Source organism: Corylus avellana, chromosome 6 (genome assembly GCF_965113065.1).
Source record: "Corylus avellana chromosome 6, dhCorAvel1.hap1.2, whole genome shotgun sequence".
Classification (NCBI taxonomy): domain Eukaryota; kingdom Viridiplantae; phylum Streptophyta; class Magnoliopsida; order Fagales; family Betulaceae; genus Corylus; species Corylus avellana.
In genome coordinates this window covers 9,942,197-10,069,373 of record NC_142495.1, presented here as the reverse complement: position 1 = coordinate 10,069,373, position 127,177 = coordinate 9,942,197, and the positions used below count along the sequence as shown (strand labels likewise).

The following is a 127,177-nucleotide window of genomic DNA, read 5'->3' as shown; positions in this document are numbered from 1 at the left end:
ACAACAAAAAACAGAGACAACCCAGCCCCAATAGAAAAACAACCATAAAAGCATAGATCTGCTCCTGAGAATACTAGATCTCCTCCTCATCGGCCCAAAATGGTCGAAAAACTACATCATTTTCCTCATAGATCGGTCAAAAGAGCAAATTTAAAGAGAAAACTATTATTCAAAACAAATAAAACGAGCAACACAGCCAGCAAATTAGCAGCGACTGGAGTGGAGGAGATGACGAGCACTAGCCAGTGTTGGCACGTGGTGGAGCGGATGGAGAAGGGAGGCACAGCACCTTGGAGGGTGGGTGGTAGCGGCTAGAGTTGCTGATTTATGGCCCAAAAATACTTACAAAAACAAAGAAAATCAGGAAAAAATGCACAGAAGGAGAGGGGGGAGAGGGGGAAGGGTGAGAGGAGGAGGGAGCCCCCCCCCCCCCTCTCTTTGGCAGCTAGGTTTTTTTCCCTTATGCTACTCGCCAAATTAACTTGTTTGGTGGTGATATAGTAGCAAGATAATCTTAAAAAAAAAAAAAAAAAAAAAAAAAAATCCCAATTTCAAACTCTTTTTCATGTTGTTTTAATGATGGGTTAAGAATGATGCATGAAAGTTACTACCTTTACACTTTTTTTGCGATGCATAAGAATAGGCCCCATCATGATATGTATATGTATGAACCTATGTGTTTTTGAGACGGTTGAATTGGATAGGAGTTAAGTTATTGCATGAAAATATGACTTAAAGTTGATTGGAGTTTTTATCTCCTAACCCAAGCGAATGAATGTTCTGTTGTAATATATGTTACAAACATTTGTTTGAAAACATTTTATGATTTGATATTATTTATGAGCTTTTATTCAGTTTTATGGTTTTGACCGTTAGGAATTAATTGCCAAGTTATTATGGAAATCATTTCACTACAAAAAAACTATCATTTTCTGACGTGGCTACAGTACACGTTTTGTTGCCATGTCAAAAATTTTTTTCTTGACGCGTGAATAGTGCCACGTCAGAATTTTTTGACATGTTTGTTTTAGCACGTCAGAAAATTCTGACGTGTTAAATATTGCAATGTCCAAAAATTTTTACGGATTTTAAAACTTAAAAAATTATATATTTTTTGACGGGTCAACATTTACCACATCAGAATTTTCTGACGTGGCAATGTACCACGTTAGAAAATTCTGACGTGGTAATTTGCCCGTTAGAAAATTATTTAATTATAATTAAAATATTTATTTATATTTTAGTTTTTTTATAAAAAATCCTGACATGCAACACATGGCACGTCAGGAATCCCCTCGAGACCCTCCCCCCCGCGCATACGTCCCATCTCCTCGATGTGCAGCGCGCCATGCCTCTTAATTAAGAAGCCTGGCCTATTTGAATTTTTTTTTTTTTTTTTTTTTAATCTTTTCTTTCCCCCAGCTGGAAGAGTACTACCACCGCCCAAGCTCTCAGCTTTTCTTTTTTCTCTTGTTTTCTCTGGTTTTCTTTCTTTCTTCCGCCATAGCTGAAGCTCGATTAAGCTTCTTTGTTTTTTTTTTTTTTTTTTTTCTCTTCTCCACCCGCCGGCCGTATATATACTCTCTCTCTCTCAAGTTTCTCTCTCACGACGTCTCCGATCCACTGCGCGCAGCTAAACCCGTCGGCTATCTCTCCACCATCAATCTCTGGCCGTCATCCTCACTCCCTCCGTTTCTAGCTCCTACAAGAGCTCCTCACAGGTATATATATATATATACATGCATCCTTGTATTTATTTATTTGTTTGATTTGGATTTGGTGTTTGTATGCAAGTTTGGGTGATTACGTGCTAATTTTGTGTAATACGTTTGAAAAGAAAATAATTATGAATCTGGTTTTGTGCAAGATGGTTGATATATTTACATGAATTGATTTACACTGTCGTTCCTCCCTAGCTATATGCATTTCAATTTTTTTTGATATATATATATATATATATATATATATATATATATATATATATATATATATATATATATACTGGCCATATACCCGGCCATATATATACTGTAAATATATAAATAAATAAAGAAATATATATATGGGTACTATATACGTATATATATGGCCGGGTATATATATTATATATAACAATTTTACATATATGTTATTATATACAACTTATTTAAATTTTTGCTTTGTTTGATATAGTTCTTTATTGTAAATTTGTTAATTAATTAGGTAATTCGTGCTATGTGTTATGATTGTTATTTGGTATGCACGTGGTATATATGAACAATCATGTGGTTTTGATCGGTTATATCCGGAAATGAGTAATTAACTTAGATTTATTTATTTAAGGGTTAAATACTTCAGACCCCCCTAGGGTTCACAACTTTATTTTTTTTCCCATAAGATTTCATTTTTATTACAGGAGGTCCCTGTGGTTTTGATAATAGACCAAGTTAGTCCTCCGTCAGTTGACCGTTAGTTGACTTAACGGAATTTCACGTTGACCAATCAAATGTTGACACGTGGCACCTACTTAATTTTTTTTAATTAATAAAAAATATATATTAAAAAAAAAATAAAAAATAAAAAAGGAAAAAAGATTGGGAGCCACCCCCTTTGGCCATGGGGGTGGCCTGGCTACCCCCATCTGGTCGGATGGGGGTGGCCAAACCACCCCCTGGGCACCAAGGGGGTGGCCGAAAACACCCCCAGTATCCGCTGGGGGTGGCTCGGCCACCCCATTGGAGCTAAGGGGGTGGCCGAAACCACCCCCAGTACCCACTGGGGGTGGCTTGGCCACCCCCATGGAGCCTTGGGGGTGGCCAAAACCACCCCCAATCCACCATTGGGGGTGGTCTCGGCCACCCCCAAGGCTCCATGGGGGTGGCCGAACCACCCCCAGTGGGTACTGGGGGTGGTTTCGGCCACCCCCAAATGGCCAAGGGGGTGGCCGAGCCACCCCCAATCTTTTTTCTTTTTATTTTTTATTTTTATTTTTTTAGAAAATACATTTTTATTTTTTTAAATTAAAAAAAAAATTAAGTAGGTGCTACGTGTCAACATTTGATTGGTCCACGTGGAATTCCGTTAAGTCAACTGACGGATGACTAACTTGGTCTATTATCAAAACCACAGGGTCCTCTTGTGATAAAAATGAAATCCCAATGGGAAAAAAATAAAGTTGTGAAACCCAGAGACTAATTTAGTATTTAACCCTTTATTTAATTTGTTTAGTGATATATAATAATAAATGCATTTAAATTTAGACTTGTATATTGTTTAGGTTTTGCCCTATTAATACTTATAAATGTTATACAACCAAAAACTTTGACAATAGGAAAAAAAAAAAAAAATAAATAAATTGACTTCGTACCCTAGCTAGATTTATTTTATTTAAGTCCCCGACATCTAACGAATGCATATATATTAAATTTGAGGAAAAAATGATAGAAGTTGAATGTGAATGAAGAATGTTTTTATTTTTATTTTTAAAAAGCAATATGTACATTAATTTGTAATTGTTTTTTATGTTAACCATAAAATTTATATGTACGATGAGTAAACGATATATAATTAATTGAGTAACTAGTATATGTTTAAAATTTTAAATGTGTGATTACTTTACATATTTACTTATTTTAAATACTAATTCGGTTCGTAACGTATTTTGCAGAGAGATATGAGTTATAGGGGAAAGAGAAAAGCATAGAAGCAACCGACCGTGCGGTTGACATCTGGCGCCCAGGCATTGGGCTCATCCCCCCGGGCTGATATGGAGCAAGAAGGGTATAGACCAGTATTTCCACATCATGTGGAAAGGCAGACCCATGCGGGGCAGGACTTTGGCTTTGGTGGTGACATTCATGGAGATTCTCAGCATATTCTGCCAGAGCCGGAAACATCCACACCTTTCACGCTTGACTTCACGATGTTGAGCAATATGGGGATTGTTTCACATGGCCATTTTGAGTGGCACCCGTACCCCACCGGACCACAAGTGGATGATAGTGATGAAACACAGCCCCCCGATAGCAATGTGGGTGATGAGGATGGTGCCGCATAGGACACGCATCCCGATGATGCTGCTACACGCCTGTTGGCGGTGGACGAGGTTCGGACGATAGGTAAGTATATGTGCTAAAAAATTGTAATATATTTTTTTTTATTTTAATATGTAGTTAGTTTAAATATGTAACTAACTTGTTTAAATCCGTAATGTATTAGGTATAGATCAAAATGGTACCACCCGCTACCATGTTTTGAGTGTCAAGTCATGTCACAAGTTGTGGGAGATCCCCAATGGGCAAAGGATCGTGTGTGAGTATAACCCCGCGTGGCAGCCTGTGGGACAAAGCGCTTCCAAATTTAGACGGATGACCGGAGTATTTGTCAGGAGCAGTAATTATGTAAGGATTAGCGACGAGTGGAAGAATGTATCAGAGCGTAGGAAGGAGGATATTTGGGATGCCTTGATGGTATGTTATAATTAAATATTATTGTATTTATGATAGTTATTTGTATATTCATATATTTATCTCAAATATATGCTGTGTTGTTAATATAAATATACACGTGAATTTATGCAGAAGCACTTCTATATCCCACCTGAGTGCGATATCGCAGCCATAAAACAGGATGCTTTCCTTGATATGGGAAACAAGCATAAGAATTGGAGGTATAAATTTAAACAGAGTCTTCACATTACATCGGACGATACTCCGGCAACAGTGAAGACTAGGGTAGGGAAACAATTGTTATCCACGTACAATAGAACTGACGTGGATATATTATTGGAGAAATAGTGTAGTAAAGAGAATCAAGTAAGTCACATATTTTATTGGGTTTAAGTCCTTAATTTTATTAAAATGAATGTGTTAGACTAAAATATTAATAATGATATTTGTGTAGGAATATGCTGCATATATGAAGGGAATCCGGTCCAAGAACAAAAAGCCTCACTGTGACTGCACCGAGTCAAAGAGCTTTGCCAGGGCTACACATGAAGAAGTATGTGTGTTTTTTTGATCAGTTATATTTAAGTCCTTAATTTTATTAAAATGAATGTGTTAGACTAAAATATTAATAGTGTTAATTGTGTAGGAATATGCTGCATATATGAAGGGAATCCAGTTCAAGAACAAAGAGCCTCATTGCACTGAATCAAAAAGCTTTGCCAGGACTACACATGAAGAAGTCTGTGTGTTTTTCTGATCAGTTATATATATATATATATATATATATAAAATTTATGTTGATTATGTTTATGTTTTATTTGTTTATGTAGGTCATAAATACAGGGGCTCCGCCAATACGAGCGCAGTCTTACATCAATACACACGTGAAGAAGGATGGCGGATATCCAAATGACTTGGTCAGGGAGAGATGTGTATGCTACTAATAACCGATATGTCTTGGTTAATATATATTTCTTTGTATTTTAATTTAATATTTCTAATTGCTTCTTTTATTGTGTACCCTATAGGAGAGGATAAATGAGTTACTTCCCACTGACCCTGCTGCTAGAAGATTTGTAACCGAGGGCACCATACGGTGGGCACCCGACGATGCGTACGCACAGGGGATCGGCAATAAGCCTGAGTACGTTGGTCGGGTTCGCCAAGTTGGAACAGGTATACTACTTATGCGGCTATGCGCGGCAGTATACACTCCTATTATAGACCAGTCACGCCACAGTCACAACCTCCCGGGAGCTCTGGTGTCTCACAAATGATAAAAGCTGCACTACAAGCTAAGCAGGAGAAGCACAAGCAGGAGAGGCGCAGAGAGGAGATAGCTGCGCCATTAGATGCACAGTGAGAGTAGGTTGCTGTGCGGTTAGTTGAGAATGAGGCTAGTATTAACACTTTGTATGAGGCACGGTTTCGTCAGCTTGAGTCCCTGTTGCAGTCGAGGTCCGCATCCGATATGACTCAAGTTAAGGATGTGCAAGACAAAGAATCCCCAGCCGTTTTGGGGGTGAGATCATCGGTGGGGAATGGATCAGGTAATGCAATTTTTTTATTTTTTTTTATTTTTTTGTTTTTTTTGAATATATATCCTATACATACGAATTGGTATTATTTCTACTAGTAAACTTTAGTATTTTTTTTGCGTCTAATTTTAGAAAGATATTATTTTCCAGTCGGAATATATATATATATTGCATTGATGATGCTTATTATTTGTAGTTAGTGCATTTTTGGTTCTATTATAGTAATGTCATTTTGGTTAGTATATATGTTAAAGTTGTTATAGTGCCCTTTTTTGTGTTTGGCTTAGGATCCTGATAAGAAAGGTACTTATTGCTTCCTGATTGATTGTTTTAGCATCTCCAGGCAATGCGGAGAGGTTGGAGAATGTGGAAGCTATTGGCCTGGATTGAGCATTGTCTGTGAGTTTGTAGTTGGTAAACCTATTATATATTTTGTTTTTGTTTTGTTGATGTTTAACGTTACATGTGATTATGTCTATATTCGTGGTAACATATATAGTTTGGTTGTATATGATTGACGTAGAAATTACATGTTTGTGATATATGTAATTATGTCTATATGATAAATAGTAAGTATTTTTTTATGGATGTTTAATCAATACTTCGTTTAAGGTTTAATAGATTGGGCCTCTTGTAGGAGAGATAATGAGGTCAAAAGTATAATTGAGTGCTTCTTTTCATTAAAAAAAAAAAAGAAAAAGAAAGAAAGGAGATAGAGAGAGAAGAGGAAGAAAAGAAGAAATGATCATTGTTTTCTAGATCATTGATGCAAAACCTATTCACATAGAAGTAAACATATAAATCATTGTACTCCACTTATTCAAGCAAGATTGGGAAGACGTTCACCTTTATAATTTGTATGCTTATTTAATGGTTTGGCTTCATAAAGGTCTCACTATATTTTGTGATAATGAGTTAGGACCCCATCAATCTTAATGGTTATCCTAATTTAGTTTTATTGTTGTTCATTTGAAAGAAAGTTAAGTTGAAGCATCTGAATGAAAGATAGAATGTGTTATGTATTTGAAGGTCCAAACTTCCAATTATTCATTGAGATGATAACGGCCCCTAGCATGCAAGATGTCATGATTTCTTGTTTTTGTTGCCTATGCTTTCTTTTATTTTAGGAATATTTTTTCTTGTTCTTTTTACTATGTTCTAATAATTTTTGTTTCCCACGAAAAATTAGTTATATAGATTGCTTATTCTTGATTTGCGTTTCTAGGCTGCAGAAAGCCCTAGGGAGAGTGCTTGTCTAGAGGTGCCTATTATTCTCCTTTTAAGTCTTTTATCTTTTATACAGTCGGACATTCACACCCATATACATTAATTTTAGTGCTCTGTGTAAGGCTTTACCATCATTTATAAACAGGGAAAGGAGTCTCATTTGGAATCAAACATAGGCTTTGAGGATGACAATGGAGAGGTGACTACACTTACTTTGATATCCAGTTTTAGAGAAATTTCCTAGCCGTGGAATGTTATGTTCTATTAAAGTGTGATATATTACATCTGGTTGAGAAGAGAATTGGATAGGAATTGCACAATGTCTTCCTCCCTTTCTCTCTGCACCCCCCCAACCCCTAACACACACAGACGCTGCACTCATACACATGCATATACATGTACACACTTTAAGTTCAACTTGATGTTTGTTTACTTGTTTAGTTCAAACTTATTTTGTGCAATTTTAAATATGCTTCTATTTCGTGTTGGTACACATCATTAGATCTTGTGAAATTTGACTTTCACTCTTTTCTTGGACTTCTTTGCTTAGAAACGATCATTTTTTAGGTATTTAAGTAAAAATGCAACAAGAGTTCACTTATATTAAGAAAAAAGAATAAGAGAGAGTAAAAGATTTGCTTACATGGTAAGGGCTGGGGGTGGGGATAGTCTTAGGTTCATCAGCAACTTGATTAAATGGTCTCATGTTTTATTAAGTTTTTATGCCTATTTTTGTGGGTGGATAATGTTTTGCAATCCTTTCTAGAAAATGATAGCTTGGAGTTTGAGGAGATAGTGAAGAAATATTCTGATGAACTATCTGAAACAATATTTTTCTGAAATCCTTCTCTAGAGTGGTTACACAATGAGGAACCTATTGCCATGTAATCAGCTTTGTCTGTCAGTTTGTAGTTGGTAAACTTATAAATATTTTGTTCTTATCTTGTTAATGTTTACCGTTACATGTAATTATGTCTAGATTTGGGTTTGGTTGTTTGTAGTTTTTGTACAAAAGGCATGTTTGTGATTAATGTGGAGGTTCATTTTTTTATGGATGATTAATGAAAAATTCATTTAGGGTTTAACGAATTTTTGATGGATGATTAATGTCGTTTCATGAATATATAGTTCAAACAAATGTGATGGATGATTAATGTGTATTACGTCAAAGGCCTTTCAAAATGTGAAAGGCCTTTCAAAGGCCCTACAAATTGGCCTTTCAAACAAATGTGAATGGCCTTGCAAACAAAAAATAAATCGTAAATTAAATAAACAAATGAGAAAAAAAAAAGGACCTAATTTTCTGACGTGATACTAGTGTCACGTCAAAAAATTTTGACGTGGGAGTTCTTCCGCATCAGAAAATTTTCTGATGTGATATAAGTGCCACGTCAGAAAATTTTTTGATGTGGCACTAGTACCACGTCAGAATTTTCTAACGTGCTACTGTTTGCCATGTCAGAAAAATTTTCTGACGTGTCATACAGTAAAACGTTTAAAAATTCTGACGTTCTAACCACTAACACGTCAGGAAAAAAATTTTACTGACTCCTATGCTTCTGACATTCAACACACGTAAGAAATGCCACGTCAGAAAAATTTTCTGACGTGTCAGACACCATAAAACGTTAGAAATCTCTAGTAAAGAAAAAATTGTTTTTTTTTATAGTGTTTGAGCATTAACAAATGTTTTCCAATTTTGACGTTATGACCATTTGGTCATTAACCCATTTATTTTTCTTTACCATTTGTGACCTTTGGAGTTATCAAGCTTTTATGGGATTTTGAGAACCAAGTTTTATAGTTGTAGTTTGGGGAAAATACATTTGACCCCCCCTGAACTATCCACTCATTTGCACTTTGACTTCAAATGTTTAAAAAATTACACTTGATCCCCCCCATTTGCACTTTGACCTCAAATGTTTAAAAAATGACACTTGATCCCCCCCCCCCCCCCCCCAAAACTTTCAAATTGTTGCAATTTGACTATATATATATATTTTTTTTCAAAATGCCACCATCCTAAGCTAAAAAAGTGACACTTGACCCCCCCCTCCCCCTCCCCCCCCCCCCTTAAAACTTTCAAATTGTTGCAATTTGACTGTTCTGATTTTTTTTTTTTTTTTTTTTCCAAAATGCCACCATCTCAAGCTAAAAAAAAAATTTAAAATTAAAGGGTGGCCGGCCACCCTAGTTGGGCTAAGGGTGGCTTCGGCCACCCTAGACCGGACACCCCTTAATTTTTATTTTTTTAACTTGGGATGGAGGCATTTTGGTAAAAAAGAAAGAAAATAAGAATGATCGAATTGCATTGATTTGGAAGTTGGGGGAGGGGGGGTCAAATGTCACTTTTTAAACATTAGAGGTCAAAGTACAAATTAGTGGATAGTTCAAGGGGGTAAAATGTATTTTTCCCTTGTAATTTTTTACAGTTATGACCGTTTAGTCATTAGAACTTCTTTATGATATTAAAAAGTTTTCCAGCACTTATGTCTTATATAAGATCACTTTTTGTGAGAAATAATATGGTGTTTTCAAACACATTGGGAAAAATATATTCCATGCTATAAAGCTATATGTTATATCATTATCCCTTTCTACAAAACATTATTATGAAGTCCCCCATCTATTTTGATAAAAAGGTTGTTCTACTAGTCTTTGTTTTTGGAAATGCGTCCTTAACGAAGGTAGACGCTATAATCTAATCTTGGGAGGTTGCGTGTCAAAGGATCCAATTGCACCGAGTTATATACTCTGGGAGGCACGAATTAACCTTTAAGGACAACGCTTTTGCGTGATTCTATAGCATTGTGAGATCTTTCTATACTCTACTTTTCATCTCTTTGTATTTTTTTTAAGGGGAAAATGCAGTTTACCCTATGAAGTTTCATAGGTTTTTCAATTTTAACCCTAAAGTTCAAAAATTGGCAATCTACCCCATCTGAAGTTTAAAAAATTGGTAATTTAAACCTTCCGTTTAATTTTTCCGTTAAATTGGACGGAAATTTTTTTAAAAAAGCCTGAGGGTAATGATGTAATTTCATAGATTTTCGTCAATTTTGACAGAAAAATTAAGCGGAAGGTTTAAATTGCCAATTTTTGAAACTTCAGGGGGTTAGATTGCCAATTTTTGAACTTTTGGGTTAAAATTGAAAAACCCTTGAAACTTTAGGGGGGTAAACTGCATGTTTTCCTTTTTTTTTTTTAATTTCTTGTTAATATTCAGATTGTAATTATTTTATATCAATAAGAATTTGTGCACCATCCAAAATTATTTCCAACATGTTCAACCCTTGTAGGATGAACATTCAAACCTTGAGGAACTAAGGTTCGATGATGTCAAGGAAGGGATAATTAGGGTTTCAATTATGGATTACGGTTTTGATCGCATGATTAGGGTTTTTACGTGTGTAGATTTGTATTATAAGCTTATGGTGTCCACTATTAGAGTGTGGATTGCAGTGATTGGTGATTAAGATGTTCGGATGTGATCAGAATCAACCACAGTAAGAAAATGTTTACAAAACTTTTTTTATTCAAACATGCGATATGTCAGTGAATTGATTGTGTTTCATTTTTCAAGTAACTTGTCATGAGCCTATTGATTTTTATAATATGTTCATAATTGCTTCAAATGAGAACTTCCTATTATATGGTTTACAATAGATGAACAATATTTGCATAGTATGACATGACCGTGGGTTATGGGCTTAACCCTAGCTATGGTCACGAAGTTTATTTTTATTGCTCAGCCTTAGATTTAATGATTATTTCTAACATACGCCATTTGGCTTTTTTTTTTACATGTGGAAATAAACTGAAGAATTAATTTTACTCTGTTAAAAAACTTAAGGACTAATTTTATCACTTACGAAAATTTAAGGACTAGTTTGATACACACAAAAAAGACACTAATTTTGTTTTTAACCCTAATTTTTAATCACGTTAAAACTGGTTGAGTAGTTTTAAACGTTCTCAAAAAATATAATAAATATATTGGCAATCTCATAAATGTAAATTTTATCTAATAAAACAGAAAAAAAAAACGAAATTATTTCATATATAAGTAATATTACAATAGAAATAAAAAAATAAAAAAAAATAAAAAAGGAAATACGTCAGTAGAGTTCTTCTCTATCTCCAGAAAAAGTCCTGGACAGATTCTTGCCATGAGAGCACAAGCATGAGCATCACCAAAACGCCGGCAAGCCCCCAGGAGGAGCTTCCAATTCTAAGCACCCAAGAAGGGTCCGGCGACGGAATTATTGAAGCTCTGCCTCCTCCCTGCGCAGACACGGATGACGAGCACGATGAAGTTGTTCTAATGGCAATTATGAGCCCAGCAAGAACCATGGGCAGAACAAATCCGGAACTCCATTTGGTCTCGTAATGGCGCGTGTCACTCTTCCGGCTCGCGTATAACGGCGACAGCACTATTGCAGAGGCTAGAGCAAGCACCATGGCTACCGACCTTTGAGATGAGTATTGGTGGTAGGTAGCCATTGGTGGGGTGCTCTTAAATGTACGTTAATGGTGAAATTGAAGATGGGAATTGTGGGGTATATGTAGTGGGAGGGAAGATGGTGAAATTGGAGGAGGAATCTAATTAACTGGAAAGCTTTGTTATCTGATGGGAAAAGTGAGAGGCAGGGGAGCCGTCCAAAAAGTGGAAAAGGAAAAAGGTGAAGAAAATAAACTAAGGATAGAATTGGTGGAAAGGTGAAAAAAGATGGTAATTTTACTTAAAGAATTGAAGGGGATTGATGAAGTAAGGTATATTTCTATCTTTTTGGTCGCGTTCATACGAGACCACAACACACAAGTAATTGCTAGCTGTGCATAATTGTTATGGGATCTACTTTTCCATCAAACCAAAAAGATATATGAAGGAAAATGCATCTAGTCAAACATTGCCACCTTAAAAATTCAAATAAGGAAGATTAAGGTTATAAACAAATTTTACAGAAAAACTTTTATAAACTGACGTGTGACATAACAGAATATGGCTTAAAATAGTGTTGTGTTGAGTGTTCTCAAGCTCATTTGGTCGATTTCAATAAAAAAAAGTCGATAGAAGTGCAAATATTTGTGCCTATTTTGTGTTTTATTGGGTTGCAACCAGATCTTTTTCGGACAGTATTCTTATTTTTTTTCCTTCTTTATGTTCATATTGTTAGTGGGAGGATCCCCATTTTCTTTTTGGCCAAGTTAGGGCTCTTTTTGTTATTGCTTTGTTTCTTTCTTAAGTTATTGGACCCAAAAAAAAAAAAAAAAAAAAAAAAAAAAATCCCCCTTTGTTGAGATGGTGGATTGAATAAGTGATGGGGCCAGCTGGAAGCGACGTATATTCTCACCTCATAAAAGAAGGCTTGATTTCTTGCTTCGGTAAGTTTTTCAACAATGAAAAGTTCACCCGCACGAAAAGTTTGTAGTTTTGTATGTCGTGCTGTACAGCTAATTTTCTTCTATTGTATGATAGTAAAATCTGAGTGTACTGAGGTTTTGGATTCATAACAATTTTGTAATCCATCTTTGTTGTTGTTATTATGTGTAGTATCTTGTCTTATTTATCGTAATTATGGCCTTTTACACAATTACTTTCAACCCAAGCAAAAGATTTACTCTCTTGGCCCGACTCCTAATATGATCTAGCTCATTTTTTCTGAGACTTTTTGTAATACCTTTACCCCAAGTGGTATGATATTGTACGCTGCACGATGTTATTATTGAGTATACCTCCAAAAAACCTCATACCATTTAGAGAGAATATATTCCATATAAACACATCATTTTTTTTATGCCCAAGCAATGTGAGACGTCATAATCAACCTCTCTTAGGACCTAGCGTCCTTGCTGGCGACCCTCATGGGCTTGTTCACGCTCCCCGCATCTCAGATTGGACTATGGCTCTAATACCATATGTAAAAGTCCTAACTCTAAGTGGTATGATATTGTCCGTTTTGGGCCAAGTCCGCACGGTTTTATTATTGGGTTTACCTCCAAAACGTCTCATACCATTTAAAGAGAATATATTCCATATAAACACATCATCTTTTTCGTGCTCAGGCAATATGAAATGTCACAATCACCAAAGAGCTAGCTAAAGCTAATTGAACAAAATATAAGACTTTTTGAGCAGGAATTCCGCAATGAGTAGGAGTATACAAGCTTTTGTAGTTATTTCTTCTTAACCGTAGCCATCCCCACTACTCTTTAATCGCCTATCAAGCAGTGGGTGTTTTGTGTTTCTTTTAGTGTTTTGAGCTTTCTTTAAACCTATTTTAGAGTATATTTTAGACATGTTTTAGTGTTTTCAAATATTAAAATCCATATTTTCAAACATCATGTCACATATCTGGCAGTCATTCAAAAAGAGAAAACCTACTTGAAACAGGAGAAAACAAAACCAGACAGATGGCAGATATATATTCAAAGGCAGTTCTAGCTCAACCCAAAACATCATTACAGAGAAAATTTGAGTCTTTGACCAAAATACTCATGACATGTGCTCCAATACCTAACACCAAGAAAATAACAGAAAGATAGATTGTCATTTTTGTCATGCCACTAATCCCCTTAGTTTAAATAATGATATGCAAAGAAAAAGAATTTTGGCATATGTATCAGTGCTTCTCATAGTTTTGAATCTACAAGAACAAAATGCGATCATTCTTGATAACACTGATTGTGGTTTACTTATGCTTTGATATTTCTGAAGCTCTAAGGGATGTTGGGACAGCCATGTCTTATATAGTTATTAGCAGTTAACGGTTATTAACCGCTCTGCTTGTACATTCCTAACAACGAATAGTATCTAAACAAGGTCGATCTTTTAAGACTTTTGCAAGAATGCCATGTCCCATTTACACAAAAAATGCCACAACTTGTAAGAAATTAAGTGTAGAAGTTAATTTGAATGGAGCCATGGAGGCATTAGAAACCAAGATGTTTATATATAGAGGGCTGCATATACTTTTCACGTAAAAATCTAAAAACAAATGTATTTTTTAAGAAATAAAATTTTAAGACAGTTTAATTTCTTGAACTTCCATGGGATTTGACAAATTCTCCAAACTTTCAAATATCTCATTTTGAGCCCCTAAATTTTCAATTGCTCTCAATGTGGACCCCTCCGTCAGATCTTAAACGTTACATGACGTTTATACTCTTGACTTTTGTATAAAATTTCAACTTTACCCTTAATTTTAAAACGTTTTTTTTATTTAACAAAAAATGAAAATCAGGGATATTTTGATTTTTTTTGGTATTTTTAACAGCTAAAATTGACGGAGGGGTCTACATTGAGAGCAATTGGAAGTTCAGAGGTCCAAATTGAGGAATTTAAAAGTTTATAGAAAATTTATCAAATTGTGTGAAAGTTTAGGGGATTAAAAGTGAAGTTACAATGTGATCCCATGCACATATAAAACTACAATGGTATGGGAACACGTACATGTTTGGAGAAGAGTCGTTGGGTAGAAATAGGATTTTAGATTACGAATAACTTTTGGTCGTCTTCAATACACCGAAGACGTGGAGCAACAAAGTGTAATTTTTACCTTTTCAAATTGTTATTTTTTAAAAATTACACTCTTAAATTGATACATTTTTTACGATTTGATTTGAAATTACATTTTTATCGATGAGAATGCAGTGTCAAACCCTCATCAAATTGTCCACAAGAAATAGTTCAATTGGCTGGAGGCCATGCCTTATGAAGGGGTAGCTTAATCGTCTAAGAACTACGCCTTATAAATTTAAAAAAAAAAATTATTTTTTTAATATTTAATTAATTTTTTGTTCATTTTCACATAAAAAATAGGCAAATTCATCATGAATAATTTACAAAGGAAATAAACAAGAAACGAATGTGTAGTCCCCAAGAGGTAATTCAATCGGCTAGGATCACACTTAATGAAATTTTTTGTTCATTTTCACATAAAAAATAGGCAAATTCATCATGAATAATTTACAAAGGAAATAAACAAGAAACGAATGTGTAGTCTCCAAGAGATAGTTCAATCGGCATCGGCTAGGACTACGCCTAATGAAACGATGGTCACTAGTTCGAATCTCCCTTCCTCCTCTTGTGTTAAAAAAAAAAAGAAACGAATGTGTAACCGACATAACTCACCCTTATGGCCTTGTGGTTGTGGTGGCTTTATTCATTGGTTTTCAATTTTCAGTGGGAAAAAGCCACGTCACTGAAGTCCCCACAAAACAAAAGAGTGAAAAGACAACAAGCAAACTACGTCAAAGCCCACAATTATCCACTGAATTGACCAAACACTCCCTCCTCCCAATTTCCCAATTCCAGTACTTTAAGCCAGCTCCTCATCCCTGCAAATTTTCTCCACGTGCGCCGATCGAATGTAACCTCCCTAACAACTGACGATGTCTTCGCACGAGCAAGCCCTCGTGTCCCTCCTGTCCCAACTAGCGCTCTCCTTAGATGGCGCCGTTTTGGGCATGGCCTTGGCCTACGCCGCCGCGCGCTCCGTTCTCAAGTTCACCGCCACGTCGTCCGCTCTCCGCAAAATCCGCAGGGCTCCATCGCTCGAAGTCTCGGACCTCCGCTCAATCCTGCCTGTCGAAGACTCCTCCTCCGGCCCGTCACAGCAGTCCGATCAAATGATCGTCGTCGTCCGCGGCACCGTTGAGGCCAAATCCGCCGTCGATCTCAACTGGAAGAGCTTCAAGCCCAATGTCTTGGTCTCACAGGAGTCCGGAGACAAAGCCGTTATTGTTCAAAGGACTCAAACGGTGCGTTTCTTATTGTAACTGCTAAAAGAGAATCTATAAACTGTGTTTGGTTGCTGAGAAATTGTTGTTTATTCGCGCTTCTGTTTGTGAAATTTTACTTGATTCTGTGTTTGGTTGTCGAGAAAGTGTGAAAATAGGAAGGGAAACACGGCAATTTATAAGAATTTTCTTGTTTTGGGAGCTAAGATTTTCTACTTAAGCGGTGTTGTAGAAGCGTAAAACTTGAAACCTGTTCTTTTCCTTGGATACTACTGAATAAATTTTTGAAGTTTGTCAATTGTGCTGGTTCTGAATTTTTTTTTTAATTTTTCTTAATTTAATGATCTGTTTAGTTTTTGGGAAAGCATAGAAAGAAAATTGAGGCGAAAAGAAAAGAAAAAAAATGATATTGTGATCATGAAGCTATCGTTTCTGTAGTTTTTGCCTGTCAATATTGAAAAATGAAGAACTCCTCAGCAAGAAACTGTTTTTACTTACATTTTAGATTGACAGCAACGAACTTCTCGATTGCTTAAAGGAGTATAGCTTTACAATTTTCCATTGGTTTTTGTGTCCATTCTATCTAGTTGGTACACTAACATTAGCTGAGTTATGAAAGAACTCTTGTAATGATTTTGTGATTTATATGTTATGCAGTGTATCTACAATGAATGGAAGGGCTTTTTTGGCTGGACTTCTGATCTACGCGCAATATTTGCGAGATCTTGGAGAGAGCAAGAATCAACCTCATTAAGAACGGTAAATTTGTAACATCTTCTTTAGTTCACATGGATATATGGTGAACTTTTTCATTTATTTGTTTACTATAGACATGCTCTAAAAAAAATGTTATATATCTTTGCTCAGGAAAATTTGACATGCGTAAATTACTAGTCTAGAATGGTTTGATGTTATACCAACTAATTGTGTATTTTTTTTAGAAGTAAACGAGATATCATAGAAAAGTGCAAAGGGCGCAATCCAAGAATACAAGATGTTTACCAGATAGACACCTAGCTAGAAAGAAAAAGAAGGTTAAGAAAATCATGAAAACTAAGCACATTCAAATCTAAAGCCACTGTCTAGTCAAAAAGAGTTTTGAGAAAGAAAGACTTTAGTTCCACCACCGTCCTTTTGCGGTCTTCAAAACTTCTATAATTTCTTTCCCTTCAAAGACACCAAAAAAGGCAATCAAGAACTATCTTCCAAGCTGTTGCACTCTGAGGGTTACTGCACAACCCTCTTCAACAAGCGAGAAGATCTACTACTCTTTTAGGCATAACCCAAGCTAAAGCTAACACGGTTGAAAATAGCATTTCATAAGGCACTAGCAATCTCTAAATAGAGTAGATGATAAAATAGCATTTCATAAGGATTGGCACCCAATGTTATTAGACCCCACAGAAAAGTTTGAAAGAAGGCCTCCATCTAGAGTAGCAGATAGTATTTTATTAAAGGTCTTCATGTCAATGACAAATAGCAAAAGACAAAGGATCTCCTTGTCTTAGACTACACGAGTTACTGAAGAATTCAGAAGTAGTACCACTCACCAAAACAGAAAAGCACACCGAAGAAATACAATATGCTATCCAAGAACGCCATTTCACTCCAAAACCACACCTCCTCAATAGATACAATAAGAACTCCCAATTGACATGATAGTAGGCCTTTTCAATGTGTAATTTGCAAAGCATACCTGGCTCGCCCGATCTAATCATACTATCCAAGCATTCATTAGCGATAAGAATGAAGTCTAGGATGTGCCTACCTTTGACAAACGCATTTTGGGGCTCCGAAATAATCTTCTCTGCAATCCTTTTCAACCTATTGGCTAGGACTTTGGCAATAATGTTGTAAGCTTCACTCACTAGACTAATAGGTTGAAAATCTTTGACATCAATAGCCTCTGGTTTCTTCGAGATGAGAGCAATGAGAATGACATTAAGACTTTTTTCAAACTTGCTTCTGGCATGAAAATCATGGAACGCCCTCATAATATCTTCTTTAATCACATCCCATAAAGCTTGGAAGAAAGCCATAGTAAACCCATCAAGACTCGGCACCTTATCACTGATCATACCTCTCACTACCTCAAGTACCTCACTCTCCTCAAATGGTCTCTCTAACCAAGTGGCATCTGCCTCATCAATGGAATCAAAAGCAAGGACATTTGGCTTGGGCCGCCAACCAAATTCTTCGGTAAACAATCGATCATAGAATTGCAAATTGCACGATGTGATCTTTGATCTCAGTTTGATCAGAGGTAACTGAGCCATTTACCATCAGTGACTCAATGGAGTTGTTTCTTCTATTCGAGTTAGCCACTCGATAGAAAAACTTCGTACATTTGTCACCCTCACTTAACCAAAGCGCTCTCATCTTCTGGCTCCAACTCATCTCCTCCAATATGACAACCCTCTCCAAATCACTGATAGCTTTGTCTTTTCCTCAACTTCTCTTCATCACATAAGATTGTCTCCTTCATACCATCAAGAACACGTAGCTCATCTAAGAGATTCTTCATTTGGTTCTCCTCATTACCGAACACATGCTCATTCCACACTCTTAAATTAGCTTGCGAGCCAAAATGAAGCTTGGCGGGCCTTGAAAATGATAGGAAGACTACCATTTCACCCTGCCCACAAAGCCTTCGGCCTGTAACCACATATTCTCGAACTTGAAATATCTTCTACCACTTTGAATGCCTCAACAATCGAGAAGAAGAGAAAAATGGTTTGAGCAAAGTCTAGACAACATTTTTTGAGACAAGTTAGGGAACTAGACTTCCGAATCCAAAGAGACAGAATCTATCAATTCTAGAACACGAAGGGGGGTCACTGTTGGTTGATCACGTAAAAGTTCCTCCAACGAAGAAAATATCCATTAGGCCATGTTCAAAAAGTAAAGTTCAAGCACTCCACCAAAGGAGGACACAAACGAGCTTCACCTGATATTTGACTAGGAAACTGACTGACGTTGAAGTCTCTCCAATGTAATGCACCCTGCCAAGTTCCACCAACTAATGAGGCCAACCAATTCCTCTCCTAAATACCTTATATCACAATCAGAATTGGGCTCATACCCCGCTGCACCTCCTCTGGTAAGGAGCACCTCCTCTGGAAAGGAATAGAGAGGAGAAAAATCTGGCAAAGGAACATTCTTTCCCCCTTTAGCTACAAAAGCTCACTCCGAACAACAAGGAGCTGAGACAACTCCTAAAGAGCCCATACCGGATGTAGAGCTTATATGACATACTAATGAGATGTATATCATTAGTATTTAGAATATCAAATAAAATGCCTAAAGAATCATATGAAATTTCTGTAATAAGAATGGTGTGGAGGGTTAGGTCGTATGTGAAGAACCCACTTTAGTGCATTTGAAGCTTACCATTAAAAAGAAGGAAAAAAAAAGGAGATTTAGTGCGTTTGAGTATGTTGTTGCAAGGTGATGTTTAGATGTTGCTATCCTTTTTGTCAAAGGTAGAAGGTGACCTCAAGGTGCCAAGTTCTTTTATCACCCTAAGCATGAAGCTCTAAAAAAGTGCTTGCCTGAGTGAGGTTAGGCGCCAATTTCTAAATATAATTAGTCTACACGTTTATGAACTCAAATTATAACATGTGATGATAATGTTCATTCTAATTCAATTGTTATCTCAAAAACTGATATCTTTTTTTTCTTGATAAGAAAATTTTTGTCCCCAAGGGGGAGGGGGAAGGGGAGATTCGAATTAGTGTGCTCCACTTTATGAGGCGTGGTCCCTAGTTGATTGAGCTATCCTTTAGAGAGGCCTCAAAAACTGATATCTATTTATAACTTAAAAATGTTTTACAAATTAAGCCAAGTTAAGATTGTATATTTTGCTACTTGTTTATGTTGAAGAGAAAAAAAAAATGCTTAGGTTTATGAGTTTTTGTTTGAAATAAAAGAGGTTTTTTAAAGTATAATAAAAAATAAAAAAAAACTTTTGTAAGCTTCAAGACATAATTCAATTTGATAGAAGTTAAAAAAGAGATGTAAGCAATTTATAATTTTTGTATGTTTTACACAGTAAAAATGAAGGAAAAGTGGCTATGAAGTGCATGTGCTTCGTGTATATATATATATACAATAGAGCTAGATAGATAGCTAGATAATATGGAGGAAAGGAAAGTAGTACTGGAAAAAGGGGAAAGTTCCAGATATGCACTCTCTCCATGGTAATTGCATGTCTGGGAAAAAGAAAAAAGAACCTATGACATGCTTCGTGTGTGTGTGTGTAAATAATATATATATATATATATATATATATATATATATAGAGAGAGAGAGAGAGAGAGAGAGAGAGAGAGAGTTTAAAAAGGCGCTTGAGGCTTCAGAGGAGCCTTGGTGGCAGCTTGAGGGAGGGAGGGAGGGGGTTTTTATGTGCACTAGAGTTTTTGTTTTGGACACAGGTCTGTTTCTACCTGATAGTTTCTTTTAATTTCCAAATATTATGACCTGGAACAGCCTCTTATGGCCTTTTCTGATGTGTACCTATTTTGAAAGGTATTTGCTTCATTATGGTAGGTTGAATGGAATTTAGGGCCTTTTGCATTGCAGCTTTTGTGTTTGAGATAGTGAAGACCCTTATCTCTTTCATATGTTTTCTTTTACAGGTTCCTTTTGTTCTTGTTGAAGGTTATGGATGGCAACATTCTGATTTTGTTGTTGTGAACATGGATGGCTCAAGACATCCCCTCCCTCTCACAACAATTTATCATCAACTGCAGCCCATTAGTGCTTCTCCATATACGTTCCTTCAGGCACTTTTTGGTCATGAATATCCTGTGAGTTTGGAAAATCAAATCTTGTCTTTGTTAGTGTGTCCACGAAAAATTTGTTTCTATCTTGAATTGGAAAGCCGCTTGTGATCCTTAATTCTGCAGCTCCATTTTTTTGGGCTCTTCCGATATGCTTATTTTCTATTGCAAATTTTTTACTCGCTTCTTTTTTAAAGGTTGGCTTGCTTGACGAAGAGAAAATCCTTCCATTAGGAAAGGATATCACTGCTGTTGGTGTGTTCAGTTTTAAAAATGGAATTCCTGAGATCAAGTCATGCAAGGATCTTCCCTACTTTTTGTAAGTGAATTCATTCTAGGTTTTGTAGTTGGTAAATTCCATGTGGTGAATTTGGAGCGGTGTTTCCTGCTACAGCTAGGACTTCTGCTAAAGTTAACTGATCCAAATACTGTTGCCCTTGAATATAATTGTGTTCAGTGAGGATTGGGTGGTCTGTGAAAATGTCAAGGAATCAGTTGGGCGGACACCATTATATTTGTGCTTCCATCTCTAAGTGTTCATGTACCACTTGAGATTTGGTCTATTTACCACCTTTCTGTTTTGAAGTTTTAAGTTTGTATTGCTATAGATTGGCCTCATCTGTTCATTATGAATTAGTCGTGTTTGTTAACATTCGAACTCTCATGCCTTGCTGTAGGAGGGCTAAATGTATAGTGCTTGCACAGCTATCCAAGTGATATATAGGCATTTTTATATCTGTGCTTTGAGGCACTGCTTTAAGTGGAATAATTGGTGTCATGATGATTTTTCGCAGGTCTGACATGACCAAGGATCAGATGATCATAGATCTTGCCTTCAGGAGCAAAGTACTTCTGTGGAGTTGTATTGCTCTCGGTTCACTGTCAATTGGTGTACTTGGCTATGCAGTTGTGAGGTATAATACCTTCAGCATAGTGGAGCATTATGCTTTAGATATGTTCTTTTCCTATAATGTCCAATTCTGTGACCAACTCTCGATATTCCTCTTAAAACTAGATGTTGCATTCTATTTCACTTACATTCAAACTAGCATGAACATAATAATCATGTTCTTTTTTTTCTTTTTTTTTTCTTATGCCATCTAAATTTCATATCCTTCAATTAAAATGCTGTGAATTACAGCATTGAGAAACAAGGTTAAGTATAGAAAGAAAGGATTGATCTGATTGTTATCAGAACTGATACGTTTTCAATACATAAATATATAATGCTCTTCAGGAATTGGAATCGATGGAAAGAGTGGAGGCAACAAAGACAGCTCCAGCAACCAAGACAGGCCACAAGTGATGACGTGCACTCTCGGGTTGCAGCAGAGGAGGAGGAGATGGGAGAAGTTCCAGATGGAGAGTTGTGTGTGATCTGTCTGATGAGGAGAAGGCGATCTGCATTCATTCCATGTGGGCATATGGTGTGTTGCCAACGCTGCGCCATCTCAGTTGAACGGGAATCGACACCCAAGTGTCCTGTCTGTAGGCAGGAAATACGGAATTCGTTGCGGATATATGATTCTTGAGGAGTTTGCTTATGTGGGACGAGTCTCTGTATTTGTCAGATACATGTAATTGTTGTTCTCCCCTTGTTCCAGGCTTTAGGGGTTTAAGGAGGTATAGTTAAATCTTTTTTTGTGGAAATAAGTTTATAGGGAAATCTGATGTGAATATATCAAGCAAAGTGATGCATATTGCTTTGCTTGGTTACTGAGATGTGACTTGTTAGAATTCTATAATAGGTTGAGAATTGTAAATTGTGTAAATTATACTTTCTTTACCCTTTCTCTGCAACTTTTTGACTAGTGACTTGAAATCTAAAGAATGGGTTTTGGGATTAAGATCTCCTAGGAATGTAATTTTATTTATCCTGGGTCATTCCTTGTTAATGAAAGGTTAAAATTTAAACACATCATTCAAAATGATTAGCCACATGGCCCACATCATGTGTGAAGATCTTAAGGGTGGCTGAACCATCTTATGGGTGGCCAATTTACCCAAACACCTTTAAATCAGATAATGAGGGTAATCGACTAATTCCAAGATAACTCACTCTCTCAAGTCTATTTCGGGTAGTCAGACCAATCCCAAAAGAAGTTTAGGGGGTGTTTGACAACTTTTGAAACAATTGATGAGGTGTCGATCATCCTTGAAATAGTTAATGGGGTTGTCAACCACTCTCATTAGCTAATTTGAGGTTAGTCGGCCACTCCCATAAGCTATTTTGGGGTGATTGACTATCCCAAAGCATGTTTGGGGTAGGATGACTACCTCTAAAATTGTTTTGGTGTTGATTCAGTCGCCCTCAAAAGCCTTCTTTAAAATGATGCTTATGTCGGTTTTGTGACTTATGACAGAGAGTTATTGACCACCCCAATTAGTTGTGTTGAGAGTGATCAACCATCTCCAAAAATGTATTTGTGATGGTCCATCTACCTCTAAAAACTTCACGTGAGGCTGTGCCTATTACGATATCATGAGAGGGGTAATTGACTACACAAGTGATTAGCAATGGAGATTAGGGGGTTATCTTAAAATGGGATAGAATAGTTTTGATTTTTCATATTCTTTTTTTACATGATTTTTGACATGGCAAAGACTGAGTTGTTCATTTGTTGATGAACAGAGATTGAGAGACTTGTAGTCCGTTGCAATTTTTAAGAATCGTAAGGGATGTCAATCTAGGGTTCTATATTACTTTTGTCCGTTTGGTTCATTGATTTGATGAAAGAAACAATGAATTTCATCAAAGGGATAAATATATTTTTGGTTCCTGTAATTTGAAGTTTTGACAAATAGCTTCCTAAATTTTAAAAAGTGATTAATCACTCACAGGTGTAAGCAAAAAATAAGAAATCAGCCATTACCATTAAAAAAGTTGACATAATCTATTAATGTATTAAATGAGAGTGGTCGAATTACTCCAAATGAATAAATAAATAAATAAATAAAAATAATAATTAAAATAAAATTTGTGGGGTGGCCGAACTAGGGATGTCAATACGGTTACGGTTAGCGGTTATTAGCAATAAATGCTATCCATAACCGCCTTAGCAATTAATGAAATAGGTAACCGCTCGCTAACCACTTTTTTAAAATTAGGCTTTTTGGGCCTTTTTTTATTACTGTAGCATTTTTTACCCTCATTTGTTTTTTGTATTTGGGGGAACTTCACTTACCCCCTTATACTTTCGCGTTTTTTACAGACACCCCCCATTGTTCAAAACCTCTCACTTTGATGTATCTAACTTTCGTTTCCTTTCACTTTGCCCCTTCCGTTAGGTTTTTCTGTTAAATCCTAACGGAAAGGGTGGAAAATTACAATCGTGCCCTTATTTTTTATTAAAAAATAAGTTTTTTTTAAAAAAAATTTAGGGGTAGAAAGGTCTTTTACTAAATCTACCGTTTGATTTAACTGCAAAAGCTAACGGTAGGGGTATATTTGAAAGGAAACGAAAGTTTGATACACTAAAGTGAGAAATTTTAAACAATGGGGGGGTATCTGCAAAAAGCGCGAAAGTATAGGGGGTAAGTGAAGTTTCCCCTTTGTATTTTTAGTGTCTTCTTAGGACCAATTGCTATAAAAAGAGCCCATATTGAAAAATCAAAAATATTTGACCCCAAATTTACATTTACTTGTACTTAAAAAAAAATTCCTTAAATATTAAATCATAACCGGTTAACTTTAAAAAAAAAATAAAATAAAATAAAATAAAATAAAAAATCAACACAAGATACGAAAAAAGTTCAACACAACATATAAAAGAAGTTCAAATAAAACATATAATATATATGATTATATGTCATATTATATATGATCATATGTATTATTTGTTATTATATAATCATATGATTTAATGATCAATTCATCATGTGATATAATCATATCAATTATAGTGATAATATTACTAAAATTAGAATAATAATACATTAATACTTCAATTATGTTTATAAGTGACACATTGTTTAATCCAATATCAATTACTTAATTTGATATTATATGAATCACATTATCATTGTACATTAATAATATGATTCACTTGAATAAAGTATTTGAATTTTCATTGAATCATATGATTAAGTGTTGATATTATACATTTATATTATTCATATGCATATATGTATAATTATAATTTATAACATATATAGACTTATAAGTTTAAAACATACATTAGAACTAAGTCTTTATGTACTTAATTGTTGTATTAGTATGAATTGGTATACTTATGACTTATATCATATTATATACATATAATTTGATATTATATAATCATATAAATTAGAATGATAATACATTAATACTTCAATTGTGGTTATAAGTAACATATTATTGAATCTAATGCCAATTACTTAATTTGATATTATACGAATCACATTATCATTGTACACTAATAATATGATTAACTGGAATAAAGTATTTGAATTGTCATTGAATCATATGATTAAGTATTAGTCATATACATTTATATTAATCATATGCATATATGTATAATTATAATTTATAACATATATAGACTTATAAGTTTATAACATACATTATAACTAAGTCTCTAGATACTTAATTGTTGTATTAGTATGAATTGGTATACTTATGAGTTATGTCATATTATATATGTATAATTTGTTATTATATAATCAAATGATTTAATGATCAATTGATCATGTGATATAATCATATAAATTACAGAGATAATATATTAATACTCAAATTATGATATAATTATCTAAAATAAAATTGTGATTTAATGATAAGTGATTATGTTATATGTATAAATATTATTATAATTATAATTATAAAAATATATTATACAAAAAGGCGGTTAGCAGTTACGGTTAGTAAACCCAATAACTTCTAACTGCTAGGCGATTAGCGGTTAATAAGGTTAAGCGGTTAGTGGACAGTTTCTGACCGCCCGCATTGACACCCCTAGAACTAACCCCAATGGCCATAGGGGTGATTTGGCCACTCCCTCCGGCATGCTTGATTTGTGCTCATGTGATATAGTAACAGATTCTATAACTTTTTAATTAGTAGAGACTAATTTGTTCCTTTTTGTTTACCTCATATGTAATTAATCACTTTTTAAAACCCAAACAATTATTTGTCAAAACTTCGAACCACGCGGACAAAAGAAAAAGAAAAAAAAAAAAAAAACATTTTTCCTATTATCAAATGGATAGAAATTTCCTTCAAACTGGTTTAGAGGAAATTTCTTTCGATCCACTCCAATAAGTAACAAGTGTTATCTCTCACATGTTTTTTTTTAATATTTTAAGCGTCATTTATTGTCATTCCATTACTTTAAAAACCCAAACATTAATTTTTTAGGAACCCAATAATGTTGAATAACATTTGTCACTTATTGGAGTGGCTTAAAGTAAATTTTCTCTAAATTAGTTTGGAGGAAATTTATGTCCCAAATGAACATAACAAATTGGTCAGGTGGCGTCTGCACTTTCAAGTGGGCCACACCGAACACCTTTTGATGGGATGAGGAGGGCGGGGGATGAGGAGGGCGGGGGATGATGGGAGAACGCGAGGCGGCAGTCGAGTGTTTGACTCACCTTCTTCTTCATCGTCTTTCCTCTTTTCTCACTTCTCTAAAAGATGCTATTATCCCAAGCACTTTCAAGTATTTAGCAGTCATAATCCATTGAGAAATCCAGCATTTTTTCAACAAATTAGGACTTTTAGGCGTATGAAAGGCAAAGTACAACCTTAAAATGGCAAACAAAAGATGGAGCTATTATACCTTCAAAACAAATAAGAAAGAAAAGAAGACAATCCCACCAAATCTTGGAGCCACACTTGGACGCAATGGTCATTTTTACAGCAAAAGAGGAAAGAGCCGACAGGCAGATCAAGCAGATGAAGGGCAAAAGAGTGCCTAATTCAATACTCTTACAAGTTTTGCATGGAACGGAAGGAAGAAAAGCATAGACCTTTTCAAGTGTCCATAGTTTTCACACCCAACTTCCACAAAGAAGAGAAAGAAACAGGCTGCCCTTTCCACCATAGTCCCACAAAACCATCCTTCTCTTCCATTCTCATCTCCCAATTACTATCGTACTTCCTCAACAGAGCTCGAGCACCATCAATGGCATCCTCTCCAAACACCTTTCCTACAAACCCCACGCCTCTCATTCTTTCACACCACTTCTCTTTCCCTTCATTCATGTCTCCCGTGTTCGTCAAAGCCTTGGCTGCCTCTACTTCCATCAGTCTCCTCTCTTCGTACTCTCTCCCCTTGAAAGCAGAGCTCGTCGAGTCCAAAAACCTCCACAAGTACTCCACTAGCCGAGAGAACCCGGTCGCAAAATCCCCACAATTGTTGCAGCTACATTCCATGTTATTTTCACTTAGAATCACACCCTTTGGCTCCATTCTTCTCAGTGATCTCAAGAACTCTGTTCTCTCATCTAGGGAGTTGTGATTCAGGTGGTGAAGCCTGAATTGGGCACAAACTATTAAGGTTTCATCAGGGGCTGTTTTTATGACTTGCGCATTTAGGCTCTGCAATGGATGATTGTCGAGCAGGTTGACCTGCAAATTGACGTTCATGGACTTGGCGAAATCGAGAAGCCGAGAGAAGTTGTCTCCAGGCGGCCCTATGGTAAACGGGGTCTCTTTGTTTGGGTCATTTTCAACGGTGGTGGCTATTACCGTGATGCGTACAAGCGGCGGTGGCCCCCTCGGCCGGCGAGTCAAGGCCTCAAGCAGGGTCGGCCACTGCACGCCATGAGAGACGCCAATATCAAGAATATGAAGATTGTGCGAGCGGTCAGGCTCTTTGGCCAGAATTTGGAGGATCGAAGCGTTTGCAATGTTGTTGGGGAAGGCAAACCAGGGACTGACCTCATAAAATTTGAGCAGTGATCGCTGGAAGAATCGTGAATCCGTGGAAGCAAAGGTATGCCCCGCCGAGGAAGAGGAGGTGGTGGTGGTGGATAGGTGGAGCGTCAGCGCTCGGAGGCCGTGAAAGTGGAGGCGGTGGTTCGCGTCGCCGCTGGGGGAGCTTAGCTCGTTGAGAACGTAGAGAAAGTGTTGCACATGGGATAGATGGCCGTCAGTGATGGCTGAGGCGCAGGGGTTCAGGAATTGCTCAGCCCACCTCCTTTCCTTGTTGTTACCGTTAGCGCAGTTATTCCCTGCCGCCTTGCAAGCACTTCTCTTGTTCCCAGCTGATTTCTTAGCCGCCACCGCCGCCGCCGCAACTTCCTCAACCACCGCGTCTCCGTCGTTGGCTTGGCTGATTCGACGGCCCTGATTCTTCCGCGGATTATTAACTTTTAGGGAGGGTTTGGGTAGTGGGTCGTCGGAGGATTTTTGTTTCTTGGACGAATCGAGCGGCGACAGATGATTGAGAACTGTGGGATTAGTGGGTGTGGAGCTAGTGGCAGTGACAGTGGAGTTGAGAGAGGTGAGAGGAGAATCAATCTGATCTTAGGGTTGTTCCCACCATTGACACCCATCGCCCTCCAAGAATGGAAGGAAGGGAAACGAATCTTCTATCCAGTCCAGGATGTGATCTGGGATTGGGTTTTGGCCTGCTTCTCCGATGGTCATCGTGATTGATTCAATACAAGTAGAAGATGGGTTTTCTATTATGGGCATTGACCAACAACAGAGGGGAATAACGTAGGAAGAAAAAGTGATTCATTTTGGAAAGCGACAAAAAAGGGCATTTTCTCAAACAGTTGGTGCGCTGTTTGTTTAGAAGATGTGATGACCCTTTGCAAGTACTTTTAAGCTGCTAGGAAAGTAGACCATGGGTCTGTTTGTTAACCCCTTGCGCACTGTAGCCTTTTTCCACGGCACTGTAGCTCCAACTCGGCGCCGAAGACATTGAGAAAAGCAGTCAAACTGCTTGCTGCACGCTGACTATTTTACCCCTTTCTTATGCTAGACAATGACTATTTGCACCTTCAAAACACCCACACAAAAAGCTTGCTGAAATTTTCCCCCCCATATCTCACAGCACAGCGTGAATATCCCCTTCCCCACCAACACTCACCCCTTCACCAAAATATACCCAAATTTTTTCCCCCCATCTCACAGCACAGCGAGAAGCTTCATCTTCCCCAGCAACACCCACTCCTTCCTCCTCCTTCCATATCCTTCCTTTTTCCACCATTCTCTTTCTCTTTCCCCCATTCTCTGTGGATCGTTTATATAGGAGGATCAACAGGGGAAGGGAATCAGCCGCACCTTCATCACTAGCTGAATCGATTTCTCTGAAAAATTAAGCAAACCTTGATTTTTGATATTGATCTGGGAGATGTTCGGAGTGACTGACCGGAGCTATCCATCGGCATAACTGGCTTTTAAGCTGTGGCAAGACAAATGGGGGAGCAGGGAGAGGAAGAAATGACGAATTGCGGAAGAAGGGAAAAAAATTGGGGACGAGGAACAGTGCCTCCAAGAGGGAGCTCAGAGTTCCTTTGTGTGGAAAAACAAATGAGGGAGGAAGGAGAGGATGAAATGACGAATTGCAGAAGAGGGGAGTTTTGAGGGAGCTTGGGAACGTCAGGAACAGTGCCTGCGAGAGAACTCAGCTTGGGGATGAGGGAGCGTGAAGAGTCGTTGGTTTTCTATTTTTCTAATAAATGGGCTTATTTGTCTTTTACCCCATTGGTTTTCCAGCACAATAAGCGCAGCAAGTGGGCAACAATTGATGACCTGCTGCCAAGCTACAGTGTCGCTACAGTGTCTTGGGTATCGATGTTCGTGCTGGCATTTGCCAAACACCCCCCATGTCTCCTCTCTATGTTCTTCTTTTGTTTGTCATGGTGGTTGAAATTCTCAAATGAGGAATTTGTTTGATTGAAATTTTTAGGATGTTGATGGGTTTCAGTTCGAGTTGTCAAGAGACGGCAAACTCTGTTTCACTATATATTATTAAACACAAATCCTTGTTTGCCACCTCTTTTTGCCCTTTCGAGACTCTAAATTTGCTTGCTTTTTTTTTTTTTTTTTTTTTCTTAATTGAAGATTTATGCTTAATTAGGAAAATAAAAATAAATTCAAAGTCATGTTGCCCATATAACAACTTGACATTTGCTTTCATTTAATCATATGTCTACATCAAAACAATAACACATTTGAGCAAATTAGCAAGTTTTGTATTGTTTATCAATGTGGGTGTATCCAACGTGTGTAGGGGGCTAACAATCACATGTGCACAGTTAAATAACATAATACAATGAGATTAACTAAGAGGAGGAAGAGGAGGAGGAAAAATAATATTAGAATTTCAAGAGGAAGACGATTTATCGAATTCCGAGTTTGTAACGACATAACGAAATGTATAAAATTCCCAATGAGATCAAAATAAAGATAAAGTATGGAATCTAATGATTAAAATAACATGTAAGTTAGATACAACAAATCCTCTATGTTATGTGTTAGAAATAAAGAGACAGAAAATAGGATAAAAACTTTAAAACTTTGAAACACAAACTCGAATAGTGTTCCAACAAATCCTAATCTTCTACGTGTCAGAAAGAAACACAAACTCGTTCGATCAAACAAATAGAGCATCTCCACGTGTTAAGGAAACATGAGACAGTTGAACAAACACAAATTCATTCGATCAACAATAAGTTTGATTGAATGAATAGAGCATTTTCGAATGTCAATATGTGGAAACCTACGATGAGTTGAATAAACACAAACTTGCTTTGAAAATAAATTATAGACTCTAACCAACACCTAGAACAGGGCTTGAATAAGTCTATGACAATATAATTCGGAATTAAAAATTGAATCAAGCACAATCAAATAATTATCAAAGAGAAATGATTTGTGTCAATATTTTTTTCCATCTCATCTTATAAATCAACTATTAGATTTGTGGACTTAGCCTACATAAGTTAATGGTAGATCCCCACAAATTTAATCGTTGATCTATTGAATTTGTAAGAGAATATGAGAGAAATATTGACAAATTATTTAAAAGTAACAACAAGTATTCATGTGAGTTTGTACTTACTCATGTCGTATTGTTCCTCCAAATATTCTTCCAGATTTTTCACACTCTTCAAATCTGTGAAAAGATCTATCATCAGTTCTAAATTTGAGCTAAAACGAGTTATAGACCTCAACATGTTCAAAATAGAGTTTTTGCTAGACAATCAAACATTCTAACAAGACAACTCGAATGTTGGGCCTCGACCTCGAACATACGTTCAATGCTGGGCAAAAAACTCATTTCGAACCAAACAACCTCATAATCCCTTTTAAGCAAGTCCTAAGGCCACAACAAGATCCCTAAAATATTCTTAGCCCAAATTATCATCTTCATGCAAAAGAAAATATGTCCAACAAGAATGAAACGTTAACCCATAATTAAAACAAGATTAAAACCTAAAACAACAACATAAGGCCAAATCTAGCAACCAAACTATGGAAAACACTTAACCAACATAAGAACTAGGTAAAGAACCTGTTAAGTTAAGAAAGTTACCTCTCCAGAACAAGGTCTCCAAGAAAACTTTCATTCTTCTTCCCAAAACTCACAAATCACTCAAGCAGGGTTTTGTCTAGGGCTAAATGAGGCTTAGAAGGGTGTTGGAGTGTGTATTTATAGGATTGGAAAAGTTGAGGGTGCTGTTGTGATAGTCATGCAGGTCATCGAACGTTTGGTGGTCCATGTTCAAACGTTCAATATACTATTGCATAGTGGTTCTAGGGTTGTCGGTCGAACGTTTCGTCATTACCCAGTGAATCAAAATCTGGTCAATGGACGTTTGGTGGTCCTTTTCGAACGTTCGGCGGACTATTACCCAATGGTTATAGGGTTGCAAAGCGAACGTTTGGTGCCCCCCCCCCCCCTTTTTCGAACGTTCGACCAGCACTAAAAAGTCCAAAAATCTTACTTTCAACGAACCCTAATGAACTGAGTGTTAAGTGCTAAAACATTCTTATTTTAACCCCTTAATTTCCATTTGTTAATTTTTTAGTTTTGTTATTTTGTGCTATTTTATTTCATTTTTGTGTTTTCTATGTTTTATTGGTTTTTTGAAGAAAATTAAGCGTTTCTGAAAAGTTTCGGGCATAAAGCACACTTTGAAAAGACCTAGAAGATATGGTTAAGTTTAATCAAATCAAGTAAAGGATTAAATCGAAATTTCTTTAGTTGAAATCAAATTTGGATTCTGCACATGTATCAGTATTTTGACCATAACTTTCAGCTCAAGTATTGGATTGAGGTGATTTTACCGGCATTGGAAAACTAACTAAAAATAATACAAATCATTTTAATATATGATTTTCCTAATTCGAATGTTTGCTATGCTAAAATCGTCCCGCAATATAAGAAAGCAAATCTGGACGAATCCTATTCCGATTTATACTTGGATTGCTTCCTAATTTGACTAGGAGATTGAAGTCCGATTTTTCTGGGATTCCTAGGGCTTCTAGGGTTTTCCTAAGCCTATAAATAGACATCTAAGCCTCACAATTTAACACACAATTCCAAACTTGGTTTGGGAGAAGAATTGACGGCTCTTCAAGGAAGCGTTTTTTGGGTTTATTCTTTTCCTTTTTATTTTATTATGAAGATAATTAACATCAAATTTATGTGTAACTAAATACCTTAGTAGGGCTAGATTGAAGCCCTAATCATGTCTCTTTAATATTTCAATAGTAGTGCATTTGTGATAATCATATTGTAATGTTTAACTTGATCAATTCCTGCTTTTTTGAATTTCTCATATGAATGTGTTTGGCCAACATATGCATGTGGTATGAATTAGTTATTTAAGTCAATTTGAATAATCGAGTCATGGGCTTAATAGAGTAACAAGGAATCTCGTCATTGGGATTTTTGGGTTAATCAACATGGGGAACTGGGAGTAGACACCCATGCCCTAGGCCTCATGTGTTTGTCGATTTTTACAAATTTATGCTTTTTCAAAGAACAACTTAGTAGACACCCATGCTAAATCATTTTAGAAAGAAAAGAATTAAAGTAGACACTCATGCCTAATTCGTTACTTAGGGATATCAATAGCTTAAGGAGTAGACACCCATGTCCTTAAGTTGACAAACATTAAGTAATCTTGATATGATTGGAATATTGACATATTGTTATATTACTTGAGTATGATTAGTGGTAGATATCAAAGTCCTACCCATTTATTTTTATTTATTTTTCATTATATCAATTTCGTGACAATCTTTATATTTAATTTAGAAAATCAATTCTAAGCAAAATCAACAATCCTCGTGAGAATGATCTCGTACTTGCACCATATACTGTCGTTTTGATCTTGTGTACTTGCGAGTAAAACATAACAAATATTCGCCTATTAATTTAGGTGGGTATTTGTCACAACAAGTTTTAGGTGAATATTTGGTATGTTTTAACTCCCAAGTGGACAAGATCAAACGATACGATAGTATAGTGCAGCAAATACGAGATCATTCCCACAAGGATTGTTAATTTTGCTTAGAATTGATTTTCTAAATTAAATATCAAGATTGTCATGAAATTGAGGTAATGAAAAAGAAATAAAGATAAATGGGTAGGGCTTTGATATCCACCACTAATCATACTCAAGTAATATAACAATATGCCAATGTTCCAATCATATCAAGATTACTTAATGTTTCACAACCTAAGGGCATGAGTGTCTACTCCTTAAGCTATTGATCTCCCTAAGCAATGAATTAGGCATGAGTGTCTACTATAATTCTTTTCTTTCTCAAAGGATTTAGCATGGGTGTCTACTAAGTTGTTTTTTGAAAAAGCATGAGTTTGTAGAAATCGATAAATACATAAGGCCTAGGACATGAGTGTCTACTCCCGGTTCCCCATGTTGATTAACCCAAAAATCTCAATGACGAGATTCCTTGTTAGTCTATTAAGGCCAGGAATCGATTATCTAAATTGACTTAAATAACTAATCCATACCACATGTATATGTTGGCCAAACACATTCATATAAGAAATTCAATAAAGCAGGAATTAATCAAGTTAAGCATCACAATATGATTATCGCAAATGCGCGAATATTGAAGTATTAAAAAGACATGATTAGGGCTTCAATCTAGCCCTACTAAAGTATTTAGTTACACATAAATTTGATGCTAATCATCTTCATAATAAAATGAAAATGAAAAGAATAAACCCGAAAAACGCTTTCTCAAAGAGCCGTTAATTCTTCTCCCAAATCAAGTCTGGAATTGTGTATTAAATTGTGAGGCTTAGAGGTCTATTTATTGGCTTAGAAAAACCCTAGAAGCCCTAGGAATTCCAGAAAAATCAGACTTCAATCTCCTAGTCAAATTAGGAAGCAATCCAAGTACAAATCGAAATAGGATTTGCCCAGATTTGTGTTCTTATATTGCAGGACAATTTTTGCATAAAAAACACCTGAATTAGGAAAATCCTATTTTACAATGATTTGTATTATTTTGAGCTAGCTTTCCAATGCCACTAGAATCACCTCAATCAAATACTTGAGCTGAAAGTTATGGTCAAAATATTAAGATATGTGCAGAATCCAAATTTGAATCGATTCCGATTTTGACTCCAATTAGAGAAATTTCAATTTAATCATTTCCTTGATTTGATTAAACTTAACCATATCTTCTAGGTCTTCTTAAAGTGTGCTTTAAGCCCGAAACTTTCTAGAAACACTTCCTTTTCTTCAAAAACCTATAAAGCACAAAAAACACAGAAAGAAAATAAAATAGCACAAAATAACAAAATTAACAAATGTAAATTAATGGGCTAAAATAAGAATATTTTAGCACTTAACACTAAGCAATCCTGTTAACCCTTCAATTAAGCTAAACACAATCTAATAATTACTCGGGGCACTACACTAATAAAATACAAACTTAAGGAGGATAACTACAACTAGGTTAACACGGCTAAACTAGGTTTCTTGGTGCGGCGCGTCCGTAAGCCTTAGAGATGAAATTGCTGACGAGTTTCTTGGTGGGTCTTTGAAAATTTGCTTGTTCAGACGCCACTTCAGACAAGATTACAGACGAGCTTCTCGGAGATTCCACTATGATCCTCTCATCTGTACGCATTGCAGATGAGAAAGCAAAAGAGCTTTTCGGTTGTTCTTCACAACTATGCCTGAATTAAATTGTCCCTAAAACAACTTGCATTCATAATTATTTTGTTACTGAATTAGCCAATTCCAAGACCTAACATGTTTGATTGAGAATAAGTTAGATCGAATGAAAATCACATCATCACATGTATCAAAAGGGGTAAAAATTCATGAAAGTTTTATAAAGTTTTCCCCGAAATTTATTTTGGCCATGAGTGTCCTAAACATTTGGGAAACTAAGTTGTCCCTGTCAGAAGAAGAACGAAGGAAAAGAGGCAAATCAGGGATGATGACCAATTCATTATGATTATTCAAAAATTAGGGTGGAGCTAAAAGTGGCTGAAAAGACCAGATTCCAAGTATTGAATCAGACCAAGGCAGTGCAATACCGGGCTGAATACATACGAACCAGCCCAAAAAAGATGATATATAGGGCTGAAATTGACAAAAACCAACCATGAAAACACCTCTTATGTGGCCGAAACATGGTGGGAACTGGAGGAAGACAGTTTGGTATCGGGCCAAACAGATATGAACCGGACTAAAAGTCCAAAAACAGGGCCTAAAAGGATCTCGGTAGCTGAAGAGGTGCTAAACTGGGCCGAAGTGGCGCCATAGCTAGATGCAACACTAAACCGGCCCACAAGGTATTTGATTTTAAGAACACAGTTTCCAATTTAATAGATTCCAGATTCCCTATAAATACTAAGGACCAGAGAGGATCCATTTCCCCATTCACCTCTTTATTTTTTTTAATCAAAGGGGGGAAAGCCGGAAAGGGGAAAGGATACATTAAAACCAATTATTTTGTGATACATGTAACTTACAATAACAAATACATTAAAAAAAAAAAAAAAACAAGAAAAAAAAAAGGAGGGGTGGTTTAACCACCTCTTTTGGCCGAGCTAAGGGTGGCCGAACCACTCTTGAATCTACTTAGAGAGAGTGATTTTGGACACTCTCAATGGCCATGAGAGTTGTTCAGACACCTAGGCCGGCGGAATCACCCCTCCATTTTTGTTGTTAAAAAAAAGAAATCTTCTTTTCCCTCTTTTTAAAGTACTTTCATTTTTATTGTAATATCACATTTCTGTATAAACAAGATCCAAGCCACACATTGACAGTTACTGGCCCAGTGTTCCAGTACTCAATACCATCTCAGCCTTCTCCGTTGACAGTAGAGCTGTAGACAAAACTGCCCAGAAATTGTTCAGAAGGAAATAGGAGCATGACTAATACAGAAAGAAGTGTGCTTAAAGCGAGGACGTAATTCGTGTTTGCATGTCAAAACATGAGTATAAAATTATATAGATTAATTTTAATTCAACGAATTTAATTAAACGGATCAAATTTCTTAACACTAACCATTTAATTTTATATTAAAATTACACAAAATTTGCCAAATCATATAAAAAATTATCAACCATTATAGTATCACATTGTCAATCCAAGTTGGCCGCCTTAGTCCCAACGTTTTAATGTCGTATTAAGTTTACATAGAATTTGTAATTCATGTAAAAAATGAAGTGCTCTGAAAAAAGAAAATTGAGGAAGTGTAATGAGTTTTTGGGGCAGATTTGCAGAGTGGGAAACAACCATCACCTCAGAGTGTACTTTCCTGACACCTCCCGAGTCCCGGCAGCTTTAAAGGAAGAAAAGTGGCTTCAGCAATTGCTACCAAACAAATCCAAAACCCTACAACCCAATGTCCAACAGTTTCTCACTTGCACTGTTCTGACATCATCACTGAAACTCCGGCCAAAAAGTCCTTCCAGCCATTGTTCCCTTTCCTTTTTCTCGAGGCTAAAATCAGTGATCAAAATAGTCATTAAATTCTTCAAGAAACAGAGTTTGGTACCAACAAAATTAACTTGATTGATTTCAATTAGAATTTATCTTATTATTACTTCTTCTTTTTTTTTAAGCAAAAATTTTACTTAACTCAATGAATTTTTATCATTTTTACAATTATCTCCCTTAAGTAAAAAAATAAAAATAAAAATAAAAAATGATCAATCTAATATATCAAACTTAAAAAAATTTACAATGCCACCTATTTGCTAAAGTTTGAGGTTAGATCCGAGGATAATGGGTGAAATAACCTTAATATAACTATAAATTTTAGGGTAAAAGTCATTTAACTCCATCAAACTACCACCTAAATGACAATCTACTCCATAAACTATCAATTACGACAATGTACCCCTCAATGTTAGCAAAATGATGAAATTACCCCTATAGAATTTTCAATAAGACAAAAATACCCTTAAAATTTTGAAATAAATAAATTTTAGTATTTTTGTTTTTATTTTAGTAAGGGTAATTTTGTCATTTTGTTAAAATTTAGGGTACATTGTCATTGTTTTGGTAGTTTGGAGGGTACATTGTCGCAATTGATAGTTTGAGGGTTAGATTGTTATTGGATGGTAGTTTGAGAGGGTTATGTGGACTTTACCCTAAATTTTATATATAAAAAAAAAAAAAAAAAAAAAAAATATTGGTAGTTTGAGATCTTTTTTAAGATCTCCATTAGGATTTAATTAATAGAAAATCTCAATAGATAGGTAATATTTAAACTTTTTAGAGTTAAATATATTAAATTGAGAAATTTTGGAACTTTATGAGATTACTTGCAAAAGTAATCAAATCAAAGTTCATGAGAGTTAAAGTAAAATTCAAAAAAAAAATTGTTCACACTTATAGAGCTTTGCTGCATTTGGATCTCAAAATCTATAAGAGAAGAGGCAAAAGGAAAAATTCCCATGCGCATAAGAAACCAATTACCACTTGCCATCTGACAGACACCAATTGTCCTCAAGTTAAGGTAGATTATATCCCAACAACAACTATTTTGGTGTCAAAGTTTCTGCTTTTGGAACAGTGATGGTTAAATGCTTAAAGGTGTCTTACGTTTTCCTTAAAACAATATTTAATTTTGTAATTAACAAAAATATAACTTTCACTAGCTGTTATGTTATTAACGATTATTTAATTATGACGGATCACATTTACAGGTAAGTAACGATTACTCTCTCTTTGATTAAATCAGACAATTAAGATTATCAACCGTGGATGACAAATGTAGCGGAGCTGGATGGTTTCTCATGTCAAGAGGGAAGTGAATGTAGCGGTCCATGTCCTTGAGAAGAATGCCCTCACTGGCCTTTCCGAATAGATCTGGCTCGAGGAAACCCCCTTATGTATTTTTGACATTGTTACCATAGAGCAATTTACTCTTTCCATTTAGAGCCTAGGCTCTAGATGTTTTTCTATACGAAAGGAATGAAATGAATCTTTTACCAAAACAGATTACCAATGGTCAAGTAAATCTGACGGTTGGATCATACTTACATGCATCTTATGATTTTGTTCAAACCACTAGGTTGCATAATCAGGATAGTCTAAAGTTTAATGGTCATGTTTTGATTTCTCCGCACCCTAAAGCTTCGTATTAAGTGCCAAGTGTGTCATCAAAGTATCACATTACACCTCTAGCGCCAATACCAAATTGATACTCTTTTTTTTTTTTTTTTTTTGAGTGAACAAGGTACCAAAAGCACACACTCACAAGGGATGAATTAACTCACCACCTAGGTGGAGAACACCAATTGGAATATCATTACAATATATAACATTTATTCAATGGCACAGTGTTGTTCAATGTTGTCTTGGTACCAATGATTTATAGTATGACCAACACAATCATATTTGATTGGTGGTCACTATGGATGGACATCATTACTAGTGTAGATCACCTAAGGTTGGATCTGGTCGGGTAGCTTTGATGAATGATAATGCAAATTGTTGCTGATATTATGCTTACTTTTTAACATCTAAACCATTTTATACCAGGGTAGTAGTAGAGGCAATACTAATTTATTTCAAATTAAACTCATGTCATTTCCTACTATTTTTGTGAAGATTGCAAAATACATTTCCTTTCACTTTTTTAGGTTCATTGCATCAAATCATTTCGTTTTTGCTTTCAGCATTACTTCGATTGAATAGTGTGTTGTGGTGTTTCCAACTAATTACCAGTTAATTAGTGTGGAGAATGTTACGAGTAACACTGCGAATTGATTACATTAATTAATCAATTTTGAAGGCGTTACAATATGATATCAGAGCATTCGGTTCTATAAACCATAACTTAATTAATTGGTATTGCTTTGATTAAATGAAGTCTTAGATTAAGTTGTTTTTATAGTACATCTCTTATAAAATAGCCTCGGATCATGTTAGATTAAAATAAAGCTAGGACCTTTAATAGAAATTGAGGTTTTGCCAAACTAACGAACATTCGGTGGGGTTGCTAAATGATCGACACAATAACTGAACATTCGATGGTTAGACATAATAACCATTTTGCCCGTAGTTTAGATTTAAGGGTGTTTTCGTTTAGATTGGAGACTAATGATGAATCATTTTCCATATTTGGAGGTAGGAGACTGTCTACATAATTATCTGGTGGAGGACCACGATCAAATGCTTGTTATTTCAATTTTGTCATAACATTATTATTTTACGTATCAAACTTACATGCTTACACAACTCACTTGCTTATCCAAAATATCTTGGTTGCACTTCGGTCTGTATATAGGGAGTGTGTGGGCTCCATAGGGCTTTTTTGAGCTTCGAGAATCCCGACCCCTTGTCTTGTGCCACATAAGTCGTCTTACGATGGGGTTCGAGAGTCATGACCCCTCTTCTCAAGCCACGTGATTCGCCTTATGATGGATATTTAGTCGGATCTGTCACTTCTCTCCTAAAGGTGGACTGTTCTCTTGAGGCGAGAAGCAACATCCCTTACCCTCACCATAAATGTGCTAAACACATCATCCCTCTAATAAATGCCGACTACTCTCTCGAGGAGAGAAGTGACCTTCCTCACTCTCACCATAAATGCGCAGAATCTGGCATCCCTTTATTAAAATGTGGACTACTCTACGGTCGTCATAAATGCACCGAATCTAGAACTTCCTTAATAAATGCGAGCCGCTCTCCTCGTACGGGGGATGGTTGCCGTATCTTTCCCACAAATGGCAGTGTACTAGACTTAGGTTATACTCACTCAGTCGACCCTTCTCCTCCGTATTGCAAAATAAGGTCTTGTGTGAGCCCTATCGGGTCCTATCTACTAGAAGGGCTCAACTTGGGTCCTCTAGTGGGTTGAGACAGGCCCATCCGACTTGGATCCGAACACAATAAGCAGTTTAAAAACAAAAAAAACACATGAAAGATACCATCGTGTTATATAAAAAAAACTCATTTTGAGATTGACTTGGCTGTTATGTTTATTTCTGGAATTATTATTATTATTATTATTATTTTATTTTTGGCTGTAACATATTTCTGGAATTATTCTTGATTAAAAGAGTTTAGGAATCCTCTATCTCCTCACTTTTTTTTTACAGACTGTGTGTGGGGGCTGTTTGGGGGAAAAGTAAAAGATAAAAGTACACGTCAGAAGTACAAAGCTGGGTGACCTAAGCTGTGTTTGGCAATAGAATGAAAAAAAGAAGAGTAGTGAAACAATATTGTAACAGATTTAATTGATATAAGAGAAAAAAGTAAGAATGTTTTGTTAAAAAAAGTAAAAAAATTTGTTTTGTAGTAATTTTTTATTTAAATAATAATAAAAAGTGATTGATGTGATATAAAAAATAAAAATATTAAGGTTAATTTTAAGAATAATTTTTTAGACTTTTTAGTCTAATCCGATCAAACTCTTTGCCGAACACAGTCCTAATATCTGGCCTCATTATCCACTACTATTAGCACAAAATTTATGCAAAGAGACGTGTCTATATCCACTATATCTATCTGGCCTCCTCAATACCCACAACAGTGAAATGACACAAACAACCTTCTCTCACACCTACTTCTATTAGCACTACATCACCCAACACATTACTTTATCCATTGCAAATGATGCTCCATAAGGATTCAATCAATTGTCTATTTGAATTTTTAGCAATTTTATATGGGGTAATATTAGAAGTCTCTTTTATGTCATTCTTACATTATTCTACAAATGATGTGTCTTCTAAAATCACAATTGCGCTTGTGATTAATAATTATTGAATTTTGATAAAATGATGATTTTAAAAGCCATTTCATTTATACATTGACACAAGAGTAATTTCTAGAACTACTCTTTGTAGGGGTGTAGATGCGGATAGATAATATCTATCTGCATGCACTATTCGCAACTATTCACTATCTATTATTCGCACATACAGATGCAAATAACAAAAATACTATCCGCACATGCGGATACAGATAATAGTTTTAAAGTATACGGATACCCTTTATATATAATTGTATTTAATAAATTCTTCAAAACGATATCGTTTTGGTGTTTAATACTAGAATGATGTTGTTTTTGGATTAAGTATAGGTTATCTTTACAATGTTTTCAAAAATAACGTGAAATCAATATATTTTCAAAACATCATGGCTTAAAAAAAAATTAAAACATGTCTAAAAATACTAAAAATCGGTTCAAATTATTTTCAAAATAGTTTAAAATATTCCATAATAAAGATGCAAAGAAGGACAAAAAAGATGTGATGTAGTTATATGCATTCATACATACGGATTTGGCTTACATGCTGTTATTTTAACAGCATGTATGCTGTAATGTAAATAACGGTTAAGATTGAATCTCAGAGTTGACTTATTTTAAGAAGCTTTTAATAAGAGAGAGAAAATGAAATTTTTTTTTGAGAGATTCAATCTTAACCGTTGCTTACATTACAGCATGCATGCTGTTATTTTAATAACAGCATAGAAGCCGGATTCCATACCATACACCCCTATTTATTTAGACAAATAAATTTTATGTAGAATTTCGCATCCTACGTCTTAATTGTTATGGATTGGAACAAATAATTGTGGTGATATATTCAGACGGCACTCTTTCCGAGGAGTAAGATTTGGAGACAGCCAAAATAGAGGTGCATGAACTAAAAACCAGATTTGAATTAAATTTTTATCTTTCTTTGCACAGTTGTTTATGGTATTCTGTAAAGATGTCAGAGACAAGAGCAGCAACAAAGGCAGCTGCAGTGCAGAAGCAGAAGCAACAGAGGTGCAGTAATAATAGGAACAGACTGACTCAGGAGAGAGAGGTGGCAGCTTAGCCATTAGTTTCATCCATGTACAGAAGATTCTGCGACCAATTACCCTGCAAAAATACCCTTCAAAACTATCAGCTCAACAAAGAACACACAACCTCTCTCTCCCTTTCTCAGAAACATCTCCCATTCTTGTTTACTTCAAAAATGATGAGTGCAGGTGCAGGTGGAGGTGCAGGTGCAGGTGCAAGAAATAGGTCTCCTTTCACAGCAACGCAGTGGCAAGAGCTTGAACACCAAGCGCTTATCTTCAAATATATAATCTCAGGGATACCCATCCCACCTGATCTTCTCTACAGTGTCAAAAGAAGCTTGGACTGTTCAATTTCTTCAAGGCTCTTCCCTCAACATCCCGGTAAGCATGCAAAGAACATCTCCAAAGACAAAATGACAACAATTTTTAGATATGTTTATAAAACTAATTTCTTTCTTGTGGGGGACAAATCAACACTTTGCTGCAGTTGGGTGGGCATGTTTTGAGATGGGATTTGGCAGAAAGGTAGACCCTGAGCCAGGGAGGTGCAGAAGAACAGACGGGAAGAAGTGGAGGTGCTCAAAGGAAGCATACCCAGATTCCAAGTACTGTGAGAGACACATGCACAGAGGCAGAAACCGTTCAAGAAAGCCTGTGGAAGTTACACCAGCATCAGCAGCAACAGCAACAGCAACAGCCACAAACCTTTCACCACCCATCTCTTCGATCAACAGAAACCTTTCCACAAACACCTCAACCTCTTCTTTCTCTGTCTCTCCATTTTCTTCCTCTGTGACGTCTGAGATCCATCCCCACCGTCATCCTTGCCATGAGACCACTCTTTATCCCTTCCTTTACTCACACTCCTCTTCTAGGCCTCCTGTTTCTGGTTTTTTACCTCAAAATAACACCACCCATCAACTCTTTTTGGACTCTGGATCTTATTCTCCGGCTTGTAAAGATTACAGGTTTGTTAATTTCTCCCATTTTTCATATTTTTAGCTCTCAATGGTCGGTGGCCTTTCATGCAAATGGTTTGTTTTCATGGAACCAGGGAGGGCGTTGATGATAGAGTTTTTCTCCCAGATGCTTCAATGACTGCCAGAAGCCTGCCGGATTCATATCAGAGATTAACAATGGGTTCCCATAAAGGTTACTCCCGCACACAATTTCGAAGCCTTTCTGACAGCGCAGAGCAACAACAGCAGCAACAAGAACAACGTTGCTTTCTTCTGGGTTCTGATTTCAAGTCACCAGGAGAAATTAAAACTGAGAAAAAAGCTGAAATCCAGAAGCCACTGCACCAATTTTTTGGAGAATGGCCACCAAAGAACACAGACTCCTGGCTTGATCTTGCTTCCAATTCTAGTGTCCCTACTGGTTATTTCATTTCACTATTAATTCTCGTTTTCCTTTAAATTATGCTTCTTGTTCCAGTATTTGATTTCTCCATTGTCACTTCTATGATTTGAAATTTCTTTTTCTTTTGTTTTTTGTTTTTTTTTTTTTCTTTTCTTTTCTTCTGCAGATGATTGAAAGTGTCAATACTGGCCAATAAAGTCCTTGCTGGTGGGTCAATACCTCCTGTGCTAGGGGAGCTTTATGTTTTTGGCTAAAGGTGTTGATGCATGATATGGGGTGACAGGAGGATTGGTGTCTTTTGCTTTCTTGGTACATATTTTATTCTTCCTCCCCCTAAAGAAACATGTTTGGGATTTGTATACTTTCCTATTTTAGTGGAACCATCTTGTATCCTCTGGGGTCCCTAAATTCTATAATGGGTAGTAATCAATCACATTTTCATGTGTGTTTTTGCTTATACCATTTCATATGCAATTGGACCCATCAAATAACATGGGCAATGATTTGTTATAATATAAACGAAATCATTAAATCCATTCATTCTTATTTATGGAGCAATGCTAGTTCATCATACACATTCCCACTTTTGTTGAAATTTTAAAAATCATATCAGAGAGTATCCGGTGGGAGTAGGAGAATGTAAGTGTATGTAGCTTTTTGGATAAGTAGTGGTTTAACATCATATCAATGTAAAAGTCTTGAGTTCGAATCTTGTTTCTGTGATTTATCTCTTATTTCAATTAAATATTTCATTTGTTGGATCTTACTTATTAAATGAAAATTTAAGCTCCTGCGAGGGAGGGTGCTAAAATATAAATTCTGATTATAATCATTCATTCTTATAAACTTAAACTTTTGGAATAAGTGATGCTTTGACGAGAGACCTCTTTTATGTTTAGTAAAGGGTTTGATCTTTAATCAATAATTGCTCAAATAAAGCTTTTAATACTAATTACTCCAATCTGCTGCTATTGTTTTGATCAGCTGCAACTCACAAGAATTGCTAGATTCTGTTTTAGCATGCGATCGTTAAACAACTATAGTGGTAGTCTTCTTTTCATTCTAACCAATTGCATTAGTTTTTTAGAAAATAACATTTAATTAATAGACATTCTGATGTCAAGATTTGCCACATCACACAGCTGGGATCATGGTTTTTTCCATATATAAGAAAATAATTCAACGAGGACTTGTTACTATTGCTTTATTTGTTGCCTGCATGCATGGTGGTTTTCCCACATAAAATCGAAGGTCCATGTAAAAATTAGAATCTTGATAAATCTAAGTCCAACAAGCAATTAGAGTTGTTCCTTCTTTGTATTAATATTTTCAAAACTACGACCAAGCAAATCTGGACTTTAAAGGTCGTTTAGCCCACGTTATATTTGTCAAACTAATATTCAATTTGTAATGTTCCTTCGATTTACAAAAATTTTGCAATATCTCATCGATAGTGTGGCTGTCATCGCCATCCACCTCGGTTATTTTGGTTGTGGCTGTCATCGCCGCTCCTAACAGCTAGAGAGAGAGAGAGAGAGAGTTGAGAGACTGGCATGGGAGGATATTTTAGAGGAACAATGCATAAGTGGGTGTAATTATGTTTCATGCAAGTATATTTTTCGTGACAATAAAAATTACTATTAAATTTTAGATAAATTACTTGATTATTTTTATTATCAAGTAATGTGTAAATAGTTTTAGAAAGTGAAAAGGAATTAATGGTGCAACCCGCATAAACACACTAACCATTTTGCCAAAAATGATAACTTTAGGGAATAAAATCTTAAAAAAATAAAAATAAAAAAATAAAGAAGCAAATCCGATCGATGGGGGCATAAACGTTTTTGTTTCAATATTATTTATTGTACTTCTTCATTTTTTTTCAACATTCTCTTACACATCAATCACTTTTTATTACTATTCAAATAAAAAAATCACTACAAAACAAATTTTTTCATTAATTCATTCCAAACATTCTTATTTTTGCACTTTTTCAAAAAAAAAAAAAAAAAAAAAAATCTTTGTTTTTACATCAATCAATTTTTATTACGGTATCGAACCAATATCGTTCAACAAATGCACCTGCTAAGATTGAAGCTTCAACCCCTGCAAATTAAGCAAATCCTTATTTCGTGCAGGTGAATAAAGACTAGCAAAACAAAACCTTAAGGAGAAAGTACACGTAACCTCACAGCACCGGGGTAATAACTTTATTTTATCTTATTCCTTTTTAAACTTCATTTAATCTTATGATCTTCTATTATTATTTTTTAAAACAATAAGTTTGTTGCTAATTTTTGTTCTGCATGACTCACGATGGGTTTATTGTGGGTTACTCGACCCAGCGCCACAAGTGACCCATCGTGGGCCACAAGGTAAACCACAATAGGTCACGACCAGACCCACCGAAGTGGGTTACCAGTGACCCAACGTTAGTCACGCTGTGGGTCACCTGACCCACCAAACCAATACTTTTTGTTTTTTTTTTAAAAAAAAACATAAGGATATTTTAGGAATTTCAATAGATTGAGTAAAGATTTAAGAGAAAATCCTAAGGGATATGTGAGTTTGAAATTGTTTTAAAGTTCAATAAACTAAATTGAGAGTTTTTGAACTTTAAGAAGGTGCCATTGTAAAAATGATGAAAGTTCATAAAGGTTAAGTGATTTTTTCTATTTTGTGTAGGGATAAATGCAAAATTGGTTTATTGTGGTTGGCTTAAATTACAAATCACTCCATGTGGTATAAAAAATAATTTATAGATCCCTGTAGTTGGCCTAAATTATTAATCACCCCATGTGGTATAAAAAATTATTTATAGGTCCTTAAGGTATGCCAAAATAATAGTTTACTCTCTGAAATCAATTTCCATCAAATAACTTAACAAAATATGTCACTTTGCCACATTTCTCCTTTATTTGAATAGAAAAAAAAAGAAAAAAAAGAGTCCCTTTGACGCGTTATACTCAATAAAAATGCAACACATGTTATTATTAATTTCCAACTTTCAAAAATGACAACCCTCACTTCACCATATCCTACTATAGTAAATTAACATATTCTCTTATATTCCCAAAAGTTTACCCTTTGCATAACCTTCCCTCATCTTCATCTTCATCTTCCTCAATTGCTTCGCAAAATGAGACCGTCAAATTCTCGCAAAATACTCCCAAATTGTGGTGACGAAGATGAAAATGAGGGAGGGTTATGCACAGAGTAAAATTTTAGGGATATAAGAGATTATATATGTTAATTTACTGTAGTAGTATAACGTGACAAAGTAACAGATTATGTTAAGCTACTTAATAGAAATTGATTTTAGGGAGTAAACTGTTTATTTTGGCCTACATTGAGAACCTATAAATTATTTTTTATACCACGAGTGATTTGTAATTTAGGCTAACTATAAGGACCTATAAATTATTTGCTATACCACATGGAATGATTTGTAATTTATACTAACCACTAGGACCAATTTTACATTTGTTTTTTTTTTTTTGTTTTTTTTACCAACACCTGTGTCAATATGTTGTTGTCAAATCACAACCATACAATCAATATTACCACCACCTTAGTTTGTCACCTTAATTTAGCATTCTCATCTCCCTCTTTAAATTTAATATTTATTCTAAATAAGAAAATAGTTTTTTTTCTTCCTAGTTTAGCTATTAACTTTTTCAAAGTATATATATATATATCCGGCTCTCCAAACTAGAAATTCAATTTCACTATTCTATTTAAATATTATTTTTAAAGATTTTTTTTATTCTTTATCAAACATTCATATATTTTAAAATTTTGTCTTTTTTCTAACGGTCATATTTTTTATTTTATTTTTTTTTTTCGAATGGTCATATTTTCAAAATTTATAATTTCGTAACTGTCATATTTTTCAAAATTTGTACTATTCACCACTATCAATTTATAAGTCATTCACACACACACACGCACATATATATATATATATATATATATATATATATGCAAAAAAAGAGAGGAGTGAACAATGTGGCAATTTTGTTGGTTTGGGGAGAGTATGCAAGAGAAAGAAAGAAAAAGAGAGAAGAGAAAATCAGAAATTAAAATTAAAAAAAAGTAAAATAAAATTGGAAGGAGAAGAAAGTTTGAACTTTTGGTCTTATTTTAGTTAGGCTAAACTAGAACATGATAAATAGACCGTAGAATATTCAGTTAGTTATATTGAAGGAGTATTTTTGTCTTTTCACTGGAAAGATCCTTCAATTCATTTAAATTGAGAGAATTCTAATTCAAACTATACTTCCCTTCTAAACTACCACTCCAATTACAATATCCAAAAATACCCATTACCATATTCCCTGCTGAATTACCAAAGGAATAGCACTTTCCATTGTAGCTAAGGATGGTCAACATCAACAACCTACAACTCATTCAAATTAAAAGACACGTGCTCATATCCAAGAGATAATAGATAGCTACGATAAAGCAAAATACAAAAGGATATCTTGCAGATGACTTCATGATGTATAACTCATAACTCTTTTACTTGTACACGTTTACATACAACAAGATCTATGCTTTATTGTGCGCAAGCAATTTTTTGGGACCACGTTCGCCGCGAAGTCAAATTTTACCTTACTCATTTGGGGTATCTTGCAAGGATTTAGAGTTTGCCCTTTTAAGTGTGAATACACGAAGTGATCTTGTCTTGAAGGTTCTCCGTCATTAAAACAAAAAAGCATTGTTTTAAGAAGTCATGATATTTTGAGCATTATGAATGGTTTTACTTTATTCATGTGAGATATTTTGCACGGGTCTAAAGTTTACCTGAAAGTGTAAGTGTACACGTGATCTTGTCTTGAGGGTTCCCATCATTTAAAAAACAAAAAGGGTAACTTCACTTTAAACCTTGTATTATCACGCGATTTGACAAATTTCTCTCAAACTTTAAAACCTCTTATTAATTTGAATCCATAAACTTTCAACTGCAGTCAATTTGAACCTCAGATTTTAAAGGTTAAAAGTGAGACAATGACGTTTATACCCCTGAATTTTTTTTATACAATTTCAAATTTACCCTTAATTTCAAATTTAAAAAAAAAAACGAAAATCAGGGATATTTTGGTAATTTTAGGTATTCCCGCTAGAAGTTAATGGTTAAATCTGACGGAGTGGTTCAAATTAACTGCAATTGAAAGTTCAAGGATTTGAGAGGTTTTGAAGTTTAAGGAGGACTTGTCAAATCGCGTGCTAATTCAAGATTTTAAAGTGAAGTTATATAAAAAAAAAAAAAAAAAAAAAAAAAAAAGGGCTTTATTTTGAGAAGTCATGATCTTTTGAGCATTATTAGTCAACAAAATTCCTTGTTGATCCTGAAGGAAAGGTCACCATCAAACTTCCAAAATTTTGTTATCTGGACTAAGAAAGATCAATACTATTGAGTTAACTTGATTAATGCTACTCATTCAGAAAAGATCCGATCTTTACTGTATACGGGCTTGACACTTCACATCAAGTGTGGCCTTCCTTTTGTTCTTCCATCTCTCATTTGAAGAGCCAACTCCAAATCCTGCATCAAGCAGCAAACCCATGTGCTGAATGTCTCCAATTTAAGACAGATCCATTGATGACTTTAGGTAAACCCATTGATGATGAACATCTCATTTCTTACATCATCAATAGACTCAACCCAATATTTAACTCATTTGTTACTTCCTTTACATTTGCTACCTGTAACAATCCCTTCACTTTTGATGACTTTCAAGCTAAACCTTTTAAGTCATGAGATGCTGCTTGAAAGCCAACACATCCTCCATGTCATCTTTCGGCAATGGTTGGTCAATCTAATGCTACTTTGTAAGACCAACCATGGTATGCAGACAGTGGAGCCAACAACCACATCATATGGGTTAAGCCCGGAAGCCATTAAAAAACAGAGGAGCAGATATATATATTAAGCTCAATTTACTAGGAGGTTGGAACAAGAATATTGGGAAAGGGGATGTTTATAAGGAATGATGAGACTTTTCTTATTTGCTGTAACTGGAGTATCAAAGAAGAGTTGTTTATTTATTTATTTATTTGTATTTGTATTTGGGTTTGTTTTGTAGGTGGTGTGGTTTTTCTGTAGTTTCTTTGTGTTCTGCAGAATCACTGTTTGCTTAGTCTTTGTTAGTTTGTGGTTGGTGGGTTTTAGTGTGTTAGTGGTGTTTTGGATACTAATTTGCTAGAAATTTTAGAGAAACAGAAAGTCGAAATTGCTCATAAAGTCATTTAAAATGTCATTTTCCTTAAGAAATTATTTGTCCCCGCCAAAATTGGTATTTCTCATTTTTCACAATAATATTAACAACTCAACACAATATCATTGACAACGCAATCACAACTACACATACACTATAATATATCCAACAAACTTACCATCAACTTCACCATAAATACCATTAATACAATCAACATTTTCTCAACAACAACTCTCTCTCTCTCTCTCTCTCTCTCTCCCCTAAGCCTAATCATACTGCAGCTAAACTATTGCTCATAAGAGCTTATTTAATCTGATAAGAATTCTTCTAAGCAACCAATTGGACTACTACCCATCAAAGCTTATTGAATTTTATTCAGGTATTTGCTGCTGAGTTTCTTTGTTTTGCTTGAAAAAATATGGTTAGCAGAGATAATTTTAATTTTTTCGCAAAGTATTCCAATATATTATTATTTTATGTACTAACATTTGGTATGAAAGCCTCCTTCATGCTATTTTTGTTCAGTATTAACTTTTACGGCTCTATGATTTTGTTTTGCGCTGAATTTTATGGCACTTTTCGATTAAGACTTAAGAGAGACACTGTGTATTATGCGATTAAAACAGGAAAAAATGCCTTGCATATATGTGTCAGTGTCTTCATGTCCTTGGGAAACAATTTTGGGTTTTGCATGTGATTACCACGCATGCGGGCTACACGTACGGAAGCAGCAGCCCTTCGCTATTCGCCGCATGATGGTAAAGGGTTGGTGGTGGCACAAAAGAGAGAAGATATGGAATTCATAGCTAAAAATGAAGTCCAGGATATAATTGTAGTACATTGAGTTTGGATAAACGAAAAGGGAAAGAAAAAGGAATTCGCCGAAAAAGCTGTTTGTGCCGAAACAATTGCCAAAGTAACGTCATAAAAGTTGTTAGAGACCGGTGGATTCTGCTTGAATTTGAGCAATGCATTTAAGCTGGAGCTTGGTTCACTTGGTTGTAATTTGACTTGAAAACCATATACTAGTAATAAAGTAGCTTGCCTAGTCGGTTGAGAAAAGTAGGTTCGGTTAAAAGGAGCTTGTTTGACATGCCTCTGCTAACGTTGCACTTAGGGCTGACGTGGCCGTTGGAGGCGCGTGGATCTCACGCACAAATATATAAGTGGCGCGTGAGAGCATGTAGAATACTGGATCTGGATTTTGGTTGTAGTTCTGGAGTCACAGGGAGAAGATCTATCGATTGGTGGCCTGAGAGAAGCAATCAGACCACCATGGCGGCCGGTGGCGGAATGGCCAAACCTTTGGGCGGCGCGTGAGGGCTCCGATGGGACTGAGTGAGGCGGCTCTGTGACGGTTGGCTTCCGGGCTTTCAAGCGGTATAGTGATCTGCTAAAAACTTTGAGGAGAAGATAGAGAACCATGAGGGACAAAGGGATGGATGCGCCGGATAACACTGGCTGCGCCGGAAAACGTCAAAGACGTTTATTGGAGGCTACTAAAGGTGCTCTGATACCATGTTAAATATATTGGATAATATACTAGAAGCGAAAGAAAGAGAGAGAAGAGAGAGAGCGAAAGCACACAATGTACTACATTGTATTGACTCTAATTAATAATAATGAATACAGAGACCTCTATTTATAGAGAGGCAAGCAACCTAATAGATTAAGGAAAGGTAAACCTAGTAGAATAAGAAAAGGTAAACCGAGTAGACTAATAATACCTAAAGAAGTAAATAACAAGTAATATTCTTAACAGGCTGTAATTGGGTCTGCAAAACCAGAATTGATCGATGCTTCTGATAATGTTAAATGATATAAAGCTAGATTTATGCTCAATGATTTTAACTCAAAAAGAGTGTATTGATTACCATGAAACTTTCACTCGAGTATCTAAGAATGATTGATTTAAGATGATTATACCATTAGTAGCTCATTTTGATCTAGAGGTACATCAAATAGATTGAAAAACAACTTTTCTGAATGGGGATATGAGGAGGATTACATGACACAACTTGAAGGTTTTGTTGATAATAGTTGGAAGCACTACAAAAATTTTCAAATTTAATGACATTTGAATAATGACGTTTTTAGAAAATGTCGCTAAATTGCGACTTTTTAATTGTTCACGAGTTACTATTCACGCGCGAATAGTGACTCGTGAATGATAACCACTATTCATGACTCACTATTCACGAGTCATTATTCGCGTGTCTAGGGTGGCTCGGGGGCCACTCCAAATGTGCCTGGGGATGGCCCGAAAGGCCACCTTTGAATTTGTTTTAGGAAAATTAGTTTTTTTTTTTTTTGTGTATTATATATATATATATATATATATATATATATATATGGTGAAAATTATTATTATTTTTTATAATTTTTTAAAGGATAACAATGTTTGAATAGTGAAAACGTCACCTCCTAGAAGGTGATGTTCATTGTTCACACAAAGGTGACGTGTGAAAAGTGAAACCGTGCATTGTTCAAACAGAACCTTCTAAAAGGTGCCGTTTTGCTGAAAAATACACCATTTAATGTTGTTTTGCACTGTTCAAACGACATTAACCCAATTTCCAGTCTATGCACTTTTTGCCATTTTGAAAAAGTCACTATTTGAACGTCACTAGACAAATAATGATGGTTTTTTTTATTTGTGAGTCATTAACCACCAAAATTTTTGTAGTGAAGGCTTTCAAACTAAACCATAGCTTGACCTATGGGCATACTAATCATTTAGAGGTGGTTAGTTATTTAGGTTTAGATCTTGTTGAACGTGTAGATAATAACAAGTCTATTTTATGATCTATTTTTCTTATTGCTAAAGGAGTTATATCCTGGAAATGTAATAAGCTAGGAAACTGTAGTTGCTACATTTACCATGTGAACATAATTTATTGTATGTTATGAATCTATAACATAGGCATTAATGGTTGAGAAATTTTGTTAAAGGCCTCAAGATTGTTGAATATGTAGCAAGACCTATCAAGATCTTTTGTGAAGATTGTAATAACTCTACTATAGTTTTTCTTGTATAAGAATGATAAGAGTAGAAGAAAAAGTAAAGTATCTTAGCATGAGAGAATTTATTAAGAAACATGAAGCGTCTATTGAGCATCAAAGTACCAAACTAATGATTGCGAATTACATGATTAAAAGTTTATGGGTAGAGAAGTATAAAAGTTATGTGAAGCATATGAGACTTATTAATTCATTTTGTACTTAGGTTCTTTCTAATTGGTCTATAAACAAATTCACTCACTTTATAGCCGCCAGAGAGAGTAAAACAAGGGTAACCTTTCTAGAAGGAGGGAAGAAATTCATTTTTTCCTCCTCCTTCCCAACTCTTTCCTCCTTCTAAAAAATACAGTAGTGAGCCTAGTGACACTCAGGTTATTGTAGCAATTAATGTTTGTCTTCTTACTAGCAGATTTGCTTTGTGAAACGGTCTATGGGTGAAGTTTTTTCTGCTATCTTGGATTTCAATTACCTTTAATCGGTTTCTAAGGTTTTATTTACATGAAACCCTCAAAGTAGCGGTCTTAGATCTCCAATCTGTCCTTCGTTTTTCTCTCTAGTTTTTTTTTGGTAGCAAATAACTTATTGATGGTGAAAGAATTATCAGACATGTGGAAGAATTTTTCATTGATGGTAGAGGAAGTGAAGGGGATTGCGATTGAGAATGCGCTTTGTAGCGGAAATAGAAAAGAAAAGAAATCATTGTCTAGTTAGGAAAGTTATGATGGATTGGGCAGTGGGCAGGGCGTGATTTGCTAGAATATGCTGCGGATCTAGAAAGTGATTGGAATTACGACATTCAAATAGTTAGATATAAACTTGTTCCTTATGTAGTTGGATATGATTGGGTCTAATCAGGAGCGGAACTAGCAATTGGAGTTTGGAGGGGAGAAACTAAAAAAAATAAATAAATAATAAAATTGGGAGGTAAAATTTTAATTTTTTTTTTAAAAAAATTAAAGACAATTTTATAAATTTTTGGAGAAAACATGGTAGAGCTCCCCCGTGATGTGGGATCTAACAAAAGAAGCTTTTAAACAAAGCATAGATCAAGTTTGGATGGAAGAAATTTTTCATTGTATATATGGTATTGTTTTGTTAGAGCAACATGCTCTCTTTTTATGAAATGAATGAAGAAGATATTTTCATCAAAAAAATAAAAATAGATCTACAAACATAAGTTATTGTGCACATTTATTGTTTTTATCCGTTGGAATAAACAAAGTTGGACGGCAATGACTTGTAGCAAGATCATTCATAAAATTTGATTTTTATAAAGTATTCATTTAGGAAATAGTGTACATTGTAAATTTGTAATACATTCCAACATGGAATGGAAACTCATTATGTAATGTTTTACTTCCACGATTCATATGTAGCATTTCTTATTTGAGCTGGAGCTTTCCTTAAACAAATTGGAATAAATAGAGTTATAGCCATTATTGAAGTACCTAACACTATAAAGATATTCATGTGTATTCCATCTATAATGCATTATATATTAGGTATAGGTTAGAAAATGCATCTCTCTGTAAAATTTTATGTAGGTTCTTTATTTTACTTGAACAAATATGAACGGAAGTAATTCTAAATTTTCGGTTGCGTATTTTAGTATATCACTGTTTTATGTATAGCTATTGAGCATAACTTTTATAGAGTTGTGGTACAAATCAATGCTTTGTGCCTTCCAACGACAGATTAACATCTCAGCTGAGTACAACTAAAGAAAAGAAAACAAATACATCAAATCACATTCAATTCTACCAATATTTAAAAAATCTCATCTCACATATATAGATGTGATCTGGTATGTATGTTTTTTTTTTTTTTTCTTAAGTTTTGCTAAGCTGAGGTGTTTATCATTAATTGGATGGTACAAAAGGGTAAATTTATGCCACAACGATGGCGGTTTTTATGCATTTTATTGGAGCAGAGTCGATATAGAATTTTTGGCCAGTCCAACTGCACATTGCTAACGATTATTTGGAAAATCAGCAAAATCCCTGTCGAACTATATATAGTTTATTTTCTAGAAATGCGTCCTTTTATGCTGCCTAAAGGGGATAGATGAAGACATCTACAATGAAAGTCAAGAAATTATTGCTGGAAGTGGAAAATGTGAAACAGGTCAGACCCATCCAATTGGTGTAGGCTTTCAATTGCTTAAGGAAATGGCAAATGGCAAATCATTGTGATGGGGAATGTAACACTCATCAGTCATCCCCCTTGAACAAGGTGGAGACCTCATCATGCATGCCTTCTCATGGTACATTTTGGTCGGATAAAAAAGTCTCCTGCTTTTCAGAACTCCCAAATTAGGGTTCTAATTATTCCACCGAAAAGACCTTTACAACCCGAATTGAGATCCACAACAATTAACTATCTAAATTACTAGCAATTTAAACAGCTATGTGAAAAAGCCCCATATTGAACTCAGCCGTCCGGATCCCATTTTTTCGTTTGACAGTTAGATTTCACATGAGCTCTCTCATAATAACTGCCCTAAGTGATTCTAGACTTGTTGATTTCAAAATCAATCACGATTCCCTGCTGATATGGAATGCATTCATTTGTAAGGCTTGGTTATTTACTAAAATCTCTCTTTGGGAAAGAGGGATGGATACTGCTCGAAGAAATGCCAAGGAGGCTACAGCCTTGTTCTTTAACTCATCCTCCTAATGTGATGGCCAACACAGGCTCGGAACACTCTAGGGCACCAGAAGAAAATTCATGTCACAGGTTGGTTGTCTTCACATTTGACTCTCAATTTTTGGTGTAAAAATACATCTGTAACTCTCATTCAACTAGGACTCAAATGATCCAAGTCATCCATTGCATATTAAACGAGAGAGGAGGCCATTCTCCCAAACCATCCAAGAGTTGCAACATTTAAAAATCTTTCTAGCTTCCAAGGATTTCTTCTACGGGATAAAAGGCTGACTTAGTCAAGCCTATATATAATAACAAAAACATATATAATCTTTCTGATATGTCAACAAGTTTTTGAAACAGTATATAGTCTATATTCAGTGCAAAAAGTAGGTAACTTTGCTAATGTCTAACAATACCAGGCATGATTCACCCTCCACACGAAAAAGCCAATGATTCATTCATCATAAACAAAGATAAATGTCAATCACCATCAGGACAGCATTCTCATCTCTGGCTAGCTTTTATCTGTTTCAGGATACTTGTCAAATGACAATTAAGTTTAACCATTTTTGGAGAACATTACAGAGATTAAGCTTTAATGAAGACTTCATTCAAAATTTGAAATGTGAAAGCATATGGGTTGTAATGGAATTTATAATACAATGAAAAGGGCTTAGCAGAATGGGAGGAAAAGACAATCTCATTTCAATGGAGCAACATCAAAATGGATGGGGAGCTCACAAAGCTACAAATATTTCCACGCTACAACATAAACAAAAACAATGAAAAGATGAGGAACATTTACATTTTTCTCTAATAAAGTGCAACACAAACTGAATTGTAACAACAATATGAATCAAAAAGATTTACTTGTTAATAAATGATGGTCAACATAGAAAAGAAAGAACAATAAACAATGTCATTATAATGCATCTGTGAGTCCTAACATTGTTATACATTCACAAACGTTAGCAGAAAAAAGTTAGGAAGCCATGACAACAATGGCAAAAGATATCATCTGCTATCAATTATAAGCCGTGTCGTTTAAATCCAAAAAAAAAAAAAAAAAAAAAAAAAAAAAAATCAACACAAACTCAGAAGATCGAGATGAAAGAAATTCCCAGTTAATAATTATTACCACATTTACAAATGCCCCGTGCTGCAATCAATCCGCAAGTTGAAACCTCCCACCACCCACCAAAGAATCTGAATCCAATAAAACCTCTCAACTAAGCAAAGACTTGCGATCCGATACAACCTCCAAAATACAATGCGTGCCGCGGAAATGAAAGAATTGGTGAGAGAACGAAAATTTCAATTCAAGAGCAAGTCTAATATCTGTCCTTGAGCTTCAAAAGCTGCCTTCTCTTGAAAACCAAGAACCCCACGACACCGATTTGGAGGATTGCAGCGATACCCACAAAGAAAAGCCCAACCTTCTTCCCTGTATTAATGCCCTGCTTAGAAGGAGGAAACGGGGACTCTTCTCGGCGATGTTTGGACCGGTTATCGGCCTGGCCGTTCGACCGATGGTGTGGTGGCGGTGATCCTAAATGATGCAGCAGAGGATGCGGTGATCCTGAATGAGGTGGCGATGGAGGTGGCGGTGATCCTGAATGAGGTGGCGGAGGCGGAGGCGATGGAGGAGGAGGAAGCGGTGGGGACGGTGGAGGCGGTGGAGGCGGTGGAGGAGGAGAAGGAGGAGGAGGCGTTGGAGGAGGAGGAGGGGGTGGGGGCGGTGGAGACGGTGGCGGTGGGGCCTCGAGTAAAGATCTTGCAGGAATGTTTCCTGGTTGGGATTCGGCAAGGAGAGCAAGAACGCAAATGGCAAAGCCAAAGATTAGGAACACCAAGGTTGGTAATGGCGGTTCCATGAAACAACAGCAACAATAACAATTACAAGAAGAAGAAACAACAATTTTTTCTCAATTCGGATTTGGACGAGGGTCTCCAAAGTCTTCCTGCATCTGGGTTCCTTCTCTTCAACTCTGAATTCAAGAGACTCCCCTGTTCGCCAAAGAGCTACGGTTTGGGCATTGGAATTGTTCTCGAATCTGAGTCTCTGTGCCTTCTTTTTCCCATGCAAAATCAACCAAATGGGTGAACTGGGTTCTGTCCCAAATGGTTGATTTCTTCTTCTTCAGCTCCGATTTAGAAACCTTGTGCCCCAAAGATTTGGTACCAGAGGGCTAGGGCTTGGGGCTAAGCTTGATTCTTGAATCTGGGTGTTTGCAATTCCTGTTTTTGGAGGACTCAGAAAAAAGGGTCATATAGCTTTGGTCCCAAATGATGGATTTCTGAATCAAATTTGGGTTTTCATGAAACTAGGCACATTGAGGACTCAGGATTGGGTTTGAATCTGGGTCTTCGAGAAATTTTCTTTTCCCCCCTTGATCATTCAGAGGAGTCAGAGGAATGGGATCAAGGAGGTGGTTGGCCAATATCCTTGATTGATGATTGGAACGTGTATGGAGGTTGGATACATTGAGGAGGTTTCTTCTTCACCTTCTCAGAAATGGAGGAGACAGAGAGAGAGTGTGTGCGTGTGTGCCTACGCGGGCTTCAACCGTTGGGGCTAATTTGGGTGACTAATTGCCTAGGGAGAATCTTCTTACGGCTGTTTTTAGGAGAGAGACAGGGTGTGTCGGTTTTTTTTTTTTTTTTTTTCTTCTTTATAAATGTCAAGATTACCAAATTTTTTATTAATAAATGGTACCAAAATAGTGTTTAACTTATTTATTGGTGATAATTAATCAAGAAAATATTATATGTACTAATAAATAAGTTTTACATTACTTTGATACTCAAACCGTTAGTAAAAATTTTAAGAGAATGTTACCGTTTTTTTTTTTAATATTATCTTAATTTTACGTGAATATTATTATTTTTTTAAAAAAAATAAAAAATTAGTAAAGTAATTTTTTTAAATTTTTTTTTAAAAAATTAGTATTTATTTAGGATCATGATAATACAAGAAGAACCTAGCATTTCTTTTAAATTTTTTTTAATTTTTTTTTTTTGATTTTTTTATTTTGTTAGGGAGTGTTTGGATCATGTGGGCCCAAGGATTGTTTTGGATGAAGAGTGATGTTGAAAGAGGCCCATTGTAGTCTTGTAGATCTCTGATAAAAACCCCCCCAAACTGGTAACATTTTAGAATGAGAAGCTCTCTTCTTCTATTCCTTTTCTAATTCATACCATCAATGATCGCTCCATCTCTATATTTTATCCAACTCTTGGGTTTTTTTCTTCAATTATTTGGAGTGAAAATTATATGATGACGGGTATTTCTTTGAGCAATGATACTATGGACACCTATTTATTATACTCAATTGAGTTATTTTACATCGTCTAACTTAACGTTTTAAATAGCTTTTCTTTTGTTTTTTTAGTGTATTTCCAACAATAATGGTTGAAATACTTAATAAACTGTCTATTTTAGCTATTGTTTTTTTCTATATCCTAACAAATTTTCTATTATATTCTCTACTGGCTTTTAAATATTATTTCTCACTTTATTTATTTATTTTTTATTATATTCCATTTTCATGAAAAAGAGAAACAATAAACAACTTAAAAGTAAAATGAAAAAATAATATAATATTTATTTAATATGTTACAGTCAATAGCAAAAGGTTGTTATTCACTGTAGCTAATCCGGTGAAGGAGATAAAAGTGGTCATATGAACTTTTACCTAATTTGTTGAACATGCTCTTAGTGAAGAGTAATAGAGTTTAGTTTCCTCTTTTTTCACCCTGTAAATTAGATAGATAAAATGAGATTTACACAACAGAAAAATCTAAGATGGATTCGGATCCTCTCCCGTCCAAAAGGACTGGAGAGGCCTCTAGTTAATGGCCAGGATGGCCATAGGAGAATCCTAGGACCATCCTCATGCCAGATGTCCCATTTATTAAAATATATAAAAATATTATTTTTTATTTTAAAAATAAATAAAAACTAAAATAATATAATAAAAAAATATTATTATATTATTTTAATTTTTAAAATAAAAAATAATATTTTAATAGGTGAGACACGTGACATGAAGATGGCCCTAACCATTAACTGGAGGCCTCTCCAATCCAAAAGAACTAGAGAGGATTCGGATCACGTTTCATGATTCTAATCTATTAAATTTCAAGTGTACCATATAAATAGATCATGTTATATTAATGTTTTATGCATTGAAATTAGAGGTGACTATTCGTATTCCTGTATCGAAATTCGAGTACCGTCAAAGAATCATTACAATGCTCTAATCAATGGACCGGAGAGGATCCAAATGCCTGATCAATAATGAAGGGAGGAAGAAAATTATGAATTGATGACCTCAAGCTTCTTGTCTTTTTCAATTAATTTTTGTGCCACTTGCTTGCTTGCACCCAATGGACTCTTTTACATGCCTTGAGTTTCTATTAAAAACCCTATTTCTTCCATAAATCCACTTCTCCTTTTCAAAATTATGTTAAGTTTTAAAAAATATTTGGAGAAGGTGCTCAAATTCTGAATGCACATGACCTAATTTAATAAGGTTGCAGCTGGTTATGGCTTGGCAGAGAAACAATAGAATATCTTAATTCTCCTCAAATCCAAGGGTCAATCTGGCAATGACAAATCTGCTGGCCGGACTAAAAGACAGTCTAGCAAAGGTCCCCATGGATGATGGATCCCACAGGTTCATTGCAGGGATATTAATCAAAAATCCTGCCACAATTTATCAGATAATAATGCAAGAAAGAGAAGAAGGAAAAAAAAAAAAAAAAGAAAGTCAAAAACCCACACAATGCCAGGTTATAATGACAAGCATGGCAGAATAGAGAAATCAAAAGTGCTTGAAATCTGCAACTTCAAACGGTAACAACTCCATTATTTTCTTCCACCACTTCACAACCAGAGCTTTCTAGGGTAAATGGTTGTCCAACTTTACAACTCTATAATTTTCTTCCACCACCTCACAACTACTAATTAAACAACGTAATACTTTTTTAAGGATGCTTTTCTTTTTTTATTGGTTTGGGCATTGGAATTGTTTTTGGATCTGAGAGTCTCCGTGGCTTCTTGTTTGTTCCCATGCAAAATCAACCAAATGGGTCAACTGGGTTTTGTCCCAAATGGTTGATTTCTTCTTCTTTAGCTCCGATTTAGAAACCATGTTCTCCAAAGATTTGGTACAGAGGGCTAGGGCTTGATTCTTGAATCTGGGTGTTTGTGATTCTTGTTTATGGAGGACCCAGAAAAAGGGTCATATAGATTTGGTCCCAAACGAAGGATTTCTGAATCAAATTTGGGAATTCATGAGAGTAGGTGCATTGAGGATTCAGGATTGGCTTTGAATCTGATACAAATTTTGGATATAATTCACCTTGAAAACCAACTTACAAGAGAAGGATGCTCTCAAGAGCTTTAAGATTATACTTAACCTCTCTTCTTTTTTTTTTTAACCTCTCTTCCTTTTTTTTTTTTTTTTTTGTTGTTCCACTCATATATCAGTATTCATTGACTTAATAATATACTCATACATAATACAAAGACATTTTAATCCGGCATTGCATATTCAATTCATTCAATCCTATACTCGACGTAGTGATTAGTTTTGATACTAAATGATATAAATTTTGGATAGAATTTACCCTTAAAAATCAGCTTATTAGAAAAAGGAGCTCAAAAACTTACATAAATATAGTTAAAATTATATTTAATCTATGTGAGACACAATAATCGTAAGAGAATCTGGGACTTCGAGATTTTTTTTTCCCCTTGATTATTGAGAGGAGTCAGGAATTTCTTCTTCACCATCTCAAAAATGGAGGAAAGCGAGAGAGAGAGAATATGTGTCTACGTGGGCTTCAACCGTTGGGGCTAATTTGGGTGACCATAATTGCCTAGAAAGAATCTTCATAATGTGAAAGCTAGGGGCAACATGAACTCAGGGAGTGTTTGGATCACGTGGGCCCAAGGAGAGGGTATCATGGTTTTCGATGAAGAGTGATGTTGAGAGAGGCTTTTGGGCCCATCCTAGATCCCTCTATTAATAACATGTAGAATGTTGAAAGCTTGTTACCAAAAAAAAAAAAAAAAAAAAAGGATGTTGAAAGCTTTCCTCTTCTATTCCTTGTCTTTTAATTCATAATCTCAATGATCCTCCATCTATATATTTTGTATAACTCTTGTGTTTTTTTTTTCTTGGATTATTTGTAGCAAAAATTATATGACCGGTATCTTTTTAGATTAATACTACTCTGAATACCCATTTATCACAATAATTTTAGGAGAAAATACATTTTATCCCTTGAACTATTCACCAATTTGCACTTTGCCCTCCAATATTTAAAAAGTGACACTTAAACCCCCCCTCCCCCCCCCCCCCCCAAACTTCCAAATTCTTGTAATTTGATAATTCTGACCTTTTTTTTTTTTTCCCTAAAAGGCCCCCATCCAAGTTAAAAAAAGAAAAATTAAAAAATAAAAATAAAAATTAAGGGGTGGCCGGTCACCCCAGTTGGGCCCGAAGCCACCCCAGACTGGCCACCCCTTAATTTTTTTTTTTTATTATTATTTTTAACTTGGGATGGAGGCATTTTGGAAAAAAAAAAAAAAAAAAAAAAGGGGTCAAAATGGTCGAATTGCAACAATTTGGAAGTTTGGAAGGGTCAAGTGTCACTTTTTAAACATTGGAGGTCAAAGTGCAAATGGGTAGATAGTTCAGGGGGTAAAATGTATTTTTCCCATAATTTTATGTCGTCTAATGTAACATTTTAAACAATTTTTTATTTTTATTTTTAAATAGATGACATTAAAAACCAGTATGAAATGATTTACAATGAAGTTCTTATTGATTCTATGGACCTATACTTTGAAGTTGAGATGGAATTCAAATTCGGTCGCCATACATTATGAGTTGCATTAAAGAAGAAAATTCATGTCATGGTACTTATAAAATTTGGGTTTAGGACATTATAAAAATGAACAGTTCATATCAAGATATACATGCTTGAAAATAGCGATTTTTGAGTTGACATGAGAATTCACTCACACGTATAAAAGTCATGTAAGACCAAAAAAGTATTGTGTACAAAATGCCAGAACATCTTGACAACTAATAATTTTTTTTTTTCAAATAATAAAAAAACAGCAAAAACAATAAAGAATAAAAAACCTTAAAATAATAATAATAATAATAAAAAGTTGCAAAGAGGGGAGAGGGCTTTCCACCACTTGAGAATGGCTTGACCACCCTCCGGGTTGACGGAAGGGTTTTGGCCGCCGCTTCGGAAGAAGGTTTCGAGGGTGACTACACCACCCTCAAACTTGTGAGGGTGGTCACCCTTAGCTTGTGGGGGTTGCCATCCCCTTGGAAATTTTCAGGATGGCTTAGCTAACCCTAAAAGTCATGCCAAGAGGTGGCTGAATCACTCTCGCCACCCCACACAGCCTATTTAGGTTTTTAGGATGCCCCAAGTGCTGTAATTAGTACCTAAGCATTTTTTATAGAGTTGAATTAGTCACAAATCTCAAAAGGGGAGAAAAATGAGATTTCAACACTTGAGATAAATTTTACATGAAAACTATCCAAACGGTAAGTAATAAAAAAATAGAAACGATGTTCGGTCATTGTCTGAACGGTTGACATTAGCAAAAACGTCTTAACGGTCCATAGACCGTTCAAACCGTGACAATATGCATGAGAATTAGATAAGGCCAACACTATACAGGTGCAATGAGGGGGTATTTAAATCCCATTATGAGCCTTAGGGCACCATTTGGTGTGTGCCTTAGCCTCCAAAAAAAAAAAAAAAACAAACAAACAAACAAATGGAATAGGAGGAGGAAGGAGAGTTTTCTTGAGAGGTTGAGGTCAAGTCTTCAAGGGAGTAAGCCACACACCTCTTTCCTTGACCTATCTTGCTTAAATTTTGTTTTTATTGTTAAGATTGTGTTAGCTTGTTATTTCTTTTTTAAAGAAAAAACTTTAGCTTTAGGGTTAGAAAGTTGAGTTTTAAGGGTGATGTGTTCTAGTATGAGTTTCTTATTGTAAAAAAAGTGGATCTTTGGAGTAAAGCTTGAGATTTTGATGTTTTTGGCTTCATTTTAGACCTTGTTTACCCACTAATTAGTGACGTGGTTCATTCATCACGTCAATAAAAGTCTTATTGACGTGGCACTTTTTGTAGCGTCACTAGGTAAAAAGTGGGCTACTGTAAACACATAAAAAAATCTTTTTTTTTTTTTTTTTTTTTTTGTAGTGTATTAAAATTTGAAAAATGAATCACTTTAATATTTTTTACATTTTTTCATCATCTCATACTATAAATTCAATATATCAACTTTTGAATTTAGATACTTATGATATAAACTTCAAATAAATTAAACGGTTAAAAAATAGTTGAAAAATAAATAAATATAATGTATTCTTTATTGAGCAACGTCCCATCAAAGATGGTACTAGTGGTAGGAAGTCGGGAGCATTGGATCTCCCATGGGGCGCGGCAGCATGGAATCAGAGTGCTTCCTCTCAGGCAACAAAGAACAAACCGTGTTTGTTTTGCATGTAGTTTTTGTATAAACCTGGCCGGTGGTTCATGGAAAGCGATCTTCATCTGCAAAAAGTCAAGGAACAGGACACCTCCTTTGACTCCCCCTGTACACCCACCCACACACACACACAGAATCCTCAAAGGGAATGCCTTAATTTGCGTGCCATTTAACTTATCCCTGCCTCTCTTGCACCCATTTACGTTGCCCCACTTTTCTTTCATTCATTGCCAACCTCCCATATTTTCTTTTTCTTTCAAAATTTGCGAAAACATATTTACCCACTTTTCAAAATCATTGAACAACAAACTTTTTGTAACATCAATATGAATATATAATTATCATGCGTTGTTTGTTGCCTTGCCTTTGATTTTCTGTTTATTTGCTAAAGAGATTCACTGTGCTGGAGAATATGTACGGAGTAATTAAGAGAGAATCCGCATAAAAATGTAGCAGATAAGGCAGAGAAAGAGACAAGAGACAATATCTAGAGAGGAAGATCCTTCATGCAGATTGCAGAGGCCCTTCTCTCTTCTTTCTTCTTTTACGATTATCTGTTATGTAATCTATGCAAGATTTGCAATCCTACTACTCTTTCTGCGTTTAGGGGTACGATTCAGTAACATCAATTAGGACTGCTGACTGCTGTGCATGCCATCAGGCCTTTAACCACCAGCTATAGGTATTTCTTGCCGTATGCTTTGGCTGCTTTCCCGCTGAACAGCTCAAACATATAATCCAAAACCTGCTTTCACTCCCCCGTATCACCATTTCACGTTCAGAAATGTTACAAGTTTATTAAAATCATGTTTGATGCGTTCGAAGAGTTTAAAAATGTTTTTAATAGTCAAAAAATTTGTTTGAAAAAAAAAATATTTGTTTAATAAAAAAAATTAAAAGTGTTTTTAAGGGTTTAAAAAATCTGACAAAAAAATACTTTTAACAAAATCTTAAAAACTTTCTTTTTCAAACGTAATCTCAAACATGCTCTAAATGGGTTGGATTAGGATATATATATGGACCTGTATCGTCTTCTATCTATGACTCGTGAACCTGACACGAACTCAATACAAATTTAGAGAATTATGATTAACAGGTTTGACTCATTTAATTAAATGGGTTGAATTAAGATTGACATATACAGAGCCTGTTTGAGATTATGTTAAAGAGCTTAAAAAAAACTTTCAGTATCTAAAATGTTGTATCAAACAAAAGCTAGCATGTTTGGTAAAAAATTTCAAAACTACTTCTTTGTCCTTTTTACTTTAAAGGTCAATTTGGGTGTGCGTTTTAGAGGTTTAAAAATGCATTTAATACTTAAAAAGTCCATTCGAAAAAAAAAAAAATACTTGTTTGGTTAAAAAAAAGTTGAAAGCGCTTTTAAATGCCTAAAAAACCTAATAATGGCTAAAACACAATTTTAGAAAAAATTTAAGAATAAAGATTTCGCCAAAAAACATTTGTTTAACTTAAAAATTATATTTTTTTAAATACAATCTCAAACATGCTTATAATCTTATAACTGTAATTTGATACTATCTGAATTCAACATCATTGAGAGATGCATTGTCGGAATACAACCTTTTCCTTCCTAGGGTTACTTGCGTGCCCATATCTAGTTGCTGGTTTTTGACAGGTAGAAGAAACAAACACATCAAATTCCAATGCAATGCACGTAAAGCATCCATCAATACTTAAGACCTCCTTCGGCCCATCCCTCCTATTTATTCCGTTTCTTGTGTCTCTTGAATTCCAACACACCTCTCTTTCTCTTTCTCTTTCTCTTTCTCTTTCTTTTACTATCCCCTCATTGAACTTGAACTTGGGGGATGAAACTACCACTTTGCCCCTACGCATCTCCCAGAGACCCCTTATTGGGTGATTTATTGTGTTTGACAGGCATTAGTGAGAGCAGAGGTGGATGATGGGACAAGAGCAAAGCTTGCATGTTAGATCCTCCTTTGGATGAGGTAGAGGACAGATTTTTGCTGACAGATTTTGGACGCTGTAAGAGAGAGAGACTCTGCCCATTTGCGGCTGGAGCTCCTGGATCCGGCCAAACATGCTTCTTGCTCTCACCTTCGCTGCCTCTCTCACCCATGTGACCTTGCTGCTTTTCCAGGGCTACTTTTGTCAACTTCCCACAAAACGTTAACTCTAACGGAAGCATGCCGTCTGTGTCTATATACATCTATACTTTCATTTTCTTAAATAGCATTTAAGTCCAAAAGGACAATGACATGATGAAAAAATATAAAGAATATATAGGAAAAATATATGAAAGCAATAATAAAATTAGTGACATGTTTAGGATTGCGTTTAAAGAATTTAAAAATGCTTTTAACACTAAAAAAAACGTATTTAAAGAAAAACGTATTCGTTTGGTAAAAAAATTAAAAACGCTTTTAAGGGTCTAAAAGGCCTAAAAATGGCCAAAAAAAATCACTTTTGATAAAAGTTTAAAAATGAAACTTTTGCTCAAATGCTATTTTTTACTTAAAAAATCTATTTTTCAAACATAATTTCAAACAGGCTCTGAAACTCACGATATTTTTAGAACGTATTTTATCTCATTTTAAGTGCTAAGGGTATGATAAAATAGTTCATATGATACAATAAAGTCTAAATATTACTATAGAATATCACTTTTTAGAGTAACAAAAAATCACCCTTAATTATAGAGAATTGTACAAAAGAAAATTGTAGGATACAAGAAAGAAGCTATTTGCTTGTGTGTCTTTGCATATGACCATTTTGTCATATTTATCATCCAATGATCCAAAATCATTTGATCCACTGGTCACAAATTGCAGCCATAAGATCCAACTTAATATACATCTTAATAGCATTATAATCTCTTTTGTAACCCCTAAAGCTTTAAATATCATATTAATCTCTTTTGAAATTTAAAATTCAAAAATTGATGTAACTCTTTCAATTAAATGAACATTAAAATTTTAGATATAAAATATATTTCATAATTATTTGAAATACCTAAAAATAAGTTTTTATTTGTTTATATTAAATAAATCTAACAATCCCCCACTATTTCAAATAATTTTGAAAACAGTAAAATAAAAATTTTTGTGCATTTTAGAAAAAATAAGGCACTTCAATGATGGTGTCTTTTGGCCTTGAACCTCCACCTAGTGTAAGCATATCAAGACTATGTCCAGGTGATCAATGAACGAATCTTGAATTGATGACTCTATTAGACTAGTCAGATATATCATACGCGTTTATTTTCTAATTCTTCAGGTGTTTCTCTTTGCCTACACTTTTGTGGCCCTATGCAATATCCTAGTTTCATGAGAGCTCTAGGTATGATCAATACCATAGGAAGCGGCCTTAATTACTTCCACTCTCACATAGGTAAGTTCACATAGGTAAGTTCATCTATGGTGATCCTATTTCACCTCGATAAATTTTTCTATAAATTAAACCCATCATTTAATCCTCATGAACATTATAAAAGCAGAATACATCTCATTGGAATTGGGGTTTTAAAATGATATGTTCATCTAAGGTGATCCTATTTCACCTTGATAATTTTTTCTATAAATTGAACCCATCATTTAATCCCCAGGAACATTATAATACCAGAATACATCTCATTGGAATTGGGGTTTTTAAATGATATAAGTCTCTTTTTAAAAATTTTATAGTGTTTTTAAACATAATCACTCTATTGACTTGATAATACCTGTTGAATCTCACTTATATTTCAAAACTAAGCTTGGGGCACATAATTGTACCTTAGGCTAATATGCCTTTTGATTTATTGTTATACATCTTGTTATAATAAATTGTCATTGCCTACTCGAATTTGATCTGTCATGATTGCGAGAACAACTTCAAATATTGCTCAAGCTGTTGGAGAGATAAATGGTTTGGGAGTTATTACTAATAGTACATTAATATACATATTTGAACATCATTCTAGCCCAAAAGCCTAAGCTAATAGGCTTAGGTCCACTCAAATATATTAACTACTTTTTTTCTTTATACTTTTTCAATGTGAGATTCAACACTCACAAGTGTACTCGCAACAATCTTTCTTTTACATGCGAATCTTTTTACATTTTCAAGACTGTCCCGCGCTAAGAGTTGTGGAAGCGAACACAACTCCAAACCAGATGTGTCCAGATACTCATCCCAGGAAGCTAACCATGACTCTGATACTACTTGTTGGGAAGATAAACGGTTTGAGAGTTTTTACCAAAAGTACATTAATATACATATTTGAACACTCATCTAACCCAAAATCCTAAGCTAATGGATTTGGGTCCACTTAAATATATTAACTACTATTTTTCTTTATATTTTCTTAATATGTGATTCAACATTCACAAGTGCACTTCCAACACTAGCTGTCACATATGTGAATAGAGCATCTTAATACACATTGTCATTGAGCCCAACAAGTATATAGGAAACGAGTTTTGATTCTTGGAGAGGTCGGCAGATGGCAGCCGACATGTGAGAGAAGCTTTGTGCTTTCTGGAAATAGTTTGCAATAGGTTGAGAACCATTCTTGAAAGGTAGCCAAGCCAATAAGTATCTTACTTGCATGATACGAGCCTATGAGAGGAGAAGAGTTTGTCCAAGGTGAGCCATACCTCACGGGAAGTTAAAAAACCAACAACATGGGGTAGTACCCTTCAGACAAAGTAAAGAAGATTGCATTAAGAATCATCTTGTATTGGTGGTACCAAGATTAGTAGGCAGGGTTGGCAACCATGGTGTCTGATGTGAAATAAAGATAGTGAACTGGAAGGGTCGTAGACAATTGCCATCAATGTAGCCAAGCAGGCTTTGGCCTTCCAAGAATGGAACCATCAGAAGCTGTCAGAAAAGATAGTTATCTCTAGTGAGCTTGAGTTGTGTGGGCTGTGATGAAGATGAAGCAGAAGAGATATACATAGCCTAATCTTCATCATAACAACATAAGATCACTATTTTATCTTTAAGTGATCTTTTGATGATGGACTCGATGGTGGATGATTATTTGATTTATCTTCAGCATTATCCTTATTGGTGACTTGAGATCAAATGCATATATTATCTTTGGATTCCAGATGTCAACTGAAATCAAATTTCTAGTAATTAATTTACAAGCCATGCAAAAAGGGTCAAGTAAAATTAACCCTTGTAGAAATATGTAAAGTACTTCAAGTTTATAGGCTCTAATTCTAAAACCACTCTTGTCCTACTCCTTGTTTCCATGAAAAAACAAACTTGACCAACACTTCATCTTCCCCCACTTTGCTTTGTTATCATGTCGGAAACAGTAGAGATATTAGAAAGCATATATAAGCTGATAAAAAGCCTAGAAGCCAGAATTCTACCATCTATTTAGATATCCCTTATAAATACCTTCTGTTCTCAAATCTTAACATCCAGTATCTCTGTCACACATTTTAACAATGCAAAAACATAGAGACCTGATGAACCAAGGCCAAATTTCTCAGCCTATTGGCATCCCATGCTCATTCCCAATACTGCCAACTTCATACTTTGCCCCTTGAAGCGAGAAGTAGGCATGAGAATAGTCTCCTCCACCAATTCCAAATTCACTACTTGTTCCAAAAGCGCATTTTGGGCTTTGTGGGTTCGAAGAATTCCTGCTGCTAGAAGCCACCAATGTTGCATCATTGTTGGTGTTTGCATTCTCATTGTGTTGATGTACATCCTCATTGTTGGAGGTCCACACCATGTCTGCCAAATCGTCGGAAGGCTGATCACTGCTTGTTATGGCCAAAAGGGGTGGTAGAGGGGAAGTGGATGAGGCACAGGAATTGTAGTCCTCAAGGGAAGCCAAAGCCGCAGCCGAGTCTTTTGGCGAACGTTTCGCAAGTTCACCGGCAATCAGCGTGGAGCTTGAGCAAATTCTTTTCACGTCATACCTACTCATATCAAAATTTGTAACTGCACTTGTTCCCCTAAACTTAATTGCTGCAATATCATAGGCCTCAGCCGCTTCCTCTTGTGTGCCTATTATATAGCGTTAAAAAAAATACGTATAGCAAGAAATGAGAAGCAAGTCGATTACGATGCGTCGTTAAATCACCACTTATCTAAAAAGTTTAAGTTAATAGAAAATATGAAGCTGAATCTTGGAGGCTAAATGTGACATAAATTGCTCAGAAGATGTGCTACAACTAACATAAGAAAAAAGTTAGAAGTAACAGTTCAAAAATCAATTGGGCATGATTTCACCAATCATTGGACAGGTTATTCAAATATTACATGTAACTAATTCATTTTGGACTATCCAATCCAAATGAGCTAATTCGAATCCATACAATTCCAACATCATTAAAATTAACGACAGCTGGTTGAGTAATTTAGGGCTTTTTATGGGTGTCAAGTACACACACTATAGGACACCATAGGCATCTAGCTAGCTAATTATAAACATACCCATATATATATATTGAAGCAGAAACCTCAAAAAAAAAAAAAAAAAAAAAAAAACAGAGGTGAAAATGAAACTCACTAAATGTTCCAAGGTACAAGTCCTTGTTTCCTGCAACCCTGCCAATCCTAGCTTGCCACCTTCCATGCTGATGGTGCCTGAGAAGGGAAGGAAAAACAGGTGACAGACAATAAGAAAGAAAGATGAACAGTTTTGAAGATGCCATTTCATAATGTACTAAATATATGCATGTTCAATGTCATAGCTAGGCACGTTCATAGGAGATAAGAGTGTTGCCTATTATTGCCATGTATGATAATTCAAAAGCCTGCAAATGCAGTAAATAATAGCAACTCTATTATTAAAGTCCATCGCTGTCTGCCATACCTTGTCACTCCTCTATACACAGATGCCCCTCTCGAAAACCCACTGCTCTTCCTGTCATGAGATTTTTAACTAATTAATCAAAACAAAAAATACACATATATTTTATGGAAATATATATTGATCATATATAGGGCTCTGCTCTCACCTTCTCAAATTCGCAACAAATTCTTGCCTAGTCATGTTCTTCATCTCTTCAAGTTCTTTCTCGTAAGTGCTTATCTGAGATTTTTTTATTTATTTTTTTTTATTTTTCAAAAAACATTAATGAATAGTGTTCCAACTTCGAAAGGGGGCAACCCCAACAAACTTACAGGGAAATTAATGTGAGTTGTTGGACCCCAATACTTGAGAGCAGCTAAATCATAAGCCCTTGCTGCTTTTTCTTCCTTGTCATAGCCACCTGATAATAATTTACCAAAAGAATGATCGATGTTTTTTGTTTGTTTTTTATTTATTTATTTTAGGATCATGCACATCTTCCAATGCTTTAAATTCCCAAATATTAAATCTTTTTGCTGTGAGAAAAAGAAGGTCCACAAAGATAATAAAGAAAGAAACATGCAATAGGATGGGGGAAATGAAATATACAATACACTTACCAAGATAAACTGCAGAGAGTTGAAGACGAGACCACCCCCACAAAAAAAAAAAAAACAGTCCATGAAACAAACCGTTAGTTAAATAAACAAACGGAATATCCGAGGGAAAACATGATTGATAGACGGAAGCATGAGAATGACAGAAATGGGTTTCAATCCAATGCATATTATATACAATTTACAAAAGAAATTTTGGCATCATATCATATCATATCATGTCATGCATGTCTTTTTTTTTTTCACCTTGCCTTCCCTTCCTAGTTTGCCCCTCTTTTCTGCAGCTGTTATCCCACAAATGGGCCTCATATCTCCCGGTCCATCTATGCCTAAATCAATTCCTCCCAATGTCAAATTAATTAAAAAGCATAGGAAAAAGTTTAGAACAACATGTTTTTGTTTTAGTTTTAGTACCTCGTAACACCACGAAACTGAGAGGTTCTCTGCCCAAAAGTGTCGATGGATTTACGAGGAACAGGTTCTCTGGCAAGAGCCTTTGAAACGGCCGGTCGTTTACGGTTGTCAGAGGCTTGAGCAGGTGAAATTGTATCCAATCTATTTTGTGCGCTACCGGGGCTCATTGTGAGAGATAGTGACTGAAAACTACACCCATTTGAATTTCCGTCAGGATAGAGTGTTTGGCCTAACCAAGACTTGTTGTACATGCCGTTGCCGTTGCCATTGCCGGCGATTAGGGTTTGTGGGGTTTCATTGTAGGAGGGGTAGGCTTGAAGTAAGTGATGAGATATTGGTGGGTTTGTGAGATTCTCTCCTCCGCCGCTTTCTATTTCTCCGTTGGCGTTGAAGCTAGGGGCTATGTTAACGTTGATGTCGGAGACGTTGTCGTTTTGGTTATGGCAGTAGACTTTGGTTTCATCCGGGGTAGAGTTTGAGTAACAGCAGCCTAAGAAATCTTCAAGTTTTGGGCCCTCTTCGTTTGGATTTGAAGCGCCCATGGGATTCTCATATCTCCAATCTGCAAAATCATCTAAACTTTATTATATATAACAAAAAGAAAGAAATGATCCGGAGAAGAAAACATGCAAAGGCAACAAACATGCAAAATTACCATCAGCACCAGCAGAACAGAGAGAGCCATCAGAGCGCAAGGGCATGACAGACAAGTGAGGAGGAAAAGCTCCATTGTCATGGGTTTCTCTCCCAAAACCTTCATCAATCCTCAAGTGTGGAGTCAGAGAGAACCCCAGCCAATTACTCATATTATCCAGACTACCCTTGTCAAGAAACACACAAACCCACACCAAAAGATCTCTCTTTTTTCTCTCTGAGCTCAAATCTGAAAGCTGGTGTGGTTGGGGTGGAGTTAAAATCTTTTACTTGGTCGTCATGGAAGCTTGAGAGTCTGATTACTGAAATGTATACAGAAAAAAGATTTTGAAAAAATACAAAAGCTCCTCTCGTCTTATACTCTCAGCTCTGATTCTGATTTCTATTCAAAGTCTTGGGCTTTGTGCCTCTGTCTTTCATTTCTTTCTCAGATTTTGACAGGTAGCCATGACATGTAGACGAGAAAAAAGGAATTGTAAGGCCTAATTGAATTGGGCTCTCCCCTCATTTGGTACAACTTGGAACTATGACCTCTGCCTGTCTTTATACGACTCCATGGCCCACCAAACCCAAGGAGTTTTGATTTTCTAACGTCCATCCATCAATGGAAGGGATTGAACAGGATTGAAGACTAGCATCGCATGGAGGACACCAAAATTGTGCTGTGTGTTTGAGCTTTCCCATCGATTACTCCACTTTACACTGCCAATGCAACTTGTACTACCTGCTCTAAGTTGCTACTACATTTGGGTTTTTTTTCTTTTCTTTTTCCAATCATGGAAGAAACCAATAAGAAATTAAAAAAAATGATGATATGGTGCTTCGTAGTGACTTTATGTTTCCCTCATGAGTAGCTTTTTTTCTGTTGAATCAAAGGAGGCCATGTTGGTGATTATGCAATAAATCTTAATTATTTTTTATCTATATATAATTAAGGAATAAAAGTTGTTATTTACTGATTAAACTATTTGATCATATCATTTACATGCTTTCTGTAATTATTAATATTGTGCTTGTGAAATGTCCTTAGATTGCATTGAATATGATATAAAATGTGAGTAATGTGGTTATTACATAAGGTCTTTAGTCCATTAACCTTATAGTCTTAAATCTTGACTTGTTTGCAGTCGATAATATTGGAATTGGGCATTCCATTTGCGAAGACTATTACACGTCAATCTTAGTGATTTACCTTAATCAAGCGAAGTTTGAGGTTTCGGGTTGATGTGTAGGTGTTATGCACTGAATGGATCATGAGAGTTATTTTTCACAAAAATAATTTTTTACTTTTGTCATAATCCTCTCAGGTTTTAGAGTTATTGTTATAAGTTGTCATGAACGCACATAATTTTCTATGAGTATTAAAAGAATGATGACTCACGTTGTCTGTTCAGTACACGATACTACTTTGCTCCTACACCAACATGCCAACCTAAAGCCTACTTGCTTCTCCTGATAAAGACAAATCGTTGAGGTTAACATGTTATAGTTTAGATGGATATTCCAATTCATTTTACGACTACAAATAATGTTTTATATATAAGTTACAAGGGATTATAACTATGATCTTATGTGTGATAATTCTCTTACTTACACCATATTCAAATATAATGTAACTAGTGGACCTTACATGTATATAATAGGAAAATATTCAATTATATATATATATATATATATATATATATATATATATATATATATATTCTCAATGTTCAATAATAAAATCAGGGAATAAGAAATATTATTTAATTATAACTAAAGGGATAGAAATTTCTTCCAAACTAATTTGGAGTAAATTTTCTTCAACCTACTTCAATAGGCGACAAGTTTCATCTCTCACATATATTTTTTAAAATATTTTTTAGAGTCATTTATTGCTATTCTACTAACATAGGAACATAAACATTAATTTTTGAACTCTAAGATATTGAATGACACTTGTTACTTATTAAAATAGGTTGAATTTTTTTTTCTTCAAACTGATTTAGACGAAATTTCAAATTTTTGTGTCGTAACTAAAATATCATACGACCAATTAGAGGTTTGGAGTCTTTGGACACTAGTCTCAACAACGTGTCACATCTAAGATTGACACGTGGTACTATTTGTGAATGATACTTAACAAATCAAATTTATCGAGTGTTACATCTTGGGCCAAAATAATTTTCAACACTCGATCAAGCCGCCTCGTCACATGCTCTTTGCTTTCATTTCTTTCCTTTAAATTTATATTTATCTCATCATCATATAGCATGTGAGGGGAATTCCCTTTCCTTACAAATAATTTTCTTCTATGGAAAGTTCCTTAAATAAAAAAAAAAAAAAAAAGAAAACTTTTATTAAATAGAAATTTGGGAAAAATATAAAAAATCCTTTAACTAACAACTGTTTTTAAAAAAGTTCCACGAAGTTTAAAGTCTGCTACAGTAACACATCAAACTACCAAGGTCAAGGGGTGTAAACGAGCCGAGCTTGAGCGAGCTTCCCTTGTTCAGGCTTGGCTCGTTTAAATTTTATTTGAGCTTGAGTTCGAGTCGAGCTCAAGGGCGAGCCAAAAATCGAGCTCGAGCTAATAATAAGTCGAGCCGAGCCAGCTCACGAGCTGTCTCTTATATTTAATGTTTTTGTTTTTTTTTTTAAAAAAAAATTTAACTTTAAGTACTCTTAAATGGCTTAAGAAGTTAGTTTGCATATGAGTATTTGCTTAACCTGGCTAGTCGAGTATGGAGCCTGAGTCAATATAACAAGGCATTTGGTTTCAAAAAGAGAGGATATGCATCCTTTTATAGATAAGCAAACTTGGAGATTAATGTTTTCTTAACAATGTGGGACAAATTAACAGGTTGCATTTAGACTGCATTGGGACAACGCCCCTACAAAAAACTAGTTTTTCAATGTCTCTCTCTCAATCCCCCTCACCAGTCACAGCGCATCTTCCACCTGAACTCTCATTTCCCACTCTTTCACTCTCGCTCATCAAACAGGTAGTGATAGTATTTGGGTCTGTATGATTCTTCAATAGTTTATGCCTTTTGCAATCTCCCTCAATAGTTTTTGCTTGATTCTTCTTTCTTTCGTTTGGGTCTGCTCTAATTGAATCGAGGTCTTTTTAATGATTGCTCTCTCTCTCTCTCTCTCTCTCTTTGATCACGAAGGGTTTAGAATTTTTCATTCTCTAACGCTTAAATATAAATGCAATTTTAAGATTTTAATAATTATGAGATTTATAATTAATTATGTATTACTTAGTTTATATATATATATATATATATATATATATATATATATATATATATATATATATACACACACACGAGCTTATACGAGCTTGCTCACGAGCCTAGCTGAGTTGAGCTGAGCTTGCTTCGTTTAATATTCGAGCTAGGATTTGTGTTCATGAAGTGCTTCATTTAATATTCGAGTCGAGCACGAGCCGAGCCCGAGCTTGCTCGCGAGACACTTCGCTCACTTAACAGCCCTAGGTGTGTTTAGTTCAAATCATCCATCACCTCTTGTGTGGACATGCAAAAAAAAAAAAAAAAAAAAAAACTACCAAGGTGTGCCTAAAATGCCACTTTTTTATTATTATTATATTCCTATAATACATTTATTCTCTCAAAAACTAAAATAAAAAACTAAAATAAACTATTTTTTAAACAAAAAAAGAAAAGAAAAGAAAAACCCAGATAAAAAAAATAAAAGATTTTTGGGATAAATAAAAAATTAGTCACTATAGTTAGCTTAAATTACAAATCACTCTATATAGTATGAAAGTGAATTCAAATGTCCGTGGGATATGCCAAAAAATAATTTAGTCCCTGGAGTCAAATTCTGTTAAAACATTTGACAAATTCTATTAGATTTCACGTCAACGTCAATAAAATGGCAACATGTGTCACTCTTAATAAAAAAATATAAATATATCAAACTTAATTTTTTTTTTTCAAAAAAAACAAAAAAAAAGAAAAAAAAAAGAGAAGGGGTGGCTAGTGGAGTCGTGGGCCACTCCTTTCCCCTTTTATATATATATATATATATATATATATATATATATATATATATATATATATTGTTTTTTTATTTTGGTTTAAAAAAAGAAGAAGAAGGGTATTATAAGAATATAATTAAAACAAAGTAAAATTTTTGACACATTTTGATAGTTTGACGTCACTTTAACACATTTTAAACTTTATGGGAATTTTTTCGCGCAGGGGGTTTATATATTTTCCTAGAAATTTATTTAAATAGTGAATAAGTATACAAAAATTAAAGAGAATTGTGGTTACAAAGGAATGTGGTGATTCATGGGGGAAGTCTTAGCTCTGCCTCTCCTACCCTAACTGTGTGTAAGGCTTCTGACTCCCTAGCGGCCTTTCGTAGTGCCAACTCCCTTCAACAAAAACAGCAACAGTGAAGAATGAAAATGATCTAAAGATGGCACGACCCTTCAAGGATGCGGCTGTGAATATTAGTAATAGGAGAGATTGTCAGGGCGATGCCTTGGCTACTTTGTTTGCCTCAAGGGACTACATCATTGATCTTGTCATTGTAGAAGCCACAACGTACAATTTTGAAGGCCACCATCTTTTGTAGGGAGTTAGGACACCAGCGTGTAGAACTTGAAGGTGACGCTCTTCAGGTGGTAGAGGCTCTGCGGAGAGGATAGTAGTTTAAGTAAATATGGGCACTTGGTTGAAAGAAGCTCCCGGGATCTTAAGTAGTCTCCAACAATGGAAGGTTACCTTGTAATAAGAAATTAAAACTTCTACTGAAGTACTAGAAGCTTTTAATTGTAAAACATTTACTACATGTCTCTTAGAATTTTTTTTTTATATATGCGGACAAGAAAACGGAAAAGAGAGAATAGAGATTCGAACTAATAACCTTGTTTCATAAGACGTGGTCTCTTAGAATATTAAGGTTGAATACTAATCACCTAAGTCCTTTAATTGCCTTGAAAGTATGTTGAATATACCACCATTAAAACATTAAAGGATATGGCTCTGACTCTGGTTCTTTCTCTTTGGGCTCTGGTTCCAGCATTAAAACATGTCTATATTAGGGTTTTACTCCCAACTGAAGGGAGCTTCAGAATTTCCAGCCAGCATGCATGCACTTGTTTTTGAGCACATTGGTCCAACTATATATGGAGTGATTTTCCAGGGCCTTTACCTATGGTTTTAGGGCTTTGAAGGATCTTTATAATGGGCCAAAACAACCTGGGCTTTAATGGCCCTAAACTTCCAGATCTAGCGGGCCATGATCTCTTGCTGCCCAAAACTGGTTTTCTAAAAGTTCAAGATTTTATTTTTTTATAATTTTTCAAATGGCCAAAGGAGTGCTACGGCCACCCTAATTTTTTTAAAAAAATTTAATTAAATATAACTTTTAATGTTTTTAATTTTAAAAAATAATATTTTTTAATTAATTAATTATATGAACACGTGTCAAACCGTAATTGGTGCTGACGTGACGTTTTATCAAATTTTGGACGAAATTTTGACGGAAGGATCATCTCCGTTTTTAGGCAAATTAGAGGGATTTTCTGTGATAAAAGTAAACCCTAAGAGTCAAAAAATAAAGAAGTTAAACAAAATGGGTGAATAAAGTATTTAACCCTTATATTAATAGAAAATAAACAATCGGGTTCTCTTTTTTCTTTGGGAATAAAAAAAAATAGATAAAGAGATAATATTTTAAATTGAAAAGTGAAAGTGAATAGTTAAAATACTAAGTCCGATATTGGTGCTTTGAAAAAGTTTGTAGTAAATAGTTAAAATACTACCTTGGCTCGGATCGATCCTGTCAAGAGGAGATTGATCCTGCCCTAGCTAGGATCGATCATGGCCTAGCTAAGATCGCTCCTGCCTTGGCAGGGATCAATTCTACTAGTGCATTGGTGCTTTCCACCGGCCGTTCTAAGCTCTCAAACATGCATCCAACCAATTCCAAACATCCTTAGGGTTCCTATGATGTCCAAAAACGTTCGATAACATCTTTAGGTGTCAAGGTTACGCTCTTTATATGAGAACCATCCAGACCTTGATTTACCTTAACAATCAAAGAGTAAAATTAGTGTGTTAAACCGTAAATCAATCCTACGAGGTTAGGTTTTTTACCAAATAGGTTTTAATATGTTTAAGGAGGCTTAAGTATGTGGCTTAGAATCAAGTTTCTAAGGTTTTAAGCCCTCAAAATCGACTCGATCGACAAGGCACGAAAGACCTTGCCTCGAGTACTCACTGGACACGACATGGAAAGACCAACTCATTGGACAAGGCATGAAAAGACCTCGATCGCCACGGGTACTCAACCGACTAGGCACCCAAGACCTTAATTGCCTCAAAGTACCACTCAAGAAGGCCAAAAGTGGTTGATGATTGTGTGGCACTCTGAAGAAGCTAGGCTACGAAATGCCCTAATCAAAGGTCATCACATGAGGACTCTTGGCTAATTTCAAAGGAAGATCACATTCCTAAAAGAATATCCCACAATAAATATGTCTAAAGCCCAAGTCCCATTTTACATAAAGCCCACTCAAACATCCCACCATACGAAAACTATCACACATCTCTAAGCCTGTCGCGTGACAAGCATAAGGGGCCGTTCTCATGGAGCCTCTCACATTCCATTCCGTTTTCTTTTAAGAGCCATTTCCTAACTTAAGCATTGAAAGCTCCCCCTCTCCCGTTCTCCAAGATCGACAGTTTCTGGTCATTTTCCCTCTTTAGCATGAGACACATCCCTATGTGGCCATCAGAAAAATATGCTTCAGCGTGAACAAAGTGTCTCGAGGGGTTTAAGATCCGTGACCCATAATTACTCATTTGGTGAAAACAAAAGTTTTGAACGACTGAATAGATCCCTTCTTTGTAAACGTGTATATATATAAATATAAATATTTATTAACTTTTTGGTTTTCTTGTTTGACATTATTGATCAGACTAAGGTGTCGTAGAATGTTGTCCTTTAATAATGTTAAATACTCTACTTTACTGTTTTCCTATACCCTGCATGTGATCTTTCTATCATTCAGTGTCTGAATTTGGTATCCAACCTATAAATAACTACTCTACCGTGGAATGACACCTCATCACGGTCAATTGACTGAACAATAGTTGGTGATTAGTAAGTACATCCAACGGTTCAAACAGCAAGAACACTTGCATAGAGATGAGTGGCATATATAGATTTATTCCAATGTACCATGTCATTCCAAACATTAAGTATCTCAAGAGATGCAAACCAAGGAATATAACCCTGCAGAATGTATTCTGTTTTTGTGTATAAATTACTTCCTCGTAAAACATTGAGCCACCTAACCTTCCTTAAATTAATATTTACTTCAAACCTAATTTCCACTTTTGTTAAACTTTTCTTCTTGTCTGATTTCATCAAGAAAACACATGGCTTATTTAAGCAAATAAAAGATTGCATTAGAATAACGCAAATGGAAATATTATTTGCACAAGTAGTACTAGCTAGTAGCATGCATACATATACTTTAAAGTAATTGATGGCCCATCTCAAACAACCTTTGGGATTTTGATTTACTAATTAAGGTTAACAATATATTGAGGGTATCGTATAATTTGTAGAAGAGGGTTAAGTTATAGTTATATATAGGGTCTACAATAGATTGAAGACCAACCAATTAAATTCACTCTTCATGCACTCACAGTAAGGCTCTCTCCTTTCTGTGGCTCTGAAAAGTAATCATCTTTTCAGGATAAAACTGTTACTTGCATCCAAATATATATATTGTATGGATCTCCTTGTCTATCTTTTAGCCTGCTCTTTAATTTATCACCAAACCTTTTAGTATCAATCTGCATGCCTTCAGTAAAATATTTTGCACATGCAAAAGGGGAATTGTACAGATTAAAATTATTCATGTTACCAACCACAGCCACTAGATGACAAACCTATCCTACCCTGGGGATCTGATAACTTTTACCACAGCCATCTGATCTGTTTATCTTTCCCCATTAATTATAATGCTTTTCTCACCTTTTCTTTTTTCTCTTAAAAGCAGCTATGTGCGCACTTGGTATATTAAACCCCCCCTCTTTTTTTTTTTTTCTTTAGCAGCCTTTTTAGTATGCATTTAGCATGTAAAAACTTTATAGCACTCTTATTGCTCAATCATCAAGTCCATGATCAGAGTCACTTTTTCTTTATGCACTGCCAAGATCATGTCTCATTTTCACAGATATATAAGCGGTAGTTGAGGTTTTTCCTCCTCCACCAACAAAGGTAGATGATAGAAAGAACCAAAACAGCACTCCATATATATATATATGTAACAAAGATCCCCAAGCTTGACAAAATCTCTTCTCTCTCTCTCTCTCTCTCTCTCTCTCTCTCTCTCTCTTACACAAACATAAAAGCTTATAAGCTAGGGATCCCATGAGAGATAGGTCTATTAAACGAGAAGTGAAGCCAATGGAAGCCATGAAGAAGGAATTAGTCAACAAGGGAGCATGGACAGCAGAGGAAGATCAAAAACTGGCCGAGGTCATTGCAATCCATGGTGCTAAAAGGTGGAAGATGGTTGCAGCTAAAGCAGGTCTTTGCTCAATATTTCACCAACCGGATTCTTAACTCTTTGACTTCACTATATTTGATAAATAAAAAAGAAAAAATTCCTAAATTTGATCAAAGGCTTAACAGGTCTGTGCTTATTGCAGGTCTTAATCGCTGCGGCAAGAGTTGCAGGCTAAGATGGTTGAATTACCTAAGACCCAACATCAAGAGAGGAAACATATCAGACCAAGAAGAGGATTTGATTCTTAGGCTTCATAAACTACTTGGGAACAGGTTAGATTATTATTATTACTACTTTATAACTGGGGTATCCGGGGTTTCGCCCCGACTACATCGGGTTAAGTTCGAGCTTTCATCCGCAAGTGTGACTCTAAAACAGAGTCGAACCTTAGACCTGACGCGTCATTAGGCACTCAAGGGTTGCCCTGGAGATTAACCTAGATATTAATATTGCTCTAACTTTGACTGTTGAAATATGATCAAGTTTTCATAGGTTTTTTTTTTTTTTTTTTAATTTCACTTAGGTGGTCTTTGATTGCCGGAAGGTTACCCGGTCGAACAGATAATGAGATAAAGAACTACTGGAATTCTCATTTGAGCAAGAAAATAAAGCACAAGGAGAAACAGAGTGGAGTTGCAACAAGAGAAGGCTGCTGTAATGGTCAGCAAAATAGGGTGGAAGAGAAAGTAAATGTAGAAATGAGAGAAGAGGAGAACACATCCAAAGGAGCTGAAGACTCAGAAATCAACTTTGATGTAGATGGGTTCTTTGATTTCTCCAATGAGAGTCCTCTGAATTTTGAGTGGGTCACCAAATTCCTTGAAATGGATCAAGGCTGGAGTGACATTTTTTAAACTGTATAAACTTTTGTTTTTGCCTTTTAGATGTTCATGAATTTGGTGGGGTTCATGTTGAAGAAAATCAGCACTTTGGTAGTCTGAAACTGTAAGTCACTGCCAGCTATTGGTCCTAAAATTTTTTGAAGTTAAATTTCTTTTATTCTACATTAATCATTGAATACCAACCTCGCCAAAGAAAGAAAGAGAAAAGAGAAAAGAGAAAATAATGTAGAAAAGAAAATTGGTATACCAAAGGCATATATGAATGTGTGCACTAAACTGCAGACTTTGGCATTTAGTTCTTGATTAGCAAGATAGATTCTTTGGTGATAGAAACGATGGTATAAACATAACAAAGAATTATGACAAAAGTGGGAAAGGATTTGTCCACTTTATTGTGGACATGGGTTAGAGTTTAATGGTATGATGAGACAAAAGGTCATGTGTGGCTTATAAAGTTCCTCATCTGCAAACAGATTCTTCCTTTTTTTCCTTTTTTTTTCTTGAAATGAAGTTAATATTTAACACTTACTATATTCTTACTAGGAAAAGTCGACCCAAGTCAAGGATAAAACCACGCATGATACATGCAAACTCATCTTTAGAGACAAACAGCAGAAAGCATTTGTACCTTTTTTCGTCTTTGCTGAAAAGAAAGCATTTATACCAACTAAGACAATTTATGTCATTTTAAGAGATAAAACAAACTACTCTCACCAGCAGCTGATTATAATTACTACATTATACCTTGCGAGGGCATGTGGGATATGTAAGGTTAAGCTTTCTAACTTTTATGTCTATATATTGCCAAAAGAGCTGGGACAAAGAGTTTATTCATAAAAAAATAAAAAAATAAAAAATAAAAAATAAAAAAAGAGCTGGGACTTTTGTGACTGAACTTTTCTGAACACTCTTTTGTTAAATTGTATTTGTTTATCCATTTGAAGCTTACTAAGTCACTGTTTATTTAGACAAAAAATATTTTTTAGAAAACATTTTTTTTTTCTTTCTATTTTTCAGTATTTGATATGACAAAAAATTGTGTGAAAATCAAAAATATTTTCGGTTAACTAGAAAAACCTTTTTTAATTCCCATAAATGGTTTCCTTTTTTTAAAACCTAAACAATTTTTTGAGTTTAAACTTCTTGCACTCTTTCTCACTTTATTCTCCACCAACATCAGGGTTTGCCGAAGTCCGTCACACGCTACAGCCAGAGGTCACTGAAATCCGTCATCGTACTTCATAGGCTACTGTCGCCTACGGCCGTAGTAAGGCGTCGGCCACCGCCATCAGAGGTTGTCAAAATCCGCTACCAAAGTTTTTCGGAAGTCATCAACTGTTTCGGCCGCCGTTGAAGGTCACTGATGTACATTCTTCTCTAAAATAATTTTGTTATAAATACTTTACATCGAAACAAATATTAATTGCCAAATAAACAAGTCATTTTCTTCGGTCTTTCCATGAAAACAAATATCCAAACTAGAAATTACCCCTCTATGAAAATTTCACAATTATGCTCATATCATATTTAACGTTACTAGCAATTGTTTTGATATGGACAAATCTCATCCTTTCTGACCTACTGCAAAATTTAAAAAGGAGGGGGGGGGGGGGGGTCCTACGTGCAAACAGTAGCTTTAATGCTACCCATAATAGGTGGGGCTTCGTTGTTTTCTTGCTTTCAATTATTAATATCTCCAAGCTGTGGTCTCTCAGACTCTTCAACAGTTCTGATCAATGCACATATGTATCATGCACATGAAATATATTCATATATATCTCTGAAAATCTGCAGTGATACACCATGCAATTAAGTTTGTAAGTTTGTGTTTCTGAGAATCTGCAATCATTTGTTTGCTTCCTACAGACTACAGTGATGTTATAGCTGCAAATCCATGCCACACATAGTAAATTCTATGGTGATCCTCATTGAATCAGAGTCAACTTTTGAGCTACAAATGCTTTGTGACCTCTGCAAGGTACCTGTTGCACTGTGGGTCCTTCCTGACATATGCTAATAAAGAAGAATAATTGTCAAGTTTTTACATGACCTCTGGTAATTAATCTGGCCTGCGTTCTTATATATATATATATTCGTTGTTACAAATAAAATCATTTAATGCCATTTTGTCTATTCTGTCACTTTATTCCTTGTGAGAATGAACGTACCACTAAAGTGAAACCTACGCAAATAGCTTACTGATCGAAAAAGTCCAAGCTAGCCCTTCTCATCTCTGCACCCAACATCTGACTTCCGTCACATGTGCAACAGCTATACACACTTTTTTTTTTTTTTTTTTGGTTTCACCTACGCAGTACTTTTACTATGCTCCACTTTGCATGTCAGCGGCAATCTAAGCGTAGAGGTCCAGTTAAGATCTATCAAACTAATTTCTGCTTTAATTCTCCGTACCACACAGAGCATTGGACATTGAGTCCCCGGATAGTTGGCCCCAAGAAGTAACATTTAACAAGTTCGAATTCGAGACCTTAAGCATTCACCACTAGGCCAACCCCTGAAAGTTTGGTATACATACATATTTAACAAATGGGTTTTTATAATTAAACATAGTAACATGTTTATTGTTAAAATATTAATTAAATTTATTATTATTTATTAATTATTTAAGCTTTTAAAATAACTTGTTATTTAATATTACATAAGACGTCTTAGACTTCGAATCTGACTTTTTTACTGCCCATTTAGATTTTAGTTGATTAAATATTCAGCATATTACTTTTGGAGTGATTTAACGTTTAGATTTAAAGTAGCAACTAAACCCCTGAGATGTTATAATTAAACATATAAAACACATGGAATGTTAAATTTATGAACTGAAAGAGATGATTGGCTAAAACATTTCAATTCTCTAGAAGGCTAAGATGGATACAGTACAAGAAGAAAGGACGAAAAAGAAAAAAAGTTATATTTTTATGTTATTGCACAAGCAAGTTGAAATCTCCTGTATCCTATTCCATGTAAGAGCCAGGCAGCTGCCAGCAAATCCTATTCTTCCATATGCTAGAGTTAGAAAACCACGGATTGAGATCCCCTATAATTAAGGATTCCTGAAATTCTCCGTATCCCCTAGAATAGGATAGAGGTCTTTGAAAGGGGCCTTAATGGGCTCTCTACTCGAGTAAGGGCCTACACACTGTTTTTTAGAACAGAGACGGTAAAACCAAAAAGTAAAAGCTCTAAAGGCGAGTTACTGAGTTGCTTTCTTTAAAAAATTATTATTTTTTCACAAATTCTAATGAATTGGTATGTGCTAAGTGTCGAATTTTGCACATTCAAGCCTCTTAATTTATGTATGTTAATTCTTTATCATTGTTATCTATTTGATTTTGTGTTATTTTAATGTTTTTATGTTCTAAATGAAGATACAAGAAATTGCATTGATTTGGGCTTAAAACACATCATAAGAAGCGACTGAAGCAAGAGGGATCGAGCGCCTCTTCCCTTAGGCTCGAGCACATTTTCACAAGGCTCGAGCGCACACACACCAAACTGCTGGGCAGAAACACAGAATTGTTATGAAAATAAGCATAGGTCTTCTAATTCGACTAGGGGACGGAAATCCAGGGTTTCTTGGACTCCAAGGGCTCTTAGGGTTTATTTTAAACCCTGTAAATAGGCAGCAAACTTGAAGAGAGTGGGTGCTCAGTTTTAGAGAGAGATTTCACATAAAGATCTTCTTGGAGGCTTGAAGAGTTGAAAAGAAGATGAACATGGCAGAAGGTCATCCCAGCACCACCATGAGCAACTAATTCAGTAATAAGGTGTTGATATAGCCCTTTCCAAGTAACAATAATTTGATTGTATTTTAATTTAGGGTGTATAACTGTGAGAATTGATATTTAATATTTATATTAAATCATTATGAAATTCTTCTCTTGTCTTAGAAAGCTTTTTATCTTGATTGAACTCAATCCTTCGTATTTTATATGATTATATGAATGATTATTATACAATAGTTTTAATTGACACATGATCAAGAGGGTTTGATAGGCTATACCTAGGGAAGAATAATTATTCTACACCATAATTTAGTATAATTTAGGTAGACGATTCGTACGACCCAAAGATGAGTTATACTTATTCCTTGATTGTATGTAACTCATTAAAATATTTGATAGTTCATACTTAGAGAAGACGGATCGTACCACATCTAGAGGTTAAGCAGACAGTTCGTGCCGACCGAAGATGGATTATACTTATTTCTTAATAATTGTATTTTCTTGACTACTCGAGTGACATGAGTCTTATCATTCTATGCATAAAGCATTTCCAAACCACAAAGTAGATATATATACACTAATTTTGAAAATTCTTTAACATCCTCACAATTTCCCCTACCTTTTGCACTTCGAAGAGGAAATTGTAGGGAACCCCAATTTAGGAGACCATTGCCTAGGATACATTTCATGGGACAAGTGCCACGTTCTGTAAAAAAAAGCTATTATTGCAAAAATCAATGAATACAACCATCATTAAGACAAAGAATTCATGGAAAAGTCATTAAAAGATCATATACATACGATTTATTCATCGAAAATAAGTTTGCAAGATTACATGCTACATGCATCTAAATGATGTCCAAATAAAATACCTTCTATCAATTGTCCACTGCCACTGCCACTGCCACTTTTCTTAGAACAATTATAACCAAGTTTCTTGGCTGGAAACTATATTGTCTCCCACATATGTCATAATAGCCCAATCTAAACTATAATTAATAAATCCTTAATTAGGACTTTATGATTAATAAGGACTAAGGTTTGGCACGGAAATAAGAAAAAATGGGTTTGATTTGACACTTTGGCTATTTTTTGGGTCTGAGTGTTGTTCACGCTCAAGAGGTGATCGATCACGCCAGGGTGATCGTTCATCCCAACAGTAGTAATCTATCACCAAGTGCCAAAAACCCTAGTGATCGATCACCCTTCTTTTAGTGATTGAAAGATGTTAGCAGTTTGCAATGTGAATGCGTCCAAGACTTGCAAACATGGTGATTAGGCTATATAAACACCCTTAGGCCAAGCCTAGTGATCTTTTGGTCGGCTAGGGCTTCCAGAGTGCTCAAAAGAGAGAGAGAGAGAGAGAGAGCGAAAGAGGAGAAGAAATGAGGTGACTATGTGGTGGTTTTTGGAAGATCAAAGGCCCACGAGGATTAATCCTTGCTCTAACCTTGTAATCTCTTGTTATTTACTATCTTTCCCATAGTTAGTTGTTATTTACAAGCTTTAAGCATAACTTAAATCATGCTCATTTTAAGTGTTTTAAACATGATTTAAGAAGAAAGGTTCAGCTTTTTAAAGAAAGACCCTAGCTTTAGCTTGTTGGTTGTTTTAATTAGACTAAATAGATTTCAATTAAGTGTAGGCTTTGTAAGAGGTGGAGAAGGACTACCCACCGGATGTTTTGAGTAGTTGTTAATGGTGGGTTTATAAAGTTGTTTAACTTGGTAGTTTCAATGCATAAAGGTTATGACTTTAGGTGTTTTAAGGTGTTAGGAGAGTTAAAAGGGTGACATTTTTTAGTCTTAGAGCCTCTAGAATACTCAATAGAGCTAAAAATAAGTTTTTCCAGAGGTTAAATACAATGAACAATGTCCTTATTGATCATTGTTCATCATATTTGTCCATGGAATGAGCATTGATGATAGGTTTTGGCTATTTTGGCTACTTTCTCTCCTTGACCAGAAAGTGGATTTTGGCTATTTTTAGGGTTAATGATAGGTTTTTAGCGTAGTAGACCCTTCTAACATTCAAATATTTTACAGACGACAGAGCTGGTGAGTTCGAGTGAGTTTACCAAGAAGACCCCTTACGACCAAGGTGAGTAAAATTCACGTGTCAACGATTTACCGAGACTTTTGCATGTATAATTTTATAGTTATACTAACATGAAGCTTATTATAAATGTTGTAAAGTCTACCTTTTATGCAAATGAAATATTAGGAAAAATGAATGATCGATTGATTGTGTGAGTTTTTGAAAATTCATGCATGGATAAGAAATGGTAAATATTTTTACATGATATGGCTATCATTGGAAAACATGTATAGAGTGTAGAGCATGTGCATATTAAGATATGGGCTTGACCCTATAATCCACATTTATTTTGATGTTAATTACCTTGGATTCAATGGTAAGAAGTGACTGATGCAATCATGTATGAATAATGGTCATGTACGCCCTACAACACTGCTAGTTGTATGAATCACCCAAGGTTAGGGCATTGTACCTTGTCGAGACACTAGTGTTGTACTATATGTTCAACAGGACACAAACCTCACCATAAGACGGTTATGGGTACAATGGAAACTTTAGAATAAAAATCCATTTTTTTAGTGACCATAGGATAGTTATGACTTGAATACATGTAATGTCATATATTAGTATTATAATGCATCAACATGATTTTCTGCCTTGTTTATCTAACAAGATCCATATTACATGATGTCGCATGTAATTTATCTTATTTCCATAAAAGATTGAATTAACTACATAAATGACATGTTTCCCGTGTGCAAATCACTAAGTTGTGACTTACGATTTATCTTTTTCACTTGTAAAACATTTTTTCTTCTCTTTTTTTATTTTTTACAATCGATCAGTTTATAGAAGATGGTGAAGCAGTTGACCTTGGATGACCTTAATAGGTTAGTTTTTGATATTGTCCTCGAGTTGATGGCTATTGTGGAGCCCGGTGGTTGAGAGACGGGCAGGCGCCCTTAGGGTTTTTGTATATATGATACCTGTCATACTGTCTTCCTTGAGGACTTCTCTTGATGAACTTTCAATTATTTCCCTCTTTATTTTTTAGGATAAATAGAAAATTGGTTCTTATGGTTGGCCTAAATTACAAATCATTCCATGTGGAATAAAAAATAATTTATAGGTACATGTAGTTTATCTAAATTATAAATCACTCCATGTGGTATATAAAATAATTTAGGGTTAAATAGCTTAGTCACCCTTGGGGTTTCACAACTTTATTTTTTGACCCCTAGGGTTTACTTTTGATCACATGAAGTCCCTGCGGTTTGCCTAAAGACTAAGATGGTCATTCCATCCATCTGCCGTTAGTAGACTTAACGGAAATCCACGCCACTGACTTGGGGACCAATTACATTTTGACATGTGTCCTTCCACCAAATATGACTGGATGATTAATTTTCCACGTAATAAAATTTTATTGAAAATCAAAATACATTTATTTTATTTTATTGTACAATCTGTCGTGAAAATCCCCAAACCCATCCAACCATCCCCATCTCCGGCGAAACCCCAAACCCATTATTAATTTGCCACAAGTCAGGGTATGCAAATGGGCTCTCCAAAAAAAAAAGGCTCCGGGTACCAGATCGGGCCGCTCTGTCAATGTTTGGTTTGGTGGGTTCATCAGATCGTGGGTTCTTCGGCTTGGAGAAGATCGGTGGGTTGGCCAAAGAGTGGGTTGGTTGGATTGGGGAAGAACAGTGGGTTAGGGAAGAAGGCTAGTGGCTAGAGATTCACGTAAAATTGGAATGGGCATTGGGGTATAGGGCTTAGGGTTTGAACGGAGAAGGGGAAGCATTGTCGTTGGAGAAACGGAAAGCATCGTCGCCAGAGAGCGTGGGTTGGTCGTGGCCGGAGGTTGGGGAAGGTGGCGAGGATGCTTGGTTTGGAGTTTCACCGGAGATGGGGTTGGTTGAATGGGTTTGGGGATTTTCACAATAGATTGTACAATAAAATAAAATAAATGTATTTTGATTTTCAATAAAATTTTATTACGTGACAAATTAATAATCCAGTCATATTTGGTGGACGGACATGTGTCAAAATGTAATTGGTCCCCAAGTCAGTGACGTGGATTTCCGTTAAGTCTACTAATGGCAGATGGATGGAAGGACCATCTCGGTCTTTAGGCAAACCACAGGAACCTCCTGTGATCAAAAGTAAATCGTATGGATCAAAAAATAAAATTGTGAAACTCCAAGGGCGAATAAGGTATTTAACCTAATAATTTATAGTTCATTAGGATAGACCAAAATAATAGTTTACTCCTTAAAATCAATTTCCATGCTTTAAAGACAAATAACAGTTGTATAAAAAAAGTAACCCAATTTTCTCAAACTTAATTTGAAGGAAAACTTTATCACAATTTATTAACTTGAATGTTGTTTTTATTTATTTTTCAATGGTTAGAAGATGTGACTGTCAAATTCTCACAAAATACTCCCAAATCGTTGCGAGGAAGATGAAAATGAGAGAGCACGTACAGAGTAAAATTTTGGGGATAAAAGAGATTAGGTTGATTTACTGAGCAGTATGACTTGGAGTGATGGTTGATGTGTAATCTTAGCTGGTGTCCTAAAATGATGTGAAAAATCCTAGTTGTCATTTTTTAAAGTCATAAATTAATAATAACATGTGTCACGTTTTTTCTGGGTATGACGTGATAAAGTAACAGATTTTGTTAAATTACTTAACGAAAATTGATTTTAGGAAGTAAACTGTTATTTTGGCTTACCATGAGAACCTATAAATTATTTTTTATACCAGAGAAATTGATTTGTAATTTAGGTCAACTACAAGGACCTATAAATTATTTTTTATACCACAGACAGTGATTTGTGTAATTTAAGCCAAGCACATGAACCAATTTTGTATTTATCTCTAATTTTTTAATCCTAACTATCAAGCTTGATATGTGTGTTATTTGAGATCTAGATTTGGCGACCTATCCTTGATAGAGATACTTGATGTATTATTTTTAAGATGAATAATGCTAGATATTATATTTTTATCTTACAATTGTTCAATAACGTTGACATGACACTCCATATCAACCACAACATCTTTTTTAATTATTTAGGGCAAAATGCACATTACCCACCTCCCCCGGAAGTTTAACCATATTTTCAATTTAAACCACAATGTTTAATTGTTGCAATGTATCCTCGCAAAGTTATAAAATTTTGCAATTTGAGCAATCTATTACTCAATTCCGTATTCTCAGACAAAAAATCAAACACGTGCCACGCACGCAAGGATTTTTCTCTCAATCTTCCCAGATTGCCCCTAATGTAACCAAATGGGGGTGGCCCGAACCACCCCCTTGGCCTTATTGGGGGGGGGGGGGGCACCCCCATTTGTCCTATTGGTAGTGGCCGAACCACCCCTATGGCCCGTGGGGTGGATCACCACCCCCTTTGGCCATTTGGGGGTGACAATGGGTTTAAGGGTGATTTCGACTATCCCCATTTGGCCCCCAAGCACCCCTAAATGGACAAAGGGAAGTTTTTTTTTTGTTTTTTTTTAATAATGAGGGGCAGTTTGGAAAGATTTGGAAAAAAATCCTCACATGTTTGACCTTCCGTCTGAGAAGATAGAATTGAGTAACGAATTGTAAAATCTTGTGACTTTGTGAAGGTACATTGCAAATTTTTAAATATTGGGATTCAAATTAAAAATATGGTCAAACTTCGGAAGGGAGTGAGTAAAGTGCATTTTCCCCTATTATTTAACTAGGATTAATCAAATAGCTAGTTGAAAGTGCCACACCAGCCTTGTAAGATGAATATTAAATATAATTATAATATCTACCATTTCTCTTCTAAAATAATATGTTATGATACTTTAGTAGCTTGCTCTAATCATTATTTTATGTGACATTAGTTGAGTGGCTAATCTTCTTTTATGTTGAAAAAGAGTTGTATCTTCCATTACATTAAAGAATATTACTCTCTAACAAGGGATCTTTGTAACTCTTCGAGTTATTTACTCGTTAAACAAGCTCGAAGATGTTTACTCTAACACTCCACCTAACGTGTAAAAATTAGCAGGATTGCAACGACCAATTCTGCCACTCAACCCAATTAGCAGAGGAATTCATGGTTTAGAGTGAATGATGCAAAATTCATTGAACATGGCGAATGACAGCGCTGAAATGCAATAACTTGGAGACATTTTGTACTGATATCCATAATACTGATTTACCAAACAAGGATGGTGAGTCAAATCTTTTGCTATCATTACAACATTTTTCTCCACAATGAAAAACACATTGGATGGAACAAAAGTCTCAAAAAGATGGGTGGCATGGGCCGACAGCTTTAAGATTCCAAAAGACAAATGGAGGTAAAAGTTGGCATTGTGTTGTAACTTTGGCTATATTATCAAAATGTAATCAACAGTTAAATGACAATCAACAGGAAATTACACCTTTTATATAAAGTCTTTGTCAAACTCAAATCATTATGATATAAACTTTCAGTTCCACTCTTCAGATCCTAATCATAATCTTCAATATACCAGCAAATCCTGTTTCCTTGTCTGTATGGAAATAATCATCCAAGTTTTCGGTGAAACATGCAACCTCTTAAAATCAGTGATAGGAAAAGTAAAAAGGAGAGGGGCCATTTTTGTTTGTTTCCTTACCAATTATCAGACCGAGGAGAAATCAGAAGAAAGAGACAATGAGTCACTCTGCACTTACTACATGAACCCATCACCATTAGTTAGCCCCATGCCATGGAACAAGCATAATTGACCACCAGCTTACCATCAAAACCAAAATTCTGCAATGGCCAAGAAGATACTTACATCCTGGTAAAATACAGACTAGCCATAACATTTAATAGATAAGCACATAATAAGTTGGTCATAAATAGTCAAATGGAAGCATCAGAGTGGACATGTACTGAAGACTTAACCAAAACAATCAACAAAAATAACTACGATTTCAAATCCTTGCTTGTTAGGAAAAACTAACAGCATCTTCCCAGTAATCTTGCAGAAACCTTTATCCCTAACAATAATTGTTATTCCAATTTTTATTTGGTCACTTTTGAAACTGAGCAGAATAACTCCTCAATTTCATTAATACTTCTATTAGGCTCACATAGCCATCTCAATCAAAGACAGGACAATTTTATTTTTTTATTTTTTTTAAAAAAAAAACAAGAGAAAAATGAAAAAGAAAAAGAAAAAGAGGCTTTTGGTGAAGAATGCCATGCCCAACAATAAATCAAATTCACAACCCCACTCTCCAAAACACTTCAAATCAGACCACATAAATTAAAGTAGATGGAAAAAGACGTTGATCATTAATATTATACACATCACCAGCCAGAATCAACCGCCATTCAAACATTTGTGGATAAGTAAACCCAAAACATGGCTCTTTTAACCATGATGTCCACAAGAATAAGAACCGAATGCAGCTCCCTTGTCGTCTGCCTAAATTTTATACAATGAAATGCAGTGTGCTTAAGAGTGATAGGATACTCCATAAACAAATTCCTTCTATATCTATCATACAGAAGAAATTCAAAAGCACAAAATAGATTAGGTATATTCAAAAAGGTAAAACATACACTGAGTTCAATCAAAGTCATTTCCTTGTCTTCAACTATAGCTTTTACTCAAACAAAAAGTATACTACATTGATGCATTACATTTATAATGCATTTGGACCAATTCATCAACATGTGAAAACGAAACCATAGAATAGTAGATATTTTATATAATTGGACAGAGGACAATACAAGAATGAAACATAATGAGGTAAATTCCCAGTATAGCAAACATCTATTCACAACCACAACAAAAGAACCAATAGGTAAAATAAAAAGAAAAATAAATTAAGTTTTAGCATCTTACATTATACAGATCAATTACCAATTCATCTGGGTTTGGTGAGAATGCACTGTTGACATAGACAAACTACAAAATAATGAACAAGAGATTATTCTGAGGCCCAAAGCTTATAACAAATACAAGAAAACAACACCAGAAATCATTTACCAATGTTTCCCGATGAAGCTGCCGGCATAGAAAGTCAATCACTTTAGCGAACTTGTCAGTTCCAGGAATCTTCCATACCAAAGAGTTCAACAAATGAATACCAAGAATCCAATATAAATTTCAAACAGAAGAAATTTTCAGATAGTAAAATTTAGGCTTCCTTAAAGAGAGAACCATAAAAAGGAAAATATACAAAAGCACCTAACTAAAAATATATAAGAAAGAAAAAGAAAGAAATCTTAGACCTCAAATCAAGCTATTTTATGATTTGGATATTAATGCAATATCAAGATTGGCTTATTTGGTTAGATCATGGTGGCCGCCATTGTATTAATGTAATAGAAAACTTTTTAATTTTTTCCAAAGATCTGGCTTTGTGGAGATCATATTGATAAAACCTGAAGTTCTAGTTTATTAGGCTACCTTGACAATCGACCCAACTCGTTAGGGTTGAGTAAAAAATTGCATTGGTCAAAGCATGATTGAAAGATCGGTTGATTGAAGTAGAAAAGGGTCGACCGATGCAGTGACTGAAATTTTGTAAACACGACTTTTAGGGGTTTCTCAAGAAAATCTATATATCGGTCTCACTCTCACAATAGCAAACAACTTTTTTGATCCTTTTCAAAGTGTTCTTTTAGAGAGAGTGAAATTCAAGTGTTCTTAAGAATCTCTACAAGAGAGAAGAGAGGGACAAAACTTTTTTATTTTTTATAAGTAAATGAATTTCATTAAAAAGCACAAATGCGCAACCCAAGCATATAAGAAATATACAAGAAAACACCACACCGGAAGGAGAAAAAAAAAAAAAAAAAAGTCAAGAAAATCATGACAGCTAGAAAAATGAAAGCAATCCACGGCAGTCGTCCATTGGTAAAAGGTATTGAAGAATAAAGATTTTAATTTCACCACTGTCATCTCGCAATCTCTTTTTTTTTTTTTTTTTCTTTTTTTTTATAGGTAAAGTTGTATATATTAAAAAGCGCAGAGGAGCGCAACCTTAATACACAAGAAGTATATAAGAGAACGCCTACATAGAAGAAGAAAAGAGAACAAAAAAATTAGGATAACTAATCACTAACGAAGCAAGCCAAATAGCTGTCCATGTGAAAAGAGTATAGAAGAAAAAGGTCGTGAGCTCTCCTAGGGGTCTCTCAGAGTCCTTAAAGCATCTTACATTCCTCTCTAACCATAAACACCACATGAAGCAGAGAGGAACCATTTTCCATACAATAGCACTCTGAGAACGGCCTTCCGTCCACCAACAAGCAAACAAATCCGCCACACTTCAAGGCATGACTCAAGACAACCCAAAATGACTGAAAATAGCATACCATAAAGAACAGGCAATCTCATAGTGAAAAAGAAGGTGATCTACAGTCTCCCCATCCGATGTGCACAAACAACATCTATTGATCACAATAAGATTTCTTTTTTTTTTATAAGTAAAGATATATAGATTAAGAGCGCAGAGGGGCGCAACCCTAGTACACCGGGAGTATACAAGAGACAATAAGATTTCTCTTTTGAAGATTGTCAACTATAAGAATCTTCCCTAACACCGTCGTCCATACGAAGAAAGCCACTCTCGAAGGAGCCTTTGTACGCCAAATACTCTTCCAAGGGAAAGGACTAGCCTCTTTAAATGCAAGAACATTATAGAATGATCTAACATTAGATTCCCCTTACAAGAGGGAACCCACCAAATTTTGTCCTCACCTTCCCTTCTCATTCTATGGGAATACAACAAAGTATAGAAAGAAGCTATCACTTCCACTTCCCAATCGTGAACCAACCAATTGAAACTCACATTCCATTGAAGTGTCCCACTCGTAAGATCAATGTTAACTGCAATAGCTGCATCCTTCACACTGGCAGCCCAGAAATGCTTCCTTGAGAGTTGATGCTCCACACCACACATCGTCCTAGAATCTGATTATGGATCCAACTCCTTGATCAAATCTGGTATGGCTAGCAAACAACCACCACCCCCTACTAATATACTTCCAAAGCCCCACCCCATGCAGCCCAAAAGTGTCAATGGAGTGCCACCCACCCCACTCAGAACCAAACTTGGTGTCCATAACGATTCTCCACTAGGCCTCTCTCTCATTTGCATAATGCCACAGCCACTTCCCTAACAAAGCTCGATTGAACACTCTCAAGTTCCGGATCCCTAAACCACCCTCAGAGATGGGGGAACAAACCTTGGCCTAGCTGACCAAATGATACTTGAACTCTTCACTTATCTCACCCATAAAAAATCACATTAAAGCTTCTCTATACGCTTAGCCACAAAAGTAGGAATAGGAAAGAGAGACAAAAAATACGTAGGAAGATTAGAAAGAGTACTCTTAATAAGAGTGACCCTACCCCCCTTTGAAAGATACATCATTTTCCAACTAGCCAACCTGCGATCAATCTTTTCCACAATGTCATCCCAAATGGACTTGGCCTTAAAGCAAGCCCCATATACACCTTTAGAACTTCAATATCTTTTTCTCTCCATATACACCACATCAGGTAGGACGGTACCAACTTCTACACTGCAGCACTATGAGGACTACCAGACTACCCTTTCTAATAGGTAAAGAGGTCTACTACTTGTATAAGTAGAACCTAATATAGCCCATAAAGACTGAACATAGCGTTTCCTAACGCGGTCAACAAAGCAAAAAAGGCCACTTGCAAAGGAAAATTATTTCACCAAAGACTCCTCCAAGGGAGAGCAGTACTCTCATGGAGAATTAGTACGTTACAGAATGACCTGACATCAAACAACATTGATCTTTGATCAATGGTTCTTAGTGTGAAAACTTGGAAGAAAAAAATAAAGAGAATCTATGTTTTTCACATCCATGTCCCAAAGAGAAAACCTTTTATAAGTTATTCCCTAAAGCCATAGAGAAACAAATTCCTCTATATGGCGGTGGAAGTCCAGAGAGTAGAATCCAAAAACGCTAAAGTGTGAGTGAGCAGAGAAACAAGTTGTGGATTCGGTGTGAGATTTCGACGAACAAAGAAGCAAAGAACATGAGGTTATTGATTGGTGAACAAACGTTAAGAGTATAGAAAGAGTCTCGGAGGAAATTTAGTCATTAGTAAGTCTATATGTGAGTTTAATAAGCCTTGATATGTTTCTTTTATCAGTGATATCATTTTGTGTTGGACTAAGTCCCAGAGTTTTTCCTAGTGATTGGGTTTTCCTTGTTAACAAAAATCCTCGTTGACTTTGTATGATGATTGCTTATTTATGGTGTATTGATTATCATGCTTTATATATCTTGCATTTGATCGATTAATTGCAATTTCACACTATCGGTACCATCACACATTGAGTATTGATTTAGTTGTGAATTTTATATATATTGTTAAACAAATTCGAACAACATGATTAGGATGTTTTTATTGAAAAGGAGTTAAAGTTTTAATTGTTATAATATTTGAAGATTTTCAATAAAAACATATGACCATCCAAGACATATCCACTGAATTTGCACAATACCTACAAGTCAAGTTCAAGGCTAGATGCAAATAACAAAACAAACATATGACCACCACCATCTTGTGTGATAAGTTTTCAATGTTGCACAAACAGAATTCCACATCTGTAGTATATGAACATAAGACAGAAAAAGTATACCTAATACACATTGCTGCAACAAAATTCTTACTTCTAATAGTTTCAAATGTAAAAGATTAGAAAAATTACACTTTAGCCCTCTAAACTATCTAGTCCCCTTGTTTAAAAATTGTTGCAATGTACCTCCACTGTCTACATTAGGCGTTAAATATAGGACAACTAGAAAAAAAAATAATAATAACAAAAATGCCCCTAAACACAGCAGATGATAGTTTTCTCATTGACATTTATGTTTAAGCCTAATTTGGTATCTGCTCCTTCCCCATTCCCTGTAAACCCTGATCCCAAAAATTGAGTAAATAAGAGACAGATTTTAATTGAAAAAAAAAAAAGGAAATGGAAGTGTACTGATTGTAATTATGGGCTAGTGTTCATATACTTCAGATTGTTAAGGGGTATTTCAATCATTTTTCCTATTTATGTATTTAATGTCTAATTTGGATGGTGGGACAAATTGCAATAATTCTTCAAGATTAAAGGGTCAATTGCTTACATTGAATTTTGTAGGGAAATTGCAACAATGGTGATAGGTTGAGATTGTAAAGTATGATTTTCCCTAAAATATTAAAAAGAACCTCTTAAAAATTTGCCCAAAAACCAAGGGGTTAGCTCAAGTGGTAAGGACCTTGGTCTTGATGGCATTCCCATCAAATCTAAGGTTAGAATTCCCTTTAGTGCAAACCATTCCTTGGGGCAACCACCAGCAAAGTCGGATTATTACCCAATCCGTGTGCAGGGGACACTTTGCACGAATCCAAGGTTTACCCAACAGGGATGAGTATAAAGTGTCCCTGCCTTAAAAGAGGTTCTTCATTATTACGAAACCATAGTCACCCCTAAATACTTTTTTCAGAAATTAAAATAAAAGCAAATTCAAACTAAGGCCGTTTAAAGAATACCTTGAATTTGGCTTGTTTGAGTATAGGCGCATCGCCAGTTGCTCTGAGATGAACAACCACTGCAGCAAATTGAAAACCCAGAACAGAAAAAAATAAAAATAAAATACACAAAAACACCACCATTAACAAAGCTCAAAAACTGAAAGATTGAGCAGTAATTATCAATTGGGTTTTTCTTGGAGATTTTTGGGTGCTTACCTTTTCGTACAGAACTCGGAGAATCAGCAGCCATAGTTTTTTTTTTTTTTTTTTTTTTTTTTTTTTTCTCTCTCAAGTAAATGCCGAGTTTTGGGTCAGATCTAAAGCGGGGCATTGCGATTCCTTCCACGGATATTTCATCGCTTCGACGGGTTATGGGCTTTCCACTGTTAGTATTTGGGCCCTGGAAGTCCAAATCCGGGCTATTTGGGTTAGGTTGCACCTTCCAACTGGTTAGGCCTAATCATATACATTTTAGAGCACATTAGAAATAAAAATGAGTATTATTAAGAATACAATAAGTTTGAAATGAAATCGTTATTTTTTTTTTTTTTGGCGACAAAACATTATCCTTTCACTAAAATTAAATCAAAATTCTAAAAGTACCTCAGAATTATTTAATTTTTCAAAAAAAAATGAACTCATCAGGATGGTCTACCCTTCATCAGATTCGTTTTAGAATTTATCGATCAGTGCTTATCGTTCATCAGCATCCACTTGGTTATCGTCTCAATTGCTTGCTAATAGGTCTCTTGCCCTTTGGGCCTTGGCTTTGCTTTAGTTATCGCTTTATATGACATTTCTGAAAGGAACGTGTCATTTTACTGCTCTCTCTCTCCCCAAACTCTGTCCATTTCGTTTTTTCTCTCAAACAAATTTACTGACTTAAGCATTGAAAGCTCTCATGATCCCTTAAAACTAGTGGTTTTCGGTGAGTACTTTTCTTGTTTTGCATGTAACCCATCAATCGCCGCCGGCCTAATTATCCAAAAATATGCTTCAACAAACACAAATATTATTATATGCATGTGCCTAACTTGTTGCTTGTTAAATAATTGGACCGTAGCATCAGTTATTATATACTTGTCACATTGCCGGCCATGTGATAAACATTATTGGCGCTTGCCTAATGGAATATTATTCTGTGCTTTCGTTCTTAATTATTTCACGCAGAAATGGATTAATCAGCAATATATAATAATATCAGGTCGCACTCATGCATGTTTAATAAAATTATCACTAGGATAATTTTTTAACCTGATGTGTTAGTGCACGTATATTTCAATTGCTTTATGTCTTAATTAAACTTTGTTTTTGTTTTGAATTATATAGGAATTAGAATAAACATAGATTAATACATCCCAATTCCCATTTGGACACGAATCGGATCTAGAATAGATCCGGATGGGAAGCTTGTGCGCTGCAATAATTACCTAAAAGGGAAGAAAAAAAAAAAAGAAGAAGAAAATACACTTAAACTATTCACTCATTTGCACTTTTAACCATCAATGTTTAAAAAGTGACACTTTATCTCCAAAGTATTTGACATTGACACTTGACCCCCATGAAGTACACTTTACCACCTTGAAATATTTTGAGTTGACACTTTACTCCCCGAAGTAATGAAGTTTTGGGGGAGTAAAGTGTCAACTTAAGTGGGTAAAATGTCAATTTAAAATACTTCAGGGGATAAAGTGTACTTTATGGGGATCAAGTGTTAATGTCATATACTTTGAAAAAATAAAGTGTCACTTTTTAAATATTGGAGTTAAAAGTGCAAATGAGTGGATAATTCAGAGGGGTAAAATGTTTTTTTTTTTTTTTTTTTTTTTTTTTAAAAAAAAAAAAAAAAAAAAAACATGTATACATAGACAGAAAGAAAATTATAAATTCAGTGAGACAGACAAGCTAGCTAGCCAGCTGGGCATGTGGTTCCCATTAAGGTTAAACAAGTTTTTTTTTTTTTTTTTTGACATGTCCACACAAAAGGGGGAGGGAGGATCGAACTAGTGACCTCCGCTTTATAAAGCGTGGTCCCCAACAGATTGAGCTACCCCTTGAGAACAAGTTAGACAAGTTTTGGTATATAATAATGCAAAGGAAAACATAACGACAGGAAACACGATCGATAATTAAACAAATGGATGCTTTTGGATCATTTGATTTGTTTATTTTCAAATCAATAGGATTCTTTCAACGCCATTATTGTTCCTTTCGCATGAAACACTGATAGAACTCTAGAACCTGGTTTTAACTTTTACGAATTACGCACGAAACATTTTGTTGTGTTTCAAAAGATATCGAAAAAAGGTTTTAGAATATGTTGTAGCGATCGATACATATTAAGAATGATTTGATTTAGGTCTTGCTGAATTTCTGTGAGTGTAAATCTAACATAAGTGAATTATAGGATCCAAGATTACTAGCCCTCGTAGATTATCACATATTTTTATATAAGGGGAAATACACTTTACTCCTTAAAGTATTTTGAATTGACACTGTACCCCCCTGAGTTGACACTTCACTCCCAAAACTTAGTTACTTTAGGGGGGTAAAGTGTCAATTCAAAATACTTTAGGGGAGTAAAGTGTACTTCATGAAGTCAAATGTTAATATCAGATACTTTGGGGTGTAAAGTGTAACTTTTTAAACATTGTTGTTAAAAGTGTAAATGGGTGGATAGTTCACGAAGTAAAATGTATTTTCTCCTAATATATAACCTTTGATAGCTCTTTAAAAGTAAAGTATAGGGATGATTGGAAGTTATCTAAGGGACTTATGAACCCTAGATTCTCGAGTCAAATAAGCATACATATAGTTGATGCATGATTACTTAAATGCATTCTTAGCAAATTGCATGAGTTTGAATCACGCAATCAGAATCTCTATGTCTTTTGTTCAAAAAAGGTGACATAAGTGACACTTAGAAGACTATTGAGATAATTAGGGGATTGCGTTTTCCAAATTGCATGTTTATTTAATGAATTTTCTTTTCTTAAATGATTAACTAGAATGAATTATTTCAGTACATCATAGTTTACAAAATGATCACTATTTTTATACTATGTATAAAGTATGTTGCTTAATTAAGTGGTGGTTATAAAAACCTAAACATGGTTTCAATGTTCTTATGTTTGATTTCATATTTATGAAAAGTTGCTTAATTTGCAACTTAATGAATGTTAATAGTTGCAAAATCATTGCTATTACGGTATGTATAGACAATATTTTTATCAAGTGATTATGAATGACATGATGATGGCAAGTTACAAATGTTTATGTATGATTTTTTATCAAGTGATTATGAATGACATGATGATGGCAAGTTACAAATGTTTATGTATGATGAATGATATATATGTTCTAAATGTTTGATCAGTGGTATGACGAGTGACGGAATTAGGGGGGACCAGGGTAGGCCATGCGCCCATGCCCCCTTCCCGCCTCAAATTTCTTAGAAAAAATAGTTTAGGTGGTAAAAAAAAATAAAAATTATTTAAAGCCCATTGGCCCTGCCCAAAAAAAATTTTGTCCCACCAATTCCCAAAAAAAAAAAAAAATTAGGTAGGAAAAATAAAATTATTTTAAGCTCATTGGCCCCCTCCCCTGCCCAAAAAAGTTTTTGGCCCACTCCCTCTCTTTTATTTTCATTACTGTAACCCACTCCCCCTCTCCTCTACTTTCCCTTCTCTTCATATACCTTGGCTCCCCGATCAAACTTTCTGGTTCTGTCCCTGGATATGACAACAAGAAATCAAATGAAAGGGGAATGTCGTCTATGTGACAAACGTTATTTCATAGTGTTTTAAATTTTTAAATGCTTACACTTCAACTTTATAAATATTATTTTATATGAATAATCCATTTTCTTACTAAGAATCGACTGACCCCCTATATTTTTTTTCATTTTTTTAGAGAACGAAGAGGTTAGTGTTGAGGAGTAGGATAGTAAGAGGCTCTCAGTTGAACAAGTAGCAGAATCAATGTTTAGCATGAGCTAGACATTTCAATTCAAATTTTCTAGAAACCGAAACAAAGTTTACATTTTTTTATGGGGTAACTTCACTTTAAACCCCAGAATTACCATGTGATTTGACAAGCTCTCCGAACTTCAAAACTTTTTAATTTGAACCCCCTGAACTTTCAATTGCAGACAATTTACCCCCATCTGTCAATTTTTGCCTTTAAAACCCCTAAAAAGACAAAATTACCCTTCAAATTTCTTTTTATTAAAAAAAAAAAGAAAAAAAAAATATTTGAAAAAAAAAAAAAGGGTCACAAGGTGGCCCAACCGTGGGTCACCTTGTTATTTTTTTTTAAATAATTTTTAATTTGAAATTAAGGATAAATTTGAAATTTTATAAAAAAAATTTAGGGGTATAAACGTCATTGTCTCACTTTTAACGTTTAAAATATGACGGATGGGTTCAAATTGACTGTAATTGAAAGTTCATAGATTCAAATTGAAAAATTTTGAAATTTGAATGACTTATCAAACCATGTGAAAATTAAAAGATTTAAATTGAAGTTATCCCTTTATTTATTTATTTATTTGTAAGTTAAAAAGTCTACATTACTCGCTTGGATTGTCATTAATCAATATCAATTGATGATTGATCCCATTATGAGATAGAAAATTGAAACATGTGACAGCAAGTGGACCTCAAAAGTCTATTTGCCTTTAATCTGCCATTGGGCATTTGGGCATGCGTGATTTTGAAAGAGCTTGCATATTCCAGGGGATCCCATTTTTATACTAACAAACAAATATTAGGCAACGTAACACTCCAATTCCTTTTATGTTTGCTTTTAAGACCAAACCCAAGCTTTCTTTTACACAAAAATAATTTTCTTTGTCTAATATAAGGCCAGAACCCTTATATATATAAAGTTTGATTCTCTTTTGTTACAAATAATTCTTTAGAACCACACCGGTTGACGAATTCAATATCTTATCTGATCCGTGTGAAGTGAGTGCTTAAAAAGGTTGAGAGTACATGATAGCTACCACTAGAATGTCTAAAAGTATATTCTTCTAAGAGTTAAGATGTTTTAATTGTTACCTTTGACGTACAATCACATATATAACTAAAATGTTTAAAAGTTTTCTTGATAATTAATTAGCGTAAATGTGTTAATTAATTTGTTAAAATGAATAACTTTTGCATGCATCAAGACTAGAAGCAATATTAGGGTGAAACTTTTTTTTAAAATTTTTTTTTTATGACGATGTGTCTTTGCATATTTCTCTATAAAACAATATTATAGGTAGAATGAGAAATTTCTTCCATCCAAATTTGATCTACGCTTTGTTTAATTCTTTGAATGTCAGTACTGTTCTAATTAGTTCTTAGATCTGCAGTATATTCTGGTGAATAACGTCCTTAGTCATTGCTCGGTCCATCTAAACTTTCTCAATTAGACAGTGATTTCCTTGCTTTTCTATTTGCGCTACAATTGCATACCTAAATGTAATCTCATCCACTTCCTCTATTATTAATAATAATTTTTTCATATGTCTGATAATTTCTTTGACATCGGCCAGTAATTTGCTGCCAGCTAAAGTTTTTTCTACACAAAAAGGAGAGAGAGAAGGGTGAAACTATTATAATCCTTTAAGAAAGTCCTACAAGAAAACATAAACTAGCTGGAATAAAACGTCGGTGGGCATACCACGTCACCAAAAAAGAAAGAGTCAGTGGGTGTCTCTTTTCTTTTTACGTAGCTCATTGGTCATCAATTTTCAATGGGACAATTTCGTATTATCAAATCAACAATCCAATTCAAGAAAAAAGACAGAAAATATTCATGGTGAGTTAGTTAAGAGTGAGAGAAACATCCATCCACTCGGCCCTATCATCAAATCATATCCGAAAGCGTAATAAATAAAGTTATGGGTCGTATCATTTGAAAAAAGATTTACATGATAACTCGTATTCATCTCTACCCTACTCAGCTCATCATCATTTGAAAAAAGATGCCTGAATTGTGCTAAATTCCTTTCATCAATGGTGGTGTCCCAGACGGGAGACTAATAGAGCCGCTCATATACATGCTTGTAAAACTAATACTTTTAGTGGGAGATGAAGTGATTCATATAGAAGAAGCGTCTCAATGTGTCATTGGTATTGTAATGATTGAACGTTGTAATTGTTGTTAGCTTTTTATTATTAATGAAATGCGTTAATGATTTCAAAAATATATAATAAAAAATAAAAAATTCATCATCTACTCTCTCTCTCACTCTCTTTTCATTATAGGAGAATCTTGGACTCCTTCAAACACCAATCTCTATGGAAATCATTATGAAATTTTGGACGGATTATTTTGTACATTTTACAATAATTGTAATTTTTGAAGAAATTCCTCAACCTAACTCATCTCATAAAATCGGTTCAATAAGAGAGAGTTGTCAATTCCTTATAAACATGCCCAAGATCTTGTCCACAGACAATGTGAGACTATTTCTCAACACCCTCCCTCACGTGCAGACCGATATTTTTCCTGGTCTTTGTCACGAGGTAAGTAGTGTGAGCCCTTATTTGTCCTTTGGTAGGCTCTGATACTATGAAGAAAATTCGTGGGACTATGAATATTAAATGCGGAAATAATAAAATAGACAAGATATTTTATGTGATTCGGTATATGACCTACGTCCATAGATAAAGCGTAAAGGGTTACATTAAGCTCTTATTGAATGATTTGTTTACAATACAGATGCTCCCTATATCTAGGGATGTGGAGAGAATACAAAATGATATAATTGATAAAATCAAATCAGTATTGAATATTTTTGATTTTATTTTATCAATTACAATCAAAACAAAGATATTCTCATAATATCAAATCTCACATCATATATTCTAACAATTTTCACTATTTGTAGCATTCCTAATGGAGGAGCCAAATAATACCGTTATCTAAAATGATTAATCTGATTTGTAAAAAACCTCCCACATTGGATTAACAAAAAAAAAAAAAAAAAAAAAAAGATATTTGATTGGATTAGCCAAAAAAACAAAAAGGTTACATGTAGCAGTACTTTCAAGGGAGCCATTTTATTTTTTATTGTTTCTCTCACCTATTTTCCCTTTTTCCCAAATTTTTTTCCACTTTTTAAGAAATCATTATGAGAATATTCTTTCACAATTTTTAATAAAAAGATATTTAAATGATATAGATAAAAATATAGCAAATTGGATGTAGGAAGCCTTTAAAAAATCAATAGTTAAACTAGATAAAGTGAGTTTTGAGGAGCTATTTTGCACAAAAAATTGGCTCCTCTATTGTGAATGCTCAGTAAACACTTTGAGATGCATATAGCATTTCTTAGCCAAAATAGCCAAAAGAACCTCCACATTTTGCCACTTTGGCTACGAAATTCAGTAGCTAATTTTCTATTCGGAATAGTGAAAATAGATTGAAGAAAAAAAAATTGAATATTTTAAATGAACTACTGAAAGTGAATAACTAAAATGTCAAGTTGAGTATAAGTAGCTTGGAAAAGCAGGTAGCTAAAAAAAAATTTAGCTAAATTTTAGATAAACATTTGTTGAGTTGGATGTGGATGCTTTAACTTTTATATAATAATAAATTTCCAATAAACGGATCCAACTATAAAATGGATTTTTTTTTTCCCTGATGAGTAATGCTATATACACATTTTCTATCTTACTCTTCTACTTTTGAGCTAATGTGACAATGTCTATGATACAAGAGTAAATAAAAAATTAGTAAAATTCCAAATTTGTGTTGTAAGAGAAAAAACCCTAGTAGAGAGTGCCGTATAGCTCGGGGAGGGGGGGAAATTTTGTTCTCCCCCTCCCCCCTCTCCCTTCCCCGACTCTTCCCCCCCTCCCCCTTTTTTCTTTATTTTTGTTTACTTTTCTTTTGTTACAAGCTCAAGCTCCACCGTACCGCGCCGGATATGCCGTTCACCATTTCTGCCGTGTCTTTTTACGGGTTTGATGGAGCTCTTGGAACGAACTGTTCAAAGCTCAATCTACGACCCTCCGTTAGACCCACCTCAACACGTGCCTCTCCACCGCGAACACCAGCCCCGCCCGCTTCTAAAGGCTCCTATTGCTTCTGATTCCGGCAACCCCATGACAGATTGTGACTCGCACACGCCTGTTCGTGTTTTTTTTCGCGCTCTGGCCAGAATCATCCGACAACCTTCCTCCGGTGGTGTTTTGTGGGCTTTTGTTCCTTTTCTTCATTTTCTGTGTATTTTTTCGTCTTCCCTGTATTTTGTAGTCCTGGCCATTTGGGTTGAAGATGTGAATAATTTCTTGGCTTGCGAGTTGATGAGGATGAGTTGCTACCTATACATCGGATTGAGTCTGTCAGGAGCAGACCTATTGTTACAACTGAAGATTAGTCATGGTTAGCGGATGTTAATGTCATAGATAGGTTTCGAATGTAAGATTCTTATGTATGTATTTATGATGTTGAAATGTAACATACTGATATTTCTCTTCTTTTATCTTGTAAACAAATTGAGTATTACGCTGAAATAATCTTACACAGCAGAAAATCTAAAATCTATCAATACAAAACAATACTCTTAAAAATACTTTCTTTATACAAAATACCCACAATTATGCTAAATAAGACATTTATACAAATCTATCTGATTGTATAAATTCTAGACAAACTTCACCAACTTAGAACCTCTATACATCTCAAATATGAAGCTCTAATCACAACTGTATAATTACTTTGACTTTCCATTCCTGCAAGCACTACAAAAACTATAAAGTAATGAGTCAATTAATTCACGATAATATAAATCATTGTTGAAACAATTATATCAAAATGCCAGACATTTAATAAAACTACAAAGATCTATATTATTGAATATCAATATCACTCTCAGTAAGTAAGAATACTTACAGTGGATTACATGAATGGATCATCAAAAGCAATTACTTGTTGAAACTCATTCATTCTGCTCCGCACAGTCTCTTTCTTTCAATATCTCTCACTATCTCCAAAAACTCCCTCTTAATCTTTGATTCTCAGTCTCCATCTTTTTCTAAATTATCTTCGTCTCACTGCCTCTCCCTCTAACTCTGCCTCTCACCATCTCTCTGCTAGCTCTCTCTCTCTCTTGTGTTCTTTCTTTCTTGCAGCGCTTTGTCTCGCCTTTTCTTTCTCTGCTTTGTGTAAATACTCTCAGAAAAAAGAAAGACCGAGTAGAAAGTGGAAGAAGGAAGAATATGTGGAAGAGAAGGGGGAGGAGTGGTAAAATTTGTGAAGGGGGAAGCTCTATTTATAGCAAAAAAACCAAATACTATTCCGTCTTTCATTTACAATTCTACCCTCCATTTACTATTTCAACTACCTTCCATTTACTATTCTACCTTTCATTTGCTATTATACAACTACCAATCTCCAATTACCATTCATATAATATCATAAATTCTTCAAGAATTAATATCATTGCCTAATATGAATATTAATATAATCCTAGTATCAAATTAATATCTCTAAAATAAGACTTTTAAAATTTGGGGTGCTACATGTAACCTCCTAACTTCAGCTATGATTTTTTCAGAGCTTTATGCTCTGCAATGTAAGAGCTTCATGCTCGTGATCATTCTTCAATTAATGAGACCGCAATGATTTTTCCTTTTTTAAAAAAAAAAAAAAAATTAGTATTTAGAATCATTATTCGCCAATAATTAATTGATGACTTATAAGAATCTCATGCTACAGGTGTTCCAAAATCAAGTATCATTGAATGATGTAGCACATCATAATGGGGCCTTGTACAATGAGAAATTAGTAAAAAAATATTTAAAGAATTTTTTAGATTAATCCCTAAGTTAATACCACAAAAAAGATCACACCTTCATTTTTTTTTTCCTAGTTTTAATTGCATAAGTTCTTCGAAAATGTGAAATAGATCATTTTGTTGGTTTTCTATCCAAAATTGTATTGTCTGTTGGTGTCATGTCAATATTTTTACCACATCACATTTTTTAAATAATTTTATTAAAAATCAAATCTAAAAAAAAAAAAAAATGAAGGGGCACTCGCCAACGATGGGATTGCCACCCGTAAGGCTGAGGTGGCCTTGTAGGCCACGGCCACCCCCAACCCTGGTTGAGATAAATCTCTAAGTTAAGACGCGAGAAAAGATGACACCTCAATTTTTTTTTTTTTTTCTCAGTTTTAACTACCTAATTAAGTTTAATAATAATCCATAATAATAATAAAAAAATGATAATGATTTTAAGTTGGTCAAGTAGCACTTGGGTTTTGAGTTGAGATTCTTTTAATTAATTCATAACGAATAATATAAGCCGTTATCAAAAAATTATAATGATTTTAATTTCGTCAAGTAGCTGCTGATTTGTCGTTCTTAATTAGGACTTAAAAAAAAATTATAATTCCAGGTAATTCAATAGAACTGACTTATTTATTTATTTATTTATTTTTACAGAGGCTGCAAAATGAGAGCCCTATTTGTCAGTTCGTCAAAGGCTATTATTTGACAGCGATGGGTTTGGCTCCTTTTTCTTTACCTTAAAAGCAATATTACGGTAATTGGCTTTTATGACGCCAAATAGTTTATGAGGGCAAACAGTCCAAAATATTTTTATAAAAAAATATTAACTTTTTATTGTTTGATTGAGACTCTAAAAATAATATTTTTTGATATTTGGTTGGAACAAAAAAAAGTGTGATCCTATTTTTCTTCCGGCTACTGCTACAGTCATCTGCCTATTGTGCTCCTGCTTTTTAATTTTCAGTTGTATTGCTTTGATTTTTCCTGTATTTTGGTTGGGTTGTATTGCTTTTCCTGTATCTTCCTTATTTTTTTTATTGCTTGTAATAAGGTTATGTCATCTCTTTTGATCTGCTCGCTTGTTATTTTGGTCCAAACCCATGGGGTTGTAGATGTAAACAATATTCTGACTTTCAGGTCGAGGAGGATGTATGTCGGCATGGGGTCCTTTTGATCCCAGGGTGGAGGAATAAGAGCTACTACCTATGCATTAGTTTGTATCTGCCTAGCGTATATCTGTTATTCCAACTAAATATTAGTTATAGGTTAGCGAATGTTTGGCGTCTTTGATGTGTAATCTTTTAGCTACTGCTTTGATCTTTTAGTTTCGATTTTGATCTTTTAGCTTCAGCTAGTATCTTTCAGAACGTTATGTTCTGTGATTGTAAGAGTTTTAATGTTCTTGACTTCTCTATTAATGAGATAAAGAATGATTTTTCTTAAAAAAAAAAAAAAAAAAAAAAGATTAAGACAACTAGTACGGCGTTTTTCACGAAATAACATGTGTTAACAAATCATCTAATCTAATGCCATGGGAGTAGACCCACAGTTGGGGTGGCCAAATTATTATTATTTTTTATATTTTATATTTTTATTTAAAATTATTTATGTCGTAATATTATTAGTGCGCTACATGACATATTAACAGATTTCGTCCAATTTACTAACAAAAAACATGTCGAGTGACCAATATATTTGTGTTTTTCTTCTACATACCTACCCAAAATGTTTTCAATCTCATCACCAAGCTACTTACAACTCATCATTAAAACCAATTTTCCATTTTTTTCAATACAAAATCCATTCTACATATGTGAGTATACTATACACATGTTAGAATTAAATACACATTTACCAGATTTTTTTTGTTCTTTTTTGAAGGCTATACATTAATCGGCAGAATTCAAGATTTAATTAATTAGATAAGACCCATCATTCATTTTTCACATGCATGCATGCCACCATAGTGCAGGACAAACAGACATGAAATAGTATTGCTTGTACAATTTCGGACATAGCTAGGTTGCAGTCTTTCACTATATATATATATATATATATATATATATATATATATATCCAATTTTTGGAAGAATTTATAGTAGGGTTATGTGCATGCTAGTAGCTACTAATTCTACTAATTAAGTTTCTTAATTAATCACAGAGCCATTCCAGTCCGGACTCAAAATATGGATCCAAAGATTGAGAATCGGAGCCACGCAGCTTATCTTCAGAAACAAAGCCTTTGTGATCAGACGTGTTAATGCTATTATCGGCTTCATTTTGGAGACAAAAAAGCTGCGAGAAATCCATGTCGAGAAAATCCGACAGGATATTTCCGTCCGTCTCGAAATCCATGATGAAGTTGGGCAGATAATTAGTATCCTCTTCCGAAATGGGGTTTGAAAAGTCAACCGGGTCGTCAGGAGTTGAAGATGGCTGGAGCTTGGCGTGGGATTGGTCGTGTTCTTGTGGCCCGGTGGTTACGACAACTTTGGTGCACCTTGTCGCCTTGGTTCGGACCACTGATGAACTACTTTCCATGAAGGGATTTGGGTTGATCTCTCGGGGTTGACTTGGATCAGTACTTGATGGTCTTCTTTTTGGGTGATCTCCGGCCACCTGAAATTTCTTTCCAATATTTGTGTTCCAGTAGTTCTTGATTTCATTGTCTGTTCGGCCTGGAAGCCGCCCAGCTATCAAAGACCATCTGCAACGAATTAACAATTAAGCCACACATTAATTAATTAATTAATTAATTCCCATATATTAAAAATTAAAAAATATAAATATAAATATAAAATAAAATAAAATAAAAGAAGACCTGTTTCCCAGGAGTTTGTGAAGCCTGATGATGAGCTCCTCTTCATCACGAGTGATGTTGCCTCTCTTGATATCAGGTCTCAGATAATTTAACCATCTGAGTCGGCAACTCTTCCCACATCTTTTAAGTCCTGGATAAATTAAACCATCTAATTAAGGAAAAGAAAAGGAATTATTATGTGTTTTTTTTTTTTTTTTTTTTGGATAAATGAAAAAAGATCAAACCTGCTCTCTTGGGAAGATTTCTCCATTTCCCCTCGCCATGAGTTTTGATGTATTCTGTGAGTACTCTGTCTTCCATAGCTGTCCATGCTCCCCTGTTCAACCCCTCCTTTGAACAACAGGGACTCCTTCCCATCTAAAGTCAGAATCTCTCTCTCTCTCTCTCTCTCTCTCTCTCTACAGTAGTTTATTTTGGGGAGAGAGAGTGAGAGATCGACTATCTATGCTTGAAGCTGGGAGGTTGTAGTTTATTCTTATTTATATTGTTAGTTAGAACACGGTAGAAGGGAATGTATCTATCAATATCACTATTTCTATTCTATAGAGATTTCAAACCTATTCATTTTTTTTTTTTTTAACCCTAAAGTTTTAAGGTTGCATGTGAATCAGGGGACCACCCTTTTGTCTAACACTACATTTCTAGCAGCCCCCCTAGCAAAAACTTATATATATATATTGCCTGTAGTTTTAATGCTTAACGGAGTATGAATTACACATATAAAATAATATATAAAATAATATTAAGAAAAGGAAAATAGGGTTTAGAGGAAGGAGACAAAAAGTTTTCTTTTATCTTATTTATGCTGCTCCATTTTTATAATGAATTTTGTCATAACCTTCTATTAAGTATGACGACTTCGTTGACGATTTTCCCGCTCCAAATATTCATTACAGCGGACGAGTTTATTATGCGTATTGTCTTGTGCCAAACATTATAAACATTATACATGAGAACGATCGATTACTGACATGATTTAGGAGGAGATTCAATATATATAAAGTTATTTAAAACGTGATTTCGATTTTGTTAGTTGATGAACTAAGTATATACGGGTCCAATAATATTTTATGATGATGATAGCTCCCTAGCTAGGCATTTTATCTTTATATCAAAAAGATAATAAAAAAAGGACAATCATCATAAATAATTATTCCACCTGCCCTTCTACGTACATGGTAAGAGCCTCACGGCTGCTCTCTTTCAAGCTAACTTTCTCACAAGCTCTTGAAAGTTGGTTGAAGTAAAAGCAATAAAGCTATGCTCCAAAAACTGTACGGCAAATCAAATTTTATCTTGATATCATGATACGATATCCCACTAAAGTTACAGATTTCCCTACAACGATTTGTGCGGCTGGTGCTATTGAGAACGTTTGAGTCATTGGACTAGCATATTCAATTATCATCTCGATCTCTTTCGTATAATTAAATTGATACATAGGACGGTGTTCAGAAATTATTTCATTAGCTTTTATTATAAAAAATAAATAAAAAAATTAAAGTTTAATATATATTTACTGTCATATCAATTTAATTGTATAAAAATAAATAAAAATTTGCAAGGGCCCTAATTTGACCACCAAATTTGCACCACGGCACACTATGAACAGGCTTTTTGGTCAAATTAATATACAATATCATTAATCACAATAGTTGCATTTATCTGTTTTTATTTTTATTTTTATTTTTATTTTGTTATTTGAACTGCCATTTATTATGTGTTAGGTCCAATATTGGTCACCTATGGAGTAAGTTGCTCCCCACCTGCAAAATAGAAAGGGTTTGTCAGTAGGCCTTTGATTCTTCGATAGAAGGCATTTTGATGCTCAAGTCAGTGTCTTGTAGGCCTGTAAATGAGCCGAGCCGAGCCGAATATTAGCAAAAACTCAGCTTGGCTCATTTAAGAAAATATTTACTCAAGCCGATCTCGAGTTCGAGCCGAGCTGAGAACCCTTGGCTCAAGACCGGCTCATTGAAAAAATCTTGTGCTCAAGATCGAGCTCAAGATCGATTAAAATTTGATTTCGAGCGAGCCGAGCCCTTGAATAGCTCGACTTGGCTCGCACAACATTCTTGTTAGATAAGAACCTCATGCTAGCTCAAGCTTGGCTAATAAGCTGGCTTGAAAATTTTATTTTTAATAAATCAATTTTACTTAAAAAATTGATTTCTTTTCACCATTTAAAATTCAAATGGTTGAACACCTAGGTCATTTTAGTTATTTACTCACAACCCATTAGGTGGCAAAGACTTAGACGGTTGGTTTAGACAACGTTGGGCCATTCAATTTATAGAAGTGAGATGATATAGTGTTTGCTTCTTTTTTCGATGTGGGACAAGGAAAAGCTTCACAAGTATTACACGCCCAAACTCTATCCCTCTGTCTCGTTCTTTTCTCTCTCAACTCTAGTTCTCACTTCTCTCCCTCTCGCTCAACTTCACTTCTCAGCCAAACTCTCTCTCTTCTGTAATTTCACAATCTCCCTCTCCCTCAACTTCACTTCTCTTTCCTCTCTCAACAAGTGTGATGCGAGTGAGAAAAAAGAGCAAGTAACCATTAACCACCACAAATGCTCTCTTGGTCCCAACTGCCACTACAACGTTTAGAGTTTTTTAATGGTGTTGGGACGAAGATCAGCTTGCAAATCTTGCCCTCCTCCATGATTGAGAAAAGCAACCATTTTTTATGCTCTGGTCTAAGTTCTGCAGATATGGGAAGAAAAGAGGAAAGCCATATTTAGCTGTCGGCAGATAAGGTTGAAGAAGGAATAAAAGAAGAAGAAAAGAAAAAGATGAAGCGTGCTGGAAGTGGGAGACGAGGAATGAAAAGGAAGAAAATAAAATGGAAGAAAGAGTGAGTGGCATGGGGGAAGGTGGGGAAAAGTGGAAAGTTTTTTTTTTTTTTTTTTTTGGTCTGTCCTTCCAGGCAATTAAGCGAGCAGCAATGGCTGACCACCTATGACAAAAATAATCAATAAAATATAAGCCCAAAACGACATAATTTTGACTAAGAAATGGTTTAAAAAATGGAATTAAAAAAAGTTGTTATTATATATGTATAATTATAATTTAGGGATAAATGTAAAATTGGTCAATTTGGTTGGCTTAAATTACAAATTCCATTATATAATTTGTTATTAAATAATCATATGATTTAATGATCAATAGATCATGTGATATAACCATATAAATTCCAATGACAATACATTAATATTTCAATTGTGATTATAAGTAATACATTGTTGAATCCAATGTTAATTACTTAATTTGATATTATACGAATGACATTATCATTGTACATGAATATTATGATTAAGTATTGATCTTATACATTGTTATTATTCAATATATATATATATATATAACTTATAACGTATGTGGACTTATAACATACATTGGAAGTTGGAACGAAGTTTCTAGATACTTAATTATTGTATTAGTATCAATTTGTATACTTTTTTTCTTTTTTTTTTTTATTGAAAGAGGGAAAAGGTTACAAGGGGGATCTTTTCCACTCTTGATCCGAATGGACAAGAGAATGGATGATCCTATGGGAATACTTCCAAACACTAGGTGGGAAGCGGCCCATAAGTATCAATTTTTATACTTATGTCATATTATATATGTATAATTTGTTATTAGATAATCATATGATTTAATGATCAATTGATACTTATGACAATACATTAATACTTTAATTGTGGTTATAAACATCACATTGTGGAATCCAATGCCAATTACTTAATTTGATATTATACGAATGACATTTTCATTGTACACGAATACTATGATTAAATATTTGAATTGTCATTGAATCATATGATTAAGTATTGATCTTATACATTTGTAATATTCAATATATATATATATATAATTTATAACGTATATGAACTTATAACATACATTAGAAGTTGGAACGAAGTTTCTAGGTACTTAATTATTGTATTAGTATCAATTTGCATACTTATGTCATGTTATATATGTATAATTTGTTATTATATAATCATATGATTTAATGATCAATTGATATTTGATCATGTGATATAATCATATAAATTATAATGATTAATAACAATACATTAATACTTCAATTGTGGTTATAAGCAACACATTATTGAATCCAATGCCAATTACTTAATTTCATATTATATGAATCACATTGTCATTTGTATATGAATAATATGATTTAAGTATTTGAATTGTAATTGGATCCTATATAACATAAATTACTTAATTACTATTATATGGATTTAAATTTATATAACTATTTTTTTGTAATATATTAATATATTTTATATATATATATATATATATATATATATATATATATATATATATATATATAAGATCTATTAACGAGCAAACGAGTCGAGCTAATGAGCCGGGCGAGCTGAACGAGTTCGAGTTAAACGAGTCGAACTCACGAGCCCCCGTCGAGCTTAATCGAGCGAGTCGGGTATGTGTCACTAGCTAATCGAGCGAGTTTCAATAATAACGAGCGAGCTTATACAGTGTCGAGCTCGAGTTCGAGTCAAGCTTAGTCGAGCGGGTAGCGAGCGAGCTGTCGAGTGTATCGGCTCATTTACAGGCCTAGTGTCTTGATCTTGAGGAGTCAAAGAGATGCAGAGAGGGGGAGCTCCTCCTAAGTGGAGAGCTCCTCCCAAGTGGAAGGAGTCTCATGTGTGTTTTGGGGACCATACCTGAAATGGGGAGAGAAGAGGACCTTATATTAGGTTCTTTTGGGCTCTTATGGCTATAAGCCCTATTTAGACTCCTGGGCCCTTCTTGGACCTTAGCCGGAGTTTGCCTGATGTTGGGCTTTTTCTGGCCTTGATAGTTGTAGTCCTTTTTATATTTGAATAGATCTCGTGTCCGGGCCATACTAATTAAGTCAATTTTGAATAAATCAATTGCCTCGTATTCGCTTGGTCGACCTGTGCGATTGGTCGGGCGAGGGAATATTGAGGTCTTGGCTTGCTTATTTGTATCTCTTTGTTTGAAGCTTTTGGCTCTCTTGATGAGGCTTAAGTGGATGAGTCGTCTTTGCAAACTCCTTTGGGATATGTGTTAATTAGAGTATATGTAGGCTTGTCCCACATTGCTCAAGTGTGGAAAGGTTTTAGTCATTAGCTTATACAAATAAGCCTTTACGTTTGTCCCACATTGCTGAGGAATGAAACTCATTCTTCATGTCCTTTCTATAAATACAGAGCACTCTTATGTATTCAAATCACTCAATAAAAGCAAGATGTAGCATATAGGGTTTTAGTGTGTGGATTTAGGCTATATGTCAAACTACTTTAATCTCCTTGTGTTTATTCTATCTTCTTGTCCTTTATATTCTGCATTATGATTTATTACATTGTATCAGAGCTAATCTGTAATTTCCTTTTCTTTGTTTTGGATTGTTTTTACAATCAAGAAACTTTTTTTTTTTTTTTTTGCAAGTTTATTTTCTATTGCACAAAGCCTTGGCAACTTCATTGTCGGTCTAGGTGTTGGTACCAGTCATTTTCGCATATCAAAAAACGAGTGGACTTATTTCCACCCGTCACAGTGGTCCTCGTTGTTCAGAGGCCACCATTTGCATCACCATTGTTGTGCTACCAGTCCTTCCCGGCCTTCCTTGGATTGTATTCTAGAAATCTAATACCAAAATCAAGTCCACAAGATATAGATCAAAAGATTTGTGGAAGAATCGTCACCATCAACCATCACACGTACCACCTAGAGATGCTGCCAAAATTTGTACTTACTTCCACGTGTCGACGACAACTCTCAACACGTCCATGTGCCTCCACAAAATGCATCACCTCAAAAAATTGCGCCAATGGACAGATTAGGGACCGACGAGTCCAGATTCGCCGAGATCTATCTCATCAGAGATCCACTCTATTGTCACGTGCCCTAGAAAGCTTCTGCGTGTGAGAGATGCATGCCCCACGTGCAGCCATGCTTCTGTGTGTGGGCCATACGCGCCAATACCTACTTCTGCGTGTGGGCCACACGCTCCACTCCACTATCACGCGCCCACACGCTCCCTGAAGAGCTTCTGCGAGTGAGAGACACGCATCCCATGCACAACCAGGCTTCCGCGTGTGTGACACACGGGCAAGTACCTGTTTCAAAAAAAAAAAAAAAAAAAAAAAGGGAAGAAAAAGATTTTTTTTTTTTTTTTTCTTCTTTATCCGGATTAGAACCGGGTCTTTCCAACCGGTTCATTTTTTGGCCCTTTGATTGGCCTCATTCATTTTTTTGGCCCATAGTGGGCTTTCATGTAAGGCCAACAGTTGGCCTATTCTAGCCCAAAGTTGCCAATGTTCAAATCCCGGCCATAGTAGCTGAAGTTCACGTGCAATAGCCGCAGATGTTTCAAAATCCGGTGCCATCAACTCGATCCAGTCACCTCCCTCGGTAGCCACCAACTTCAACGAGATTTCGGCCTCCGTCATTGATAAAAGAACAAACTCCAAATTTCACAAGTTTCCACCTTGAGTTTGAGGAGGAATGTTAGGGTATATGTGGGCTTGTCCTACATTGCTCAAGTGTGGAGAGGTTTTAATCATTAGCTTATCCAAATAAGTCTTTATGTTTCTCCCACATTGTTAAGGAATGAAACTCATTTCTCATATCCTCTCTATAAATAGAGAGCACTCTTATGTATTAAAATCACTCAATAAAAGTAAGATATAGCCTATAGGACTTTAGTGTGTGTGGATGTAGGCTATATGCCGAACTGCCTTAATCTCCTTGTATTTATTCTATCTTCTTGTCATTTGTATTCCGCATTATGAATTATTACAATGTGGTCGATCAACAAATGATTTGTCGGGTACTTGTATGCCTTGCATCTTGTGGGGACCTCATTGGCCTCGCGCCGTGTAATCAGCGTTGGTGGATCAAGAGATGATTTGTCAGGTACTTGTATGCCTTATGTCTTGTGGAGACTTCATTGGCCTCGTGTCGTGTAATCAGCATTGGTGGATCAACAGATGATTTGTCTGGTACTTGTATGCCTTGTGTCTTGTGGAGACTTCATTGGCCTCGTGCCGTGTAATTAGCATTGCTCCTGCAAGCTTTAATGTGCCTCAGTCCCATATCAGGAAGATAAAAAATAGCATACATAAAGTGGGTGATTTATGAAGATAGTCATGGGTGCTAAGTCTCGCATTGCCCGGTTACTATGTGAAAATGGGCTTTCTAAAGAATTCTAAAGAAACTCCAAATTAACTAGTCATTTTGGAGTAATAGTGTAAATGTGGCTAGTGTTTTTCATGGGTCGTTACAAATGATATCAGAGCCACATAATAACGCAAGCCATGTGGTATTGGAGCACTGCATGACGTAACCCTGACGAGAATATCAAGAATTTAAGAGAGTGAATGTGTAATACTCCAGTCCTATATTAGGAAGATGAGTAGCCCACATATAGTGGATGATTTATGAAGATAGTCATGATTGTTAAGTCTCACATTTCCTAATTACTAGTTGAAATTGGACTTCATAAGGAATTCTAGATAAACTTTAAATTTACTAGTCCTTTTGGGGTCATAGTGCATATGTGACTAATGTTTTTTCTTGGGTCATTACAATCCACCTTCCCAAACATGTTTTCCCAATTATGGTTTCAATTTTTTCAACTATTTGTTGATGTAGTTTTTTGTACGGTCTAACTAGTGATGAACTACCTGCAAAATAGAGAAAAGCATCAATGGATCTGCAAGTTCTCTGGAAGACCGATAACACTTCGAGCTTAAGTTAGCATATTATTTAAAATGAAATAAGAGAATATGCTAAGATTTTTGGGGAGACCCAAGGGTCCCTTTACATGATGCATTGTGTCCCTTTTATAAGGTTTTTAATAGTTGGTTTTTTGTAGAATTCTACATAGCTGGAGAGATTGCTATAATATGGGAGTTCATGATATCTTGGAATTTGTCTCCCTCATTAAAGGGGATTCTACCGTTATTATTCATATAGTCATTGCATTTGGGAGGGGCTCTCCATATATTTCACATTATATAATTGCTACATGAGAGCATAATTTCTATAGAGAGGAGATCTTGACTTAGTTCCAGCTTGATTATCTTGCATATCGGGGCAAAGACAAAGTTTTCCTTCAAACTAGGTTTGAGGAATTTCTTTCAACCTACACTATAAAAGTGACATGTGTCCTTTTTTTTAATAACATGTGAGATGCACATGAGTTTTTAATAAAATTTATTCCAACTTTGTCCCTGCTATTAAAAAAATATGTGTATCTCACATGTTCAAGAGACACGTGTCACTTTTATAGAGTAGGTTGGAGGAAATTCCTCCAACTCAGTTTGGAGGAAAACTTTGTCCCGGGGCAAATTGAGTAGAACCTACCGATGATGTATTCCAAACACTATCCAAACAAAATTTTATTTTATTTTTTTCAAAATGTTCAAAAAAAAAAAAAAACAAAAAATGAATGTTAAATCATCATTTATCTCAAAATATTAAGCTTATAGGAAATGATCAATTTAATCATTTAATCAATACTTTAACATTTCCTCTGATGTGTGAAATCAAACTCCATTTTGCTCAACAAGTGAAATGCTTGATTGAAATGGGAGGTAACTATGAAGTTAGAGTTTAAACTTAGGACATTTAGCTCTGATGTCATATTATATCGCCTTTTATATCAAAGCTTAACCTTGATAAAAGAAATATCAATTTAATTATTTAATTTATATTCTAGTCATGAGTAGAACATAATAGGCTTCCAAAAAAGCTATAATTTCTAAAAAATTTGCCTATAAATATAGGCCTATAGCCAATGGTAGAGGCAAGAGGCACATGTGACAGGTGGGAGCCATGGCCCCTTCAAAAGTTTGAATGAAATTTTCATTTGTTTATGTAAGCATCTCCAACAAATTTCTAGTTTAGCTATTGCTTTTTCTATACATACTCCAACCAATTCTCTATTTTACTCTCTATCTATTGTTTTCTTCTCTCTCTCTCTCTCTCTCTCTCTCTCGATTTTGGTTGTAGCCAAATACTCCAAACCTAACATATTAATCACATTTGGTCCGCTCACGTTTATCACCTCGAGTTCCCAGTTAGCCTTGCCCGACAAGAACACCTATTTTGAGAGCGGGAAAAGTCTGAGAGCAGTATGCAGACTTTTCCCAATAATCAGATTTGACTATTCTTTTGGAGTGGTATGCAGACTTTTCCCGCTCTCAAATTGGGAAAAGTCTGCATACCACTCCAAAAGAATAGTCAAATCTGATTATTATGAGTGTTTTTTCGCCTCTAATAAAATTGGGAAAAGTCTACATACCACTCCAAAAGAATAGTCAAATCTGATTATTATGAGTGTTTTTTCGCCTCTAATAGAATAAGCAACTTAACTTTTTTTTTTTTTTTTTCTTCTAGTGTGAACTGTAAATAGGCCAATTAGCCTATTCACTATTCACACTATAAACTTTGTTTATTATTTTTTTCTCTCTCACTTGCATTCTTTTACTCTCTCTCTCTCTCTCTCCTTGTCTTTCTTACACACTTTTTCTCACACAAAATAATATTTAAAGAAAATAAAGAGTATGATAGAAAATCTGTTGAAGTATGTATGAAAAAATTAGTAGCTAAAGTAAAAATCTCTACTTTTTCAGTAACTATTTTGCTTACTTTTGCTAAAGATGCTCGTACTATTCGCACTAGATGAAAAAAGTTAAATAGCCTATTTTGTTGGAGACGAAAAAACACACATAATAGTCAAATTTGACTATTATTAGGTATTTAGCTCATCTTTTGGAGATGGTATAAGGTGAATAATAATAAGTAATTATTCACATTAGAACAAAAGCCATTTTGCCTATTCTATTGGAGGAGAAAAGTGACTTATAATAGCTAAATATAGCTATTATGAGCCATTTAGCTAGTATGCTAGAGATGCTGCAAGAAGACATTTTGAAGTGATTAGTTAATGGTCCTCACAAGAATCATCCACCTAGCTTCACATTATAAATGTTTTTGGGAAAGATTTATGTACCCTCTCAAATTATCATCCAATTGACAATGTCGCAATTGAAAGTATGAAGGGACATTGTCAATTTGATGATAGTTTGATAGCGCTATGTAGACTTTTCCCATTTTTTTTTTTTTTTCTTTGTGAGTGTTTCTTGACAAATCTTATTTGTATTCTCTTAAAATACCGGGTTTTAATTGCATAGTTCATGCATATGTCCTTCCAAATCATCCACCAAATTTCAAACTCAACTCAAGATATGCTTTTGGTGAATCTTGGAAGAAAAGTTTGGTTTGAAAGAAAAAGATTCTTTAATTTCAATAAAATTATTTCTCTGTAAATTATTTTTTGAGTTCAAATTTCTCATTTTCAAATTGTAAAAATTTGTCAAACTTCTGCCAAACCACCTCGAGACCTCTGCCAAACCATCGCCAGAACTCAAATTTTTAAGTTAATTTTTTTTTTTTAAAAAAAAAAACCAATTATATTATTATTTTTCAATGTTGTGAATAAAAATTAATTTTTATAGGTTAATATAACTAAATAAAATTATTTATAATTTTTTGTAGAGGCGTTAAATATTAAAAAATATTTTCAGGAAAAAAAAAAAAAAACATTTTACTATAAAACAAAAGTAGGCTTAATGAAGTTCTAGAAAGAAGTGCAGCAGACGCAGGAGTACAAAGTCTCCGGTCCAATACGGGATTTTTCGTGACAAACAGCCAACATGGTCGATGTTGTTGTTTTTCTTTCTTTATAATGATTGTTGTTGTTTCATTTAGGCGGCTGCTACTGATTACCCGTAACCTGGTCCAGCATATAAGGACAAATTAAGTGTGTGGTGGTAAAATGGTGGCAGTCAAGTCAATCACACCCTTGTTTGTACCACTACTGGCCACAAACTAACTCAGCCTCAATCTTTTCGTTGCTCTTCTTTCACTTTTTGGTAAATGGGACACTTCTCTAAATTCCTATTTCCCCCATTCGTTTTTTTTTTTTTTTTTTTTTTTAAGGAGAAGGTTAGAGAAGGCGGTCAAAATAATTATTTTACAGTATTTGCTCGTTGTGACATAAGGTGTTTAGACGATAAGAATCGTAAATACTATTTCAAGTTGGATTGAAAAATAGCTTAATCCAGTTTTATTAGGACATCAGTAAAACACCGAAACTCACAATGATTTATATTAATCAAATATAGGGATTCTCGTTGCGGAATTTAAGCTTATGCCATAACGTATACCTGACCAGTTTAAAGATTTTTTTGGGACCACTGATCCACCGCCCAAAATGGTAATTATACAATGAACTTACTTGACATTTGGTTAGGGTAATTCTTTTAGTATTCTTAAAAATTTTAAAAGATTATTCTTTTTTATTGTATTTAAGTAAAAGAAATTTAGGGTTTAGGGTTATGCTGTTGGGTCGTTGTCTCTGGTTAGGGTAATTATTTGAATTCTCTGATTGCCTTTGGAATATGCTATTGGGTCGTTGTCTATCGCTTATTAAGACAATTTTGATTTCTCAGAGCAGCCAAATATCAACACATGCAAACAAAGTTCTGTGGCTAGAAGAGGAACACCTTTATAAACAGTTAATTAAGTTCACACAGCTTTGCAATCTTGTGACGGTCACCTTTATAAACAATTACTTAATTACTTACTTAGGCCAAGATACTTATTAAAATAGTTGTCTCATTATCCGCCCATCTTTCATAAACTTTCATAGCCTCCTACCAACTAGAATGAGACGACTATTAAACACAAAACTCTAAAACATGATTTCTATGTTACTAATCCAATTCGCACTAGACAAGCGCTAGCCATATTATACCCCAAAAAAATTAGTTAATTTGGAGCTTTCTTAAAATTACTTATAAAATCTATTTTCACATAGCAAGTAAGCAATGTGAGACTTGGGGTGAAAAGAATAACCACCTAAGCGATTACGATTAGCGGTTTTAGGTTTTGAAAAAACCGCTAACCATCTTTATGTATATTATATAATATATATTATATTTTTATATATAAAATACATGAAACAACGTCATTTTTTTTAATTAACTTTTTTTAATTTTTTCTTTAAAAAGCAGTTAGACCCTAATAACCACTAACCACAACCGCTTTTTCACCCTTAGTGAGACTTAATATCCATGAGTCTATTTATAAACCACTAATTCTTTATAGGGTATGCGTCTTTCCAATATATGATTAGGGTGTACAAACTCCCCTCCTTAAACCCTTGATGTTAATTGTCAGGGCCACATTATGCGATATTCACAATACCACGTAGCGTTACTAAGCGACTCTGATACCATTTGTAACAACTTAATTAAGAAAAAATCATTAGCCACATTTGCTCTATGACCACAAAATGACTAATCAATTTGAAACTTGTCTAGAAAAACTTATATAGCATAGTTTCACATAATAAGTAAGTAATGTGAGACTTATCACTCATAAATCTCTTTATAAACCACCAACTCTATGTAAACTATTCATCTTCTCAATATAAAACCGAAGTATTATAGTAGGCCTCTTGAAATTAATAACCAAAGCCCATATGGATCAATTATGAACATCTTAATTAACAAATTTATGAAATCCAACTAGATCAGTACATTATGCATATGAATTTGAAAAACGTTTTGATACTACATGACTCGAAACATGTCTATATTAATTAATAATTAGTATAGTTTGGCTCTTTTTTATCATGATTAAAAGACCTTACGACTGATTTATAGCCCTTTGGGGTTTCTTTCAAGAACCTAAAATCATCCCTAAAGTCAATTTTTGAAAACTATTTTCTGAAGATTTATAACATCACACGACAACTATGCAATCTAGGAATCGACAAAATGAAGATGTATCAAGGAAATCATGTTTAAGGCTTGACCGATCCTACGTGACAATTTGAAATTATTTTTCATGCATAAAAAGCAACTAGTCTGGAAAATATCAAGTTAGTCTGATGATTAGGAATAAAAAATACTCAACCTAGCTTTGCAAAACTATATCAAATAAACATTGATCTTGAAAACCAAATATGTAGAATAAAACCCAAAAGAGAAAATATAATAGACCTTGAAAAACTGATCTTTCATTCACCAAAATACTTTGTGACCTTGGCATCCATCAACAACCTGCACGTACAAGAAAGAATTTGAAGGTATTGATGATGATCATGAAGAATCCTTTAGAACAAGAAAATGTTTTGGAAAAACCATTGAACAATTAGGAGTATTTCATTTTGAACCAGGGTTTGGGAGGGTGATACATTTGGTGATCGAATGCCTAAATTGAAAAGGGTTGTTCTAGCTAGCTAGGGTCCTCCAATAACCTCCAATTTTGCTCGGACTCGACATACCCTTGATGTGACGTTAAAAATTATTATTAGATCCAAAATTCAATAGCGAACGATTCAAAATTTAACTCCTTAACTTGATTGATGTGACAGTGCCCATCAATCAACCCTTGAATTTTATTTTATTTTTAGTAAATATTGATCTAAGGGTTGACGGGCACTATCACGTCAGTTCAATAAAATATGAATAAGATGAGAGTTGCGTCTTCATCGTTACTCAATTGAATATCGTAACATGTGAAAGTGAGTCGTGCACATGAGTCAATTTGTCATTAATCCCCTATTTGCCCTTGAGAAATGCTAGGTTTCTCAATTTTTTTTCTCAAAAATTTGGTTCCCAAATAATTTATCATCATCCCATCACTTAGAGCATGTTTAAGATTACGTTTAAAAAATATAGCTTTTAAGTCAAAAAAATATTTTTTGAACCTTTTGCCAAGTGTGTTTTGGCAATTTTTAAGCTTTTTGGACCTTTAAAAGCACTTTCAATTTTTTTTTCCAAACGAGTTTGTTTGTTTGTTTGTTTATTTATTTATTTATTTTTTTTTCAAACGAACTTTTTGAGTGTTGAATGCACTTTTAGGCCCCTAAAATCTACACGCAAACAGGCCCTTAATGTTTCTATTTACTAAAATAATAAATTATATGGAATGATGACATGTCATTTTGAAACTTTTTTTTTTTTTTTGATAAAAAACCTAATATTTTTCTTTGCCGTCTAAACATACTTCAAAAAGAGTTTGGTTGCTCGAGCCCCCCGCTCAATTATAGCATGGGCTACCATTTTACACTACAAATTAAGAATGTTAGGCGACTTGCGGCGAGGAGGTTAAATTCAAAGCACATAAATTAAACCAAGCTTTCTTTGACACGGAAATGAATATAGGAGGTTGACTAATAGGCTGCAAATGTCTCATCTACTCCACCAAATTGATTAGGTGAGAGGTTAATTAAGGTATATATATTCAAAGCATTTATATTTATATATGATTGTTACGGCTCATAATCATGCTAAAGTTCATTCTTCAGAAAGTAAGATATATATATATATATATTTTGAAAACCTGACTTTCATTAACTATCACTGAGGTGAAATAAACTTCTAGAACGCACCAGGATTCTAAATTTGAAGAGCACAAAGCTCTAAGTTCACAATAGATGTAATACAGCTTGGGATCTCATCCACCCATACCAGCTCAGTAAAACATTGGAGGCCCACCTTCGCCAGCCATGTGCAGCTTGATTACCCAGCCTTTGAACATGTCACACCATCCAGCTCCTTTGCGTTCCAAGAACAGTCCTTGCATCAGCAATAATATGCCCGCCGAAAGATCTCAAACTGTTGTTGGGATCCTTCAATGTTTGGACCACCAGCAAGGAATCGCCTTCAAGGATGATATCCTGAAATATATATATATATTAATTAAGTTATCTTTATTGGGTTAATTATTTGCTTTAAATAAATAATTAATATGTGTTCCACTTTAGCGTACATGTTTGTCGTCCTTTTTTCCATTTTTTTTTTTTTTTACTTGCTAATGGGCCAACGGATATCTTCAATGGTCAAATCATGACGGACTTTGCTACTTTTCAATGGCCATTATATTATTTGCATAATGGAGCTCATCATATGCTAAGGTCTCTCCCTTTCATTTAAAATTGAAATGAGTCATTTAGGTAGATGATGTGAAAAATTAAGATAAAATTGTCTTTAGCTTTTTAAAATTAGGACAACTTTATCCTACCATTTTGCCAAATGAAATGGAGAGGATTCATTTCCATAGGCTAATATACACCTCTATGATCTTACAAATGATCAAAAAGAAAAATAGATCTAAAAAAAATTAAGAAATAATATTAACTAAGACTAGAAAAGCCCAGGTGTGAATGTGTGATTGACTCGATCTTAAGATGAAGAATCCCTAATTAAGGGTCGCGCCAAATTCATGAATATGGAAAAATCATTATCTCTCAACCACCAGGTGAGAGTGGAATAACTACATGCAATGGCGGATCTAGAAATTGGAGTTACTAGGGGCGCAAATAAAAAATAATAATAATGATAATTTTTTTTTTCCTATAATATGGTAAATACAATCAAAAAGTAAATTAGACCATAATATATGTATCATGTAGTATATGTAAAAAAACAAAAATCAAAGTAACTATTAAAAATCTTCATCTAACGACGTCAGAAACACTTAATAATTTAAACTACTTGCGAAATAAACTAAGAACAATTAAATGACTAGTAGTGTCTAAGAAAAAAGAGTACCTTTTAGTGGGCTGTTGGCCTACAACTATTTCTTTTAAAAAAGCCTCAAATCTCAAAGTATAAATCACATTAGAGACTAGAGTCTAAATTTAGCCAAAAAAAAATCACATTTATCCATTTTAACTACCTACTTTTTTAAAGCACCCACATCCTACTCAACATTTTAACTTATTACTTTTCCCTATCATTTAAATATTATTTATCTATTCACTTTTTTATTATTTTTTTCCTCATAGCATCGAAAGCAGTGCATGGCATCCAACGGTTTGTAGCACATGCATGGAGAGAGAGAAAATTATCTTTAATAGAGGAGAGAAGTTGTAGCATATGATGGGCTAATTGTTTATTATTAAAATGAGATAGTGCGCAAGTTGTAGCACATGATAGCCACATCTGCTCAAAAAATTGAAATTACTAGGGGTGCCCTTAAATTTTTGGCATAAAAATACTTAAATAATTTTTAAAATTTCTTTTTTTTTTTTTTTAATTTTTTTTTTTTTTATCGGGGGCGCCCGACCCTGGGTCGCCTCCATGTATGTCTGCCACTGACTACATGAATAACGGTTACATAAAACCCTATAAAAGGAATGCAACACATTAGTAAAGGGAATTGATTAATTCCTCTCAAAAACTCTGAGCTCATTGCATATTTTCATTCCAAACAGTAATAGTTTCTTCGGTCTCCAGACCAGTGCATCATTTGACGCTTTTTAATATTTTGCAGGTAGCCCATAACCAATCAGGCCGTTTGTACCAAAAAACTGCTCTAACATTAATCTACATTTGCGTTCAATTAAATCATACTTCCACATGATCTGATGTCGATTTGAATCCATTATTTGATAATATGGAATGTACGTGCGTTAGTATAGATTACCTAATTAAACACTGAATTAATATAAGATCAAATATATATATGCCCTCCCTAGCAAGACAAAGCAAAAATGTTCCCACAAGAGAAAATTTGGACAGCCACGTACATGCAAGTTGCACAAGTACGTTTGTATCAATGTTGACTGCGGCACTCTGACAAAGATTTGGAATATATA

General features: G+C 34.9%; 8 protein-coding genes across 10 annotated transcripts; 3 read left to right on the top strand and 5 right to left on the bottom strand.

Moving 5' to 3' along the window:
• The first annotated feature begins 15,465 nt into the window (after window positions 1–15,465).
• On the top strand, window positions 15,466–22,562 carry SPL2 (E3 Ubiquitin ligase family protein). Its single transcript, XM_059600928.2, has 6 exons — window positions 15,466–15,955; window positions 16,592–16,693; window positions 20,572–20,742; window positions 20,913–21,034; window positions 21,510–21,629; window positions 21,953–22,562. The coding sequence occupies exons 1-6, from the start codon at window positions 15,587–15,589 to the stop codon at window positions 22,245–22,247; spliced, it is 1,179 nt and encodes a 392-aa protein (XP_059456911.2). The 5' UTR covers window positions 15,466–15,586; the 3' UTR covers window positions 22,248–22,562.
• Window positions 22,563–26,668: 4,106 nt separating this feature from the next.
• LOC132186044 (GRAS family transcription factor) lies at window positions 26,669–28,288 on the bottom strand. The gene is given in 1 exon segment (XM_088517924.1): window positions 26,669–28,288. A coding segment is annotated over 1 exon segment (1,620 nt).
• Window positions 28,289–41,833: 13,545 nt separating this feature from the next.
• LOC132187297 (growth-regulating factor 1) lies at window positions 41,834–43,726 on the top strand. Of its 2 annotated transcripts, XM_059601564.2 has the most exons (4): window positions 41,836–42,288; window positions 42,395–42,875; window positions 42,962–43,287; window positions 43,436–43,726. In XM_059601564.2, the coding sequence occupies exons 1-4, from the start codon at window positions 41,955–41,957 to the stop codon at window positions 43,441–43,443; spliced, it is 1,149 nt and encodes a 382-aa protein (XP_059457547.2). In that variant the 5' UTR covers window positions 41,836–41,954; the 3' UTR covers window positions 43,444–43,726. The 2 variants fall into 2 exon arrangements, with proteins under 2 accessions (XP_059457546.2, XP_059457547.2); XM_059601563.2 differs by lacking the exon at window positions 43,436–43,726 and having other exon boundaries at window positions 41,834–42,288; window positions 42,962–43,400.
• A 12,286-nt stretch (window positions 43,727–56,012) lies between these two features.
• Window positions 56,013–57,739, bottom strand: LOC132187607 (uncharacterized). The gene has a single exon (XM_059601968.2). It carries the CDS (start codon window positions 57,032–57,034, stop codon window positions 56,492–56,494), a length of 543 nt encoding a protein of 180 aa, XP_059457951.1. The 5' UTR covers window positions 57,035–57,739; the 3' UTR covers window positions 56,013–56,491.
• An 11,270-nt stretch (window positions 57,740–69,009) lies between these two features.
• On the bottom strand, window positions 69,010–72,517 carry LOC132188526 (Integrase-type DNA-binding superfamily protein). Its single transcript, XM_059603008.2, is given in 10 exon segments — window positions 69,010–69,181; window positions 69,184–69,690; window positions 70,196–70,272; window positions 70,502–70,552; window positions 70,647–70,720; window positions 70,813–70,901; window positions 71,101–71,109; window positions 71,344–71,426; window positions 71,512–72,073; window positions 72,167–72,517. Coding segments are annotated over 10 exon segments (1,668 nt in total). The 5' UTR covers window positions 72,318–72,517; the 3' UTR covers window positions 69,010–69,116.
• A 7,889-nt stretch (window positions 72,518–80,406) lies between these two features.
• Window positions 80,407–81,668, top strand: LOC132188282 (transcription factor MYB114). Its single transcript, XM_059602703.2, has 3 exons — window positions 80,407–80,734; window positions 80,856–80,985; window positions 81,237–81,668. The coding sequence occupies exons 1-3, from the start codon at window positions 80,575–80,577 to the stop codon at window positions 81,565–81,567; spliced, it is 621 nt and encodes a 206-aa protein (XP_059458686.1). The 5' UTR covers window positions 80,407–80,574; the 3' UTR covers window positions 81,568–81,668.
• A 10,030-nt stretch (window positions 81,669–91,698) lies between these two features.
• On the bottom strand, window positions 91,699–98,175 carry ATG12A (Ubiquitin-like superfamily protein). Of its 2 annotated transcripts, XR_009440847.2 has the most exons (6): window positions 98,094–98,175; window positions 97,896–97,954; window positions 93,354–93,422; window positions 93,210–93,272; window positions 91,986–92,125; window positions 91,699–91,880 (listed from the first exon to the last, which is right to left on the bottom strand). XR_009440847.2 is itself a non-coding variant. In XM_059602175.2 (5 exons), the coding sequence occupies exons 1-5, from the start codon at window positions 98,125–98,127 to the stop codon at window positions 92,066–92,068; spliced, it is 285 nt and encodes a 94-aa protein (XP_059458158.1). In that variant the 5' UTR covers window positions 98,128–98,175; the 3' UTR covers window positions 91,699–92,065. The 2 variants fall into 2 exon arrangements, 1 of the variants encoding a protein (XP_059458158.1); XM_059602175.2 differs by having other exon boundaries at window positions 91,699–92,125.
• Window positions 98,176–109,559: 11,384 nt separating this feature from the next.
• LOC132187068 (transcription factor MYB1) lies at window positions 109,560–110,964 on the bottom strand. The gene is made up of 3 exons (XM_059601223.2): window positions 110,716–110,964; window positions 110,492–110,621; window positions 109,560–110,377 (listed from the first exon to the last, which is right to left on the bottom strand). The coding sequence occupies exons 1-3, from the start codon at window positions 110,846–110,848 to the stop codon at window positions 109,822–109,824; spliced, it is 819 nt and encodes a 272-aa protein (XP_059457206.1). The 5' UTR covers window positions 110,849–110,964; the 3' UTR covers window positions 109,560–109,821.
• Between the last annotated feature and the right edge of the window lie 16,213 nt (window positions 110,965–127,177).

Bases quoted from the DNA above. Each gene is read 5' to 3' on its own strand.
- LOC132187607 (XM_059601968.2), bottom strand. From the start codon at position 57,034: ATGGAACCGCCATTACCAACCTTGGTGTTCCTAATCTTTGGCTTTGCC.
- LOC132188282 (XM_059602703.2), top strand. From the start codon at position 80,575: ATGAGAGATAGGTCTATTAAACGAGAAGTGAAGCCAATGGAAGCCATG. The intron at 80,735-80,855 runs GTCTTTGCTCAA...TGCTTATTGCAG, and splicing joins GATGGTTGCAGCTAAAGCAG to GTCTTAATCGCTGCGGCAAG. The intron at 80,986-81,236 runs GTTAGATTATTA...AATTTCACTTAG, and splicing joins CATAAACTACTTGGGAACAG to GTGGTCTTTGATTGCCGGAA.
- SPL2 (XM_059600928.2), top strand. From the start codon at position 15,587: ATGTCTTCGCACGAGCAAGCCCTCGTGTCCCTCCTGTCCCAACTAGCG. The intron at 15,956-16,591 runs GTGCGTTTCTTA...TATGTTATGCAG, and splicing joins TTGTTCAAAGGACTCAAACG to TGTATCTACAATGAATGGAA. The intron at 20,743-20,912 runs GTGAGTTTGGAA...TCTTTTTTAAAG, and splicing joins TTTTTGGTCATGAATATCCT to GTTGGCTTGCTTGACGAAGA.
- LOC132187068 (XM_059601223.2), bottom strand. From the start codon at position 110,848: ATGGGAAGGAGTCCCTGTTGTTCAAAGGAGGGGTTGAACAGGGGAGCA. The intron at 110,622-110,715 runs GTTTGATCTTTT...TAATTTATCCAG, and splicing joins AAATCTTCCCAAGAGAGCAG to GACTTAAAAGATGTGGGAAG. The intron at 110,378-110,491 runs GTCTTCTTTTAT...AATTCGTTGCAG, and splicing joins CACAAACTCCTGGGAAACAG to ATGGTCTTTGATAGCTGGGC.
- LOC132187297 (XM_059601563.2), top strand. From the start codon at position 41,955: ATGTACAGAAGATTCTGCGACCAATTACCCTGCAAAAATACCCTTCAA. The intron at 42,289-42,394 runs GTAAGCATGCAA...ACTTTGCTGCAG, and splicing joins GCTCTTCCCTCAACATCCCG to TTGGGTGGGCATGTTTTGAG. The intron at 42,876-42,961 runs GTTTGTTAATTT...TCATGGAACCAG, and splicing joins CCGGCTTGTAAAGATTACAG to GGAGGGCGTTGATGATAGAG.
- ATG12A (XM_059602175.2), bottom strand. From the start codon at position 98,127: ATGGCTGCTGATTCTCCGAGTTCTGTACGAAAAG. The intron at 97,955-98,093 runs GTAAGCACCCAA...AATTTGCTGCAG, and splicing joins TCCGAGTTCTGTACGAAAAG to TGGTTGTTCATCTCAGAGCA. The intron at 92,126-93,209 runs GTAAGATGCTAA...TGGCCATTGCAG, and splicing joins TGGTAATTGATCTGTATAAT to AATTTTGGTTTTGATGGTAA.